The sequence below is a fragment of the Antechinus flavipes genome, chromosome 2, assembly GCF_016432865.1.
Source record: "Antechinus flavipes isolate AdamAnt ecotype Samford, QLD, Australia chromosome 2, AdamAnt_v2, whole genome shotgun sequence".
Classification (NCBI taxonomy): Eukaryota; Metazoa; Chordata; class Mammalia; order Dasyuromorphia; family Dasyuridae; genus Antechinus; species Antechinus flavipes.
In genome coordinates this window covers 449,174,015-449,318,193 of record NC_067399.1, presented here as the reverse complement: position 1 = coordinate 449,318,193, position 144,179 = coordinate 449,174,015, and the positions used below count along the sequence as shown (strand labels likewise).

Genomic DNA, 144,179 nt, shown 5'->3' with positions numbered 1-144,179 from the left:
GGAGCTGTCTATGTCAAACATGTGAAGACTTCTACTGGTAGAATGGGTAGATGAGAACAATTTGTTTCAAGAGCCATGAAGTTGGCTAAAGCATTTGCTATAGAGCGCTTAAAGCTCAGCCAGACATCAGACACAAAGATCTTCCATTACATCTTAGGCCATCACCAGTCAGAATGACTTTTGTCTTGTCACTGGACTTCAGTGAGTCTGGAAAGAGATAGAAGCCAATAATTTGGGGCAATTCTGCCTCCTTTAAATCTAATTCACAAGAAAGTCAAAATATCATCCTGTAATGTTACTAGTCCCCTTCAAAAATGAAGGGTGAACAACAACAATTTTATGAGAAAATTGAGACTATTCTTTGTGAGCTCTGCCTCTTCATCTCAAAACGTTTTGTCATCACAGATTTAGCGCTGGAAGGCAATGGACTTGGAATGACTTCCAAAGTCATTTAATCTAATCTCCTCACTTTACAGATGATAAAATTAAGGCTCATTGGCCTGTTACAGCTAATCCTTATCTATCAGAGACAGGATTTTTAACCCAGGTCATCCTGACTTCTATCTCTCTTTCTCCTTACCTCTCCTTGAGATGGTAAGTAATATGATATATATATTATACATGTGCAAACATATAAAATATTTCGATATTAATCATTTTGTGCAAGAGAATAAGAAAGAGAGGAAGGAAGGAAGGAAGGAAGGAAGGAAGGAAGGAAGGAGGAAAGGAAGGAAGGAAGGAAGAAGGAAGGAAGGAAGGAAGGAAAGAAAGAAGGAAGGAAGGAGGGAAGGAAGGAAGGAAGGAAGGAGGGAAGGAGGGAAGGAGGGAAGGAAGAAAGGAAGGAAGGAAGGAGGAAAGGAAGGAAGGAAGGAGGGAAGGAAGGAGGGAAGGAAGGAAGGAGGGAAGGAAGGAAGGAGGGAGGGAAGGAAAGAAGGAAGGAAGGAAGGAAGGAGGGAAGGAGGGAAAGAAGGAAAGAAGGAAGGATGGAAGGAGGGAAGGAAGGAGGGAAGGAGGGAAGGAGGGAAGGAAGGAGGGAAGGAAGGAGGGAGGGAAGGAGGGAAAGAAGGAGGGAAGGAGGGAAGGAAGGAAAGAAGGAGGGAAGGAAGGAAGGAAAAAACTAGAATGATAGTATGTTTCTATCTCCATTCAGACAATATCTTTCTCTGGAGGTGGATAGCATTTTTCATCATGAGTACCATGATATTGTTTTGATCATTGTATTTCTGAGAATAGCCAAGTCATTCATAGTTTTTCATTGTATGATATTGCTGCTACTGTGTACAATAACTGTGTATTGCTTCTGGTTCTGCTTATTTTACTTTGTATCAATTCATTTAAGTCTTTCCAGGTTTTTCTGAAATCAGCCTGTTCATCGTTTCTTGTAACATAGTAATGTTTCCTCACAATCACATACCACAGCTTGTTTAGCTATTCCCTCAAATAATGAGCAACCCCTCAATTTTAAATTCTTAACCACCACAAAAAAAAGTGCTACTATAAATATTTTTCATACAGATAGGTCCTTTTTGTTTTCTGGTTTTTGGTTTGGTTTACTTTGAGGTTTTTTTTTTTAATCTCTTTGGGATATAAATTTAGCAGTAGTATTTATTACTGGATCAAAGAGTATGCACTATTTTATAGCCTTTTGGGCATACTTCCAAATTGCTCTCCAAAATGATTGAATCAGTTCAACTCTACCAAGAGTGCAGCTAATGATCACTGAATTGCCAATTTGACAGTCTTGATCATGCTTTTCTGGTTATTCGCTCTGGGTTTATCTCCTACATTTCTGACTATTTCCCAGTATTCTTCACTGATTCATCATCTGGATAAGGTCCCCTTAATTGTGATTATTTCCTAAATCTCTATCCTAGGTCTTCTTCTCTTTCTATATTCTGTCTCTTGATGATCTCACCAACTTCCATGGGTTTAACTATCATCTTTATGTAGATAAAAGACTGATCTTTATATCCAGTTCTGCTCTCTCTCCTGGGTTTCAGTCCTATGTTATCCACTGCCTCTTAGACATTTCCAACTGTGTATTTTATCTAAAACTTAAGATGTCTAATATAAAACTTATCTTTTCCCTTCCAAATCTATTATTATTGTTCTGTTGTATATAACTCTTCATAATCCCAATTCGTGTTTTCTTAGCAAAGATTATAGAATAATTTCCCATTTTCTTCTTTAACTCGTATTATAGATGAGGAAACTGAAGCAAACAGGGTTAAGTGACTTGGCCAGGGTCATACCACTAGTACATGTTTGAGCTGGATTTGAGCTCAGATTTTCCCAACTCCAGACCAGGCACTCTATCTACTGCACCATCTATTTACCCCAAACCTATCCTTCTCCTAGATTTCTCTATTTCTGTTAAAAGTACTACACTTTTCCCAGTATTTCAGGTTGGTAATCTTGGACTCCTCATTTTTCTTCCCCATACATACCCATTCAAGTGCCAGGTTTTAAGTAGTTCTACTTCTATGACATCTCTTACAACTAACTACTTCTCTCCATTCACATATCTATAACTTTAATTCTAGGCCTTTGTCACCTCTCACCAAGACTATTACAACAGCCTTCGAAGTAGTCTCTCTACCTCTTCTCTCCTCACTTTAGTCTTTTCCACATGGCTGCCAAAGTGATTTTCCTCAAGTGCCAACCTGATCTTGTCCTCTGCAATAGCTCCACTGGCTCCCTATTACCTCTAGGATCCAATGTACATTTCTTCCTTGTTTAGCTTTTAAAGCCTTTCATCATGTGGCCTCAACCTACATTCTTAACCTCATTGTACACTTATTTCCTTCCTGCATCCTGTGATCAAGGCAAACTAACATTGTCTTTCTCACACATTTGGATTGACTATTCTTTATGCCTGTAATATAGTTCCATTTCACCTGTACCTCCTAGAATCCCTCTTCTTGGGATCCTTCTACTTAGATTTTGCAGATCACAGGGGTATAGTGCCTCTAATCACTATGATATAGAAGGTATGATTGTACTTTGTATTTATTTGAACATTTAGTTATTTATTTGCTGAGACAATTGGGATTAAATGACTTGTCCAGGGTCACACAGCTAGAAAATATTAAGTGTCTGAGGTCAAATTTGAACTCCGGTCCTCCTGACTTCAGGGCAGGTACTCTATCTATCCACTGCATCGCCTAGCTGCCTCTATTTGAACATTTATTTAATTTATTCTTTACATTTTACATTTTTTACATTTATTCCATATATACTTATATGAACTTGCTTCCCCACCCCCCATTAAAATGTAATCTCCTGAAGGACAGGAATTATTTCATTTATTGTATTGTAACCCCAGTACTTAGCATAAAGCCCAGCATATAGCAGGCACATAATAAATACTTATTGATCAATTAACTGACAGAATAGAAATGGCCAGTCAGAATGGAGTGCTATCTAAGGATAGATTTAGAATGTAGTGCAGAGGGTGCCAAGATTGATCAGACTCACAAACTGCTCCCTACTTTCACTTCTGCATGTTTACAGAGTAACTCCATCTGTAGGAGATACATCCTGGGACTACATGAAGATGCAACCAATCTGTGGTCAAGCATACAATCAGTGTTGGTGTTGTCAAAAGTAAAGAACATTCCTTTTTCTCCTTCCTTTTAATTTTTTCCTCTTGCTGCTATTTCATTTTTCCAAATACATATAAACTTGTTTCCAACATTCATCTTTGTAAGATTCTGTGTTCCAAATTTTTTCCCTGTCTCCTTTATCTCCTCCCTCTCCAAGACAGCAAGCAAGCTGATATAGGTTAGATATGTGCAGTCCTTTTAAACATATCTCCTTATTTGTTATGTTGTATAAGAAAAATCAGAACAAAAAAGGAAAAAATCATAAGAAAAAGCAAGCTAATAAAAATGGTAAAAACACTATACTTCAATCCACATTCAGTTTCCATAGTTCTCTGTCTGGATGCAGGTAGCATTTTCCATTCTAAGTCTATTGGAATTATCTTGAATCACCACATTGTTAAGAAGAGCTAATAAGTGCATTGCAGTTGACATTATAATCTTTTATTTATTTATTTATTTATTTATTTATTATAGCTTTTTATTTACAAGATATATGCATGGGTAATTTTTTAGCATTGACAATTGCAAAACCTTTTGTTCCAATTTTTCCCCTCCTTCCCCCCATCCCTTCCCCCAGATGGCAGGTTGACCAATACATGTTAAATATGTTAAAGTATATGTTAAATACAATATAAGTATATGACATTAACATAATCTTGCTATTACTGTGTACAATGTTCTTGGTTCTGCTCACTTCACTCAGCCTTAGTTCATTTAAGTCTTTCCAGGCTTTTCTGAAGTCGGTCTGCTCATCGTTTCTTAGAGAACAATAATATTCCATTACATTCATATGCCATAACTTATTCATCCATTCCCCAATTGATGGGCATCCATTCAGTTTCCAGTTTCTTTCCACTACAAAAAAAGACTGCCACAAACATTTTTGCACATATGTGTTCTTTTCCATTTTTTATGATCTCTTTGGGGTACCAGTAGAGACACTGCTTGGAAAGGGTATGCACAGTTTTATAGCCCTTTGGATATAGTTCCAAATTGCTCTCCAGAATGACTGGATGTGTTCACAACTCCACCAACAATGCATCAGTGTCCCAGTTTTCCCACATTCCCTTCCAACATTCATCATTATCTTTTCCTGTCATTTTAGCCAATCTGAAGTGTGAAGTGGTACCTCAAAGTCATCTTAATTTACATTTCTCTAATCAATAGTATTTAGGGTATTTTTGACCCTATGAAAAGGACATTCCCTCTTACTATTAACAGTCATAGGTAGAATTTAGTGCTGGAAGGGATCATCTAGTCCAACACTAGGTGACGGAGCCTCAGTTTCCTCATCTATAAAATTTGGGGAGAAAGAAAAAATGATAATCCCTAAGGTTTCTCCCTTTGTCACAATTTATGATCCTATGACTCATGAGGAGTCAGCTCACCTGTCAAAATATACCTGGCCTTTCACTATTGCTGACCTTCATTTATCTTTGAGGGCCAGCTCTGGTCCCTTACTTTAGTTGGTCACCGAGTTCATTTGGTTCCTTGCAACCAAAGCCCTATGGAGGCAGCTAGCTGGTACAGTGGATAAAATCTTGGGCTTGGAGTCAGGAAGATCAGACTTCAAATATGACCTTGGATCTTTTTTAGCTGTGTGACCCTGGGCAAATCACTTAATCACATTCTGTAGAGGGCTGGAATTCTGGAGAAGTATACTTGAAACAAGGTGTTAACTCAGTGGAATTGATGAGATGATTGTTCTCTAATTCACTTATATACTTAGTACCTAGCACGGTGATGTGATGGTTCTCTAGTTCACACATGCTCAGTATACTGTAATGATGTAATTATAATGGGGTATTTAAACTGGGGATAAGTCAGACTCGAAAGGAGACTGGTTGAAACTGGCAGACTGGCAGACTGCTGAAGGAGACAGGGTCAGACTATGACAGACATAGACTATGTAAGAGACAATAAAGACTTTGGATTCTATTCTTGTCCATTCTCATGGTGTCTATCCTGCTGAGACCAAGGCCCTTTCAGAGGACTTCCAGAAAGCTAGTCTGAACATTACAACTTTCTGTCTCAGTTTCCTCAACTGTAAAATGTGGATCATCATAGCAGCTAGCCTACAAATTTGTTTTATCAAGTGAGAAAACATTTGTAAAAGGCTTAAAACAGTGCCTGAAACATAGTAGGTACTTAATAAATACTTATTCTCTCTTCCCCTCCCCCACTTACTTCCTCCATTTGTTTCTGAGGAAAATGGGGCTAGGTCAAAGGGGCCGTCGTGTTCTTCCAATCTACAGCCATTACAGGATTGACTCTACTTAATGTACATTCTACCTGCAGGTCACAGCTGAGAGTTTGGGGACCTTTCCTGTACAGGGCTGCTAAGCTGTCTAATAGAAATGATGCCTCTGAAGGCTGTGATTTGAGGGAGCCCAAAGTGAATGATTCCCATCTAGAGTACTTGGCTTGTGACTGACAGGGCAAAAGCCTTGCCCTCCCAGGCTTTCCAAAGAAGAACCTCTTCCTGCAGTCCCATTGTTCACATGGCCTGTCATTCAGCCGAAATGGTTTTCACAGAACAGCCTTGTTCCTACTAGGCAGCATTTGGCGAAGAAAGAGTGAGCAAAATCCGCCCCCTCATTCCCACTCGAGCCTGTGTGTGCTGCCTGATCCGGCTGTAACAGCTTGTAACCATGTCACATCTCAGCCAAGCTTTAAGCTTCAGCCAGAGAGGATGCTACAATATAAACACAGGACTCCTTCCCAGCCTGAGTGTCAGCCAGCGAGGGTTCTCAGCTCCAAACAGACACCAAAACTCAGTCCTGCTTACTCTCAGAAGAAAGAGGGATTTAAGAACTGGATATAAAAAAAGCTTCTCTTTCAGGGGGGAGTCACGTCCTTTCATTCCCTACCCAACCCTCCTCCAGTACCCAAAAAAATCTGTTATCTGATTCTATTCAACAAACATTCAAATGTGTACCAGGTCTTATACTTAGTATTGATGGAAGATGAAAAATGATACTCTTCCTGGAAGGTGCCTTATAATCTAATTGGAGGGTAGAAATGAGAATGAATTATGGACACATATGACTAATAAAAAGCAAAATCTTAGCACACAGAAAAGGTCAGCTAAGAGGAAGGAACGATTCAAGAAGGAAAGGTTCCCTTGCAGTTTGGAACTTTTAGGAAGACTTCCTGGAGGAGGTGACATCTGATTTCTCAGATCTCAGAAGAAAAGAAGCATTTTGATAGCAGAGTTTGAGGTGAGTGAACTAGTGTAGTCACTAGGGCTCAGGACTTAGAGTTATGAGGACTGAGGATCTGCCTCAGATACATAACAGTCGTGTGATCCTGGCCAAATTACAATCTCTCCGCACCTCAATTTTTTCATGTGCAAAAAAAAAAAAAGAAAAAAAGAGGGAGAAGCAAAACAATTTGATGGCCTTTAAGGTCCCTTCTAGAGCTAAATCTTTGATTCAACAATTCAGATGTAGGAATGAGTATGAACAAAGGAAAATACAGAGAGAGGAACAAAAACAGAATTAGTTTCAGGGATTTCAGGGTTACCAGAACACCGAAACTAGAATTAGAATACGAGGGTTCAAATCCTGATTATATTAATACTAGATCAGAAGTCAGTCTGTCATTATACGTTTATTAAACACCTGCCATGTGTCAGGCACTGTGCTAAGCATTGAGGATACAAAGAGAGACTTTTTAAAAAATAGTACTTGCTCTCAAGGAACTCAAAGACTAATGGGAGAAGACAGATGGGTGAGAAGCAAAAAAGTCCCAGTAAGGAGACATGATGGAAAAGTTCAGAAGGTTGCAGACGGTCTGAAATGAAGAGATACTTCACCTGGGCTCCCTCCTTAAATGGAAGTGCTAGGAAGAAAGGTTTATCTACATTCCAATCAGAGGGAGGAAGAGCCCTGGGGCAGAGGACACTGAAGGAGTGTGAGTTCTAGAACAGATGTGAAATATAGGATGAAGAGGCTTCTGCAGCATGAGAGAAAAGTCCAGGAGTTGGGAGAAGTGGGAGGTTGGAGAGGAGAATAATTCAGAGGAAGGAAAAATTAATGAAATGTCATGAAAGAAATAATGGATCCAGGTGTCTTCTGACACATTAATCCTGATTCTGCTCCCCACTTGAGTCACTGTACACAAATCACTACTCTGTGGGTCTCAGATTCCGCATCTGTATTTAAGATGAGTATGTTGGATCAGAGGATTCTCTTTTCTACTGTAACTCATAAAACTTTACCGAAGTGTGGAGAAACTGTCCACTTCATAGGTAGAGAGAATATCCTTACATATAAAAATAATAGATGGAGGGAAGGATAGGAAGAGAGTACAACAGAAAGTTGTTGAACTTTATGTTCTCTGAGGTCCCTTCTAGCTGTAAAACTTCTGGGATGCTTTGTATTTGAGGAAGTAAATATATTTGACACTGATAGGGTGAATTAGGGAGCAAAAATGTAAGAGTAGTAGGAGAAAACATTGTCCTGTTGGATTCTCTGTGACCCCAGTTGAGGTTTTCTTGACAAGGATACTAGAGTTGTTTGACATTTTTTTCTTCAACTCATTGTATAGAGAAGGAAACTGAGGCAGACAGGGTTAAGTGAATTGCCCAAGATCACACAGCTAGTAAGTGTTAGAGGTTGGATTTGAAGTTAATTCTTCCTGACTCCAGATCTGGTACTCTATCTACTGCAGCACCTGGCTATTCCAAAAGAAACAAAGCAACATGTAAGAAACAAAGAGGGAATGCCATTCAAGATATAACAATCAAAGATTAGTTTGTATGATATATAATGAGTACTGTAGAATTTTTAAAAAGAGTTATCATATATTGGATTACTCGATGTCTAGGGGAGAGGGTGGGGGAAAGGGAAGAAGAAAAAAATTTAAAACACAAAGTTTTGCAGAGGTGAATGTTGAAAACTATCTATGTACATATTTTTAAAATAAAAAGCTATTATTAAAAAGAAGAAAGAACAGGGTATGAACAAAGGGAAATACAGAGAGAGGGACAGAGACAGAGTTAGTTTCAGAAATGGGGGAAGTTAGGCAGTTTGGGCTAATTCTCAGAGTGTGAGAAAGGGATTAGTGGAAAACCAGGCTGATAAAGTGGACTGAAAACTGGCTAAGAATAGTCAGGGAAGAGTTCTCAGAGGTGAAATGGATGCTGGCTTAGAAAAATGAATAGTATTTAGATAGGAGAAGGAATGGTGGGCAGACTGAAGAGCAAAAGAGCAGTGTAGTCCACTAGGAAGAGCACTCATTGGAATCAAAGGACCCAGCTTCAATTCCTATCACTGATGTGACTTTGAGCATGTAACTTAATCTTTGGATCTCAGTTTCTGACCTGTAGAATGACAGAGTTGTGACGATCAAAGGAAATAACAATTATCAACTGCTTAGCGCAATGCCTAGAACATAGTAAGTACTATATCAATGTTAGCTATTATTACTATTAAGGCAGGTAGTTGGTGCAGTGGACAGAGTGCTGGAATCAGAAAGACATCTCCTCAGTTCAAATCTGGCCTCAGGCACTTACTAGCTGTGTGACCCTGGTCACTCACTCCTGTGTGCTTCAGTTTTCTCTGGTACCTTTGCCAAGAAAACCCCCAGTGAGGTCACAAAGAGTCAGACATGACTGAACAACAACAAAATCACTTCTGGTTCTAAATCTTTGATCCTATAAGCTGAAAGGGACCTAAGAACATAGCATTTGGAAAGGATTTTAAAAACTATTTATTCCACTCCCCTCTTTTTGTAGACGAGGAAATTGACCATACCTAACATCCTCCCATTTCCCACCTCCTTTTTCGCTACCTGTGTCAGGGAATTATGAGGAAATTTTTCCAGGGCTACGCTTTAACTAAGCTACACGGGCACTTGTGTCCATTGACATCAGCCTTACTAGGACAGAACCCTGAGACAACAGAAATTGCCCCTAGCTAGTTCTCTGTCCCTGCTGGGACTGCTCTCATCTCTGCAGGGTTCCTGTAGATGGAGCTCCAACACAGAATTGTTCATGGGGGAAGGAGGGGTCACTCAGCTCTTGCTGGCCAGAATTCCAGACAAATAACAGCATTCTAATTGTCCAGCAAAACCTTCCTGAGGCTCTGGGGTTCTGAATCCACTGAAGAAGAAAGGAAAAGTGGGTGACAATGTTAGGGAAAAGAAATAGGACTGAAATTTTGCTTGCGAGTGGGAGGGGGATGGAGGGGATTCAGGGCTGCTGATTTCTGGTTTTCTAATTGTCTGATGAGCATGTGTGTTAATGAGACCAGGGATGCTTGAGGCTTGTATCAAATTAGCTATGGTCTAACAGGGAAGAACAGTTAGCAAATCCATGAATGGATTCCATTTTCCAATCTATCATTATTATTCATAGTAGAAGTAGAAACAGGGGCAATAATTAAAATGTATGTTTATTGCCAGAGAGGTCCTGCCAAGCAGCAACTCTGGGAGGAAGATGGGTCCATGTACACAATATCCCTAAAGTCTTAGCTTAAAACTATACTAACACTCTAATGGTTGCTATTCGGTTGTTTCCAACATTTTGTGACTCCTTTGGGGAGTTTCTTGGCAAAGATACTGCAGTGGTTTGCTATTTCCTTTTCCTGCTCATTTTACAGATGAGGAAACTTGAGGTAATTTGGGGTTAAATAACTTGTCCAGGGTCACACATCTAGTTAAGTGTCTGAGACTGGATTTGAACTCAGATCTTACTGACTCTTACAAACTGATCCTTCTAGAATATCCTGCATTAGTCTCTTGGAACCCTTAGCTCCTTTCAAGACTAAACTCAAGTATATCCTGCTTTAAAAGATTTTTCCTTTAGTTGTTAGTACCCTCTAATCATCTTTAATAATTTTGCATAAATAGCACATTTACTTCTCTGTGAATCTATTAATGGGCAAAAATTTCACCCCACCATGAAATGTAAGCTATTTGAAGACAAGGACAATCATTTATATATTTGTATTCCGAGTACCTAGTATCCAGTAGCTGCTTAATAATTGTTTCTTGATCAGTTTTTAATTCTTACTTTACAGTGAGGAAACTGAGTTTGAGAAAAGGGGAGAGTTACCCTTGGCCCTATTGATAGTAAGGAGCAAAACTAAGATTAAGATCATAGCTTATAAACTTAGCATTAGAAAGCACTTTATAAATCATCTATTCCTACCCTCTTACTTTACAGATGAGGAAACTAAAGCCTAGGGATGTTAAATGATTTGCTCATGATCACACAGGGATTAATTGACCAATCCAGAATTTGAATCCAGGTCTTGTGACTCATGCTTTTCACTTCACCATGAACCCAATGTTCTTCTCGATTCTACATAAGAGTACTATCGAGACCATTAAGAATAACCAACAACTCACATTTCTTTAGGCAAATGCAGTTTATAAAGAGCTTTATGCAATAGCTCAATGAGGTTGGCAGTGTACACATTGTCTCCAGCTTGAAGATGATGAAACTAAGCCTCTTGAGTTTCGCTATTTTGAAATGAATCCTAATAATGATCCCTTTGGTTCATTAGTTGCCCATGAACGAATGCTTCCTGTTGTCCTCAATATCAAGATGATTGGAGGGGGTCCCTAACACCAAGGTGAATCCCTTAAGGCAAACTTTGGGGAAGGTACAAATGAGAAGCCGGAACAAAGAGGAAATCTTCCTCCTTGGAGAGAATACCCAGATCAGTGAGATCACAGATCCTGGGATTATCGGACTACAATGATACCCTATGTTGGCCTGGTAAGGTGGGCACAGGGCATGGCAACCTTCCTCTGTATCAGCAGCCTATACCAGATGCTCTGCTGGGAGCTTCTTCTGCCAGGTGGCAATTTCTTGGCCAAAGAGCAAGAATGGCAATTGCTAAATAATTCAGTCCATGATGGTTTGCCCCTAAATTAGAACTAAATAACTTTTTTTCAATCTGAAGAACCAACACTCCTCAAAATGGGCCATCAGTACATAAACACCAGTAGGAGATATGCACAATTATTCACAGTACTTGGTTTGTCCTTCTCTGGTGCATTTGTGATTTATTATTTTACATAATAATAAGACCATACATTAATAGGCAGAGAATGCTGTGTTAGCTGTGGTTCTCTTTTAGGGATTACAAAGTACTTCTAGTTATTTCTTGTGTGACTTATCATATCCTCTCTGGACCTCAGTTTCCTCATCTGTAAAATGAGAGAGTATCCAAGATTATTTCTACGTTCTCTTAGACAAAGTCTAGGATATTATTGTTCTAATGTCATCACAACAACCCTATGAGATAAGGATTACACATTTAATTGGCCACATTTTATAGAAAAAGAAACCAGGAGGGAGAAGAAGTAACACCCACATTCAGGCAGCTAATTAAAGATCAGGGCTTGGATCAAAAGTCCTGATCCCAAGCCCAATGAGCTTTCCACTATTACTACAGTATCTATGTTTGTGTTTCTCCCCTTCAAGAACACAAATCTCATGAGTACAGAAACAATGTCTCATATAAACTTTCTATCTCTCCTAGCACCTAGTACAGAACTCTACATAATAAGGGCTTAATAAATGTTTCTTGAATTTGTCTTCACAATCTAGCTTCCTATCCTACCTTTCCAGCCTTCACATATTCTGATCTGATCATGGATCCGATCCAACACAATGCTCTATTCCCATATGTGTAATTCTACACAAGCTGGGTCCCTTGTGCTTACAATGCACTCCATCCTCATCCCCACCTTGTAGAATCCTTGATGTCCTTCAATGATTCAGCTCAAGCACCCTATCTTTTATGAGACAAAGAAACTCATCCCCTCAGTGTCGTTCTCAGCTTTTTACTCTCTCTCTCCCCATATTCAATATATTGCTAAGACTTCTCAAGTTGCAGTAAGTAGTCTACTGGTTGGTCTCCTGGCCACAAGTCTTTCTTTATTGCAGTTCACTCCACTCAGCTGTCAAATGGATCTTCCTAAAGCACAGCTTCATGTTGAGCCTGCCCCCCTTTTTTTTTAACAATACCTTATTTTCCATTCATTTTTGTAAGATTTTGAGTTTCATTGTTTTTTCTCTCTCCCTCATTTCTCCCCTCCCCAAGACAACAAGCAATCTGACATAGGTACTATCATCTGACATGTACTATCATTTTTAACATATTTCTGTATTAGTTATGTTGAGAAAAAAAATCAGAACAAAAGAGAAAAACCACAAGAAAGAAAAGAACAACACAAAACAAAACAAAAAGGTGAAAGTAAGATTCTACAATTTGCATTCAGTCTCCATAGCTCTCTCTCTGGATGCCTATGGCATTTTTCATCCCAAGTCAACTGGAATTGTTTTGGATCACTGTATTGCTGATAAGTCTATCAGAGTTGATCACTGGCCCCTACTCAATAAACTCCTCTGGCTTCTTATCCACTTTGAGATAAAATCCTCTCTTTGGCATTCAAAGTCTGTCATAACCTGTCTCTCTTCTCCCACCATCCCCATTTTCCAGTCTTCTTACACTTTATACCACACCCATTATACTATCCCCATGATGTACTCTGTGATACAGTAACAATGGTCTCCTTTTGGCTCCTCAAATCAGGTACTCCATCTCTCAGCTCCAAATGTTTTCTCTGGCTGTCCCCCATGCCTGTAATACTCCACCCCTTCATCTTTGCCCCCTGACTTCCCCGGCTTCCTTCAAATCCCAACTAAAATTCCACCTTGTACAAGAAGGTCTCCTATGGACCAGGTAGTGATACTGTAGTCGAGATCAGTGGTGATATGTAAGGACCTATAATAGGTCCTATAATAGGTGCTTAATAAATGTCTACTAGTTGAGTGATTGACTTTGCAGCTAGTGCCTTCTTTCTGCCAAATTACCAAGTTACTCATATGTGTAGATGTCTTCCCCCAAATAAATGCAAACTCCCTGATAGGGACTGTTTCATTTTGATTTTGCATTCCTTATTGCTCAGCACAAGTCCTGGCACATAGTAGATCCTCGATAAATTCTTATTGAGTATACAATTAGAAATACAATTTTAAAAGCCTGGTGGTGTTTTTCCACACAAAATACAAGTACTACAGAAAAGACAGAGAGCACATTTATCCCTTCCATTTGCCAACATCTTTTTTTAATGACAAAGAAGCAAAAACAGAAGCTAATGACTTTTCTGAGCCTGCTTATTGTGAACTTGGCATTTGGCTCCAGCTTTGCTGCAGGTCCAGGTGAGCATCTGTCATCTGGGATCCCAGGCACGGTTTCATTCGAGCCATTCAATTCAATTCAATTCAGCAAACCTTTATTAAGCAGGCACTGGGGATCCAAAGATGAAATCAGACCCAAGCCTTACCCTGTAGAATTTCAAGTCAGGTGGGAAAGTGTTGATTCACAGCCTAGCTCTCAGTTCCGAAGATCCACTTTTAGCAGCCACTGCTCTGGTGGAAAAGAAAGAGACCTTCGCTTTTCAAAGTCCCTAAAAATCAGAACCAATCTCACTCAAGGACCAGATCCAGAGTCTGGAAACTTGATTTTGAATCCTGGCCCAGCTCTTTATTACCTTCATAACCTTGGACAAATAAATCACTTTAACCTCTTAGGGAACTCAGTCTCCTCTCCTGTAAAATGAAGCAGTTGGACTTGGATGGCCTACAAGAGTTTGGTCTTTGGCTCCAAATCCAGGGTGGGGTTTGAGACAAACTGTCCTTCCTTTCTTAAAATCCTGCTCGGGCAGGAAGCTGACTTTCTCATCAACAGAGCCCTCCATGATTAACCCTGGTTACCTCAGGCTAAGACAGATCCAGATATACCCAAATAGGTCAATATCCATGCACATTCTAGACTTGACTCGATCACAACATTCCCAGTTGGATCTCCTGCTTCCCTGGGGGCTAGCCAGGCTTAGGAATTAGGATTTCTTTTTTCACCCTTCTTTGTTCTTCCCTTCTCCATCCCAGCCCCACTTGCTTCCCAGAATCATAGCTCTAGAGTTAGAAGGGATCTCAGAGGCCATCTATTGTAATTTCTCCCTCTCTCATTTTTAAGGGAGGAAATGAGGCACAGAGAAGGGAAGGGACTGCCACAAGATCACCCAGCTAGTAAATGATAGAGCTGGTATTTAAACCCAGATCACCACCAGTCTCTCCTAAAGCCTTGCTGCCTGTCTATACAAAATGTCCCCACTCCTATGTCCCTGGTGAGGTTCCTTATTCAGTTTCTTGACTGAATTCCTTTGAATTGTCTTTTTTATTCTCAATTCCAGATTCTGTCTCTTCTCCAAAAGCAGATCAGTTTGTTTGCACAAGCGAAATTCAATAAGTGCTGATTAAGCATCTCCCATCCAGGATCTGGGAATGGCAAAAACAGCCCCTGCCCTCAAGAAGCTTACATTCTTCTGGGATGTACAGCATGTATAACCTAAGGAATTAAGACAAAGTAACTTCAAGAAGAGTGGCGTGCAAATATCTAGGGGAGGTGGGGGGGAGATCAGGAAAGGTTTGGGGGAAGAAGCAAAAATAATAGCAGCTAGCATTTACTTAGAGCTTCACAAATATTTTCTCATTGTCTCCTCATAGAACCCTGGGAGGTACCTGCTGACTGAGGGCAGGAGCTGTCTTATGCCATTTTTGTATCCCCAGCATCTAGCCCAGGGCCTGGCACATGGGAGGGGTTTAATAAATGTTGACTAGATGATTAATTGACTGTGTCCTGCTAGACAGCAACCCACTGAACTTGTATATTTCTGCAAAGCCTAGCTTCTTTTAGTCCTTCTTAAATGCTAGGTAGAATCTTTCTTACTTTTTCTAAAATCCCAAATTGCCATGTGAATGAAAGCCAGGAGTGCCAAGCGCCCAGTTGACCCGGTTCAGATGCAACGTTCAAGATTTAATGCCCTTGCCTTGTTCATAGAATTTAAAGCTTGAAGGAACTTCAAGACTATCCAGTCCTTCATTTTACAGGTAAGAAAACTGATGTGGAGAGAGGAGAAGTTGACTTGTCCAAGGTCATACATTTAGTAAACAGCAGATCTGGAATTCAAATCCAGGTCCTAAGACTCCCAAATCCCATGCTTTTGCCACTTCCAGTCTCTGCTGCCAAGGTCCCTTCCTAATGTCCTTTCCCTGAGCCCATCCAGAGGGGAGTCCCTCCTGCCCCACCAGCATCATGTGCCCCTCCACTGATCACATCATTAACTCCCCAGTCTGGGGAGGCAATATCTCAGCAGCTGCACAACAATCCATCAAACTGCCAGCCAAGCCTGAATGAGCTCATGCCCTTGATAGAAAAGTCTGACTTTGCTGGTTCCTTTGGTGGAGGCTGGGCTGGAGTGTGGAGGTGACTCACATGGGCAGGGAGCATTGATGGGGAAGCACACAATGGGCCCCAGCTGGCAGAGGAAAGCAACCCATTCAGCCTCTACTGACCCCCAAATTAGTGCTGGACTGTATTGCTTTTCTCCAGCAAAATGAATTTCAGAATCTTCCTCAGGGAATACATGAATTTTCCAAATTGAATTGAATCACATAATCTAAGAGTGAGAAAGGACCTCAGACTTCTTCTACTCCCCAATTTCAGCAGAAATTTCCTCTGCTAAATCTTTGAAGAATGCTCACCCCGCCTCTGCTTGTAGATACCTAATGATGGGGAACTCACTACTCGGTGCTGCTTATTCCATTTTTGAGCAACTCTAATATTTTTTCTTACTTAATACTGCACAATGTATTTATTACATTTAATATATTACACATGCATTATTAATGCATCTTTAACACATTTAACCCAAAGAGCATTTTAGCCCAAGGCTAAACTCTTCATAACTATTTGTTGACATTGTTCATCTCCATTTGGGGGGAAGGGTAAATGCATAAAGTGCATAAGATGCATAAAAAAGCACACACTTAATGTGTGCTAGGCTCTGTACTAAGCAGAGGGAATGCAAGTACAATTCCTTAAGGAGCAGTTAGTAGAACCAATTGGTTGCTATGTCCTTCCCAGTAGTACTGGCACTGATTTGATTAATATTCCCAGTGTTAGAAGTAGAAAGGGAGATGGGGAATTGGGAGAAAGGTATATTTGGGATAGTATCACATGAAGATGCAGGAGGAGCAGAATTCTAGGTCTAGGTATAGAGTAGAGATTGAAAACTCTCTCCAGCCAGAAACCAGGACAGGATAAGTTAATAGCAATCACAGTCAGCATGTCATTAATTGTAATAGTGGTGTAATAGTAGCCTCAGTTTCCTAATCTGTATAATGAGAGAGTTGGGTTGGCTTCTGAGATCTCTTCAACCCCTGATTCTATGATCTCAAGGGAATGTACCAAATAGCTCAGGGATGGAGACTATCGTAGTAGACTTGGAATTAGAAAGACTATGTTATGAAGTCCTATAGAATTATGATAGTTAGTGCTGTAAGGTGCTTATAAAGTTTTGACATTTCATAATCCTGAAATTTTAGAGTGTCAGCCCAACTCTTAAAATCCATGGTCCAAAGGCCAAGGAAAATAATTACACTTTGTACCTTTCTGGTACCTCATAGTTTTCAAAGAGCTTTCTATATTTATTTACATTTATCACATTTCTCATCCACATTTCTAACCTGTATTTTCATTTATATTTTTCATGTTTTTTCTGTGAGTGAGAGAGGATGTTTAGAATCACAGGATCATTAATTTTGAGTGGGGGGCCACTGTATTATAGAAGAGAATACTGAGGGTCAGAGAAGCTAAGTGATTTTTCCCAGAGTCACACAGAATAATGTATGGCAGCACCTGGATTCAAACCAAGATTTTCTGTCTTCAAATTCAGTGTTCAGGGAGATTCTAGCTTGAAATAACCATCTTTTAAAGTGAGAAGTGAGACCCTTTTCCATACACAGTCATGAACACAAAGATCCTATGTTGAGTCTTGTAAAGGACAAAATAAATGAAGAATTTCCTTTAAATCATATATACCCAAAGAGAGTGAGATAGAAGGACCCTTAGAAATCCCCCAGTCCAAAGCCCTAATTTTAAAGAGGAGAAAACTAAGAGTTTTGCCCAAAGTTGCATAGCTAATAAATTGCAGAACAAGGATTTGAATTCAGATCTTGAATGGTCCCATGCTTATTCCATTCCCCCATTACATAAAATCCAGGGATGTTTCTATAGCAACAGTAATAGGATTTCATAGTGCCTACTAGGTACTTTACAAATATTATCTCTTTAATCCTCAAAACAAGCCTGGGAGATAGTTATCCATTACTAACTCCCATTTTACATCTGAGGAAATTTGTGCAGAAACTGATGCCCAAGGTCATACAAGGGCATGAGGCCAGATTTGAACTAGCTCATCCTATCTCCAGGCCCCATGCCCTAGTCACTGCACCATCTCACTGTCTCAATACAATTTCCTCTAAGGCCAGCATTTTATAATTAAAGCAAAAATCTCCAAAATCCTTTTCCATGGGAGCTTTAGGGCTAAGCTATTCAAGAATGTTGGATATAAAGTCAGGGTGCCTGAGTTTAAATCCTGTCCCTATTACTCATTACTTGCATCACCTCGGGTTATTTTTCTTTCTAAGTCTGAGTTCTGGCCCTCTGGAAAATGAAGACTTTGGACTAGGCAACTTCAAAGATTCCTTGACATTAAATTCTATGGTCCTCCTTCTAGCTTTAGGGTCAGCTTCCTTGGGATAGGATGTGTCAGTTTCATCAGGATAGGATGCATACTAAAGTCAGAGACCACAGTCCCCATCAAACTGGAGGCAAATTAATTTCCAGATTTGACCTCTCCAAGAATCAATACTTAATCAGAACAGAAACCCTAATCACTCGCTCCATTTCCTCCTTCCTAAATGTTTTAGCTATGTCTTTGGGCTCAGGAAGTCTTTTGTCCATCTGGATCCAGAATGTTTGCAGGAAAGCTCATGTAAGCATGGATTGCTAATTAACCAAATCTTCACCCCTGCATTGCTTCGATAATACAAAAAAAAAAAAAAAAAAAGCAAAAGAGGCCTCAGGATGAGGGAAGATTAAAAACGAAGACTGCTTAACAAAATTATTTGTCATAAGGATAGTAGAAAATCAACACAATAATCACAACAACGAGAGAGATGCCAGACTTTCAGAATCATTTCCTGTGCCTTTGTGGATTAAATTGGAAGTTCCACATAGAGTTTACAGTGAAAACAGCCCTGATTACAACTGTGCTCCAAACAAGGTCCAAGGTTTCTAAAGAATCAAAGGCCAGGAAGCATTTTTAAATGAAACCCAAACTTCCCATCTCTCTTAGTTGAACCTTGCAGGAGGCTAGAGATTCTCAGAGGTATAAGTGAGAAGAGCATGTTGTTCAGTTATGGCAGATGATATAAAAAGCCTGAAGAATGAGGTGCAGTGATGAGTTCATGAAGCAGTAAGTAGAAAAGTTTGGCTGGAACACAGAGTGTATGGAAAAGAGAAGTATATAGGAAGCTTAGAAAAGTAGATTGAGGCTAGATTAGGAAGGACTTCAAGTGCCAAATGAATAAATTTATATCTTGTCCTAGTGATTAAAGGTAACTTTAGAAACACCTTAATCTGGAGGGTGCCGTGGTAGACCTGTGCTTTAAGAATATCATTTTGGAGGCTGTGTGGAAGATGGGCAAGTAAAAGATTGGAATGTGAGAGTAAGATTAGGAGGCTGCTGTAATCTTTCAGATAAAAGGTCATTTGGGCCTAAACTAGTTTGGTAACCCTGTAAAAGGAAAAAAGGGTCAGATTTGGAGGTGTTCTGTGAAAGCAGAATTCAAAAGGCTTAGCAACTGTTTTAGATACTGAATAGTTACAGAGTTGGATGAGTCAAGATTCCCAGGTTACATTAGAGCTGTCCAAACAAAGCTTGCCTGGATAACCACATTAGAGGAACTAGAGCAGGGAAAAACATCAGGGAGGAAAACAGAGCAGGCTGAGGAGGAGACAGGAATGGAAGATGGGAACAGAGCAGGAAGAAATATAGCCAAGAATATTATGAGATAGCTTTCACTCCCTGTGCTCTGCTTAGCCTCCCATAGCCTTCAGTTCACTGAGGGTAGAAGGAGCAGGTAAAGAGGAGAAAAAGCAGACTTCTTCCACCCTGAGTTCCCTTGAGAGACCTCTCCCATAAGCCCCTCCAAGGACCTTATGATGCTCTGTATTTTTTTCACTAGCTAATACTATGGGGTTTTCAGATAGCTGGAAGCCTGTCTCTCTTCCTATCAACTCTCTGGAAGATCCTAGTGAAAGACTGTGCCCCTTATATAAGATTGTACTGTCCCTAGGTCTTGAGGGGAATCTTGGGTTGGGGAGAAGATGAGCATCTTTTCCACCAGAGCAAGTTGGCTAAGAAACGAGAGCTGCAGTCAGGAAGATTATAATTATGAGGCAGAAGAAGCAGTTCCTCCACTCGGGACTCCTAGCATAATGAGTAGAGCATTTGCTTTGGAGTCAAGAGAATTTCAAATCCTACTCTAAACTCTTACTAGCTATATCACTATAAGTCACTAAATTCTGTGTACCTCAGCTTCCTTACTTGTGAAATTGAGAAGGGGTATGAAGAACTAGCCAGTGTTCTCTAAGATTTCTTTTAGCTCTACATCAGAACTTTTCCCTGCATCAGTGTCTTTTGTCCTCAGAACTTTGCCTGGGAGGGAAACAAGACAAGGATTATTGAGTGCATTTTAGAAGTGACAAAACAAGCTCAGAAAGGGGAAAACAATTTTCCTAGGTTCATTTAGTTGAATTCACAGTAAAATTGGAAACAGAATCCTCAGATCCTTACAGTCAATTCTAGTTTCTAGACTGGTCTAGCCTGTCAAAACAGAGTCAAGAAAACAATGATCACAGTGATTCTAATAATGTAAATGAAAACCACATTAAAAGACATAGAAATCAGATCATATGCTGTGATGTTTCTTAAGTCCATCCCATAAATAATAAGACACTCTTCCTTATCCACATTAAGATGGGAGACCATGTGCCAACACTGACTACCCTCTCAGATGCAATCTCTGTGTCATTGGTTTTGCTTTATTGTTTCCCTTTGCAATAAGAGAAAGCTGGGGGAGGCTATTGGGCAGCCATTGAGGACATAAAAAGGAGCATCACTAAAGCATTTAAAACAACTAGTCTGTGCATGAATAACCTAGGTTTTGAAGGATGAATAGGGAAGATTGCAATAAATTGAGAAGAAGGAGGGCACAACCTTGTGAGTGAAGGAAGAAGGGAAACAAGTATTTAGTAAGCATCTTCTATGTGCTGGTAAGTGGATTACAAATATCTTCTCATTTGACCTTCACCACAATCCTAGAAGGCAGGTGCTATTATTATCTCCATTTTACATTTGAGGAAACTGAGATAAGTGACTTGCCCAGAGTCACAGAGTTAGTATGTTTTCTTGAGGTCACATCTGAACTCAGTTCCTTCTGACTTGAGTCCATAGCCCAATCCACTAACTGCCTCCAAAACAAAGGTACAGAGGTAGAACTAGCCAAGGTTTGCATTGAATATTTCTAGGAATAGTCAGGAACTTAGGAAGAAGAGAAGTTAAGGGACAAGTCACTTATTAGTAGCGTGATTTAGTAGTATTTGGGCAAATTGTTCCCTCTTTTGGACCTCTGACTTTTCATCTATAAATTGAGGTTAGTTAACAACCTAGTGACTCATAAGAATCCAACAGAGTGGACATAGGGTGGAGAAGAAAGTGTTTTGGACTTGTGAAAAGACCTGGGAAATACTTATTAGTTAGATGATTTGAGGCAAGCCACTTATTTCTGTGCCTCAGTTTCTTCCACTGAAAAATGGGCATAATAATTATTGTATGACCTACCTTCCCAAGTAGTTGTGAGGAAAGTGTTTTATAAAGCTTCACATCAATTCACTATGCATTTATTAAGTGCTCATTATGTGGCCAGGCTGTGCTTGGCAGAGCAGTGGGGATAAAGCCCCAAAAGATCATTATTTGACCTCAAGAAACTTATATCCCACTGTATTAGAGGTACATGAATTGTCATCCTGAACAGTAACACCTTGGACCACAGACTGGCTCAATACAGTGTCTCTCCCACAGATCCAAGGCTCACAACAGAGGGGGAACAGATAGAAAGCAAGACACTGGGCCAGAGAATGGTGTTCTGGTGCAGATCAGTGGTGTCAAACTCAAGTAAAAATAGGGCCACCAATCAGAATGTAATGGTTCTTTTCTGACTGCATGTTGTCATAGTTTTAAAATGCAGTGTTATCTATGTTCTAATGTATTTTTATTTATTTTGTTAAAATATTTCCCAATTACATTTTATTCTGGTTCTAATTTCACTCAAGAATATTGTGGGCTCACAGGCTTACAAAGTATTTGGCATTTCTAGCTTTAGTGTATTTGGACCAAAAAACTTAAGTTTGAATACTACCTCTGCCACTTGATATTTGTGTGACTGGACAAATCACATCTCAGTTCCAGATCTTATTTTTCTTTTTTATCAAATAAGATGGTTGGATGAGGTGATCTTTAAGGTTCCTTCTGGCTCCAAAATTCAATGATTCTATCTATACTCCACTTGAATCCCCTATTCTCTAGTCTAAACTACTCAGTTTTTTTTTTTTTTAGCTTTGATGATTAGATGAGAACCACCTAAAATGGGTAATGGAAGAGTTAAATTTGGCCAGTCTTCTTGCCAATCTTCTTTGATCTTTTTCTTGCAATTGTGCTAGTGAAGCAAAACAGGTTAATCCAGTGCAACTCTTTCCCTGTCCCCCAACCATGGCAAGATTGAGGACATTTTAGTATTGGGTTCCTGGATTCTGTAAATTGGAAATTTGGGGCTCTGAGTTTGTCATATTTTAACTTCTTTTTCATAGCTCCTGCTTAATACTCAACTTATTTCAATCAAGGTGGGAGGCAAAAGGGAATCTCACAAGGCCAGGAGGACTAACAGTCTCAAAATCCCTTGTAGCCCTAACCCAGGCTGGTAGCCTCCATCTTTCATTTCCTAGCAACTATATAAAAAACTCAAGAAGAGAGAAATTGTAAGACTTATAGGCACCTTAGAAATTACTTTCATTTCTAGCCATATGAAAAGATGCTCCAAGTCATTATTAATCAGAGAAATGCAAATTAAGACAACTCTGAGATACCACTACACACCTGTCAGATTGCTAGAATGACAGGGAAAGATAATACGCAATGTTGGAGGGGATGTGGAAAAACAGGGACACTGATACATTGTTGGTGGAATAGTGAACACATCCAGCCTGTACTTACCCTTTGACCCAGCAGTGTTACTACTGGGCTTATATCCCAAAGAGATTTTTAAAAAGGGAAAGGGATCTGTATGTGCAAGAATGTTCATGGCAGCCCTCTTTGTATTGGCCAGAAACTGGAAACTGAATGGATGCCCATCAATTGGAGAATGGTTGAATAAATTGTGGTGTATGAATATTATGGAATATTTTTGTTCTGTAAGAAATGACCAGCAGGGTGATTTCACAAAGTCCTGGAGAGACTTACATGAGTGAAATGAGCAGGACCAGGAGATCATTATATACTCCAACAATACTATATGATGATCAATTCTGATGGAAGTGAACATCTTCAACAATGAGATGAACCAAATCAGTTCCAATAGAGCAGTAATGAACTGAACCAGCTACACCCAGTGAAAGAACTCTGGGAGATGACTATGAACCACTACATAGAATTCCCAATCCCTCTATTTTTGTCCGTCTGCATTTTTTATTTCCTTCACAGGCTAATTGTACAATATTTCAGAGTCCAATTCTTTTTGTACAGCAAAATAACTGTTTGGACATGTATACTTATATTGTATTTAACTTATACCTTAACATATTTAATATGTATTGGTCAACCTGCCATCTGGGGGAAGGGGTGGGGGGGGGAAGAGAGAAAAAGTTGGAATAAAAGGATTTGCAACTGTCAATGCTGAAAAATTACCTATGCATATACCTTGTAAATAAAAAGCTATAATAAAAAATTTTAAAGAAGAAATTACTTAGTTTAACCCCTTCATTTTCTTTTTTTTAATATGAAAAAATTAAATTCTAAAAGGGAGAAATAATTTGCCCAATATTACAAAGGGAAAAAGGAGCTGAGTTAGAATTAAAACCTAAGTGGTTTAACTCCAAATCTAAGGAAAAATGAGTGGGGTTAGGGTTCATGTTAGTGTCCTGCCCTTTCTTCTCTATAGACCATAACTTTTCAGAAGCCTTATTGTTAGATCCATGAGAGGGGCCCTCAGAGGGGATTTAGTCCAACCCTTATCATAGAGACTCTTCTGTGAAGTATCATGAAAAGTGGTCCTTCAGTCTCCACTGGAAGTTTCTCATGAACCACCACCATCTTCCCAGATATCTCTCAGTCCAAGTGCCCCACGCAGCCTCCAATTATCAAGCTGTCAATCAACATCTGAAACCCAGAAAATTAAGACACTTCCCCAACTGATTCCATTTCTTCCTCAACCTACCCTTCACAAGTCCAACAGTTTCTGATCTACAGCTCATATCATATCTCTTCCTTCCTCAAGACCCCAAGGAATGTAGGTTTTAGAATTGAATGGGCCCCCTAAATATCATCTAATCCAATCCCTTTATTTCACAGATGAGAAAGCAATGGCTCATAGAGTTTAAGTGACTTGTTTAAGATCACAAAATTATCAGAGCCAGCGCCTAAGATTCCAAATCCAAGGACTCCTTAATGCCTGCAGAATAAAAGTCCATGGTCCTTTGTGACCTGTCCCCAACTTACTTTTCCAATCTTATCTCCCACTTGTTTCCAATACTAATGCTCTGCTCACTCCCTATCTCCTATTCACAGTCTAGCTCATTCTACCCATCACAAAAGAATGATTTATCTTCTCTATTCTCTAACAGTGCTTCAAGTTAGTACAATTTATTTTAGATAATAGAAAAGTAGTTATCTGTGAATGCCATATTTCTGGGAACTCCATGAGGTCAGGGGCCCTGCCTTATCTAAATTTTCTATCTCCTATAAAATTAAGCACAATTCTCTGTGTACAGTATGTGTTAAATAAGTGTTTGTAGTATTATGTACTACATTGTCCCTTTTCTTTAAAAAAAAGATCAGATTTGAGTAGGAAAAGCAGAGAGATTGTTCCTTCTCTTGTCAACCCCAAAGCCTAGTAGGGCTTAAAGACAACTTGTTGAATGAATGAACTTAAGTTTAGCTCCCAGTGGAAAATGAGGGGTATTTCTGTTTCTATTTCACTTTTGGCTTTATATTTCCAGTATCTGACACTATCTGGATGATTTAAAATGCTGGCTGATTGACTGAATAAATGATCGACTCATGTCACAGAAAGAGGCTCAACCAGAACTTCATTTAAACAGCTTTATTCACTTCAGCAAGGCTGATAATCACAGATTGGATCATGTGGATATGAAGAAGGCCCAACAGGTGCTGAGCCCCCAGTGTTATAACCTGTGGTCACACCCTTCTGTATTGATGCAAAAGACTTGTGAGGGGTCTCTACCCAAGGAATCTTTGCCTTCTCCCTTCTTACTATGCTCCCTCTTCAGTCAGGCAGTGGCCAGGGCAGTAGAACCCTGTGTGTGTGTGTGTGTGTGTGTGTGTGTGTGTGTGTGTGTATGGGAGGAGTGGGGGTGAAGGGTTAGGCCCATTAGAAATATTTACAAATCCTTGTGGGGCAGAGGGGTAAAAAGGACAAGACAATGCAAGTGTGGGTATGAGAAAGGTATGGGGCCATGGGCAAAGATGTCACTGGGCCCCAGAGGATCCCCTCAGAGAGGTGGACTCAGCTGCATTGGATCAGAACAGGCCCTGGAGTTTGTGAGGTTGACAGGAAGAGGGAGGGGGGCCTTCTGGGAGAAACCTCAGATTAAAGTGAATGAGGTTGGGAAGGTGGGGCCCCTGCTGGTGCAAAACTTTGCATGGAGGGGAAATGAAGGTGGCAAAGGGAGGAGGGTCCAGAAATGAGCCCTGAAAAATAAGGGGGCTCCTGGGTTTGATTCTAGGTTCTTCCAAGAACAGAGAAAGGTACAATAAATTACTTGGAAGCCTTGGGATGAAAGGAATAACAGAAATGCAAACTATAAAGATTTAAAGATTGTTCACAGCCCCTTCCCACACACCTCAGTCCTGGACCCATCCAGGCAGCAAAGAGCTTCCTTGCTGGGGCCAGGCTTCCAAAAAGGTCTGCGATTCTGTAGAGGCTATGGGTTGCCAGTTTGGGGTCCTTTCAAACCTGTTCTAGTCCCATTGAATAGGGAGGTTTCTCATAACAACCTCCTCCTTTGTCCCCTGACCTCCCTACACACACATACACATCAAAGGAAAGAACATTCATCTGGGCTATTTGCTATTTACAATATACAAGTGTGGGTAGTGGGACTAGCTGCTTGGTTAGCATGGCCAGATCTTGGCATAGTGATGAAACTGGATGATAAGGGGAGTAGATTGTGCCCAGGACACAGCGATGAAAGCAAGAACAAGCTAAATCTTTGGGCTTGGGCCCAACAAGAAAAGCAAAACACAGGACTTCACCAAAGCTGGAAGTGAAATGGGGCACTGTGTGGACCCCTAGGTGCGGAGAGATTACACCCTGTGGCACAGGAACAGCACCTTCATCCTACCCCCAATTTCCAATAGCCATGGCTTCAGAATCCCTATAATGCCTTTTTCCTGTCAGTCTCCAAAGCCCCAGTCCCAACCACATACCCACCACTCTCCACTCCTAGAAGAACCTGAAAAAGCAATGGCCATAGGAGAACTGGGTTTAGAGCAGAAAGGAACCTTGGAGATCATTTAGTCCAACTGCTTCATTTTATAGAGAAGGAAAATGGCTGAAGGGAGGGTACAGGGGCTCACATGCTGAGCATGGGGAGAGCAATAAGGGCCGCTGCTGGGGGACACACAAGGGCCCAGTTGGGTCAACATCAATTCAATGGTGTCTGGATCCAGGGCATTCCTCTGGCCCAGGCCCTGCTCCTCATGCACTCTGTACAGTGGAGGGAGGAGGGAGGGAAGAAAGAAAGGCAGAGGGACTGGGGAAGGAGTGACCCTCCCACTCTCTCTGAGCCACCAGGGTGGGGTGGGTGGGCAAAGGGAATGAAGGAGTGTCAGTCTACAGAGCACAGGCAGCATCTACTGACCGCTTCTTCAGCTCCTTGCCTGGTTTTGGGGGTGGTGGGGGTGGAGCAGGAGCTGCAGGCTGCCCCCCCAACAGTGGGGTATCCTGCAAGTGGAGGGAGGGGCCGTGACCATGGTGATGAAGGACGGAGTTCTCGCCAGGGTCCACCCGAAGGTAGGCTTTGACCTTGTGGTGCCGGGCTTTCCCATCACTGAAATCAATCACTCGGCACTCGTAGGTCCCCTCATCTGTGGGCTTCACCCGGGACAGGCGGAGCTTGTGAGATATGTTGCTGCCAACCACCTTGACCACCTAAAGAAAGGGTAGAGAAGGAGGTTAGAAGTGACAGGCTGAAGAAGTATTCGATGTGGGGCAGAACCAGTGCATCAGATATTAGCCCAATAAGACCAGAGTTCATAAGAGAAGGAGTTTCTTGTTCTCCATTCTCAATGTATATTTCCACAAAATCCATACACATACCCCAAGATCAAGGCCCAGAGACATAATGGATTTAAAATCTAGTGGGATTTACTTCTTTCTCTCCTCACAGCTCAAGCATATATTGCTTGAAATGAGAGATACAAAACAGAGACTAGCAGAGCTATAAAAGAACACTGAACATAAAATGACAAAGCTGGAAGGGCCCTAGAAATATAGACTGAACTGAAAAGGTCCTAAGTACAGAAAATGAGAGTTGGGATGGTCTTTTGAACATAGAGCTGGGATATTGGATCTGGTAGGATCTTTATAACACAAAACTCAGAATATAAGACTTGGAAAGGCCCTTAGAACTTAAAACACAAGATGGATCTGTTTTTGAATCTCTTCATAGAGATAGCTTAAATGATTGTTCGGGGCTATGTAGAACTGGTTAGAATGTGGCATGAGGCTACAGTAGCAGCAAACTGGTCTGATCTGAACAGGACAATTCATAGTAGTAACATCTCAATTCATGAGGGACCAGAAATAGGAAGATTTTCCAGAGAGAAAAGTGTTGAGTTATCATAGCAGTTTGCATGATAATCCAAGAATACAAGAAACAAAGGAAGGAGACACATCTGAAGTCTAGAAGAAAAGGTCAGGAGCATGGAAATGATAGGATCCAAGGAGCAAACAGGAAAACATGATGTGAGGTCAGGCAGGTTCAAGAAACCATGTGTTTAATCAGTCTTGATGTTATAATAGGAGTTCATGTACAATTTGATTCAATATGGAGAGTGGAGCAGGGTCCTTTTCTCATGTGTTATAAATACCGCCCTCATGTATTAGTTTCAAAAGTAGAGGGCTTCCAGAACTGTGGACAGCTCCCAGGATGCTGGCTAGGTCTCAGCACTGTGGACAGTTCCCAGAGGCTAGTGTTTCCTGCAGGGAAAACAGCTGCTTGAGCTCACTGAAATTTGGCCCAGTTTGGTCCCCAGAGGCTCGTAGGGAGAAGTCTGCAGCCTGAGGGTACGGCTCAGTCATCAAATGCCTGTTATCACCAATCAGTCAACAAACATCTGGGCAGCACCTTCTTCCCTTTGAAAACTGCATTTACTAATGCCCATTTACTAAGTTCTCTCCCCCCTCTTTGGGATTTGGTTTGGTTTGTAAATTGATAGGACTAAGTGATCCTTAAGATCCTTTACAAGGTCATTTTGTGTTTTAAGTTCTAGGGCCTTTTCAAGTCTTATATTCTGTGTTTTCTGTTAGAAAATATGTTTGGATTCCTCTTTGAGACTCAAAAAGCCTAAACTAATACACAAATACTAAGATTTGTTAGTACTGAATAATTGTTGAAAGGCAAGCAATTTATAAAACTTCAAGTGCTACATAAGTGAAAGTTAGTGTGGTGTGTGGGTATAGGTGTGTGGATATGGAATGTGTAAAGGCAGTATGGTGCATTGAAAAAAGCATTGGACTCAGACTTGGAAAATCTGTGTTTAAGTCCCAGCTGTGACAGTAACCATGTGATCACAGACAAGATACTTCACCACTTTAAGTCACATTTTCCCAACATATAGAATGGGAATAATAATCCTTATTAACTACTAACTACTAACACACTAACTACAAACTACTAACAGTGCTATACCTTGCTAAGTTAAATGAGTGGAAAGGATTTTTACATCATCTGATGTCTCACTGTGACCTGGAAATAACGGCTGTTGGGTCATAAAGCCTACACTATTGAACTTCAACCTTTAGGACCTCCTACTTGGCTAGGAAAGCGCCATTGTGGACTTAATGCGTGGCCCATCTGTGTGTCCAATATCTGAAGGGCAACTTAACTGAGTATAGAAAAGCTTATCACTAGAAGGGTGGCCACTGGATTATGAATTATTGTGATCGAAGCAACCTATTACTCTCTCTCATATGTATTTTGAATGTTAAGAGTTTCGAGACTATCTAGTCCAGCCCCCTCATTTTACAAATTAGGAAACTGAGGTTCAGAGAAGTTAAATGACTCACCCAGAGTTACAAAGTCAGTAAGTGGCAGAGATGAGATTTGAAGCCAGGTCTTCCAACTTCAGACTAACTGCTTTTTTCATCTGCATCATGCTAACTCATAAACTATGGAGGGTTCTGATATGCATCAGTGGAGAGAGAGATCACAACTATGAAATCATGGATCCTTGAAGTAAGGTGCCTAATAAGTACATCTAATTAACTGGCTAAATCAATATTATTATAAGTTTATGGTGCATTCCATCCTCACTTTCACCTCACAGAATCATTCATTTCTTTCAGAGCTCAATTCATCTCCTAAAGAAAATCTTCCTTGAACTTCCTGATTAGTAGCTCTTTCTCTCTCCTCAAAGTATCTTTTATTTATTTATATAATCACATGTTTTATCTTCCAGTGTAATACAAGCAACGTGAAGGTAGAGGCTATTTTTAACCTTTATCTTTGTATTTTCAGGGTTTTGTATACAGTATATGTGTAAAAATGCTTGCTAAGTTAAATTGAATGAAAAAGGAAGAAGAGGAAGAGCAAGAACATGAGGAAAAGGAATATTTCTGAAGACCAAGAAAACTGAAAGGAGACCCAAGGTCCTATATCCAAATATAAATTAGCATATTGGTTTTGATTCTACGATATCACTGTTTATCAATGGTTAATGCTAACACGGTAAATTTCCCATGTTGGCCTGCTGTATCCAGTTAGTAGAAAAGAGAATAATTTGGCATCACCTAGCTATTCTTCAGGCCTTCCAGGAGTTGGACAATTTTGCTGTAGAACACCCTGTCTCATCTCTTCTTCAGAGAAATTCTGGTTACAGATACTGGAGTAGATAGAAGGAGCTAACACATCTCTAAGTTTTACATCATTCTCAAAGCTTGACTAGGAGAAGACCTTGTAAGGATAAAGAACTATTCCATGTTTTTATTTCTCCAAAAATAACCCCAAATTACTTCCTTCCTTATTTTGTAGGATTTAAAACTGGATGGGACTTTAGAATCTATTTAATCTACCCCTCTCTACAGAGAAAGCAAATCTATTTCTCCTATTAAAACAATGCAGTTTATTCCATTTCCTTATTTCTACAAAGAAAATTATGTTGCAGCCAACCAACTTTTTTATATCTTTCAAAAACCTCTTCCAATAACCTAGGCCTCTCCTTTAATTCATTCCTTCTCTGAAGAAGGAAGTCTAGATAAAGAATGTGGGATTTGTCCTCAGATTCTTCCCTTTTTCTCTTACTTGCTCTCTGGAAAAGTCCAATTGACCGACCCATTCATCCCTGGCTTTCCCCTTTCTTCATAGCTGAACAACCTAGTCCCCTCTAAGAAGCATCAGGCTAAGATCGATGCCACAGCTCGCCAGCTAATTAGCTTTCATACCAAATTGATTCTCTCCTAGTATTTATCACCCGATGAAATTTAAGACTTACTCACAGCCCGAGTGGGTGCAGCTTTCAGGTTGGGTCAATAAATCCGATTTATAGCCCGCCCTGGGTCCCTGGCTCTGTGCCAGAGGGGAAGGGAAAGATGAGGACCCAGCAGGGAGTGGCTGTTCCTGTTCACCCTGTAGTGGACCTGACTAGCTGGGCTTTCCTATAGTTCAGGAGGGGTCCTGTTCATGGCCATCATGAATTCACCATTTGGTAGTGGTGGATAAGACAAAAAAAGATTCCCTTTACTAGAGAATTTTAAGTTTTACAAAGCACTTTCCTTACAATGATTCTATGAGATATAATATTGTAGAACTTAGAACTAAAAGGTACTTTAGGGATGATCTAATATAAAGTCCTAATTTTATAAACAGGCAGCTAGATGGCCCAGTGATCGATGCTAAGCCCAGATCTGAGTTCAAACCTGGACTCAGATACCTACTAATCATGTTACCTTGGGCAAGTCACTTAACTTGGCTGGGCAGGTCCAAATGAGCTGGAGAAGGAAATGGCAAATGACTTCAATATCTTTGCTAAGAAAACCCTAAATGCAATATAAAATGTCTGATATGACTAAAAACAACCGAAGAACAACCACATTCTATAAGTGAGGAAACTGGATCTCAGAAATGTGAAATTATTTAACCAAAATTATCTTAGAAATGTGAAATTATTTAACCAAAATTACACAGGAATGCAGTAGAGACAGAAGTTGAACACAGTCCTCAATTCCAAATCTAGCATTCTTTCCATTATCACACATTGCTTCATTTTTTCTCCATCTTACAGATGAAGAAACTGAAGTTCCAAGAAGCTTAATGATCTGTCCATAATGACAAAGCTAGTAATCCAGGTTTTCTAACTCTAAAACTCCTAACTCCAGTGCCCTTTCTACTATTCCATGATGCCTTTCCAAAAGAGAAAAGATGCAAAGAAAATAGCCATTAGTACCCTGAATCTGCTCCTCCTGTCCAGAGTCTGTGCAGTACCATAGATCCATCAATGAAAGACCCATCAAATAGTATAGTAACAAGAGTGCTGGCTTGGATTAAGGAAGATTTTATGGTTCAGTCATTTTTCAGTCACATCAGACCTTTGCAACCCTATTTGTGGTTTTCTTGGCAAGGATTCTGGAGTGATTTGCCATTTCTTTTTCCACCTTGTTTTACAGGTAAGGAAACTGAGGCAAGCAGAGTGAAATAATTTGCCCATTACTGAGTGTCTAAGACTGGATTTAACTCAGGAAGATGAATTTTCCTAATTACAGGCCCTGTACTCTATTTACTACATTATCTAGGTGCCCCCAAAGAAAGGATCAACCTGGGTCCAAATATAGTCTCTTTTTAATGGCCATTGGCATTCGATAGTTAATGTATCTACTTCTGTGAGGCTAAAATGTGGTGATATCTTTTTAATATATATTTTGAAGACTTTAATGTATACACATCATCATAATCATCACTTCCACACTAAAGACATGCCTCTGAATCTCTCTCCAGTGAGATTGCCCTGGTCCACATCAGAAAATCTGATCATCCAGGTACTAGCTGGGGGGGGAACTTCCAGGTACCATTTTACTATTTAATATTTCTAGGTAATGTATTTTATTTTATTTTTTTAATTTTTATTTAATAATTACTTTATATTGACACTCATTTCTGTTCCAATTTTTTTTCCCTCCCTAGGTAATGTATTTTAACTTGAGCTTTCTAGAGATGCACTCCAGTAAACATGTATAGTCTTTGAGGTATGAAAGTCCAGTGAAATATGGAAAGAATATTAGAACATTCTTGTCCTGGTTCTGCCACTAATTCTGTGACCTTGAACAATTCATTTCTCTCTATATCTACGTTTTCTCTTCTATAAAGTGAGGAGGTTAGACTCAATGGTCTCCAAGGTCTTTTTCATCTCTAACATTCTGCATTATTGATGATAATATTCAACTATCATCAATAACAATAACAAAATAGTGATTTCCAATTTACAAAATATTTTACACATGTTAGGACATGCATCATGGATTGTTTCTTTTTTCCTTTTCTTCTTTCTTTCTTTTTGAGATGAGCTCTCTCTATCCTTCCTGTATTAGAAGGACAGTGGCCATTTATGAACTCAATCTCATTACTGATAGAGCAAGAGTTTTGATCTGTTCTTCCAAATTGGTCTTTTTATACCTTCTAAGACAGCCCCATTCCCAGGCTTATCATATTGGTGTCAGACTTGGTGCAAATACCCAAACTGATGACAAGTCACAACTCCCAAATTCAAAAGATCCACCAGACAGCCTCCCCAGCAGCAGAAATTATAGTAATACCTTACCAGGACCAGATTTTTTTCCTTCCAGCAGTAAGAATAGTCTACAGACTTAGTTAGTCTCTTCCAAAATTCTGCAGTCTTCTTGTAACCAAAAATACACAACTGTATTTGCATACAATTCAATTAAGTTCAGTAAACATGTAGCTTATGCTAGCATGTGCTATATGTTGCTCTAGACATGGAGATTAAAAAAAAATCCATCCTTGCTTCCAAGAAGCAAACATCTTACCAGGAGTAATCAACTTGTACCTAACTAAAAATAATATCAGACAAACTGAGGAGAGCATAAACAAGTCAAGGAGGCTTTGTGGAAGAAGTGGAACCTGACCTGAGTCCTGAAAGACAAGGATTCTGAGAGGTAGAAATAGTATTGAATTGGAGTATAATTCTAGGCAGCAGAACAAAACAAAGTTAACCCACCAGTTTACGATGAGATCACATCCCATGGCCTTGCCCTCAAAACTTCCTGGTCTTAACTCTTGGCCATGGGACCAATGCAAGACAATGGGCCAGCTTCTTTGGTCACTATCATTCTTCTTTTTCATCAGTTCTGAACACAGGCCATTGCTCTTGGACCATGTGCCTGAGTCTCTATGAATGGCTGAGTTTCATGTGTTTTGGCACAACCCACAATGAATGCACTAGCCAGACTCTGTTTACATGAATTTAAGAACTGATTTTACAGTGCAAATAGATGGGTCTGCATTCCCTAGAAGTAAGAAATCCCCAGCCACAAGGGGATAACAGACCAAAACAGGTCCTATTCTTATGAAAGCCAAAGAGTTAATCTGGGATGAGGGGGTTGATAATGTGAGTGGATAGGTGAAGACAAGAACTGGCTGGCACACAGGGGTAGCTCCATGGAACACAACGTTGGGATCTCCTTGGCTTTGAAAAGGATTGGTTCAGGAAGAGTTGGAATCCTAAACAGCTGCCAAGGCCTTGTCTCTTGAAGAAAGGAGACACACCTTTGTCCTTGAGCTGCCTTTGGGCCTTGGCATCCGGTAAAACAGCTGGGTGGTTGTGCTAAGGAGAGGTCTGAAAGTTGGAATAATAATGAGAGAGAGCTGGCTGGCTTGGGGTTTAAAACAAACATTCTTAACCTAGGTCTGTGAACTTGTTTTGTTTTTTTTTGTTTGTTTGTTTTGATAATTGTATTTTAATATTAGTTTCTTTTGCAATGCTACATTTTTTTTAGCATTTATAAACATTATTATAAGATTTCAGCAAGTTGTCAAACTGGTTTAACACACACACACACACACACACACACAACTGAGAAATCCCACTGTAAAGGAACTTGTAGCTGAAAAGCATTGTGATGGAGATGAAATATCACACTAGATTCAGGATCCATAGACTTGAATTTGAATCCTGCCTCTGCTAATTAATTACCTTTTCTAGGACTTTAGTCACCATTTAATCTAAGACTTTCTTGTCAATTTCTTTATAAGTAAAATGAAACAGACTAATAAATCTTTAGGGTACCTTCTAGCATTAGAGCCTATGAGAGAGATATTAAATCCTAATACTTCTATTTAATTCCCCAAAAGCAGTCATTTTTATCCACTCACACAACAATTCATGTCACATGGACTAAATAAATGAATAACAACAAAATAGTTACTTGTCTTCAAACCATTTCTAGCTGAATCACATCAAAACCGACGAGGACAAAATAGCAATGATGATGGTGATGATGATTACCCCTTAAGGACCTATGGTCTCTCTGGGGCTGATGTTTAGTCCATCAATATGACTTTATAGATGGTTTTTGTGTGGCCAAAAGCATGACCGAGTGGCCACTGTTCTGAGTTCTGAGCCTCTTCACAGTTAGCATGGCTCGTCCTTAGCTGACATACACAGACCAGGACCTGAAAGCTGGCAACCTACTACCATGGCCTTAGAAAAACGCATGGTTATGGATTCATGCTATCATGAGGCATTAGCCTGGAGTGCCAGTAAAAGAATAATACTAGCACATATTTCTATGGAGCTTTAGTTGGTAAGTTTATAAGTCACTGTCCTTACAAGCACCTTGTGAGATGAGAAGTATGTTATTATCTTTGTTTTACAGATGAGAAATAATCATTTTCCTTTAGAAGTGAAGTGCCATCCCACCAGGAAATAGGGTGGATGAGAAGACGCCTGAGTGACCCTTACATCTGAGGATTCCATGTTCCTCTTAGTTGGGAGCAGAGGGTGATGGGTTTCCTCTGAGGCACCAGGACCTGGAATTGGCTGGAGGCCCTGACGATCAGATGAGTTAGATTGGCTTCCTGACCCCTCCATTCCCTCTAAATGAGGGGCTGGAGCAGTCTTGCCAAGCTCTTGGGCCTAGTCTCTCACCCGAAGTCCCCGACCTTAGAGGAATCCAAGGAAATGCTTTTTCAGATGCACAGCGGGGAGTGAATTACCTCAACATCTGTTTCCCTCACGGATATTAATTATCCTTCATTTGTCAACCCTACGAGCCACTAATGGAGTAATAATGCTTTGAGCTCAGAGAGGACCTGCTCCTCAGGAGTGCCATGTGCTCTGCATACCGTCCTCCTCCTCCTTCTGATCTCAGTTGTATTGGGAGAAAAGAATACACATTTACATTCCCATTTCTTAGAGGGGGAAACAAAAGTCTAGTCGAATTCCTTCTAACTTCCCCCCAAACCTTGAAATGTCAGGATTGTTAACAATCATTCTGTCACCTTAATTCAATTCCCCCCAGAAACCCTTGCACAATATATCCCACCCCCCCAATCACTATCTCCCTAATTCCCCAACCCTTTCTCCTGCCAGCCAGACAGCCTCCCTATGCCTCAGGAATTCAAATCACCTCACCATCACAGACATCAACTGGTGCCGTAGAAAATGGTTTAAACTGAGGGACAAGAATCCCAGCACTGCCACTAATTTGCTGGGAAACCTTAGGCTCAGTGTCTGTGTCTCTCTGGGTCTTGGTATTCCTCAGGCAAAATGGTGAGATGATGCAAAATGGTCTCTTGGTCCCTTTCTGGCCACTACCCCACAAACAGCAGCAGCATGTTATATTTCATGAGTATGATGGGTAACAGCAGCATCTGCCTCCCAGGGCTGTGGAAAGAGATATGTGAAAAGCTTTGCAAACCTGAAAGTGCCATGGAGCATCAGCTCCTAAATCCTGGGCACTTTTGAGGCTGGGGGCAGGAGAACACGCCCCATGATGTTTTGATTACCTGCGCCAACGCTTTTGTCCCCTGCTTAGGGAAGACAAGGAAGGGCTGACAGGCGCAAATAGGCATCTCCCCACAGGGTCAGAGGTTCCCAGGAGGTATTGGCTAGTGACCTCTTCCCGCGACCGCCGGATTTCTCCATTTCATGTTTCAGTAGGTTAAAGGTAAAGGGATAAGGACGTGTTGACAGGCTTTATTAAGTACCTGCCACAGTGCACACTAAAAAAGGCTTCTTGGTCGATTAATTGAAAGGGATGATGGTAACATATGTGGAGAGAGTGTCCTTCTCCCTTATTCACCCTTCACCTTCCTGCTAAGAGATCAGACTTGACCTGTCACCTTCAAAGGCTCAATTGCTTCCTGGACTACACGCGCCCCAATGGCCAAACCATCATTCTTCCTACTTACGTGTCACTTTATATTTGTCAAAGCACTTTCCCATCCATTCTGTCACAAGATCATGACCATGATGACAGATTTTTATTGTTGCTATGGGATTTTCTCAACAAAGATACCGCATTCCCTTCTTTAGCTCATTTTACAGATGGGGAAACTAAGGCCACAGCGGGGCAGGAAGTACCATTGTCTCAGATGGGAAAGCAAGGTTAGGAAAGGCTAAAAAAGTCACACATGGAGTAAGTAGTGGGGGCAGGGCTGGAACTCAGCCCTTGTTCCATGCATCCCCATCACCTCTTTGGGCAGCTCTAGGGGAACATCCCACCCTTGTGCTCTGCCCCAAATCCCCCTCTTCTCTCCCTCTCTCCCCCACATCTCTGCCTTCTTGAAGGGCCATTTCCTTCCTAGTCTTTGCAAAAAAAAGGCTTCCAAAGAACGGTGCTCCTTCCTTATTCTACCCAGCAGGGTCTGCGCCTCTGATGAGGTAATTAGGATTCATTGCCACGGGGCTGGCAGGTTCTCCGTATTTGTTCAACAGGAGAGACAGCCCCCTACATAAATGTGTGCACTGTGAACATGGTACTTATCCTCCAGGGGGATGGAGGGGGGGGGGTGCGGTGTACAAGTAACAGAACTGAGAGCAAGTAGATGTGCGGAGGTTAATAATAATGGCTCCTATTTCCAGAGCACTTTGAGGTTGACAGATCATTTTCCTCACAACAGCCCTGTGCAACACCGAAGACATGCATGAGGAGGTTTGGTGACTCACTCACAATCATAGCTAGTCAATGACAGTTAGGAAGGGATTTGAATCCAGTTCTCAGTTTCTTTGCAAAATATTACAGGTTATTTTATCTGAATATTATCTAAATTCAATTCTCTTGTTTTACAAATGGGCAAACCAAGAGGGCCCAGAGAGGCCAAAAATCACAGTTAGTGAGTGTGCTCAGATTCAAACCTTTGTTTAGACTTCTTGCCTATGGAGAATAAATGGCACATCCCCACATGGAGCTATCTGGATTTTTAGTTTTCTATTAATTCTTTTTAAAGCTTCAGAAATTTAAAAGCACATCTTGCTTAAGACCCTGCTGACAAACCTTCTGATTCCAAAATGCTTCCAAAAATTGAGCCCTTTCAGCAAGAATCTAACTGGTGGCAAATGGAGAAGAGAATGTTAACAAACAGAGGTTCGCCCGTAAATCATAATGACTTTCTCGCACAAATGCATTGACATGGTTTAGCTGTGCAATTAAGCACCTAATTATGCTGAAAGACACAAAGCCCAATTATGGCATGACCAAGCCTGGGGCTTCTTTCTTCTAAGGCAGACTTTGTCACACATTCCCCTTCCTCTAGTTTTTGGGAAAACTGGGACAGTGTTGCTAAACCTTATCAGGAAAACTGGCTGCCTCAAGCAGGAGATTCATGGTCTTATCCTGTGACTCAAACTAAGGTCTCATCCTAAGAGTAGGAAGGACCCCTTGAAGTTTCCTGGTCCAATCCTTTGTTTTAGGATGTGTTCATACTAATGCTGACCCACCACTAGGTCCTGTGCTCTTTTCACTGAGAACGCTCCATAAGAAGGGGTCACAGCTCGCTGCAAGGGAATATATCTTACAATCTGTCATAGGGTCAGTGGATAGTCCCTAGATAGGTCAGTCAATGTCTTGGCTAGTTCCTTGATAATCAATCAGTAAACCACAATTATTGATCCCTAAGCGTTTTTTCTGTAATCCTAATAGTCGACGGTAGGGATCGGGGACATAGAGTTACACACACAGAGGCCCTACTCTCAATAAGCCCATAATCTAATGGGCCAGGAAGAGAAGAGCGTGAATAAGTAATACAATCGAGAGTGAGAAAAACAGAAATACCATGAGAACTAAAAGGAGAGAAAATCACTTTGGGAGATATGTGAATGGGGAAGGGGGGCGATTCAGAGGTCAGAAAGGAATTCATGGCACTCACTCCTGAATTTAGACCTGAAGGAAGGGAGAAGAGACGGAATGGAACTAATGTAAGTAAAGGTACAGAGACTGAGAGAAGGTAGGCCAGGACTACGGGTTCGAAAAAGTCCACATGAAACACAAACTCTATGTGCATAGGTAAACAACAAAGCTGAGACCTGAACACAGACTTCGGACTCCTAATCACAGGAACCAGGATTCCTATCCAAGGATGGATGTTTCTGGGACTCTATTCTTATGGTCTCCTTCATTTTGTCACCGCTCTTCCCAGAACTTTACTCCTTAGACCTGGGACTAAGTCTCATCATTGAAATTGCCCTTTCTTTACACAGTAGATGCTCAGTAAGTATTTGTTAGTTTTTTTTTTTACCATGCTTTTTAATTATGTGATTGAGAGCCTGTCTTCCCAATGGTCTACTTGGACCACATCACTCTCTTATTCAAAAAATCCTTTAGTGACTCTCCATTGCCTAGAGTCCAAAGTCCAAACTCCTTAGCCTATTATTGAAAGCCTCTAAGAATTTCCTCCAACTTGCTACAGATTGACCCCGGACTTCTTGTTTCCTGTGCATATGTCCTATTTTCCCATCTCCATGTTCCCTCTGCCCAGAGCGAACTTCTTGCTTCCAATTCATGCTCAGGACAAATCTCTAACCTCGGGAAGTTCCTCATCTGTCATGTGTTTGGGTGGGACTAGATAATTTCTGAGATCTTTGCTGGCTCTAAGTTTATATTCCCATGAGTAACCATTTGGGTGCTTCCTCCACCAACATAGATGCCAGCCCTCTGCTCTGTGGCAGATGGCTTGAAGCGTTTTTGGGGTGAAGAAAATCCTGCTCCTAGGGTCCATCCTCTCGGCATTTAGCTAGGCTAGTACTCAGGTGACCGACGATCCATCCTCAGGACTAGTCAATCAGTCAGCAAGTGCTCACTGAGCACCTGCTCTGTGTCAAGCACTGCACCAGGTTCTGAGGAAACAGGCCCAAAAGGGAACCAAGGTCAGAGTCTTTCCGGCTTGAGGGCACTTGCCAGAAGTGTCCCGGCACCATCATAACCTTAGAGAGACCCGGGTTACCATCTGACCAAGGGAGGCAGCAGACTTACGTCAGCTCCCTCAGTTCCTGCAAACTGCAAGTAAGAGTCCCTGCCCAGGCTCCCTCAAGGAAGGGACATGGGATCTGGGGAGATAACGAGGGAAGGCTTTAAGAACTAGAAAGTCTTATCAGGGTACAGTGGATAGGATGCCAGCACCGGAGTCAGGAAGATCTGAATTCAAATCCAACCTCAAGCACTAGCTGTATGACTGGGCAGGGCACTCAACTCTGCTTGCCTCAGTTTCTTCATCTGTACAATGAGCTGGAGAAGGAAATGGCAAACCACGCCGGTATCTCTGCCAAGAAAAACCCTAAATGTCAAGAAAAACACAGACTTAGACATATCTAAAAATAACCAAAAATCAAGGTGTAGGGAAGGGAAAGACAATATAATGGAAAGAATACTGGACTTGGAGTGAGGAGATCTAAGATTAAGTCCCAGCTGCCATTTCTTAGTTGCATGATGTTACATAAATCATTTTTCTCTCCTTAGCTTAGGCTGCTCCTTTGTAAAATGGACTAGATTTTCTCTAAGATTATTTCCAGAGTTAATGTTCTACCAGTCTATGATTTATAATTTTGTTTTGAACATGTGCAAGGACAATATTCCCAAGTATGGATTCTCCCTCTGGCATCTTTGTACCATGGCAGATAAAAAGGCATGAATTTATATGTATGTGTGTAACACATACATATATACTATGTATATAAATTATACATATTATACATATAAATATATGCATATACTATATATACACATATACTATGTATATGAATATATAAACATATACTATATATGTGTGTAAATACATACACCTATATATACTTATAATATATGTGTATATATACAATAATATATATGCATATGTTATAAAATGTAAATACATATACATATTCATACTATTTATATGTATATACATATATACCTATAATATATATGTAAATATACACATATACTATATACATATGTAAATACATACACCCATATGTACTTATATAGTATATAGTACATGCAGATATACTGTACATATAAATATACACATATATAAAAATATATATACCTATATACTTATACTACATGTGTGAATATATACACATATATTATATATGTAAATGCTATATTTATAATATAGATGTAAATACACACATATTATACATAGTAAACATGTAAATATATACACCTATACTATATGTATGTAAATATATACTACACAAATGTAAATGCATGCATAAACTATATAAATATACCCTTATATTTATTAAATATAAACATATTTTGTATTTCATTCTATTTAATATAATTATATATTTTATAATATAACTAAATACAAATATATGTTACATCTATAAGTATACATCATCTCCCTGTTCCTGTGTATTATGCGTGCATGTGTAGGGACATGTAATGAGCCCTCTGTTTGCAGGTAGAAGAACTGAGTCTGAGTTCAAGCTCTATCCCTTGCTGATGGACTTTGGGGAAGCCCCTCTCTCCCAGGGCCTCAGCCCCAGTTATACAATGACGTTCTGGATTCCCCGATCTCCGAGGTCCCTCCGGCTTTGGGACGCCCTCCTCCTCGTGTTCCTCACCCTGCAGCCGCTCTCCCCAGTGAGACACTGCCCCCCCGCCATGATGGCCCAGATGTAGGGCCGGGCTCAGGGAGGTTGGCCAGGATGCAGATAATCAGGCTGTGCAAGCAGGGCCTCAGAGCCACAGTCCCCTTGGTGCGTTTTCTTTGACAAATGCAGCTGCCTCTTAATTATTGATGGAAACACCGGGGAGTGGGCAGGAGACGGATTGCCGAGGCTAGTTTGTGCAAGTCAGGGAGTCTCAGCGAGGTGGGCTGCTCCAGCCCCTGCTGAGACCGGGGCGACAGAGATGGCCGAGTTGACCAGGATGTGGGGCAGGGGCTGGAAGACTCATCTGCTTTTTTTCCCCGTCCCAGAACTGCAATCAAAAGGCTGATCTGCTGTTTTTACTAGCCATCCCACCACGTACGAGCTTCTTAGAACCGCTTTAGGTCAATGAGCACTGATCGAAGCCTCTCTCTCTGCAGGCCCTACGGTCAGTCTGAGGACTTTCGGCTCAGAATTGATGCTTCTCTTATGGCAGGCAGCAGAGGACCAGAGAGGTGAGAACTGGAATCATTTTTAGGTACCAAGCATCTAGTCAAATCCTAACTTTTACAAGTGGAGAAACTGAGGCCATAGAAGAAAAATTATGTGCCCAAGATCATGCAAACTCCTATGGGACCCTCCCCGGCCTTCGCCCTGGAGACGTCTGTCTCTAAGGGAAGATCCCGGTCTCGGAGCTCCACCGACCAGCTTCCAGGGGCCATTACTCTCCGAGGCTGGGCACCGTGCCCGAGGAAAGAGCCATAGTGCCCCAAGGATTCCGAATGATAAAGACCCAGAACCCGCTGTTTTCAGTATCAGGTGTGTAGAGATCGATTGCACTGTGTCCAAAAACAGCTGCTTTTGTGCTTTGGTGGGTGAGCGTTTGTGTGCACATCTCTGGGATTACTGACAGACACGCGGGGGTACAGTCCGCTGTGCTGGAGGAGACACATGTATAGGTGCCTGTGTCCATGCACAAATACGTGTATCCACATGTCTCCATACGCACGGGGCTACAGAGAGCTGCTGGGGCAGACCTGGGCACGGGGCTGGGCTCCCCACTGAGTCCTTCCTGCCCTCTCTGTTCTGCAGCTCCTGTTGCCCCTCCCTGGTTCATCTGCTCTCCTGACCTGGGCAGGCTGCGCCCAACGCCCCAACCACACTGTGCCTCCAGGCTCGGGTCTGTGCCCACGTGTTCATGCACATGTGTGGGTCAGTCCAAAAACAGAGCAAGCTCTTTGTTCTATCTTGTAGAAAATAAAACTTCAATGTAAGCGTCTCAAGGAGAAGCCCCGTTTGTGTTTGCCTTTGAATTTCGGCTTCCCAGCACTGAGCCTGGCACATAGTAGGTGCACAATAAAACCTTTTTGGACTGATTGAACTGATTTTAGCCAGTGTTATTTTTCATATTATTATATTACATATTATATACATATATTGTTTTTTCAGTGAATACCTAGATGTTTTCCTTCCAAAGATTTCACTTTCAAAGTGATTTTATTTTAGGGGCGCAGCTTGCGTTGGGGACAACCTACACTTGGTGCATGCACATGTATATCTATGTAAGCAATCTCAAATCCAGGAACATTTTAATTCTAGGATCACAGATTCAGACCTGAAAAGCATTTTAAAGGAGTTATCTAGTCCAAATCACTAGTTCCACAGATGAGGAGGCTGAGACCCAGAGGGGTTAAGCGATTTGCCCAATGTCACACAATCAGTGAATCTGAACCCAGGCCTTCCGTCTCCAAACCCAGCACTTTTCTCCCCTCTCACAAAGACTGCCTTCGTTTATGCACGAGCTGCAGGCACAGGCGGGTGGCAAAGGAAGGTGCCAAGCAGACAGCGGGGACCCGGTCTCCTGAGGTAAAATTCGGAAACTGTGTTCCTGTAGAAATAGTCTCACTTACACACTGGAGGCAGGAGAAGAACAAAGCACTTCGGCCACACGCCTGAGGGAATGAGCTTTCGCAGACTGACCAGGAAACCTTATCTCATTGCTCATGACCCATTTTTATGAGAAAGTTTGTTCTCAGTGTTCTGAGGTCCAAACAACCCATTTACACATAAATTTCTGAGGGGAAAATAACAATAGCTAGCATACACACAGCCCTTTAAGATTAGTGAAGTACTTTATATACAATATCTCACAACAAGCCTGGAAGGTAGGTGCTATTATTGCCCTCATTTTTACAGATGAGGAAACTGAGACCCACAAATGTTATTATCACTGCGCCACCTCGATACCTCGGTATCTCCCAGAACCCACCACTAAGTTGGGGCCAGCCTGTGTGTGCCTTTATTTTACAGAGACAAGTATTTAGGCTGAACCCATCATTTTGTGGATTTAGTGACCTATAACTTAGTCTTCGATAATGGCCCAGAGCACTCATTGATTAAGGGAGTGTGCTAATGTTCCTATATCCAGTATGTGTTGGAGGCAAGACCCAAATCCAGATCTTCCTTCAGTTATCCATCAGGTATATTATGTATATCAAATCAATGAATATAGATTATCAGAGAGAGAAAGAACCTTGCAGATCTAGCCAAAACCCCTCCTTGGTAGAGGTGGGAGAAATATTTCCCAGCAAGGAGATAAAGACAAGATTTGATCTAGAATTTATTAAAACATTATTATTAGCTTCTCTTTGACAACTAGATGATGCAGTGAATACAGCATCGGAGGTAGAGTTCCAATCTGGTTTAAGATACCTACTAATTATGTGACTCTGACCAAGTCACTTAACCCTATTTGCCTCAGTTTCCTCATTTGTAAAATGGGCTGAAGAAGGAAATGGCCAACCATTCCAGTATCTTCGCCAGGAAAACCCCATGTTTTGAAGATAAAAAAAACCTTCAATTAAAAAATACTAAAGAAAAAAAATTTTTAATTAAAAAAAAAAAAAGAAAAGAAAATCCCAAATGGGGTTGTGAAGAATCAGACATGACAAGGAAATATCAGTTACCTGAGGGCAGTGACTGTTTCCCTTTCATCTTTGAATTCCCTCCTTAACACAGTGCTGGGCACATCATTCTTAATAAATGTTTGCTTCTTGATTGACAAATGGACCCCTCACCCCAGAGCTTTTTCCATCAAACCCTACCTCCTCTCTAATATTGTGTTCATATTGGGGGCTTTCCCAAACACCCCAATCCTGCAGTAAGATGCAAAAAAAGCTTAATACAGATGCCAATCTCTCAGTGGGAGCCTGGGATGAAGGGGGACAAATTGGGGGGGTAACAGCAGCAGGCAGGAGCAATCAGGACTAAGCACATTTATTATATTAACTAATTAGCATCTTCACATTCCCCTCACGTGGGACTAAGCAGCCTTGGAATTCTAATCCGCTAAGTCAATTAGATTAGTCTTTCCTTGGCCCGGACTCCCTTTTTCTTAAACCCCAAACAGAATCAAAAGAGAGGAGCCTCAGTTTGTATAAAAAGAATGCAGCCACCTGCTTGGGCTTAAGCGATCTGAGCTCAGGCAGCAAATGGGTCATTCAGGAACTAAAAGGCTCTCCTTGGGGAGGGGGAAGGAAAGGCACTCGCTGAGCTGAAAACATTTCTGCTTTCCAAATGTTACTTCAGAGAAGGTCAAATGACACTCCGGATGGTTCCAGCATTTTGAAGGCAAAAAAGGCCAAAGACCGACAGAAGAGAGGCTTTGGATTTCTGTATGGCAACTCCTTCAGGGGGAGGAGAACGCTGCCGTTGGCACCCAACCCCTCCTCTCTGCGCAATGCTGGGAAAGTCTCTTTCCCTCTTGGAGTCTGAGTTTCCTCCTCTGTAAAATGGGGGTGGACAGTTGTGAGTGGGAAGCCTTAAACAGTTACAGAAATGGGTGATTATCAATGATGATCACTGTCATGGGGACCACTGGATCATGACACTCTTCCGTAGCCATCCAACTTTTTAGATGCCTGTGCCCTGTACCAAAGGACCCCTTCCCCACTAGGCATGAGGTTCTACAAGGAAGAGCCCATGGTCCAAACTTGTCTGCATTTCCCAGAGTTCCAAACACAACAGGCACATAGAAAATAACAAATATTGTGGAACGAATGCCATTGTGTTCATGGAATCGACCTTACAGTGCGAGTCTGGGGACCCGGCCTCTAGATCTGATATCAGCTCGCTGTGTAACCGCCAACACAAACACGTTCCCTGCTCTGAGCCGCAGCCCTATCCTATGTAAAAATGAAGACATTCCATTATACTGCAGCGTCCCCTATTGCCTTCTGACTCTGACAATCTGCCTTGCCCTCCTAAGTCCTGGCAATGCAGATTCTAGGATTCCTCCTAGCTCTGACATTCATGTTCTTCTGTAGTATATGATTCCATTCCAGCTCCGGCATTCCATGTTCTAAAGGCCCTCCCAGACCCAGCATTCTGTATCCTATAATGCCTTCCAGCTCCGGCATTCCGTGTTCTAAAGGCTGTCTTAGAGCTGACGTTCTATAGTCTATAATTCCATTCCAGCTGACATTCCAGTTCTAAGGACCCTCCCAGACCCAGCATTCTGTATTCTATAATGCCTTCCAGCTCCAACATTCTGTGTTCTAAGGGATCTCCTAGGCTTGACCTTCTATGTTTCAAGGTCCCTTTCCAACGCTGACATTCCACATCCCAAGAGCCCTCCCAACCCTAACATTCTATGTTTAATTACCCCTTACAGTGCTAACATTACATGTTCTAAGGGCTCTCCCAGGCCAGGTACAACAGATTTGCTAATCATTCCTAACTCTGACATTTTATATTCTACGATCCCTTGCAGCAGCAGCTCTGATATTCCATGTTCCAAGGTCCCTTTCCAGCTCTGACAACCTAAGGTTCTATGATGTTGATTCCTTGTTCCTTCCTCACAAGAAAAAAAGGCTAGCCATCACCAACCAGACTACCTGGTCAGCCCAAGAAGCTCTGTGCACAATTGTCATAGAAAAAAAAATAGCAGCGATTCTGTTCCATTAGATTCCTCATTCCCCCAAATAAAAAATGCTGCTGGGAAGCCCAGTGAAAAACATCGGGCCGCACACAACCTTAGCCCTTACGCGGAGAATGGATTTTCTCCCCCAGTTCCTCCTCCTTCTCCTTCCCCCTCTCATTTGTTGTTGTCATTCAACGGGCTTGAAAAATCTCCAGCCTTTAAAAATCACAATGGTCCAATTTTTTCTTGTGCCGTTCCTCCTCCCCCAAGCTCCCTGCTGAGCCGAGGAAAGCAAAGTTTACAGCTGTGTCCAAGGCAAGAGCGCAAAGCAGGATCAGAACTCACGCTTATTTTCGTGGCCTCCTTTCCAGCTTCCTCCTGCTGAGATGCTTTCAGCTGAGGAAAGAGAGAGAGAGAGAAAACATTAGTTTGGCTCGAAGGTGGGAGGGGAGGGGGAGGAAGGGGGGAGGTAGCAACACCTGTCACATTAACTCACATATTTCAATTTGCACTGTGAGCTTCAGAGATTCATTCATTCATTCATTCAATCATCCATTCACTCAGCAAACATTTATTAGGAGCTTCCTGTCAGCCTCTAAAGGGCTGGGGTGGGGGTTCAGAGAGAAAGTTGTAAGGTGTGGGGGCTTCCTCAGTCTAGAAGTGGGGTGGGGGAACAAAGTATCCTAGAACACTGGAATGCATAATAAATAGTGCACGATGAGTTTTACAGAGATGCAGGGGAAAGGACCAAATGAGATTCAGGGGGAATCAGGAGACCACTAAGCGGGGGAAGTGTTTCATGGAGAATCCCGAGTTAGAATTCAAAGGATAAATAGGGAGGAATTCAAACAAAAGATAGAGACAAAGAGAGGGGCCATTTCAGGCACAGGAAACAAAGGAATGAAATGGAGGATGAGAGGCCATGGGAGGAACACAGAAGGGGATAGGAGAAAATGATGCTGGAAAAATATGAATACTTAGCTGAAGAGACATCACTATGGGGTGGGGCTAGTGGGCAGATTTTCCAAGTGGGGGACCAACATAAGACAACTCCTGTGTATTTTATGTATTTAAATAATGCATTATGTCCATAAGCTTCACCAGACCACCAAAGGGATCTAGAACACAAAAAAAGTATGTCCTGAATGACCTGGACTTCTTCACCCCACCTTTGCCAGTATCTGATTGACCTGGTTGAGGACCAGGCAAGGTAAACATGGCAGTGTGTGTGTGCATGTGTATAACCTTGGGCAAGTAATTTTACTTGGATAGAATTTAACTTTTTTATCTATAAAATGTGAGGAGGGATGGAGAAGAGATGGGAAAGATAAATGATCTCTAAAGTCCCTTCCAATTTTGAAAAAATAATATAAACTTGTGAATATATATGCAAATGAATATATTATGTCAGTGTATATCCATACAAATATCTGTGTGTATATTTGCATTCCTATGTGCATAAATCAGGTGCAGGACAGTATATTAGAAAGGGCACTGGACAGGGTTTGAATGCCAGCTCTGACACTTATACAGTGTAATTTGGGGCCTAATTCTCTGGGTCTCAATTCCTCCTTTGTCAAATGAAGAAGTCCAACTAGAATAAGGGTTTATAATCTTTAGTCCATGAACATTTTTTAAAAGATTATTTAAAGAATAACTTGATAACTGTATGTAACATCATTGGTTTTCTTTTTACTCCTATGTGTTTTATTTTATGTATTTAAAAACCTCATTATATAACAGGGTCTGGTTTCACCAGACCACCAAAGGGTCTAGGACACCAAAAAAAGTGTGGAATTCCCAGACTAAATGGTATTTGAGATTCTTTCCATCTCTCAGTCCTGTGTTCTAAGTCAATCAATCATTCACTTAACTCTCTAGATCTCTGATTCCTCAGCTACAAAACAGGGGAAATCATCTTTTCAATTCCAAGCTACCTTGAAGGGCAGTGGCAAAGAAAACAGCCTAAAAATGCTAAGTGCTGCAGGAACGGCTGCCTTTGTTGTGTGTGAGCGTACCTGTACACCCTTCTGTGAGCATATGGATTTATCTTCCACTGCAATCCCTTGCCAGTGGGCGCTTCGCTCTGGCGTGGAAGTGACCCCGGGTTCTTGGAAGCTCTGCCAGCAGCCGGTAGCTCCCACCCAGCCGGAAAGCTGTGGGTTGGGGCTGATGACAGCGTGTGAGATCACAGAGCCAGCCCATCCGAGTGTGGTGAGGCTCCCACCCGAGGGCTGGCCCCAAGGATGAATATTTTGGGCCACAGTAATTTATGAGACTGTCAACATTAAGGCATAGGTGGGGTACCCTGCCAGTGGAGGATGACAGAATCATAGATCCAAAAATAAAAGGGACTGAGAGTCTATCCAGTCCAACCCCCTCATCTTACAAATGAGGAAACTGAGGTCAAGGGAATTCAAATGGCTTGCCCAAAGAAACATGTGTGATCCCCATCAGAGCAGGGGGCTTGAAGCCACGTCCTCTCCAGAGCCAGTGTCCTATCGTGCCCCCCTGCTCCCCATACTGCCCCCCATCCCGGATGGGATCAGGGCTCTTTGGGGCGAAAATCCCCATTTGTGTGTGCCATAGCCGCTGAGTATAACTGAGCCTCTCTAGGGAGGACCACAGACTCCTAGACCCAGCGTGCCGGAACCGTGAGACCTCCTCGCTCACCTGCCACATGGAACCCGAGGCTCAGGAACTTGCCCAGGTTCACAGCTGACAAGTGTCAGAACAGGGATTCGGGCCGAGGCTTCTGAGTGCAAGGTTAGCATCCTTTCCCTGTGCCATACGTCCTGCCCAGTCTAGATGTAACTACAGTTCTTTTGAATATAAATATATGTTCATGTTGTGTGTGTGTGTGTGTGTGTGTGTGTGTGTGTGTGTGTGTGTGTCCCTCTGTGCACTGACTTGTGTAAGAAGTGTCTTTACCTGACTACTAAGGTGGGGGTCTCATGCCGAGCTGGAAGGTGATGGGATCGGGGAGGGATGCAGGGTGGAATGCTCGCCCTGGCTCTGGGAGGGAACCAGGGTGGGATGCTCGCCCTGGCTCTCCATCAGCCAGTGGGGTGGCTCAGCCCAGCAAGCTCCATCACAAAGCACAGAAAGCAGTGCAAGCCGGGGGAGGGCTATGGGAAGTGCTGGAACACCCCCTCCACGAAGCTTGCCCTGATTCCCCAGCTGGAGGCGATTTCTCCCACCTCTGATTACATGGCCTTTTATGTTCCTCTTACGAATTTATACTCTAATTTGTATTCCATTATCTGCTTAATGGCACACATTTCTGTAGCACAACCATCCTGGGAGGTAAGTAATGCAAGTATCATTACCTGGATTTTACAGACAGGAAAGAGGCTCAGAGAGGGAGAGAAGCCTAGAAGCAAAAGCTCTGGATTGGAGGTCACAAGATCTGGGTTCGAATTTTGACTCAGCTACTTACTACCAGTAGGAAGAGAGGCAAATCACTTTTGTGCCTCAGTTTCCTCATCGGTCTAAAATGAGGGGGCTGGGCTTGGATGATCTCCAAGATCCTCTCTAGCCCTGATTCTATGCTGTATTATCTTAAGAAACTTGCCCACAGTCTTCTCTCTTCCACCATGAGACTAAAACCTCCTAAAAGGCAAGGACCATATCTTAGTTATTTTTGTAACTCCTCTGAGGTCTATTGGATGAGGAACCCTCTTAGACAAATCGCCTGAGCCTCTTTTTCTCTGCCTATAAAACTGGAGTGAGACAGGGTGAGAGAGTAGGGAAGAGAGAGAGCATCTGCACTGCCTGGCTTATGCAGCTACTGCAAGGATCAAGAGATCATTGGTGGGAAAGCACTTTGAGAAGCTGAAAGTGCTGTACAAACATAAGGGATTACTGTTACTAATTATTATTAGTAGCACAGGATTATGGGATTTGGAGCTGGAATGGGCTCTGGAAGCCCTCCCACCTTCTGGGAGAACGAAAATGACTTCTTTAAGGTCATAGAGACAGTGAGGAGCAGAGCTGGGATTTGAATTTGGACTGTGTCTCTCCACGACACCGTGCTACTCAGAATGCCAAGATCCAGGGCCTCCTTGAGGAACCCCTCCAATTTTGTGTCTCTACATTTTCATGGGGGAGGCTGCCGTTGACACCATTTTTCCCCCCAATATCAGACCCAGCCTGTGCACTACCATCCCTCCATGGGTGGTCAGCTCACATCACAAAAATGAATCTGCACGAGATACCAAAGCTTCCTGCTTATTGTGGCCAAGGCCTTGTTGCTACGTGAGCAGAAAGAGAACAGAAGAGAGAAATCTTGGTTCTGTATCCAACCCGGGGGAGGGAGGCTGAGAGCAAAGAGGAACAGGGTCAAGGGAAAGGGGGAAGGAAAAAGATGGAGGAAGGGATAACAGGGAAGATAAGCCCTCGATTACTTAGAGGAACATATGGATAGGGCAACAAATCCTGTTGCTGATGTTATCAGAATGCCCCATGAGAAGTTGTCAGTGTTGGAGGGTACGGAGAGGAAAAAAAGAAATCTAGTTGAAAATATTCCCAAATCAATGTCCAGTAGGGTAGAGTTGGGCAGAAAGAATGGAAAAATTGCAGACACAAGGCAACAATGACCTCTCATTGCCTCCATTTAGAGCTAGAAGGGACCCAACTGATCATTTATGAGAGTGAAGAATGTCACAGAGATTTTGAACTCTGGTTCTCGGATTCCAAATCCAGTCCTCTTTCCACTGCTCCATGCAACCCCTGGGTCTGAATGGCAAGACCAACACTAGCTCTTTATCCCTCACAAATAGCCTCAATTAATAGAGTTGCTTGGTTGGTTCTGGAAGAGTTCAAATCAATTTAATAAACATCATTTAGTAAGCGCCTACTATGTGTCAGACACTGTGCAATGTGTTTTAACTGGGGATATAAAAATTAGCAATAGTCCTTGGCTGTCAAGGACTTACAGTCTACTAGGGGGACAACATGAAGAAAGCATAGGATAAACGCAAACTATTAAAAGAAGGAAAATGGAAAGAATTGAGGTGGGAGGGAATTGTTCCACTCTTGCATATAAGAAGAGCAATCATGTAATGCAAAAAAAAAAAAAATTATAAAAGGTCTCTCTCCTATTTAAATCTCAGCTTTTATTCTTACTAATTTTGTGATCATAGGTAAGTCAGCTAACATCTCATAAGTGTCCTCATCTAGAAATGAAGGACATATCATTGGCGCTTCCTACTTCCTAGGGCCAGGAAAACTCCCTGTAAACCTGAAAGTAAAAAATGCAGGCTATTATATTTCACCCTTCCCAAAAAAGGAAGGCCCTTGAGTCCTTTTACCCTAAGTCTAGGACTACTGTTCCTACACTAATAATAAGAATAACTAGGGTTCATATTTATAAGTTTGCAAAGTTTTTTACACATGTTGACTCATTTGATTCATACCCTAATTGTGCTATTTTTGTCCCCATTTTACAAATAAGGAAACTGAGGCATAAAGAGGTTAAGTGATTTGTCCAGGGCCACATGGCTACTTAAGTGTCTGAGGCAGGATATGAATTCAGGTCTTCCTGACTCAAAGTCTTGCACTGAGTCAACTAGATACCACTGCCAGCCTCACTGCTCTCAGCTACCTCTCGTCCTGAGGCTGAATTAAAGGCTTAGCACAGGGACCAGAGCTGAAAAAGTCACTCTCTAGGCAAAGGTGGGCAGCTGTTTTCCTTCCATCCCTCATTCCCCGACCCTCAAGGCCAGTGGCTTTTGGCATAAGCACGAGTAACCACGATTTCCTACCTTGCTCCCAAGCCCCAATTTGGAGTCGTGATGTGGGGAGTCCCAAAGGTGGGAAAAGGGACTGAATTCTCCAAACATATCTGTGGTCCCCAGAATACAATGCCCCCAAATACAAAGACATGGCTCCCAGATGTCTATCAGCTCTTTTCTATGGATCCACATTTCCAAACTGATCGATGACAAAATACCGATCGATCATAAGTCACATTTTATACCCAACAAAACGCTTTCCTCGCTGCATTATCCAGGACATGCATGATCTCGGGAGTTATGAAATGAGGGAAATGGACTTCGTCCAGTATGGTCTGTGAACTGAAGTCGATCCACTGCCTGTTTTTTCTATGGCCCAAGAACTAAATGTCTGTTCCACCAATAATTCAAGTACTACCTTCATAGCCCCAAGTAACTATAAGAACCCAGAGAAGGACACAAGTGTACTGGATAGATTTTTTATCATGGATTTTTACTGGCAAGAAGAATGAAAAGGCATTAAGAGTAACCCCATGAGGAGGATTTCAGTGATTCTCCTTTCTGGCCTTCTCTTTTAGGATTCCCTTCCATACTCTCTACCCTATAGGTAACCACAGGATGATTAACTGGAGACAGCTAGTGAAGAAGTAACTAGAACTCTGGGCCTGGATTAGGAAGATGAGTTCAAATCCATACTCAGACACTGAATGTGTGATCTTGGGCAATTTATTTAATTTCTGTTTGCCTCCATTTCCCCAATTGTAAAATGAGTATAATAAATACATCCACCTCCCAAGTTTCAAGTAAAATAAAATTCATAAAGCACTTATCACAGTACCTGGCGTAGTAGGCTCTTAACAAATACCTGTTTCCTTCCTACAGGTAGCTAAGTGCTATGGTGACTAGAACACAAGATTTGAAGTCAGAAAGACCAAATGTTTTATTTGGGGGAGGGGGATTGTTTGGTTGTTTGTTTCTTACAGACTGACCCAGACTGGAAGAATAGGGACTATTCACAGGCCCCGCCACTGATCAACCTGCTCTGTTTCCAATCTGAGTTGTTGGGGTTTTTTTGTCCCACCTTAGGCTACCTAGTAGTACCTGTCCCATTCCATGTGTGGGAGGATGAGGAAGGTGAGCTCACCATATCAAAGCTGAATATAGTGCAGACACCTGATTGGCTTAGCTCACTGCAGTTTAAAACTTCTGGGCTCAGGAGAGCACCAGCCTCAGCCTCTAGGATGGCAGGAATTCCAGGTATGGACCATCACACCAGCTAGAAAACTTGATGTTTGAATCCTCCTTCTGTACTTACTACAGAGGCGAGTCGCTTCTCTCTTGCTCTATTTCCTCATATATAAAATGGGGATAATAATAGCACCTACCTCAGAAGGTTTCTGTGGGGATCAAATGAGATAATAAATGTAAAGTGCTTTACAAACCTTAAAAGGCTATATAAATGTTAGCTGCTATTATTATTCAGCCAATCTGAATGGATCTTTGCCCCCTGAATATGCCCTGTATTCTTTTCAATTTCATACCTTTCATTATGCTGTTTCCTCTTCACTTTTGAATTCTAACCCATTGTTTAAAGCCCAGTTTAAATGCCATTTCTGCCAAGAAGCTGTTAAGGAATGTTAAAGGGTCCTCTGAATTTGTCTTTCTGAGTTGCCATATTTTCCAGAAACACTGGACACAAAGCATGCAGGAGGCCTGATTGTGTAAAGGATGAAGCCCCCCAAGTTCACCCCAGCTGACATGTGTTGTTTGCATCCCAAGCTGGGCTCCCTGTATGTCCTTGGAAGTTAAGACAGGCGCCAGTCAGTCTACCCTAGGCTGAGAAATTGCTTGTGCAGCTGGGACCCTTGTAGATAAGCAGACCATCATATCTTCATGGTCTAACAGGTCCCAATGAAAAAGAATGCTGCTTTGGCCAGCTCCTCCCCTTCTGGAGAGGTTTTGTCCTTTTCCCACCTTTACTGTACTTTCTCCCTCCCATGCCACGGCCCTTTAGGTAGAGCTTTGTGTTTTCTCCTCCTGCCTTTGTGGTACTGTCATAAATATGCAATACTTCTGCATGGATTGTGAACTCTTTCAGTTTGAAAGGCATGTTCATTTCTCTTAAAATAAACTTAGTTTTCACCTAAATTTTGTTATGATTTCTCGTTGACAAAGCTTCCCTCATCTCTATCTCCCTTGACCTTCATAGAGCCCTTTGTTCTGTTACTCCCATCCTTATCCACATATTACTGGGAATTAGTTATTTATATGTTTTCCCTGAGACTGAGAAGAAAGCTGGCCCCCCAAGCTGGTCAGTCCTGGTTCAATGCACATACTGTCAGTATAACTCTGGACAACTGGTTCAACTTCCAGTGCTTTTGGTAACTCTATCAGTTGAAGAGAATAGGTAAGGAGTGTTTCTTTATTTGGGGATTCACTATACCATAAAACCACAGAAAGCTGTCCCTGCCCAACAAAGTACACACAGTAGACACTTAGCTTTATTAAATGAATTTATCAGTTTTTCATAACTGTTTTGTTCCAGGCAATCAGTGTATCTCCTCTGAATGCCTTAGGCTCGCTCTTCCCTCCATGACTCAGTTCATATTCCTTTCTTGGACTTAAATTTAGCCTTCCCTCACTTCTTCACCTATTTACCTCCAACCCATCTGTGAAGGTCCAGTTCATCCCACCTCCTCCAAGAAGCCTTTCTGGATAACACAAACCATATCAAACTCTCTGCTTCCTGAGTATCGGAACACTTGAAGGCATTTTGGTACAGTTAATACTTGATTCTCTACTAGCCTGTAATTGTCTCATATCTTGTCACTCCCAAAAAGACATTGAGCTCTTTGAGAGAAGGAGCTGTCTTCTTTTTCTGTTATTTTCTCCAAAGGTGCTCAATACCTACTGAATTTACTTCTGAACCACTAGGCTGGTGATGATTCCCTCCCCCCAAGTTCCTGATTCTAAAATAGAAGATTACTGGGATCACAGAGCATAAGGACTGATCCCTAAGAAGGTGGTTGGAGAGAACCCTTCACGTGCCTCCCTAGTTCAGGCCCTTTGGAAGTCAAACCTCCACAAAAGAGAAATATGGATTGAACCTGGGTTCAAATCTACCTCTTACTGCAAGTTCCTTCTCCATTCTTTAGTCTCAGATTCCTTAACTGTAGAATGAGGATGTTGGACCAGATCAGGTGTCCAATTATTATGTGGATAAGGATAGTAGGAATAACAGAACAAAGGGCTACATGAAGATCAAGGGAGATAGAGATGAGGGAAGTTCTGTCAACGAGAAATCACAACAATAAAATTTAGGTGAAAACTAAGTTTATTTCAAGAGAAATGAACATGCTTTTGGAACTGAAAGAGTTCACAATCTATACAGAAGTATTGCACGTTTATGCCAGTGCAACAAAGGAGGAGGAGAAAACACAAATCCTACCTAAAGGGCCGTGGCATGGAAGGGAGGAGGTACAGTAAAGGTGGGAAACATACTGCAGTTGGCAGAAGAACTAAATTAAAATGTAATTGGGAAATTTTAAGTATTTAACAATAAATAAAAATATAATAGAACATAGATAATGTTAATATGTGATTTTCCAAGTTATGCAACCCACAGGGATCCTTGTGTACCTTGTTTCTATTTGAATTTAACACTCTGGGATTAGATTCTCTCTGAGATCTTTTTCAATTCTGTATCTTATGATCCTGTGACACAAGTGAGTAGTAGAAGTTTATTGAATAATAAAGGCCAATCCAGGAAGGAACAGGCAGATCCCCAGGGAAGAATGAGAGGGAGGATGCTGTGGAGCACTGGAAGACGTTACCTGATTAGATGCCCACGTCTGTTTGTCTGTCCAGTCCTTGTGATTGCGGACGTACCACCACTGGATCTCCAGCGAGTAGGAGGGGGAGCCGCTGCCCCGGAAGGAGCAAGCCATCTCCACATCCTCACCACTCCGGGCTGTCATGTCATGGGGCGTCTCTGTGAACAAGGCTGCAGAGAGAAAGGATTCAGAGACCAGCCATCTGTTAATAGACAGTCACCAGTGAGGGAACAGTCATCCCCCTCCCGCCCCCATCAGGGGACAGTTCCCTGAACAGTCACCAAGTAGGGAAACAGTCGCTCCAGTCAAGGAATATTCAGTTCCCTGTCCAGGAATGATGACTGATAAGGGAAAAGTCAAGAAAACAGCTGCCTGTCCAGAATAGTCAGCAATAGGATAAAACAGCTGCTCGTCAGTTCCTAGCAGAACTGCCTGTTGAGGAATAGTCTAGGAAATAACTACCTGTCAGCAAACAATGTCCAGCCAAGATTCTGTCCCACAGAGCCAACAACAATACAAAGGGCTTCCCTAGGATGAGAGGCAGATTCTAAGACCCAAGTCTTCCTGTTCTGCTCATGTTGGGAGATCTCCTTCTTCCTTCCTCCCCCTCCTCCTCCTTCCCCTCTTCTACTTCCTCCTCCCCCTCCTCCTCCTCTCCCTCTTCCTCTTCTTCCTCCCTCTCCTCTTCTTCCTTCTCCCCTTCCTCTTCTTCCTCCTCCCTCTCCTTCTCTTCCTCCTCCTCCTTCTCCTCCCTCTTCTTCTCTTCTTCCTCCAAGGAGGTGCCTCATTGTCCAGTTAGATTTTAGCCAGTGGTATTCTCCTTCAGGGCCCGCTTCCCTTGATCATTACTTAGAAGCCAATTATTTTTTCCCCACCGACACCCCTGTTACCCCTGAGGACCTGGACTGTGGCTAAATCCACAGTGGCCACATCCTCTGCAGGGTGCTCTTCTGCTTCCGAACAAACATGGGAACAAAGGAGGCCTTAAAGCTTGCACAGCTTGAGGTAGGTACTGTCAATCCCTTTCCACATCATTTCTATATCCAAGCCCAACACAAAATTATTCCCCCCCCCACACACACACACATCAGATCACCTCCTGCCTGGGTATATAAATGGAAAACAAATCCCCGTTTAATGCAGCCCCCAAACCCTCCTTCCACACCATATGGTTTGTTTTTCTTCTCTCAAAACAAATATTGTTCAAAGATGTAATTAGAATTCTTTTCATCTTCTCCAGAGAGATTATCTCGCCCTGGAAAGATGGCTGGGGACGTGTGGGTCACCAAGGAAATGTGGCATCCAGCATCCAGCTGCTTCCTCCCCCACACGACTCCTCCTGCATCAGCCCGCACCTGCCCTCCGGGCAATCACTCTTTCCTGATTACAAAATTAAGAGCCAGAAAAGGCTTTTGAGATCATCCAGCCCAAATCCCTCATTTAACAAAAGAGGAAACTGAGACTCAAAAAAGTAAAGCATTTTGTCCGTGGTCACTCAGCTAAACTAGTAAACAGCAGGACTAAGCCGGGTCTTCAGCCTCCCAAGCGGGTGTTCCTGCTATTATATCATCCTGCCTCTGGACCACATTCAGCTCTTCCGGTGTGGGGTCTGGTGGGGGAGAGACCTCCCTGAGAGCAAGCCTTCTGTCTTATTCATCTGTCTCCCTCACAGAAGAGCCTGTGCACCGTGTGCCGCATTTGCCAAGAGAACGACCCTCTCTCGCCTCAGTTTTCTGGTCTCTGAAATTGAGATAAGCCTTGTCCTGCCTATGCCGAAGGATCAAGAAGACCCTGGGTTCCAGTCCTCCCTTAGCTCAATTCAGTTCAATTAGAACTGATTAAGAGCCTGCTCTGCTCAAGGTCCAGAACCAGACACTGGGAAGACACAGACAAAAAGGAACAAAAACCAGACCTTTCCTAGCTCAGAGCAGCTTGCATTTTACTGACCCTGCCTTCTAATTAATTCTGGGCAAATCCCCTAATTTCTCTGGGTCCCAGCCTCCTCCCACTGCCAAATTAGGGAGGCAGATTAGATCTCCAAAGGCTCTTCCATCTTGGACCTTCTAGGATTCTTTAAAAGAGATAATGGGTATGAAATTGCCCTACATGGTGCTTAATAAATGTAGGTTGGATTGAATTAAACTGTAAAGTGAGGGATACACAGGAGGAATGAAAAGGATGATGATAACCAGAAAGAGAAAGGAAATGGGTTCAGACAGGGGGCACAGGTGTGCACAGAACCTGTGCTCGGATACACTGGCACCTCTGGGGATGAGCTGGACCCTCAGGGAAGGGTCCTGGGCAGCTTCAGGGCAGGAACCAAAGGGCACGGGCATGTAAGGGGCAGCTGGTTATTCAAAGTGGGGTGGAGGAATATTGAGAACACAAAATCCCTCTATCACTCTTGGATTAGCAGCCAAGTGTTAGAAATACAGGTGGAACTCAGATGTCCCAACATCCTATCCACTTCATCACGTGGCTTTTCCCTGCTTACTTTATCATCTCTCCTATCTTTCCCAACTATACCCTGTGTGTTAACACTGGTCTGCCATTTTGGAAATATGTGTTCCCATTCAGGCAGGCAGGTGGAGGCAGGAAGATCGGAGTTTAAGACCCTTACTTTTTTTTTTTTTTGACTCTGGATAACTTATTGAAACCTTCTAAATCTCAGTTTCCCCATTTGTAGAATGAAGGGATAGGATTCAATGGCTTCTAAGGTCTCTTGAGCACTAAATATAGTTTCCTATGACCAGCTGAGAAGGCACAAGAGGTTCCATACAGCTTCCTCCCATTACTGGGAAACAAACAAACAAAAAACAACTCTCCCCCTATCCGTGAAGATGCCCAAGTCATATAAGTAGTAAAACAAGGGAGAAAAATTTGGAACACAAGGTTTTGTGAGGGTAAATGTTAAAAACTATCTTTGGTTTGTAGCAGCCCTTTTTGTACTGGCAAAGAACTGGAAACCGAGTGGATGTCCATCAGTTAGGGAATGGTTGAATAAATTATGGTATATGAGTGTAATGAAATATTATTGTTGTATAAGAAACAATCAGCACACGGATTTCAGAGAGACCTGGAGAGATTTACACAAACTGATGCTAAATGAAGTGAGTAGAAGAGAACATTGTACACAGCAATAAGATTATATGATGATCAACTCTGATGGACTTGGATCTTTTCAACAATGAGGTGATTTGGGCCAATTCCAATAGACTTGTGATGGGGAGAGCCATCTGCACCCAGAAAAAGGACTGTGGAGATTGAATGTGGATCACAACATGTATTTTCACCTTCTTGGTTGTTGTTTGCTTGCTTTTTTCCTCATTTTTTTATCTGATTTTTCTTGTGCAACATAATAAATGTGGAATATGTTTAGAAGAATTGCACATGTTTAACCTATATTGAATTATTTGCTGTCTAGGGAAAGGTGGAGGGGGGAGGGAGGGAGAAAAACTTGGAATACAAGATTTTGCAAGGGTGAATGTTGTAAACTATCTTTGCATGTATTTTTGAAAATAAAAAGCCATTAATAAAAAATTTTAAAAACAAGTTTCACCTGAAGAAGGAATTATAGTTTGAATTAGAAAATATAATATTTCTTGAGGGAAAAAAGAAAGCTATCTTTACATGTATTTTGAAAAATATTAAACTTTTATTATTTTTTTAAAAGAAAGAAAGAAACAGCTTCACAAAGGTTAAGAGACTTGCCTAAAGTCATACAACTAGCAAGCAAATGACTTAGCATCTAAAGTCCATTGTTCTACCTCACAACCTCCAAGGAGAGATGGCCTTCTAAGCAAGAAGTCAGCAAAGATTCAGTTAAAGGCAGCCAGCTTGGTTCATTTGGGACCCATAAGAAATTTCTCTGGCTGTATCATGCCCTTCTTAGGACTTCATTCCCTGCTGGTCCTCCATCTCTAAATACCATCGAGGCGTAGCACAAATAATGTCTCTGAATGCCCAGCTCTGAAGCTTTTACAAACCCACACAGTAGCTAATGGTAAAAACCTGAAACCTGATCCCCAGGAAGGGCCCAGGATTAATCAGAGATACTCTATCCTTCCTCTCGCAGAGGTATTTGGTTTCTCTTCATGCTTTCTGCCTTTCCATAACCTTCCAGCACAAAGAAAACCTAATTAAGATTAGTAACTGAAGCTGGCAGCAGAGGAAAAGCCCTTTTCAAACACAGGAAGAAAGAAGACGCCTCAACTTCCCCATTTATCTAAACAGGGCTTCCAGTCCCCAAGTTAACTCTCTCTTCTCTATAGAAGGGGACCCCAAAAAAGAGCACTAGTGATCAGGACTATGAGACCATGGGGCAGAAAGGGATTCTGAGAAATCAGGAGATCCCACTGTCTGTGAATAAGGGAAGAAATAAGAAAGTAGAATAACTTATCTGAGTGGAAGGAACATGGAAGCATGACAATTTGTATAACATTTCAGAAATAAGAATGCCACAAGGTTTTTCTTGTTTGAATGGAGGTTGTGGGAAGGAGAAAGAAAATCAGATCATTTGTCTGTAGTCAAATCACATAAAATAAAGTCTCTTCCAGCTGTGTTCTAAGGCCCCTCCCACCTCTCACACTCCCTCTTCTAAGACCCCTCTCCACTCTGGCACTCTCTGTTCTAAGACCCCTCCCAGCTCTGGCACCCCCTGTTCTAAGAGCCCTCCCAGTTCTGGCACTCCCTGTTTTAAGGGCCCTCTCAGCTCTGATACCCCCTGTTAGAAGACCCCTCCTAAGTCTGGCACCCCCTGTTCTAAAGCCCTTCCCAGCTCTGACATCACTAAAATTCAATGTTAAATGTAACAAGGAAATTATTATCTGTGGCCAGAGGGCCCTCCATGGCCAACAATATGGCGCTGAGATGGTGATTCACAAATAAAGCGGGGCGAGGAGTGGGAGAAGTGGGCTTTAGGGAGGTCTTGAGGGGCTGTTCCCTGATCTAGGACCCAGGGCCCCCCAAATGAGACAGCTCATGTCCCGCCGCCCTACAGCTGAGGCTGAGAGCCTCCGAGTCTTTTAGGTTTGCTTCTTGCTGTTCCAAGTAACAGATTTACATTGTCACCTCCTGAGTGTCAGCTATGCTGTGAAGGCAATTAACAGTTGCCTTTTGGAGACTTAACGCAGCCTGTCACATCCACCTGTCACATGTCTGATTCCTCTCCTTCCCTTCCCTCCCCTCCCCCAATTAATCAACTCAAGTCCTTACAAGCTTACCAGCCGTGACCTTGGAGAAATCAGCCTCTGTGCCTCACTCTGCTGATCTAAAAAATGGGGAGAATCATCCCTTCCCTTCCCTTCCCTTCCTCTCTCCCTGAGCTGTCCTGAGGATCAAATGAAATAACAGATTTGAAAGCACTTAAGAAAGTGTGAAGCACTGTGAACATGTAAGAGATTATTACAGTCAGCGTTCAATAAATATTTGTTGAATAAATGGATTCAATTAGTGCTGTTTCTTACATTTGGGCCAATGTTTGTCACACACCTGCTCCTAACCACCTTCTGTAATTACCTGGATCCTACTTCGCTTGCCAATCTCCGACACAAATTTCCATCTTTGGCCAATGCCAGACAACTGCTGACTTCTTACCCAGAGAACCCCCTGCTCCCATCACTGGTGGTCTTGGCGATCATTGCGGGATCCCAGCCAACCACCCAGGGACAAAGCAACATGCCTCCACCTCCAGAAAGATCTTGTTTCCTCTCCCTGAGGAACAGATGTGAGATGTTGGGGGCCTGGACACGGGCAATAGCAATAGGAATAAAAAAGGGGGAGATCTGGAGGAGCAGAACTGAAAGAGGAAGGAACTGGGTTCGGAAGGGGAAGGGGAAGTAAGGGAAAAGGAAGAAGAAAAGAAAGAAGATAAGGAAACAAGAAGAGAAGGGATATGATCAGGAGACAGAAATAGTAATGATAGAAAAAGGCATGGAAAAAGGGGACTGAGGGGGAAGGGGCAGCAAAGGAAAGGAGGAGGACCTTGCTAATCCAAATCCCCAGGGACTCCCTCCCACTCTGACCTGAAGCTCCTTATAGGAGGCAGTGGATCCGGATCTCTAACTAAAAGAAGTATCTGAGGAGAACAAGGAAATTATGATGTAATGGAAATAGCCCTGAATTTGGAATAAGGAAATCTAAATGTAAAAAATCCCATTTTGGTTATCTACTACACAAGTCATTTTTTCCCTCTCTAAGCCTCAGTTCTCCTACATGTTAAAATGAGGGGCTTTCTATATTAGAGGATCTCTAAGGTCTCTTCCAGTTCTAAATCCTGTGAAACCCATTCCTGGCCACCTACCCACCCAGAAGTAGTGAAGTTCCTGAGTTCACATTTGGGGTAGAAAGAGAGGAGGGAATTTGAGGGAGAAGAAGAAGGAAATGTATGATTTTAGGAGGGAAAAAAATCACTCCTACCTAGGGTCCACAAAATGAAGTGCTTAACTGTGGCTTTTTAATGAGGAAATCTGGCTCACTCAGGCCTCCTCATCCCTCTCTCTTTTGTCAAAAAATGTGAATTCTGGGGCAATGAAAGATACTGATTGACAGTCCCTAGAGACAGTCCCTGCTTGTCTAATTATCTGCCAGCTGACTATCAGCTTTCCTATGCCCAGTCTCTGGGCTCCAGCCCTGCCCTGGGAGAGTCATACATCAATTACTCAAGAAATTCCTGTATCCCCCACATTTGGGGCTTTGGGTCTCCTGGTCTCTGCAAGGAATCAGCTGGAATGGGAGGGAGACGAGGGCAAGTATTTTACTCTGAAAATGTTAAAATTCTTCCTTATTTATCTTTTGCATTCAAGAGGTTTATTAAGTAGGAATTCAGAGGTTTCCAAAATAGAAAGGACCTTAAGATGTTATCTAGTGCAGTCCTTTTGTTTAACGGTTTAAAAAACTGCACAAAATCACAGATAAAGCAGTAGAGATGGGAACTCAAATGCCTACTCCTATATACAGTATAGCTCATACCCTTCAAGGTAGATAGGACAAGTATTTTTATTCCCATTTGACAGAGGAAAAAACTGAGACCTAGGCATAAATCAATTTAACCAAAATTAATCAATTCTTAGTCGCAGAATATTCGAATTAAAGGGATTTTAGAGATCACACAATCCAGTGTCTCATTTTAGAGATGAAAATACTGAGGCATTGAGGGGAGAAATATTTGTTCCAAGCTACACAGCTAGTAAGAGGCAGAATAGAGAAAGGAAAATAAATGTCTTCTAAAGATTATCTTCTCAGGAGTTTATGGTTTTTAAGTAAGATAAACATGTACTCAAATATTGTTGTTATTCAGTCACATCTGACTCTTTGTGATCCCATATGGAGTTTTCTTAGCAAAGATACTGAAGTGATTTGCCATCTCCTTCTTCAGAAGATTAAGCCAGGTGTTAAATGGCTTACCCAGAGTTAAGTAGCTGATAAGTATCTGAGACCAAATTTGAACTCAGATCTTCTTGACTCCAGATCTAGCACTCTACTGAGCCACCTAGCTGCCTCAAAATATTATAAATCTATAAACTCTCTGGGGACACAGACTATATCTTGCTCTTTTTAAAAAATCCCTTTCAGTGTCAACCACAACTTTGCCCACACATAGTAGGTGCTCAGAAAAGATTTGTGAAGTGAATGAATGAAATAAGTATAATACAAAGTAGTCAAAGAGATATGAATTGAATGAGTGCTATGGAGACCTGGAGGACAAAGATAGATTGCTTTTAACCTGTTATCAGAGGGATGAATAGAACTGGGGAGAAACAATGGCATGAATATACACTTGGAGGAAGAAAGTGTTTGCTTGGGCTGGTCACTCAGGATTGATTGACTAAAGTGTTAATAACTTTAAGGAATAACAAGGAATCCAAGAGGTAAAGAGAGGGACAGAAGGTATTCCTGGAACAAGGAGTAGCAGTAGTAATTACATATTTGGAGCACAGATTCAGATTTGTGATTTAGAGTTGGAATTAATATCAGACATCTAGTTCATACCCCATATTTTAAAGAAAAGGCAACAGATACTCTACAAATAAATACAAAGAAATTGCACAACAGTGGCTTGATGGCATTAAATAACTTGCCCAGATGCAAGGATGCAGTTCAATAAGGTGAAACCTAGTATTTAATGGGAAGTGATAGAAGATAGAGGTGGAAAGATAGGGTAGTGCCAGATTACAAAATGTCTGGAATACTAAAGGATTTTGAAAGTAGACAGTAGAGTGCTACCAAAAATTTTTGAGAAGACGTAGGATTAGAGTTGTATAAAAGTAAGATTATTCTGAAGTAGGATGAAGGGTGGATTGGAGTTTGGAAAAAATGGAGATGGGAAGACCTGAGTAAGGATTTCTTATCTAAGCTAAGGACTTTTGGCTTAACTATAAACCACTTCCCCATCTACATTCCTGTCCAAGACATACTAAATACCAACTATCATCATGGGAACAGAGCTCCGAATACAAATATCACCACCGTCCTTTGACATTCTCCTGTCCCCTGACAAACGTTCGTCCTGAATTTCCTAGGTAATATTCCTTATAGCATTCCCCCCAAGAGATATGTGTAATTATAGATTTTTGAGAAGGATACAATTGTGTTCTTTAGCTGGAGGGCCCAGGTTTGTGTCTGAATTGCTGGGAACACAATTAAAATCTGCTTCCACAAATTAGGATTCTGCAGAGGAACTGGAGAGGGACTTGAATGAATTCAAACATCTTCTTCCTTTCAGCTTTTAATTGGGGGAGTGATGAATTAATTAACCTCAGAGCTGAGGCATTGCAATGGTCAGCCACAGGAGCCTGCTCTTTAGGTGAACCCCAACCTCTATTTAATTTGGGGCTTTAAAAGAGGAAATTGGTTCCACTGATAAGCAAAGGGATATACCTGAAACCTTTTGGGGCTGGGATCCCCAGACTTCAATGTTCTTTTGTCTTCTTCTTTTCCAACCTCAGAGCCACTACCACATGCTTGCCCATTTCCAGTGTGGAAATCACATAAAATGGAATTATAGGAGTCCAGTGTAGTAAGAAATTGAATTTGGAAGAAAAAAACCTGGACTCAGAGGTCAATTCTGCCAACAAGTATATAGGATGTCCCAAAATTTTTTGTGTAATTTTAAGTTATTTAGATTTTCCAAAGACATTGGGGACCCTCTGTATAGACTAATGGCATAGTATAGAAGCAAAGACATAGACCAGGTAGTCAGTAGATTTGACAGCAAGTACTGGATTCTATACTAATTTTATGTATAACTTTCGTGGGGTCAGCCGTTCTGAGACTCAGTTTCCTCCTCTGCCAAATGAGGGGGTTGGTCCCCAAGCTTCCTTTCAATTCTGACATTCTGATTCAGGATAGGAGGAACACCGAGAATCTTATAAAATATACCATAATGGTATTCCTTATTTTAAAAAAATTTCTATATCAGTTGGCTGAGACTGGGATCAGAAAAAAATTCCTCCAAATATTGTACATTTGAATTTTCATTCTCATTGAATCCGGGTCCCCCAGTTTGCCATCTATGAACCACTTAACTGAATATTTATTAAGCAGCTACATTGTGCTAGAGACTGTGTGCTAGGTGCTGGGAATACAAACACAAATTGAAACAATCCCTGACCTCAAAGAACTTGATGTATCTACAAAAACACATAGAGGAAAGATTCAAGGAAACCTTTTGGGAAAAGTCAGCAGTGATTGAGGGATCTGGAAAAGCCTCATGCAGTAGGAAGCACTTAAGCTGAAGCATAGGAGAGAGTGTTCCAGGCATGGGGACAAGCTAACATGAAGGCACAGATATAATATTATGTATTAGCAAGTCCCCACCCTATTCTCTTCCTCATCTTTTCTTAATGTTCATCCTTCTTTCCATCCATGTGATGATGTTTTTTCTTTTTTCTTCTCTTTTTTAAATAGCATTTTATTTTCCCAAATACATGCAAAGAAAGTTTTCGATATTTATCTTTACAACACCTTGTGCTCCAAATTTTTCTCCTCCTCTCTCCTCCCCCTTTCCCAAGACAACAAGCAATCTGCTATAGGATAGACATGGGCAATTCTTCTAAACATATTTCCATATCCATCATGGTGCACAAAAAAATCAGATTGAAAGGGGGGAAATGAGAAAGAAAAAAACCAAGCAAGCAAACAAACAACAAAAGGTAAAAGTACCATGTCCACATTCAATTTCCATAGTTCTCTCTCTGGATGTGGATGGCTCTCTCTTTCACAAGTCTATTGGGATCGCCCTGAATCATCTCACTGTTGAAAAGAGCCAAGTCCATCATACCTGATCATCACATAATCTTGTTGTTTCTGTATACAATGATCTCCTGGTTCTGCTCACTTCACTTAGCATGAGTTCAAGTAAGTCTCTCCAGGCTTTTCCAAAATCACCCTGCTGATTATTTCTTATAGAACAATAACATTCAATTACATTCATATACCTTAACTTATTCAGCCATTCCCCAATCTAATTCCCCGACACTACAAAAAGATCTGCTACAAACATTTTTGCATATGGGGGTCCTTTTCCCTCTTTTATGATCTCTTTGGGATACAGACCCAATAGATCAAAAGGTATGCACAGTTGATAGCCCTTTGGGCGTAGTTCAAATTGGGCTCCAAAATGGTTGAATCAGTTTACAACTCCACCAACAATGCATTAGCGTCTCAGTTTTCCCACATCTCCTCCAACATTCATCACTAGCTTTTCCTGTCATCTTAGCCAAAATGATGTTTTTTCTCCCCACCACTCAGCAGGATACACTCCGACTTTGGGTTTTCTTGGTAGGGAGGAACTACATGAAGTCATCCAAATTCTCAGACCCTTTCATGAACAACAATAGCAATAATAAAGTAGCAACTCTAAACTACTTGGCCAAGCATTCTGGGTCCTCCTACAATCTGTCCCCATCCAAATTTCCTTCTGATGAGATTTAGAGTGGTCTAGATTCCTGGTGGTCTAGAGGTTAGTGGTTATCAGAAAGTTGTTAAGAATCCCCTTTAAATCAGCTGCAGGTTTTAGGAGTGAAAGAATTCACTCATTCCCGAATATTAGTTGCAAAATGAAAGTTTATTATTAGATAGAAATCAGTTTACCCAGAGACTGACTTCTATAGTGGCAGATCTATGGAAAATAGAGCTTTGCGCTGAGAATGCAGTTCTCAGTGGACAGAAAGTCCTGGCAGCTGAGTGAGCTACTGAGGTTTGTCTGCAAAGACTTTAGGTGATGGACGCTTATTATATTGGGTGTCTTAGTGGGGGCTGGGAAGCCTGAGAAAATCAGAAGCAGTGGGGGCTGGGCGGCCCAAGCAAGTCAGAATGGGGGCTGGGACAAGCCCAGATCTCCTATTGGGAGATTTTTGACCAGGATTTGTAATTGAATCAAAGGCTCCAGCATCCTGAAAAGATAAATTGTCTGGGGAGGAGCCAGGAGGGACTGGGAATCTGAAAGGAATCATAGATCAATAGGAAATACAGTTTCTTAAAGGGACCACAACCCGCTTCTTTTCTACCTATTTCCTAATATCCTCCATGATGTTTCCGTCATTTTTCAGTCATGTCTGACTCTTCATGACTCCATTTCAGTTTTCCTTGGCAAAGATACTGTAGTGATCTCCTTCTCCTAACTCACTTCACAAATAAGGAAATTGAGACAAACAGGTTTAAGTGACTTGCCCAGGGTCACACAGCTAATAAATACCTGAGGCCAGATTTGACTTCATGAAGATGAGTCTTCCTGACTTTAGTTTGGCCACCTAACTGCCCCTTTGTGACCATGGGAAAATCAATGAGTCCTTGGTCTCAGCTTCCTCGTGGGAAAAATGACCTCCATGGAGGGACTTGGTGCAGAGGACGGCTCTGTGATCCTCTGAGCTGTCCTTGGAAAAGACAAAATGATCCAGTCACCTTCTAAAGGTGAAAAAGAAATCCCTTCCATTTCTTGAGGTTTCCTCCATTCTGGCTTTCAAGGCTATTCTTCCCATTCATCAGCCTCTACCCCTACCTCACCAACCCTGTTTCTCACTGGCCAACCCCTTTTCTCCTCTGTACCCCGGACTTTCTGCTCCAGCATGGCCCCAGCTTTACAGCCTTGAGTCATAAAAGACTGTCCCTTGGCGTTACAGTCATGGAGATGCAACCGCTTTTTCTCATCTATAGCTGGGCTCTCTCCTCTGCCCCTTTTGCCCATGGCTGCCTCCTAGCCCCTGCCCCGTCAGCGGTCCTCTGTTCCTTCAGAATTCTGCCGGAGCTCCCTCCCCTAGGAAGCTCTTTGGATTAGCTGTGCTCAGCGCTAAGCCGTTTTGTGCTTTGGGTCCCCTTGGCACCAGTAAACTCTGCTTGCATTGTGTTAAGTCTTTCTTTTCTTTAGTCCTTGCTACTTCATGAATATTCTTTGTGTGTGTGTGTGTGTGTGTGTGTGTGTGTGTGTGTGTGTGGTATATTCCCTATCCCCTATTGGACAATGAGCTCTTCTGTGTGTATTCTGTCAGGCTGTGAGCTCCCCGGGGCAGGGACCATGAGATTAAATCCAAGTCTTAATCTCATTATTAAGTCTGAGCTGCTCACAACGTCAATATGAGTCAACACTGACGTGGGCAGCCAAAAAGGCTAATGGATGGGTAGCTGCATTAATCACAGCATTCGAGCCCTACAAGAGACCTCAGAGAGCTTGTAACTCAGCCCTTCCGTTTTCTAGAGCAGAAAAGTGAGGTTCAGAGAGGTTGTGTCTAGTCCTAGGTCACACAGCAAGTAGGTCCAGCTCAAAGGGTCAAGTCCTTGATCAGACTGAGGAGGTTTCTACTCAAGGCTGAGTGTCATGATTAAGGGAGGGCCCTAGTGATCAGGGACTTAAGTGTCCTGACTCCAAGGCATTGGGACTGCCAGAAAGAATCAGAAGAGATGATTAAACACACCTTCCTTCTCTTGGAAGAGGGATAAGAGGGTGTAGATACACGCGCTATACTGGATGGTCTTTATGAAAAGGGGAAAGTTCAATGCAAAGGCATGAACAGATTTAAGGGGAATTAACTGGTATTAAAACAAAAGATGACATTACAACTTTCAAAAACTGGAAAGGTTCCAGGAGAAATCCCTACTAATAAAAGAAAACTCATTTCAACTTCTAAAGATCTCCCATTTAGGTTTCTTTGCATATCAGGAATAGGAACGGGGTAGATAGAGGGGCTCACTAGAGAGAGGGGAGACCAGGGCCAAAGCCTGAGGGTGAGGGGACAGATTGGGGGTGGGACATAGAGCGGAGGGGACCCAGTAATGGTTCAGCAACATAAAGGAAGGAAAGGGGCAAGTATCTTAGCACATCCCTATGCGGATTGTATAGTCCGATCTGCCAATCCGGACCAGCCTACTAATGAGCTGTGCCTTCCATGCCCCCAGCCTGTCTGTGGTCTTCTCCATTACATAGATACCATCAGGTTTTTGGTGACCTCTGCTGCCAGAAACTACTCTGAGATTTTCTGTAAGCCCAGTTTCTGACTGGGAATGGGGGGCAGGGAATAGAAGTGAGAGAGAGAGACAGACAGACAGAAAGAGACAGAGAGAAAGATATTGACAGAGACAGAGACAGACAGAGACAGAGAGAGAGAGAGAGAGAGACAGAGAGACAAAGAAACAGAGAGAGAGACAGAGAGAAGAGAGAGAGAGCGAAAGAGAGACAGAGAGAGAGGGGAGGGAGAGAGACAGAGGAAGGAGGGGGGGAATGAGGAAGAGAAAAAGAAAGTGAAGGAGGAAGGAGAGAGAGAGACAGAGAGACAGAGAAAGGCTTTATTAAAGACATTTCACACACTAAAAAGCTGAAAAAAAAAGGATTATTTATATTTATGGTGCTGGGGTTTGTTGAACTCTCGAAATCCTGCTCTTTTGGTCTTCAGGAGAGAGGCAGTGTGTCCCATGGTCAGAGTACTGAATATGGAATTGAATCTGGATTTGAATCCTGCTGCTCATTACATTTGTCACGGCAGCAAATTATTCTCATTTCTGGGACTGAGTATCCTCATTTATAAAATGAGGCAGATTTAACCCTCCATTCTACCTACTGTGTAGAATGTGTATTCCTTTAGCATATAAAGGTTCGATTTCACCAAGCACAGGATGGAGGAAACAGATCTAGACAAAAATTAATCTGAAAAAGATTTGGGGGTCTAAGTGGACTTCAGGCTCTATAGGAAACAATAGTCAGTCACACACACACACACACACACACACACACACACACATACATATATGACCCCAAAAGGCAGTTAATGTTATACAAGGCTTCATTAAGAGAAGCATTCAATTCAACAAGCATTTATTATATCTACCAATCTTGGAGCACAGGAATGGGAAATCTTCAGCCTACAGGCATTTGAGGCCAGTGAAACTATTTGCATAATCAACCACAGGCAAAGATGAGCTGAAAGCTAGATAAAAACAACCTCCCATTGCTTAAGTTCTATAAATTGATAATTTTGTATGGCCCACGAATGATGTTATAAATCTCTAATAGGCTCTTGGCAGGAAAAAGGTTCCTAACCCCAGCAGAGGCAGAATCAGAAGGAATGGATGGAAGCTACAGAGATAGATTTTTACTTAATATATGGAAAAACTTCCCAAAGTTATCTCAAAGTGGAATAGGAGACTATTTGGTACTGGCTAAAAAATAGAGCAGTGGATCAGTGTATCAGGTCAGGTACACCACACCCAGTAGCAGATGACTGAAGTAATCCACTGTTTGATAAACCCAAAATCTTCTGGGCTAAGAACTCACTATTTGACAAAAACTGCTGGGAAAATTGGAAAACAGTATGGCAGAAACTAGACATTGACCAATACCTAACATCCTATACCAAGATATATCTTTGACCAAGATAGGATCAAAATGGGTTCATGATTTAGACATAAAGGGTGATACCATAAGTAAATTAGGAGAACCAAGGATAGTTTACTTGTCAGATCTATGGAGAAGAGAAAAACTAGAGAACATTATGAAATACAAAATGGATAATTTTGATTACATTAAATTAAAAAGGTTTTGCACAAACAAAATCAATACAACTAAGATTGGAAGGGAAACAGAAAGCTGGGGAACAATTCTTACAGTCAGTGTTTCTGCTAAGGGCTTCATTTCTAAAATACATAGAAACCTAAGTCAAAATTATAAGAATACAAGTTATTCTCCAATTGATGAATGGTCAAAGAATGTGAATAGGCAGTTTTCAGAAGAAGAAATTAAAGCTCTCTATAATTATATGGACAAATGTTCTAAATCACTATTGATGAGGGAAATGCAAATTAGAACAACTCTGACGTACCACCTCATATCTATCAGATTGGATATTATGGCAGAAAAGGAAAATGATAAATGTTGGATGCACTGGTAGAGTTGTCAGGAGATCCAACCATTCTGGAGAGCAATTTAGAGCTATTAAAATTGTGCACATTCTTTCAATACAGCAATACCACTGCTAGATCTCTATCCCAAAGAGATTTTTTAAAGGGAGCAGGGAAAGACCTATTTTTTAAATAAAATTATTTATAGCAACTCTTTTTGTGATGGCAAAGAATTGGGAATTGAGGGGATGCCTATCAATTGGGGAATGACTGAACAAGTTGTGCAATGGAATAATATTGTTCTATAAGAAATGAAGAGCAGGCAAATTTAAGAAAAACCTGGAAAGACTTACACAAACTGATGAAGTAAGCAGAATATTGTACCCAATAACATCAACATTTCATGATGATCAATTAACTATGATAGACTTATCTCTTCTCAGCAATGCAACAGTTCCAAGGGACTTGTAATGGAAAATGCTGACCACAGCTAGAGAAAGAACTATGGAGTGTGAATGCAGATTCAAACATACTATTTTCACTTTTTTGATTTTTATTATTTTCTTTCTCATGTTTTCCCCCTTTTTCTGAATCTTCCTTCACAACATGACTAATGTGGAAATATGTTTAAAATGATTGCATGTCTTGGGGAGGAGGGAGGGAAAAAGGAAGGGAGAAAAATTTGGATTTCAAAATCTTATAAAGATGAATGTTGAAAACTATCTTTATATGTAATTGGAAAAAATTAAATACTATGACATGTTTTAAAAAGAAGGAGGTTTAGCTGAAGTGGTCAGAAACACATTATTTGATCGAATCTATCAGCTGCCTTCAGGAAGCGATACGGTGCCAGGTAGAACTGAGAAATGCAGATGGCCTTCAACATCACAAATTTTCGAGCTAAGGCTGGCAGAGCTGGTTTGCCTTGCCTCAGCCTCCCCTCCCCCTCCACCAATCTCAGAGGTCTAAGGTTGACAGACAACAGGCAATACCATACCTGAGAGATTAGTGATTGATGAAGACCTCGGGTCTGCCACTGATAGATTAGTGATGAAAGTGAGACTGAGGATGCTGCCCGTGATAGATTAAGGGATGAATTGACAGACAATGGGAGAAACTCCAGCTGAGAGGGCAGCAATGTCCATGACCACAGAGACTGTGGTCCCAGGGGTCCCAGCCCCACCGCCAGGGTCCCAGGGATGGGGCAGCCCAATCACAAACCCACACAGGCCCAGCTATCTTCCCTATTTTCAGCCATCAGGATTAGACTCTGACCCACCATCCCTTGGAGGAACACAGGGGAAAAAATGAACACTGGCAAATCCTTACCCAGTCCTTAGCCTAAGTGAGTGGCTACTTGTGTTCTAGCTCACGTTTCCAGAATGCTTTACACAGCTTGCTCCTCACAACAATGCTGAGAGGTAGGAGCCAAAGGATAATGATGATGATTATATCCTCATATTATTATTAATTATAATATCAAATGACTAATATGGAAATATGTTTTACGTGATTGCGTATGTATAGCTTCTATCAGCTTGCTTACTAACTCAGTGAGGGGGAAGGGAAGAAAAGGGAGAAAATTGGAACTCAAAAATGTTTTTCAAATGAATATTAAAAAATGGTTTTTACATGTAATTGGAGAGAAATGTTATTATTTTTAAAACTATATCTATAAATAATAAGATCCAAATTATATAATAATAGTAATAATCTCCATTCTAAAGATGAAGAAAATGACATTGCATACAGAAGTGACTTCACTGAACCTAGTTAATTATCAGAGTCGGGACTTAAACCCAAGTCTACTTGCTTAAAATCTAGCACACTACTTCTCATGCTATTTCTCCTTCAATAGTTTTAGGAGCTTAGAGAAGATAACTCTTCCCTCATCCTCCCTCCCTTCTCTACCACATCCCCCTAAAAAGTCTTTGTCCTCACTGTCACTGGGACATGCATGGCGAACTGTTTTATTGATCAGGGGGATGCTGCAGCCAGAGCCATCTGCTTTCTCTTACCTGGTCTGCTTCACATAAGCCCACCTCCCACCTTGGGGTACTCATTTTCAATCAACCACAGGGTGAGACTGTAATCTGTGACCATGAGTTAGAGCATGGGACCATGCCATGGGAACAGAATCCTTGCCCCTGTCCTTATGGGAATAACTGTAAGCCCGATCCTCGGTCTATCCCAATCCAACCCATTTCTTCAAAAAAGAAGCCTTTCCTGATGTCTCCCTTCTCCAGATCCCTTTGCTCCTAACTACTTGTTACTGTTTGTCCTTCATTCTTAAGGGCCATGACATCCGGGGGTGATGCGATTGATGTGGATTTGAGCTCAGATGATGGCAGGTACCAAAAGCCGGGTTCAGTCATGTGAAGAATTCACAATGACCATTCACTTTGGCAAAAGGTGGACTTATTTAGGGGAATAGGTTACAGACAAAATGAAGGAATACAACAGACACCAGGAATGGTAAACATGAAACAGAGTGGGGGAGCATCTGAAAGACAAGTTCCTCAGTGGAACTCACAGTTATCCTGCAGAAAGGGAGCACCCCATGGAGGTTGGGGCATGCCCTTAGTTGGCAGGTTAAATCCTGAAGGATTTAGCACCCTAAAAGAGCTGTAAGGAGAAGTGGGGTTGGGAAGCATAGTGGAGTTAAGGGAGATACAATGTGCCATAGGAGAAGGGGAAGGGGAAAGACTCTGAGGCAGAGTGCTGTGGCAGACTGACCCAAAGGAAGCAGCAGCAAAGCCATGGCCCATAAGCAGATTTTACAGGGAAAATTTAACCTCAGGGACATGGCTGGGACAGGAACAGGAGCGTGGCAAGGTGAGACTAGGGGGAAAAGTCACCACTGCTGAGAGGAGGGTCTCAGTGCATTTCTGAAGGAATGGGAGTTGGGAAGGAAGTTAAAAAGGCAGACTGATGGAGAGGATAGTCAGTCTGGATGAGGGGTGTCCTAGGCAAGAAGCAGGGGACAATGCATAATGTACGTATAGCCCAGTGCTAAGTGAAGGTCCTCTATAAAGGCTGAGTCTCAGGTGGGGTGACATAACTTGGATTTCAAGACTGAAGAATCTCCTCAGAGGGTGGGACCATGAAGCTGAACTGAGCTCTATCAGTACCTTCTTCCATCTTGCATCAGGGATCAGTTCTTTTGTTTCTCTGTCCATTTAGGACCATCATAATGAATTGGATTTAAGTGAGGGAAGGCTGTGCAAGGTCACCAGTCTCAGTTTCTCCTTCAGAGCCATCCAAATCCAGTGGCCAGATATAGGACTGGTCAACAGGAAATGGATGGCCTTAGATGCAATGGGAGACTTGTCTAAGGTCTTTAAGATCTTGGTTTCTCAGTCTGACCGAGACAATGCCTAATTAGTAATTAAGCCTAGGTAAGAAATGAAGCAGAAAATGGACTCTTTCTGGTAAAAAAAAAAAAATCCTCACTTAGCACTAGGCTATAAGTACCTTATGCGATGTCCTCCATTTCTTGCCCGGACTATCCCTTCCTGAGCCTGCCGCTTTAACTCCTTCCCCGACCTTCATTCCTCCAGAAAAGATCTGAGACCCTCCTCTCCTGAGTGGTGACTCTTTCTCCTAGAGGGCATTTCATGAAGGACTCCAAGCAGGTATCCCTTCTCTCACACTTCTTGCTCACTGGACAGCTTTTTACAGTGTTTTTCTTCCTCCTTCCCTCTCATTACTTTGCCCTCTATGTTTTCCATTAGCTTCCCATTCCCTTTGTTAACTGTTTCCCCACATGTATTGCCTTCCTCTATTAGACTGTAAGCTACTTGAAGATAAGGATTATACAAGCCATTCTCCAATTAATAAATGGTCAAAGGATATGAACAGACAATTTTCAGAGGATGAAATTGAAACGATTACCACTCATATGAAAGAGTGTTCCAAATCATTATTGATCAGAGAAATGCAAATTAAGGCAACTCTGAGATACCACTACACACCTGTCAGATTGGCTAAGATGACAGGAAAAAATAATGATGAATGTTGGAGGGGATGCGGGAAAACTGGGACACTGATGCATTGTTGGTGGAATTGTGAACGAATCCAACCATTCTGGAGAGCAATTTGGAATTATGCCCAAAAAATTATCAAATTGTGCAGACCCTTTGATCCAGCAGTGTTTCTATTGGGCTTATACCCCAAAGAGATACTAAAGAAGGGAAAGGGACCTGTATGTGCCAAAATGTTTGTGGCAGCCCTGTTTGTAGTGGCTAGAAACTGGAAAATGAATGGATGCCCATCAATTGGAGAATGGCTGGGTAAATTGTGGTATATGAATGTTATGGAATATTATTGTTCTGTAAGAAATGACCAGCAGGATGAATACAGAGAGGACTGGCGAGACTTACATGAACTGATGCTAAGTGAAATGAGCAGAACCAGGAGATCATTATACACTTCGACAACGATATTGTATGAGGACATATTTTGATGGAAGTGGATTTCTTTGACAAAGAGACCTAACTGAGTTTCAATTGATAAATGACGGACAAAAGCAGCTACACCCAAAGAAAGAACACTGGGAAACGAATGTGAACTATCTGCATTTTTGTTTTTCTTCCCGGGTTATTTTTACCTTCTGAATCCAATTCTCCCTGTGCAACAAGAGAACTGTTCAGTTCTGCAAACATATATTATATCTAGGATATACTGCAACATATCCAACATATAAAGGACTGCTTGCCATCTAGGGGAGGGGGTGGAGGGAGGGAGGGGAAAAAAATCAGAACAGAAACGAGTGCAAGGATAATGTTGTAAAAAAATTACCCTGGCATGGGTTCTGTCAATATAAAGTAATTATTAAATAAAAATTTAAAAAATAAATAAATTTTAAAAAAAAGAAGATAAGGATTATAGCTTTAGCCCAGGGCCTAGCACTAAAGAAATGTGCTTCGTGCTTACACTCCTGTTCTTTCTCTGTGTCTCTTTTTCTTTTTTGCTCTGTCTCTCTTTCTGTCTCTTTCTTTCTCTATCCCTCTTTCTCTGTCTCTCTCTGTGTCCCTCTTTCTCTGTCTCTGTCTCTGTCTCTCTCTGTATCCCTTTTTCTCTGTCTCTCTCTTTCTCTCTCTATCCCTTTCTCTGTTTCTATCTCTTTCTCTCTCTATCCCTCTTTCTCTGTCTCTGTCTCTCTCTGTATCCCTTTCTCTCTCTCTCTCTTCTCTCTCTCTCTCTCTCTCTCTCTCTCTCTCTCTCTCTCTCTCTCTCTCTCACTGTCTCTGTCTCCCTTCCCCCCCCACCATCCCTCCTAATAGTATGCATTCTAAGGTCCATTCTAGCACGAACCTCTCTCTGCTTTTTTCCTTCACAAGCAGGCCCCAACGTAGCTTCCCAGTTTTAAGATACCATATCTGGCCCCTTTTTATGAACTCTATTGTCCATCCAAACTGGCCTTATTTCTCCTTCTCCCACACAGCTCTCCATCTCCTAGCTCCTTGTCTTTGTACCACTGCCCCTTATGCCCTGAATGCATCTCCTCCTCACCTCTTTCTCTTAGATTTCTTTATTTACTTCAAAGCTTAGTTCAAACACCATCACCTACATGAATCCTTTCCTGATCTCCCAGTTGCTAGGGCCTTCCCCTCAAATTGCCTTGAATCTATTTTGAAGAGACAATTTTTTTATAGTGGGTAAAGAGCTGTCCATGGAACCAGGAAAGCCTGTGTTCAAGTCCTACTTCTAACATGTTCATAAAGCAATTGACTAAAAAAAAAGATGTACTAAATTTACTATTTTTTCTTTGCTTTTTCTTTGTATCCTCAGAACTTAACCCATTTCTGAAGTAAGCTAAGTTCTGAGGATACAAAGAAAAAGAAAAAAAAAGTCCCTGCCCTTAAGAAGCTTATACCTTAATGAGGAAGCCAATGTATAAAAATTAGAACATATAAGATAAAATCAGAGTGGGTGAAGGATAACTTTAAGAAAATGCTACTAGCAGCTCCTGACACCAAGAAAGGCCCCCTTCAAGAAGTATCACTTGAGCTGAGTCTTAAGGAAACCAGAAATTTTAAGAGTTCGAGGTTGAAGATGGGGAATAACCAGATACAGGGAACAACTTGTGCAAAGGTATTGAGATGGGCATAGGTTGTTGTATTCAAGGAACAGCAAATAGGTAGGTATGGCTAAACAACAAAGTATATGGAGACAGCAGAATGTAAAAATATTAAGAAAAGAAGGGAGGTACCATGTAGTAAAAAGTATTAAATTGCTGATGAAAGGATTTCATATTTGATCCTGGAGGTAAAAGGGAGCCACTGAAGTTTATTGAGCAGGGGTGTGAAAGGATCAGGCATTTTAAGAAAAATTATTTTGGAAGCTAAGTTTAGGATGGATTGGAGTTGGGAGGCCAATTCAAAACCTGTTACAATAATCTAGGCAAGTGATGATGAGGGCCTAAATTAAGGTGGTGATTGCATGAGTGGAGAGGAGGGGATGTATGTGAGAGATGTTGCAGTAAGAAATTATAACATCTGGAAATATGTGAGATAAGTGAGAGGAATTGAGCAGAGCACTAAAGTTACAAACCTGAAAGGCTGAAGGATGATGATATCCTTAACAGAAATGGAGAAATTCAGGAAAGTTCATGTGACCCTGGGCAAATCATTCAGTGATCTAGGCCAATCAATGGTGTCAAACTAAAATAGAAATAGAATCTACTAAATCATACCTAAAGATTTCTAGGGGGTCATATAGTGACTTTGAAAACCACAGATCTATGTTTTATTGTTTTTTATTTACTTTATTAAATATTTCCCAATTACATTTACTCTGACTGGGGCTCCACTTGGAAGTATTGTAAGTCATAATGCAGTCTGCCAACCATGTTTGACACTTTGCTCTAGATAACTCTTTAAGATTATAAATTGCAAAGAAGGTATTGACCTGCATTGGTAAAGGGAATTTTCTTCTCTGAGAACATAATAACAAAAATACCTACAAAATGAAATCATATGTCCAGTAAACCTCTTGTTATTCTATATGTTTTAGCTAATCTATCTTTATCTCTTGTCTCTGTCTCTTCCTCTCTCATTCTAGCACCCTATCCATCTATCTGTCTGTCTATTTATTAATCTACCTACCTATTTATCTGCTTATCCATCTATCTACCTCTCCAGATGTCATCTATCTATCCATCTACCTATCCATCCATCCATCTATCTATCTCTCCATCTATTTATCATCTACCTATCCATCTGTGTGCCTACCTACCCATCCATCCATCCATCCATCCATCCATCTATCTACCTGTCTCTACCTACCTACTCAAGCAAAAGTACTGTCTCACTTTTGTCTGAACTCTTGGGACCTAACACAAAATTTGACACATAGTAGGTATTTTTAAAATGCACATAGACTGATTCTAAGCTTCCTTCCAGCTCTGATATTCTAGATTTTATGATTCTAATTTAGAGAGTGGAATTGTCAGTACAATATATCAGTAAGCAAAATAAGGATGCCTGAATAGAATTCAATTATTCTATAAACAAGGAGGTCATTGTCGCATTGTCCTCTTCCCTTATTAGGACACACTAGGAAAGTTATAGTCTGTTCTGGTCACCACGTTTTAACACAATTCTAAAATGTCCCTCTACGGCTCACTTTCTGGGCTTCCCAGGTGAGTCTTTATCTTCCCAGCTCAACTGTTCCTTGGAGGTGTGGCCCTGGTGACATGATGGAGAGGGCAATGGCCGGAGAGTGGGCTCTGGCCCGGGCTTTACCAGTGACTCTGCCATTTCAGACCTCAGTTTCCTCCTCTGTAGATTGAGGAGGCAGCATGGAAAGCTACTGCTGCTGGAAGCATCTGAGGAGCCCATCAGGTAGAGGGGCAGGAGGGAAGAAAGGCCCCCGGGTTTTATACCCCTGGGCTGGCTGCAGCGGACTCTCGGTGACCGGCAAGGGTGGGATGGAGAGGGCCGCCCCCCGGCCGCTGCCCGGCCCCCTCACGCCCCGTTCTAAAGGCAAAGACAGGGAGTGAGGTGCCAGGCCATCGGCTCCGCTCCACTGGGGGAGGGGAGTGTTTTACGGCATTGTGCCTGTCATAAAGCGAGCAAACCAGGCACAGTAAATCTTGCCGGGAAACAAAAATCAGGGGAAATAAAACCAGCTCAATGGGGGAAAACACAGATAAACGGAATGGAAAGCGCCCGTTGGGACCGCCCGGGGCCCTCGTAAACTGGAGATATACGGGCTTGTCTCGCTATCTCGGGCTGCAGCCCTGGCTGCCGACGTGCCAGGAGAGGCAAGGTGAGGCGAGGGTGGGCTGGGGACGAGGCGGAGGCAGGGGTCCCGCCGGGATCTCTCTGGAGCAGGGGAGGAACGATGGGCCCTGCCCTTCCGGGGGCTTCGGGACCCCCACAGCCAGACTCCCGAAGCAGCCACGGAGGATCTGCCTTCCAGAATCCCCTCTCCTCCGGAAGGCTCTCTCCCATTCATCATTCCTCCCCTTTCTCGTACCCCAAGGTACCAGTTATTGGAGCATATACTTTTATCTCGCCAGTTAGTAAATGTCAGTCTTGTCTTCCTTGCCAGGCTGTGAACTCTCCCAAGACAGGGACCCAAAGGGTCTCTTCTTTTATGATTATTATTCCTTCCATTCCTGGCAGCAGAGCAGCCGAGCACCAGGCACACAGCCGACCAGATGCAGGAATAACAGAATGCCTGAGCCGGGAAGGACCTGACCCATCGCCCAATTCAACCTCTTTATTTTTCAAAGGAGGAAACTGAGACTCAGAGGGGCAACGTTAGGACTAGGCCCCATGTACACATGATTGTCAGTTGGCATTTATAAAGCACTTTATGGCTTCTAGACCACTATTCACTGATCCTGCAGCCTAAGTGGTAGATAATGCAGGCATTATTATCCACATTTTACAGAAATCAAAGGTCCTGGGTTAACTAACTTACTCAGAAGCATGCAACTAGTAAGAGACTGAGCTGGGTTTGGGATCCAGGTCTTTAGTTCCAAATCTTGTCTTCCTTCCGCCTAAATCATCCTACTTCTGGCCTTATTTGGAAGGAGGGGAAGATTGGGGGAAGGGGAACAGTAAGGGTGGAGGTGAGGCAGTAGAGAAGAGGAACCAAGATCAAAAATCTCTTAGAGAGCCTTTTTGGTTGAAAACATCCCATTCCTTAATGCAGAGCCCACTTCAATTGAATACAGTGTGCAATTATTAAGTGCCTACTTTGTACAAGGCAGTGTAGTGCAGTAGGAAAGGGCACTAGATGTGAAGTCAGAAGACCTGCATTCAAAACCCAGCCATGGTACCTCCCACCTATCTGACATTGAGCAAATGATTTCACCTCTCTGGGCTCAGTTTACTCATCTGCAAAGTGAAGGAACTGGACTAGATTTCTACACATATGATTCTATAACTCCATGATAAGGCACCTCCATAACTTCCACACAGAAGTCTTACATTAATGAATTAATAAAAATGTAAGGAACTGGATGAAAGGGAAGAGACTTCTAACTCAGACCTAGGTGTCCCCAAATGGAGTGATGCCCTAGATATTCAGCTACATGTCTCAGTCCCTTGGGGGAAGGCCTCCCAGATTGAAATGAGTCTCCCAATAACATACAGAGAGAAGGGAATTCTCCATCTCTTCAGAACTCATTCTCCCACCTGTCAGACACAAAAGATCTGACAATGCATCCCCTGCCTCCACATCTGAACTCTCACCCAGGGAACGTTGGGTTGTGCCCCCTAACGTCTAGATCTTAGTCTAGATACAATTCTCTAAATGCACTCCAGATTTGGTTTTTGCTCTGGCTTGAGGTGCTGGGGAGGTGGAGTGAGGGAGAACTGCTTTCTTGATTTGTTTGTGGAGCTGAAATTTTTCCAGGTAATTGGTATCCCTCCCACCTATTCAGGTTCCTTCCTCCACCAGGAGTCAAACTAGATTCAACCTTATCCCCCTCTCAACTCAGGATGAATCTTTCTTCCTCCTAAGGCAATAGGTAGAGATGGTTTCCCTACATCAGGAAAGATCAAAAGTTAGAACTAAGAAAGGTTTTTCCAGTAATGAGAGTCATTACTTTTTAGATGAGCAAAATCTTGTGGAAAAAAAACATCAGACTGCAATTCTAATCCCAACTGAGGCTTCCTGCTTGAGTAACCATGGGCAGATCATGGGATCACTTGGGATTGAGTTAAAAGAGACTTCCTTTGATAATTTAAGCCAGGGGATCTTACCCTGGAATCCACAGGGGCATAGTTTTCAGGGGGCAAATAAACTTGGAAATGAAAAAAAAATCATATCTTTATTTTCACTAACCTCTAACTGAAAGTTGCTTATTTCCTTCAATTATTTAAAAACATTCTTGTGAGAAGCAGATCCAGACTGCCATAAGGGCTTCATGGCCCACAGAAAACGTTAAAAATCCCTAACCTAAGACACATTAATTTTATAGAGGGAAAAAATAAGGTTTAGATAGTAATTTACTCAAGGTCATATAATTAGAAAGTAGCATCACCCAGATTCAAATTCAAAGTGTCTCACTACTTCTCTACTCCACTGCTTTCCCTCCTCTGAGCCCCAGTTTCTTTATCTGTAAAATGGGGATAATAATCTTTGTACTACATACCTCACAGAGTCATTGTACAAAAAGGACCTTGTAAACTATAAAAAGCAATAGATGTGTGAGTAGCATCACTCATGGAATGGGTGACTGAGAAAGGTCAAGCAAGGTCTTCCCCTTTTATTGGATCAATGAAGTAAGGAGGGAAAGATAGTAAAATAAAATCCTGGAGTGGAATCTCTTTTTGAAGGACCTAAAGTAAGAAATTAGGGAGATGGAAAAAGACTGTGATGTTCCTAGGGAGTCTGTTCTCCTACCCACATAAAGGAATGCTGAGAATACTACAGATTCTCACTGCCAATCCTGCCCAGAGGCAGAGGAATGGACTAAATGGCCTCCTTGAAATCTCTTGACTCAGGGACCATCTGTTCCAATCCATGTTCATGCCTCAGTCCCCTCTTACCTAATCAGCTGCCAGCTGAGCAGTTGTATTTGAAGGGAGGAGAACTTCCCTCTAATTAGGTGAAGCAGGTTAAAAACAAATGGATTCTTAAGACTGTCCTTTAATTGTCTCCAGGCAGGGGAAGCAGAGGTGCCCTGGAGTCTAACCTGGCTTTTGCCTTTTTCTCTAGGAATCAAAAGAGAAAATTATCCTGGGATAGTCTAGTGACTTGTGATGCTGACCTTGGAAGTCATGAATCAAGAAGAATAGGACAAAAGGGGTCACAAGGTCCTGGAGAAATAGTGACATGATTGCATGGAAAGAACACAAGATTTAGAGTCAGAGGACGTTGGATCATATGAAAATGGTGAGATCACATCTTTATAAGCTGTTTCAAATGTCTTACTAGCTGTGTGATTCTGGGAAAATCACTTAACCCAACTGCCTTGCCAAAAAAAAAAAAAAGTTTCAAATTCTTCCAGACACATTCCTAACACAATCTTATGAGAAAGAGAATGGAAGTATTATTATCCCCATTTTACAGATGAAAAAATTAAGAGTAAATTAAAAGTAAAGTGATTTACCTAAAGTCAAAGAGGTGGTGATTAAATCAAAATCTGAATTTAGATATTTGGCCTAAAAATGTCTCCTGGATTCCTTATATACTACTTATATGTCTTTTCATCCCATCAGAATCTCTGTGTCCTTCCTTATCTTTGAAATAAAGAAAATTAGGTCAGAAATTCTCAGAGAATGGAATGGGGACCCTGGGGATCCTCGAGATCCTTTTGGGGATCTGGGAGGTCAAAACTGTTTTCACCAAAGCACTGAGACATTTTAAATTTCTACCCTAGCAAATATCCATAAATGTAATTCACATTAAAAAATTCTTTTCCCAGTAATTTTTAAAGGTATAAAGGGGTTCTGGGACCAAGTAGTTCAAGAAATGCTGAATCAGATACTAAAGGATAGAGAATCTAGGAGATTCTAAAGACAAGGGCAGTAACTGGGATATGCCTTCAGCTGAAACACAACATAAAAGCTTGGAGACAAAAAGGGAAATAAAGATAGACAAGGAAGGCCGAAGAAGCTTCTGGACAATGTCATGTGCCAAGAGCAGGAGAGAGGAAATGGGAAGACCATATAAGGCCCCAGTGCACAGAGCTTTTCTCAGATTTGGGGATAGGAGCCAGCACCCGACTGGGGGCAGAGAGGGATCAGAGGCTGGAAATCAGGCTGGCCTAGGAGGCCTGCGAACGAGGAGCTGGAGCTTGGAGTCAGATGTCAAGGCCAGGCCCACAGGAGGGAGGGCAGCACAGCCCCGGAGTGCCCACAGAGCCAAGGCCCCAAGGTGTGACCGCCCAAGGTGGTCTGGAAGGAGGCAGCTCTCAGCACATAGCACATGCTGTTATCATCACGAGTCACTGGGCGTGAAAATCAGCCTCCAGCTCATGGCGTGGACTTGGGCTCTGCCAGGTCTTATCAAGCTGGGAAGGCTCCAGTGATGGACTAAGTGTGTGTTAGGTATCCAAGGACCAGCCTAGCAAAGTGCAGAGAAGCTCTACCGGCTGCTGAATTCACTGTCTCCTAAGTCGGAGAGGGGCTGTGACCTAGATAGATCCTTAAAGTATGGGAGAAATATTTAAATAACTAGAGGTGAAAGGGACTACCTCATGGAGCCTCGATGCAGCTGTTCTCAACCTTTTTTGTGTCATGGATCCCCTTGGTAGTGACTTCTCAATGATGTTCTACTAATTATCTCTGGGAAAAGGAAGCACAGTGCCTGAGTCTATCCTAGCTTATGTCTATGGATCTCTTCTCAGAACAATGTTTTTAACTATATAAAGTAAAATACACAAGATTACAGTGCAAAGCAATTTAATATTTAAGACAAAACAAAACCTCATTCACAAACTCCAGGTTAAAAACTCCTGCTCGAGTCCAATTAAGTGCAGCTAGGTGTCACAGGAGATTGCGCTTCCCGAGTCAAATATGAAGTACTGATTGTGTGACTCTGGGCAAGTCACTTTACTTTATCTGTCTCTGTTTCCTCATGAACTGGAGAAAGAAATGGCTCCATTGTCTTTGTCAAGAAAACCCCAAATGAGATCACAGAGCCTCAGTCGTGACTGAAAATGACTGAACAACAACAGCTAGTCCAATGGCCTCATTTTATAGAAGAAGAAACTGAAACTCAGAGAGAAATGATTTGCCAAGAGTCATATAGGTAATAAATAGCCCATCCTGGATTTGAACCCAGATTCCTTTGACTCTAAATGTGATTCTCTTGCTATCATGATTAATCAGAGTTGCACCTAGTCCTCTGGTTCCAAATATATTTCTCTCTTTTTTTGTCTTTTTTAAAAACATATGCATGGATAATTTTTCAGCACTGACCCTTGCACCCCCTTCTTCCCATCCCCTCCCCTAGATGGCAAGCAATCCAATATATGTTATACAGTTAAAATATTCCAAATATATTTCTCTTGCCACTATAGTTAAACAAGGCTTTCATACATGAGCACATGGATTTGCACCCTTGGCCCCTAATCTAGTTCTCTTGCTACTAGGCAAAAGCAAGCTTTCTTCTAAAGACCAGCTAGCACGTACTGGCAGTTTATTTAATTCAGGAGAATGAAGTAAAGGCTTAAGTGGCCAGAAAGAGGAAAAATGCCAGTCAAAAGAACACTGGCCGGAGCCTCAGAGATGAGTCCATTCAGCAGGTCTGGGAGATGGAAGGAAAGTATTTCTAAAGTGAACCTGAGGGGAATGTACCCGGGACCCCGAGCAGAAGGGAACCCACCTTACCAGGGAGCTACAAGCCCAGAAAGCTTCCTCCAAGTAGAGATAGAATTAGAATGAACAAGTAAGAAAGGGTAGTGACCCCGGAGGCAAGACCTGATAATAGGAAGAAGAGAAACAACCAGAAGAGCACTGAAAAGACCATTAAGACATTGCCAGGTGCAATGTGGCTCACTGCCGCTGAAGCCCGTCTTTTTTAACACTAATATTCTCCCGGCGATGCTCTATAGCTGTAAATCATGAAATGCCACGCTCTCAGAAGCAGCACAACTTCAGCTGACCCACAGGGCAATGGAAAGACCCTGGGGTGGGTGTAAGTCGGCTGCAGCCCCATTACCAAAGGTGGCTGGTGCAGGAAAAGTGGTATAAGAGACATCAAGGACACGTATGACGGCAAAGGGAGGCAGGCTGGCCATGTAAGCAGAGAGATGAACAGCCTGCCTGCTGCACTGGTACCCATGAAATATTCAAAGAACCAGAGAAAAGCCTGCAGCACTTGTGGGTGGGTCCTCTACGGAGGAATTATGGAAACATATGCATAGCACATGTCCGGGAGGAGAGGGGATAGATGGGTGGAGGGAGGACCCAGACCGGGAGGGGCTGAAGCATTAAACAGAGACCGGCGGGTTGTGAGTCCGCTCAGTTCTAACTGACATGCACAACAAGGTTCCCACGCGCTGCAGGACAGGTTAAGCATCCTCTTGAATGCACTGGACAGGAGCATCACTCACTCCTTCAACGAACACTTCATGAGGGACAGGGGGTGGGATGGGACGAGTAAGACCTGGTCTCTGCCCCAAAGCCTAGTAGGGCTTGTAAGACAAATACAGATATGACCATGATAGAAAGCAGAAACAGACCGATGAAAGAAGACTGCACTAAGAATTATGATTTTGTCCAATCCCTGGTTCTATCACTAATTTGCTGTGTGTCTTGGAACAAATCACCTAACCTCTGCTTACTTCAGTTTTCTCACCTGTAAAATGGGAATAATAATAGCATCTATCCATTATAAGGATCAAACAAGATGATAATTGTGCTTCTCAAAATAACTGTACATAGCAAGTACTATATAAATATTTGCCTTTATTATTATCATTATTATTATGCCTGTTTTTAAAATTATTTTTAATTGACTGCATATTTGTTATAAATGTTTTGCTTTTCTCTTTTCTTTTAATAAGGAAAGAGACAGAAGAAAGTGAGCACTTTTGTTAATTAAAAAATTCGAATTAAACATAAAAATAAGGAAGGGTTGATAAAATGATATGTAAGGGTTTTTCAGAGGGGATCAAAGAATCTATGGATGTGATTTCTGGGGCTCTTGCATCCTGCCTCCTCTTTGAGAGAGAGATGAATAGGCTGGGCACAAGTTCTGGGCACAGAAGCAGTATGAAGCACCATGACATCATAGTAATTTGAGCTGATATGGATCTTAGAGATGATCTAGTTCAATATTTTTATTTAGCAAACAAAAAGGCAGCATCAGAAAGGTTAAATTATTTGCCCAATGTCTTAAGAAACCAAGGCAGAATTCAAACCAAGATCATTTGAGTCCACAATTAATGAGAGAAAAGAATGGGCAGGAATAGGGGAGCAGCCCAGTCTGGAGTAGGAAGTGTAGGTGACCACAAAAGGAAACTTCCAGTGCCCAGGGAAGCCCCAATAAGGTGGAGCTGAGACATGGTTGAAAGGGCACCGACTGGCATCATGCCATTGTAAAACTCATATTATCACTGTGATCTTGGCATCAGTTCTTAGATGCCCCAGGGTATCATTCAGGTAAATTCAGGGTAATAATAATAAAAATATAAGAGGGATAATAATCATAGCTAACATTTATATAGTGTTTTAGAGTTTGAAAAACATTCTATATACATTACTCTCAATCTATATCCTCAGGCCCATCTTCTTCTTTTAGGTAGTTAGATGGTGGCCCCTTATACAACAAGGTTCCGTACTTGTCATGTCATCAAGAGGACATGAGATATTATTGAGGAATTGTTGTATAAAATTGTGTGCTATTTAAAAAGATTCAAGAGAGACAATTTCTGGGCATTTTAATAATTTTATTAATAATATCAGCATTTTGATAAAAGAATAATTATTTGGTAGTCTCTCTGTTAGACTAAGGACAGTCATGGTGGTGGACTCACAGTTTATAAACTCTTGAAGAATAAATGTTCCCCAGGGTGAGAATTAACCCTGATTGATGAATAATTAATGAGAAAACAAATATTTCAATGAGGGGTGGGACCAGAACTTTGTTTAAATCATTTATTTCTTAAATTAACCTCAGCCTAGGACAATCTATTCAACGATTTTATGCCCACTCAAGCTTGAGCAGAACACAATAGTTACCCTACTTGAGTGGGGTCTGAACAAGAAAGTTAGTTCCATCTCATAATCAGCAATATCCCTCAAGAGACTGAACTTTTAAAATAAGGACTTTAGAAAGGGGTGGAGAGGAGAAACTCTGGTTCTCCCCAAATCATTCTTTAATAATAGTCATTTCTCTCAACTGCTACTGAAATATGAGCTAATTTGTTAATACACATGGATTTGTTAATAGACATGGACTATAGTCTATCACTAGACTATAAGTCAAAACACATAGGGATCAATTGAAGAGAATGGGAATATTTCTTTTTGAAGAAGAGAAAACTAAGGGAGTATGACAGCTTTGTTTAAGTATCTGAATCCCCCCCAGAAGAAAGCTTGGACTTATTCTGCTTGGCTTCAGGAAGATGAATTAGGGGCAATAAATAGATATTACAGGGAAGCAGATTTTGGCTCAACATAAGGAAAAATTTCCTAACAATTAGAACTTTCTAAAGGTGGAAAAATCTTTGGGACACAGTGGAGTTCCTACCATCAGACTATTTTCAAAAAGAGGCTGAATGACTACTCTCTAGACACAATATGAATTAAATGATCTCTGAGATATCTTCCCAATATGATATTGATTCCATGAATAATACTTGTATATATTGTATGACATCATAAGGATTACAAAGTACTTTTCTTGCAGTAGAACTGGGCAGTCCTTAATGCAAGGATTATTATTGTTTATTGGACCACGGAGGAAACTCAAGGTTCAAGAGGGGAAATGATACCATCAACATAATATGTTTTGTAACTAGGCGTTAAACCCAAGGTTTTTTTTTTTTTCCAAGGACAACCAATGGTCTTGAATTGAAGTCCAGAGTTCTTTCTATTACACCTTGTTAACTTCCTCTTAATTGTAAAGGGACAGAAGGGTTTCATAAGTTATTAATTATTAATTAACACCATAGATACCTGCTAACGCAATAATAATAACGATGCTACCAACAATGATAACAACAAAAGAGTGGGGAAAGGTATTATTCCTGAAAAAAAGTGATTACGAAACTATCAGTAACTGCCATCCTATGAAATTTTTATGAGAATAATCTATATATATAACCTTCATCTTTGATGAAGGCAAGACAAAAGAACAAGCAACTTTTTAGAAACAATATTCTATCATAGATCTCACTTCCACAATCATACAACTGACCAAAAAGTAAAAAATTACAAGATCCCTCCATTCTTACTATTTATTGACTATAAAACAGCATTTGATACTGTGGGTAAAAACTTCAAAGATTCTTCTTCAATAAGTTGTCTTCCACGTATAGGTTGAATTTATACAAAATTTCCTGAAAGAAGAAATTTGTTCAACAACAACAACAATTAAAATCAAATGAGGCATCAAAAGGGAAAGATGTGTGATAGCTAAAGGGGTTTACTACAGCCATGAAGGATATCCAATGTAGAATCCAAATTCAGTATGCATTCCTTGTAGATGGTGAAGTCGTCCAGGTGCTCCTGTTTGAAGATAACAGATGTCATGCTGATTGCATCAAGTCTGGAAACATTAGAAAGCCTTCTTAATAAAATCCATAATCATTTAAAAGAATTCAGTCAAACTATCCTATAGTCAATGGATGAAGAATATCTGTTGTCAATATACGACTGAAAAGGCAGACAAAAAGTTGGGCAATTATAGTGGGTGGATGATAAATGGACTCAGAAATGAACAGGAATATAGGAATGAACAAGTTAGACTGCTTTTGAGCAATTATGCAGTGCTTTTAATGACCTCTAACTTCTCCCTGAAACAAAAGGCCAATGTTTTTAACATCGATATTCTCCTGATGACACTGCATGAGTACAAGTCAGGGAGTCTCATGGTCTCTGAATGACAAAAGTTGCATGTCACTCAAGGGGAATAGAGAGGCCCATGATGGGCACAATGAGACTGAAGAATGTTACCAACAAAGAATAACTTGCAAGTCATGGTGTCAAGAATGCTCTTAGGAAAATGTGTAATTAGAGGAGGTGGGACAATCTTGCTGAAAGAATGGACGGATAGCCCACCTGTTCCACTATCTATGCAATACTAAGAAATCTATAGGAAGACACCCCCCGAAGTGTTTGGTAGCTCTTCCCTTACCCCTAGCTCACTGGGACAAGTACAAGAGTTGCTTAGATGAGCTGGGATCTACATCCCTGGAAGAAAACCCACGTCTAAAACCCATGTCTATCTGTAATAGATCCACTGATGTAACAAGATTAACTCTTTTGGCTAGAGCATGAAAATAATTGCCCAACATTGTTGCCATGAAATTCTATACTATGAGCAGTCCGTGTGTTTTTATACATATTTTATAAATGAGAAAATCATCTTGGAGAGGTTAAAGCAACTTCCTTAGAAGTGCCAGTGGTGGTCTCCTGATACTAAAACCAGGGCTCTTTTCACTAAACTACCAATTCTATCTGTTTTCCACCGTTTGCCAGAAGGAATTTTTCCAACTATGACAAGATAGAAATGGGACAAATGCCCAGGGTAGGGGCAGGGGAGGAAAAAGAAAGCAAATTTTGCCAACAGGACTAGTTCATAGCCCTAAACTGGGCTGCGAGCTCCATTCCCTCCATCATATTTTGATGACAATTGTCATCCTTGCCCACACTTTATTTATCTCATGGGAAGGCAGACCCCATGTCTAATGGGACCCATATCTTCCTCCTAGAGATGCCATATCTCTCCTGATCCCTGTGAACACTGACCTGCCTCTGTTACCAGAAAAGGGAAGGAAAGTGAGGAGGAGGGGCCCTTACTGAGACTGTAGGCACATTGAGGAAGACAGCAGTGGAATTACAAATCTAGGAAGATTTAAGGAGAAAGAAAATTTTCTGGCATATGCAGGGTTTGGGGAGTTGAACTGGTTTTCCCTGTGGAATTTCCCACCTTCTTACTGAATGGACTTGGCTCTAGGGAGAGACTGGTGGGAGTGAAATGTATGAATGTATATATGTTATACACAGAAAGGAAGACAGAATGAGAGAGTGGGAGGGAGAGACATTGAAAGAGAAGAACAGAGAGACAGAAGTAGGGAGAAAGGAGACAGAGAAAGTCAGGGAAAGGGGCAGAGAGAAACAGCAATACAGCAAGTCAGAAAAAGGTAGACAGAAAGAATAGGGGGATCTAATGTTGAGAATACACCAACTGGGGTGGGATACGAAAGACGCAGAAAGGGACAAAGGATGGATACACAGAGTACATGGAATTCAAAGAAAGGGAGATATGGAAAGAAAAAGGGTGATAGAGGGACAAAGAAACACATAGAGGGACAAACAGAAAGAAACAAGGAGGAGAAAGAAAGGATTCAGGAAGAGAAACAAAGAGAAAGAAAGGATCACAAGGAGAGGTAAAAGGACATGTTTAGAAAGGCACATAGAAAGATGTATATAAAGGGAAGGAAGGAGGGAAGTCAGAAAGGATGGGAGAGAGAAGGACATGTAGAAATGGGGATTGTGGGGGATGAAAATATACATACAGGGAAAAGAAGGATCTAATACAGGAGACATACAGAAACAGAAGGAGAAAAGGGGACACAGAAAGACATTATGGATTCACACAGAGAGATCAGAGAAAGAGAGAAAAGAGAGAGATGAAGAAGGAAGACCCAAAAAAATGAGAGAGACACAGAGACACAGCATTAGAGATCCAGAGACAAGAAAGAAAAGAATGAGGAATGTTGAAAATGATACAGTGGGCATACTCAAAAAAAAAAAGATGGATAGGGAGGACCAGGGTTAGAGAAAGAGAACAACACAGATGGAAAGAGGGAACAAAGAGAGAAAAGAAGGATATGATAAGAGTCACAGAACAGGAGAGAGACAGATAGACAAACAGAAAGACAGAGAAGGACACAGAAGGAGGGGTAGGTAATGGAGAGGTACGGAGACAAAGTAAAACACAGAGACAGAAAGAAACTGAGATAAAAAGAGAGAAAATGGAACTCACAAACAGAAAATACCACAGAAGCAGAGCAATAAGTACACAGAAAAAAGGAAGAGGAATGGGGATACAAAAACAGAAAAAATGTTGAAAATGATGAATGAATGGAGAAATAAGAACAGGAACAAAGAAACAGAAAATGGCAGAACTGAGACAGAAAACAACACAGAGACACAAAGGTATAAGATATAGAAGAATAAGATAAGGATAGAGGGTGGGGCAGGGGAGAAGGGGAAGGAGAGAGAAAAAGAGAGAAAGGGGAAAAAAGAGAAAGAAGGGAAAGAGGGAGGAAGGAAGAGAGAGAGCGACAGAGAGAGAGAGAGAGAGAGAGAGAGAGAGAGAGAGAGAGAGAGAAAAGAGAGAGAGAGAGACTCCAAGTCAAGCAAGAATGAGGAGAAATAAATACCCAAAAAAGCCCACTGCAAACACAGGGGAAAAAATAGACCCAGGATTCTGGCAGGGCATAGCTACAAAGGAAATTTCAGGCAGCTCAAGTCTTACTTGCCTAAGGGAAAGAAAGGGGGTGAATGAGGAAGAAAGATGAGGGTTTTTTTTTCCTGAGACCCAGAGAAGAATCGGAGGGAACAAAGGCCAGCAGCGTGGGGAAGGGGAAGGTTAAGCCAGTGGGAGGCAAAGCAAAGGGGACAGGAGGGATGGGAAGAGAGCTAGGAGATGACATTGAGAAGAAGGTGGGAGAAAGGCTGGCACAGGTAGAGATCAAGGAAAAGGTGGGATGCTTTGTATCTCATTTCAGTAGGAGAAATTAGGACATAGGAAGGTTTGTGTACCATCAATGGGACAGTAAATCTGTCAACAAATATTTATTGGGTAGCTACTATATTCTGGGTACTGCATGGCACACAAAGATGGGGGCACAATGGAAAGAGCAAGGAATTTGGAATCAGAGTATCTAGGTTTTCTTTTTCTCCCAGCTCTGCTACTTACTACTTAGGTAACCTTGATCAAGTCACTTAGTACCTGGAACAGCTGGAAGACAGATCCTATCATCACTAGGGGTATCCTTCCCTCCCCCTTCTGCCCCCATCATCTTCTTTGTTTCTTCATCTAGTCCCAGCTTACAGGAAACCACCCAGCCTTCCTGACTGCTCACACAGCTTGGGTGAGATGGGATTCTCCAACTCTGTTCCTCCTGGAAAGATACAGGACCCTTGCCATTGGCCCTGCCACAACCTCCTAAAGTCTTCCAGGCCTTATCATCTACCCTGATTCTTTAACTCCCAGATGATCCCTTCCTCAACTCATCCAACCTACTGTTATAACCTAGGGATTCTTAAACCTTGACATCTCCCTTATAGATACATCCTTAGGATTTTTAGGCTTTTCACTCCTTCCTGAAATTGAATTTTCTTTTCTGTTCTCTCTCTCATTTAGAGCACAAGTTTCTTGAGAACAGAGACTGTCTTTTTTTTTCTAAATGTAAAGGATTTTTTTAGAATTTTTTAGAAAAAAAAATGTTTTCTAAATGTTTCTACATTTTCTTTCTAAACTTAGCATAGTTCTTGGCACATGATTAGAGCTTGACAAAATTCTTTGTCATTCTTTCATTTATTTAATCATTCATATAATTAGTAAGTCATTCATATAACTAGTAAGGGACAGAGCTAGGTCTTAAGCTCATGACTCCTGATTGCTAGACCTGTGAAAGAAGTGAGTTTTAAGGTAAAGAATAAAAGATATGACCTGAGTTCAAATCCAGCCTCAGACACTTAACATTAGTAGCTGAGTGATCCTGGGCAAGTCACTTAATTCCAATTGCCTTACCACCCACCCACCCCCCAAAAAAAGAATAGGAAAGAGTTCAACAGTTGAAAAGGGGGAGGGAGAAATGCAGAACAGAGGGAATTATGTCTTGAACAGAGCAAAGGTGAAGAGCTGGAGAGGGACAAGTTTGTGTTCCTAGCTGGACTGGTCTAATTTGGCTAATTTGTGTGGTGTACACAGCAGACAGACTAGAAAGGCAGGGAGGCCCCAGGGAGGGAGGACTCTTCAGTAACAGGCACAAGAATTTGAAACTTACTGGGGAGACAATAAAGAGCTCCTGGAGATTTCTGAACAAAGGAACCACATGATTGATATGTAAGAAAGATTGAGCTGGAAGTAACAGGAATGGGGCTCAGGTCTAGTTCTGGCTCTGTCATGGATTTCTTGGGTCATAATAAACATTTACATTGTGCTTACTCAGATATTGTGCTAAGTGCTTTGCAGTTATTATTTCATTTGATCCTTATAACAATTTTGGGAGGTAAGTGCTATTATTACCCCATTTTTTACAAATGAAGAAACTGAGGCAACCCAGAATTAAGTGATTTTCCCAATAAGAGTCTGAGGTTAGATTTGAATTCAGGTCTTTCTGACTAAGAACTTATTGATTGCAGAGCTGGTACTCTGACCTTAGGCAGGCTTCTGAAAAACAAAGGAGCTGGGCTAGAATTAGATCTCTAAGAACCTTCCAAATCTGCCATTTCAGGTAAACAACTAATTTACATAGTTGTTGTTCAGTCATTTTTCAGTCATATCTGATTCTTCATGGCCCCTCTTCATCACCACTTCATGACTTCGCAGAGATACTGAAGTGGTTTGTTGTTTCCTTCTCCAGTTCATTCGACAGATGAAGAAACTGAAGCAAAGAGAGTTAAGTAACTTGCTCAGGGTTACACAGATAAATATCTGAGGCTAATTTGAACTCAGGAAGATGAGTCTTCTTGACTCCAATCCCAGCGCTCTAGTCATTGCACCATCTAGCTATCCATAGATTTAGCAGAATTCAAGGGTCTAGCTAGTCATAGAGGTGGGGCTCTGTAGTATAACTAAAACTACACTCGTCTTCATGAGTTCAAATGCAGCCCCAGACACTTGAGTGACCCTGAGCAAGTTAACTCAATTTACCTCAGTTTCCTCATCTGTAAAATGAGGTAAAAAGGAGATGACCAACCACTTCAGTGTCTTTGTTAAGAAAATCCAAAATGGAGTCATGAAAAGTCAGATATGACTGAAAGATAGCTAAACAACAACATAGTCGCTATTATTTTAGGCTCCTAAATTTCCTCATGCCAGGTCCTTTCCAAACCTTGCTATGGGCAGCCACAGATTAAAGGATCTTAGATTTTGAGCTAGAAGGGACATTTAGTCTTACCCCTGCATTCTATAAACAGAAAGATTAAGTAGTTTTCTCAGATTCATACAGGTGGCAACTAGGAGAGGCAGAATTTGAATCCAGATCCTCTGACTTCAATTCTGATACTCTCTTTTCACTACACTGTGATGAATCTCTTTCTATCTTCCTCTCTAAATTTACTCTGAGGAAAGCCTCTGTGATTCATCATTTACATCCTTAGGGGATGTTCCTGGGTTTCCTCTCTTAGCAGGATTTACATTCTCAGCTTCTTAACTAGCTGAGGAATAAAACTTTTTGTTCCCTCTTAAAGGGAGCAGTAAGAGAAGGCATTGAGGATGGGTAGTTCTCTGAGGCCCTGCCTTCTGAGGAGCCCTGGATTCTTGTGTTATCATTAGCTACCTAACCTATAGGTGAGATCAGCTCCTGTAGAATCATAGAGCTGGAAAGGACCCCAGGGATCATCTGGCCAATCCCCCTGATTTTATAGGTGAGGAAACTGAGGCTCAAAGGGAAAGCTACCTGCTCACGGTCAAATGAGAAGTGATAGAGTTGACACTTAAATCAAGTGTTTTCTTATTTCAAGTTCCGTACTCTTTTAGATGAGACAGATAGAAACAGACACAGAAAGGAAGGAGGGAGGGAAGGAGAGGGAGAGGGAGAAGGAGAGGGAGAGGGAGAAGGAGAGGGAGAGGGAGAGGGAGAGGGAGAGGGAGAGGAGAGGGAGAGGGAGAGGGAGAGGGAGAGGGAGAGGGAGAGAGAGAGAGAGAGAGAGAGAGAGAGAGAGAGAGAGAAAGCATTAGAACTAGGGAAATAGGAAGAAGAGTGATGAAAAAGGAACGTGGAAAAGAAAGAGAGGCAGGCAGAGAAAGAAGAGAAAGAGACAGAGAGAAAGGGAAGAGAGAGACAAATAGAGACAGAAAGAGAAGGGAGAGACACACAGAGAGAGTATTAGGTCGAAGGAAATAGAAAAGGAGTGATGAAAATGAAGGAAGTGGAAAAGAAAGAGAGGCAGGCAGAGAAAGAAGAGAAAGAGACAGAGAGAGTTGGAAGAGAGAGAGAAAAGAGAGTGGAAAGATGAGATAAAGGGAGAGAGAAAGGGAGAGAGAAAGGGAGAGAGAAAGGGAGAGAGAAAGGGAGAGAGAAAGGGAGAGAGAAAGGGAGAGAGAAAGGGAGAGAGAAAGGGAGAGAGAAAGGGAGAGAGAAAGGGAGAGAGAAATGGAAGAGAGGAAAGAGAGAGGGAGAGGAAGAGAAAGGGAAAGAAAGAGAAAGAGAAGGAGGAGAGAGAGAGAGAGAGAAAGCATTAGAACTAGGGAAATAGGAAGAAGAGTGATGAAAAAGGAACGTGGAAAAGAAAGAGAGGCAGGCAGAGAAAGAAGAGAAAGAGACAGAGAGAAAGGGAAGAGAGAGACAAATAGAGACAGAAAGAGAAGGGAGAGACACACAGAGAGAGTATTAGGTCGAAGGAAATAGAAAAGGAGTGATGAAAACGAAGGAAGTGGAAAAGAAAGAGAAAGGGGGGAAAAAGAGGCAGACAGAGACAGAGAGAGAAAAGAGACAAAGAGAGAAAGGGAAGAGAGAGACAGAAAGAGAAGGGAGAGACAGAAAAGGGGAGAAAGGGGGAGAGACAGAGACAAAGACAAAGACAAAGAGACAGAGAGAGTTGGAAGAGAGAGAGAAAAGAGAGTGGAAAGATGAGATAAAGGGAGAGAGAAAGGGAGAGAGAAATGGAAGAGAGGAAAGAGAGAGGGAGAGGAAGAGAAAGGGAAAGAAAGAGAAAGAGAAGGAGGAGAGAGAGACTATACAGAACTCTTTCAATTGTGCCAAGCTGCACTGCCACATTGCCCTAAACCTAGACTCCATCTGGGGCAAAGAACGTATTTCTGTGGTAACAAAAGGCCCCTTTTCTTGGGAGAGAAGAGACAGCCATATGCACTTCAGTTCCACCCTCCTCCATGCAGCCCCACTATCTTCTCCCAGGCCCTCCCTAGGCCATCACTCTCCCTCCCATCTTTTTCTCCCCTTTTCTTGGGAGAGAAGAGACAGCTATATGCACTTCAGTTCCACCCTCCTCTATCCAGCCCCACAATCTTCTTCCAGGCCCTCCCTAGGCCATCACTCTCCCTCCCATCTTTTTCTCTAGCCCCTTTGCCCCCTCCTCTGACCACCAGACAGGAATCAGACCCGAAGAAAGCTCTCTGGGGCTCCCTGGAGGACAGGAGATTGGCTCTCAGCTTTATTATAAACATTATTTCAGCCGCATGGGCCTGGCGGCTCCCATTTAAAGGTCTGTCAGGGTTTCCATTAGAGACCCTTTCCTGGAGCTGATGGCAGGGTCTGAACAAACAGCTCATGCAGTCAGTAATTGCTCTGCAAAGGCTGGAAATGAATTTTCAAAAAGAAACAAGAAAGAAAACAAAAATCGCACAGCAGATTCCGGACCCAATTTGATCTTAAATTAACTAGTCCATAGGATTATAGATTTAGAGTTGAAAGGGACTTTATAGATCATCTAGAACAACCTCCTCATTTTACACATGAGGAAACTGAGGCCCAGGGATAGTTACATGATTTATGTCAGGTCACAGAGGGAGGAAATGGCAGAGCCAGAATTCTAAGCCAGGTCCTCTGACTAGAAATCCAGGCTTCTTTCCACTGGCTCACACTGGTTTCCATCTGAAGTTCTAATGGTAAACGAGGTACCATTACAACCAAATTGTTTGAAATGTTGATATTTGTCAGAAAATTAATTTGTGAGGGAGCATATTCAAGTCTATTTGCCGTAGAGGGACAGATATCTCCCACAGAGGAAGTCAGGAGACCTAAGAGTTCCTTTTGTTCTTGTTACTTTTGGTGTGACCTTGGGCAAACTATCCCCCTCTCAGTCTTCCTATACTTTATAGTCCACTCTGTACTCAGTGACCCATTATCTTGGATCTCCTGGTTGTTCCTCAAACCACTCTTATCTCTCAACCCACACAAAGCAGACTCTCACTGGATTACCAATCCATAGGTTGAGGATAGAAGGATGTCAAAGATTTCTGGAAGATGCTTTTAATATGGCAGAGAGATACTATAACTTTTGTAGATCTGTCTATGTATCCACACATAGTTCATCCATTCCATAAATTCCACTGTCATCTCTGGATGGATGACTACCCCTCTAGCTGTCATTAGGACATCTCTACCTATATGCAAAAGGTACCTCCAATTCAAGATGTTCATTAACTTGCTATCCCCCCCCAAAAGAAAAATCCTCCTTCTCCTTTTGATTTCTCTCTATCACTACCATCAGTCTCCTGGACACCCAGCCTCCTGAACCTACTATGACAGGATTCTAGTACTGTTCCTACTGAGATACTTAGTATCATCTACTCATTGAGTTCATCTACATGCTGTCTTATACATCTCTCTAGCCTCAGAGTCTCAGAATTGGAAGGCACCTCAGTTATCATCTAATTAAAAACTTACCTTTAATATGAATGCTATTTATCACATTCCTAAGGATACAAAATATTTGCATGTATGAATGGATGTGTTTGCATATATATTTTTTAATGATAGTCCCCGCCTCCAAGGAGTTTATATGGAGGAGAAAGAAAGCTAAGGCTTGTACACAAATAAGTCTCACAAGGTAGCCAGTGGTAGAGTTAAAGGAAATTCTGTTGAAAAAATTATAGGAAAACTTGAGAAAAGAACACTTGCCACTATGGGGACCAGAGACGGTTCTATGGAAGAGGTCACATTTAAGCTGGCCTTTGAAAGAAAAGACAGACTCTGAAAAGCAGGAAGGAGAAAGAAACACATCCTAGGTCTGGGGTACCGTCTGCATTAATTTGTGCAAACAAAAAATGGCAGCAAATCAAGCACGGGCAAAAGCTACTAATATAGTTTGGCTGGATTGTACAGAGTATAAAAGGAAATAATATAAAACAAGGGTGAGGCCAGATAATAGTAATAGATAATACCAGGCCAAGGAATTTGTATTTTATCCAAGATGAAATGAGGAGCCAATGAAGGTGTATAAGCAGAAGAATGACATGGTCATAACTGTACTATAGGAAGATTATTTTAGCAGCTGTGTGAAAGCTGAATCCCAGGAGAGAGAGACTTGAGGTTCCAAGGAGACCAGTTTAAAGGCTGTTAAATAGTTCAGATGAGAATTGATTAGGGCTCTAACAAGGATGGTAGCAGTGTAAGTAGAAAGGAGGCTATAGATGAGAGAAATGTTTTAGAAGTAAAATTTATGGAATTTATCATCTAACTAGATGTGGGAAGTAAGGGGAAAGAAAGGCTCTGGTCCTAAGGAGGAAAATGGTGTCAGCAACAGAAATTGGAAAGTTGAGGCTACATGGTGGTTTGGTGGGGAAAATGTGAGCTCCTTTTAGGATATGTTGAGTGTGAAGCACTGGCAAGACACTCAGAAGATGTATACCAGGAAATCAGATAGATTGGACTAGAGTTCAGATGTGAAATTGGTACTGAGTATGTAGATATTTTGGCAGCTAGGTAGTACAATGGATAGAGCACAGACTTGGAATCAGAAAATCTTATCTTCATGACTTCAAATCCGGCCTCAGACACTTAATGATTGTGTGACACTGGGCAAATTATTTAAGTACATTTGCCTCCATTTCTCATTTGTAAAATGAGCTGGAGAAGAAAATGACAAACCAGAAAAAATGGCAGTATTTTTGCCATGAAAATCCCAAGTAGGGGTCACAAAAAATCATACTCAGTAATTCATTAAATTTCTACCATAGAAAGTACTATGCCTGGTGCCAGAGACTACCAAGATATGTATGACACAGACAATGACCTTGTCGACTTTTAACTAACTACCCATCCCATTTGGGAGCAGCTCAAATTGTTGGGAAATTTCTCTTTATGTTAAGTTAAAATGTATGTTCCTGTAACTTCCAACCACTGATCCTATGTAGAGCCAAGCAGAACAAGTGTAATCTCTCTTTCACATGATAATCCTTTTACATATGTGAAGACATTATCCATGTTTCTTTTCCCCACCCCCATTTTTATTTCTCCAAGATTAAATAACCCCAGCTATTTTCAAATGTCTTACATGGTATGGTTTCAAACTCTTCTTTGCTCATCCTCCTTTGTATAGGCTCTCGCTAAAATGTGTAATCCACAACTGGGCCCAATACTTTAAGTGTGTACTGACATATATCCTCTTGGTTCTGGACACTAAGCTTCTATTAATGCAGTGTTAAGATCAAATTAGCTTTTGAGACTGCTACATCACACCGTTGAATCATTTGGAGCTTGCAATCCAATGTAAAATAAAATGGTTTTTTTCTCCATGCTATACTTGAGAAATTAATATTTTTAATCCAAGTAACAGAATTCTAAATATCTCACAGGAACTAGTCCTGCCTCCCCAACTACATAGTGAGCTTTTCTAGAGCAAGTTTATGTTTTCTTGGTGCAAAGAGAAGGTGTTTAAAACTGGACAGATGTTTTGGAAGGTAATGGATTACAGAGGTTTCTGGACAAATGCTAAATAGCCACTGGGCAATAGAGGGCATTTTCATTGTGTGGTCCCTCCCTATTGTTAAGATTTTTCCTGGGTGGGCTCTTAAAGGATTATGATTTCCATTTTTGTCCCTCTCATATTGTAGCCAAGTAGGCACAGAGCAGATACTTGATAAAGACTTTTCAAATGAATGAATAATGACCAAACACAGACTATAATATGTGTATACATGTATGCATATATGTACATAGATATGTACAATACAAGATGCAGAATACACACAATGCAACATGACAGATACAGAAATATAGATATGGATACAGACTCCACTGATGGCTTGCTAAGGGTCTGAGAATTGGATGCCTCCCCAGTTCCACTAATTGACAGCTTTGAAAAATGCCTGTTCCCTTCCGCTCTAAGCACTGACCTCACAGCTGCTCCCCTCATGCACTCTCAGTGATGAAGCTCAAGCCAAGTGTACCCAGGGAAAGCCAGTGGTGAGAAAGGCTGACAGAAAATACGAAAATCAGCTCCAACCTGTGTACTCAGGAGCATTCACACCCTAAATATATGGACTCAGGAATATCCCCCAAATGTAGCCACTGGGATCTAGATCCCAGCTCACTAGATCATACAGTCCCCCAAAAGAACGGCCACAAAGTCACACACACACACACACACACACACACACACACACACACTTGCACACCTCAATCTCACACTTCAGCCATTACCACCACTCTCCCATCACACAAATTCAGGCACTGAAGTCACACATCTCTAGTCACACACACACACACACACACACACACACACACACACACACACACACTCTCTCTCTCTCTCTCTCTCTCTCTCTCTCTCTCTCTCTCTCTCCTCTAAATACACACTCTCTGAAACACCCACCCAGATACATAGACACAGGCATAAACCCACACATGATACAAACTCTCATACTCCCACCCCTGTTGCCATGCCTACCTGGTCACCCACCCCTAGACACATATATACAATTACATGATCAGAGAACAGATAGATACATCCCCCCATCATACCTACCCAGGCTCTGGGAAGGAACTGTGAGAAGTGTTGAGGGCAGCACATGAGGGGAGTAACTATTCTCTGCAAAGATGATGGAAGATAAGGAAATGTACTCTCTTCCCAAACAATAGGCAACATTTTTTGTAAGAATGGGCAAGAGTGATATTCCCTCTCCTCTTTTAATAAGATCTCAAGCAAAACACAGTATATGTTGTCTTATTCTACCTTCACACACACACACCCCCAACCTGTATCAGAGTATAATCAAAAAGCCATAGGAAGAATGGTGAAAATGGTACTGGCCACTGATTTGAAAAAAAAAGTCGTGTTGCTTAATGGACAGAGTGCTAAACTTGGAAGCAGAAAGGTCTGCTTTAGATATTTATTAGCTCTGTGACCCTGAATAAGTCACCTAACAGGAAGCTAAATGGCATAGTGAATAGAGTACTAGGTCAGGAAGACACATCTTCCGAGTTTGAATTCAACATGAGATACTTAATAGTTGTCTGATCCCAGGCAAGTTACTTAACTCTAAATGCCTCAGTTTCCTCATCTATAAAATGAGCTGGAGAAGAAAATGGCAAATCACTTCAATATCATTGCCAAGAAAATCTCTAATGGGATCACAAAGAGTTGAACACAACTGAAAAGGACTGAACAGGTCAGATGTACCTCAGTTTCCCTATCTATAAAATGAACAGGTTTCAGTTGATGACTTCTAAGGTACCTTTCAGCTTTAAATCTATCATCCTAACTGAAAATCACAGTTCTAAAACTAAATGGGGCTTTAAAGACTTTAACTGCATAATTTTGTATATGTGGGAACTGAGGTTTAGAATGCTTAAGCATCCTGCTGAAAATCATTCAGGTAGTAAGAAGTAGAGGCAGAATTCACATCTGGGGCTCTCTGACTCCAAACTCATCATCCAGTCCTCCCTAAATGACCTCTAGGTAAACTTTCTAAGTCTCCAATTCTCTGCTGTAAATTATCAAAGTCTTGAAATCTGAAGGAGTGCTTAGAGATTATCTACTACAAGGCAGAGAGATGCTGATGCTGGTTGGTGTTGAACTTGTTTTTCTTTCTTTTTTAATATTTTGAAAACTGTATCTCAATGTAATTGGTTTTCTTTGTAATCTCATGTCTTGTTTATGCATTTAATTTTTTTCTGAGAAAATTTCCATAATTTTGAATCAAATGCCAAAAGGGTCCATAACACATCATCTGCATCATCATCACCATCATCATATTGATATAATGCGTTTTCTCATTAGATCTTCACAACAACTCTGTGAAATAGTTGTTATTATTATACTCATTTTACAGGTGAAAAAACTAAGTCTGAATTATTTGCTCATGGTCACACAGCTATCAAGTACGGGTTTTTCTGACTCAAAATCTAGCACTCTATTTACTATACCATGTATCTATTGGCAATTGGATATTGTGTCTATTTATGTTTGCCTGGAGTGGGGGTGGGGGTATGGTTGTATACATGATTGTAGATACAGATACATCCATATGAAAGAACTAAAACAGACTTGTTAATCTGTTATTATATGGTTCTGATGATTAATTCAGAACCATGTGTCTTTGGACCAGCGAGTGGGAGGAGAACAGAAATATCTTTAGTGAGCATGAAATTGTAAGTCCCTATATAGGAATCCCAGATGGAACACAAGATATGTGGATAGAACTTTAGTCTAGTTAATGGTCTATGGGACCTTAGTTAAGTCATTTTCTCTCTCAGGATCAGCTCTTCTTTAGAAAAATAAAAAATTTGGACTTGATATGTAAGGGCATTTCTGCTCTGATGTTCTCCAAGCCTTTGTTTCTTTCTAGCTTTTGTATTCCCACATTCTAAAGAGCATGGGGAATGTTACCAGAATATATTCCCACTAACTCTTAGATTCTTTAATATACTTCAAAGATATGGAACTTCTTAACAGAAGCTATTTTAGATCCCCCAAGTTATTAGGGTTCTTTCTTTCAAATAATTTTAGATATATGTGTATTTATATGTATATATGTGTATGTATACATATACATATATAATCTACTCATACACACATACACATACACTTATGTGTTACATGTTAGATCCCCACTCCCAAGGTGACTTTGTACAGTTAGTTCCTTGAGAGCAGAGAGTGTTGTGTAATCTCAGTGCCCAACACATAGTAAGTGCTTAAGAAAGACTAGTTGAATTGTAAAGATGAACAGCTTTGAAAGACTATAATCAATCATAGTTTACAGAAGACTGATGATAAAGTACGCTATCCAGCTCATAACAGAGAAGGGATGGCTTCAGGGTACAGAATATGCTATACATTTTGGCCCTGGCCCATGCAGGAGTTTGTTTAATTTGACTATGTGTATTTGTTACAAAGGGAATTTTTCTCCTCAATGTCAAGAGGGGTGAAGTAGAAAAGAGAAAAAATAAATGCTTGTTAATTTGGAGGGGAAAGGTTCAATGCAAAAGGAAAGAAAAAAGGAATGGATGGTGGGAGGAAAAGAAAGGAAGGAGGGGAGGGAAGCTTTTTGGTTTGGGGAAAAATTAAAAATAAAGAGCACAGGAAAGGTCATTTGAGACTTGAGTTAATGAGAACATACAAACTGTGGACAGAGTAGCCATCTCAGAGTTAACTGGTTAAGCCCTAGGGACCTCTGGAAGGGAATCCAGTAGGAACTTTCTCTGGAAGAGAAGGATGGAGCTCTGATAAGAGACCTCTGACTATGAAAGCCTGAAGCCAGAACTTCTTTAGAAAAGAACTTCTGCCTACCCACACCATTGGCATCTCCTAGACACACTTGGGTTATAAACTCTAAGTGTTAGTTTCCTCATTTGAAAATTGGATATGGTATTCCTATTACCTTGTTTTGAAATACAAATAACATAAATAAAGTGATATGTGAATAACAGCTATTACTGCCCACTTAGCTGTTAATGCTCCATTCACCCTCAAATTATCTCTTATTTTCTTAACTGTTTACATGTTGTATTCACAGATAGAATGTAAGTTCCTTGAAGCCAGGGAGTATTTTTCATTTTTGAACCTGTGTCATCTTGAGGTTTACAGACTAGGACAGGCTGACCCTCATAAGTTGACCAACAATAAATAGGTCCCAAGCCAAGCCCTACTTGTTCACTTCTTGGGTCCTAAATGTCTCAGAGTGAATATAAATAGCCATTGTTTCTCCTTTGGCCAGAAACCCTAAGAAAGTCTGTCTGTCTCTCTCTCTCTCTCTCTCTCTCTCTCTCTCACTCTCTCTCTCTCTCTCTCTCTCTCTCATACACACACACACACACACACACACGGAGAGACAGAATGAGAGACAGAAACAGATGGAGAGAAAGAGGGAAACAGACAGACAAACAGACTAGGTAAAAAGGTCATTGTCTGCTTCATTTCTTACCTAGCTTTAATCAATAACTGGACGTTGTCTCAGTTAAACTGAGACTTGTTAAAGATCTTAACTGTAAAAGGCCAAGACCGCTCACTGCATCCAGGGCCATCTCCTGATCTATATCTTGCCACTGGACCCAGATGGCTCCAGAGGAAAAAAATGAGGCTGGTGACTTTGCGCAGCCCTCATTTAGTTAAATCCAATTCACTTGCATGTCATATTATCACCTCCCTGATGTCATGGTCCTCTTTGAGAATGAAGGACAAACAACCACTTAATATAAGCTTGTTGAATTAAATTGAAACATACTGGCACACAGTTCCAAAAGTATAGCCAAACAACCCAAGACACAAAAAACATACTTGAAAACCCAAACATACAAAACCAGGTTAACACTCACATAATCTCTCTGTTCTCTCCTTCTTAGTCAAAAATTCCTAGTTATACAGACATACAAACATCAATATGCTTGTGTACCTGCACACACATGTGCACATGCACACACCCAGGCATGCACATACACACATAGTCCCCCTAGTGGAGAGTCAGGTCCCCAGACCCTACACATTTTTACAAAGGGGAGTATTATCTTAGAGGAGGATGCTGCAGTCTTAGATCCTTGGTGAATCAGGCTTCAGGGGAAATAAATAAATCTACTCATATGATGTTGGATAAGACACCCACCACGCTGCATCTCAGGTCTTCCATCTATAAAATGGAAAGATTCATATCTGCCCTGCTTCCCTTGTACTCCTTCCCTGTTGTGCAGTTTGCAAAAAGATAGAAAAATGGAAAGTATCTGGGAAGAAAAGCACTGAGGCAAATGCATAGGATTATTATTAATATGGCTTAACTGAATCTTGTTAAGTACTGTCAACAGCAAAGAGAGGTATCATTAATAATTAAACTGCTAGTATTAATTAATCACTCTAATAAGGATAACATGGTTTAGGTACCCACCAGGTATCTCCCTTTCTTCAAAGAATAATTTCTTGTTAGCAGCCATCACAATTGTGCTCTCCTGTTTGTCTCCCTTGCCTATCCAGCCTTTTTTTCTATCCTGCCTTTCGGATTTTCATGCCTCCTCCTCTTATAGAATCCCAAAGTTGAAAAGAGCATAAAAGAGGATGTTCTAGTCCAACCTCTCACCCACTACAAAAATCCTCTCAAAGGATCACAGTCATCCAATTTCTATCCATCACTTTCAGGAATGAGGAATTCAATACGTCATAAGGCATTTCTTCCATAGACGGACAGTTCCGACTTATGGAAAGTTCCTCTTTTTGTTGATCTGAAAACTGCTTCCCTCTAACTTCCATCCACTGAATCTGGTGGTTCTGCCCTCAAAGAGAACAAACCTCCTCCATATTCAAGCTTTCCAACTCTTGAGACCGCTCTGTTTGCCTTCTCCAGCCCTTTCTTCCCCACCATCTCATCCTTCCCACCTCCTCAAAAGTCTCCTCAGAGTTTTTAACCCCCTTGGCTTCTCTCCCCTAACCCAGTTCTCCTGCATCCCAGCTACAATGATTCTTAATTTCCCTTTAGCTTAACATTTCATCTCCAAAACACTCTTCGCCAACAGTATGAAAAGCTGGCTGTCTGAGCGGGCTGCAAATACCTAGAAACCATCTGGCCCACACCCGGCTTGGCTTTTGGATATTGGACAGGGTTCTGGCCGATGAGTCGACTTCTTCTCGTAATTATGCAATTGCCCTTTTCCCAATGAAAGTGCCATGCCTGAAGTGCATCTGAATGCAGAACTGACAGGCAGAGCTGCCGATGACTGCTTTTTGAACACGAACTGGAGCACACAATTCCTCTGACCCTCGTTACTGTCATATTAGTGGCAGAATCAGCTCAAATTTGCCCTGTAAATTACCAGTCCAAACCAACTAATTCATAAACTATGAGAGGAACTGGGTCTCAGCTCATCAGGGAGCTGAAATTAACCTTGAAATCCACAAAATGCTTTTGGGTTTGGATTCCTGGATTAGCATCTTTGCTGAGCTTATTTCTTTGTTTGAATCACAGGCTCTTTAGAGCTGAAAGGGAACTGAGTAATCATAGAATCCAATCCTTTCATTTTACAAATGGGGAAACTGAGGCCCAGAAAGGGGATATGACTTCCCTAATGTCATAGTGGTAGACATGAAATCAGAAATACCCTTCTGGTTCCACTTCCCATTCAATCATGTAGGAGCACCCCAAGGAAGAGGGAAAAGAGTCTGGTCAGCTTCTCTTTCTCATCTCTCTACCCAGAAACATTTCTATAGGTAAACAAGGACTGGGTAGACTTGCCTAGGCAAGGGTCAGGGTAGGAAGGAAGACGAATGCTGAAATAGAATCTATTTTCTGAGATTCTTTCATGGGAGTCCCTTCCATGATGAAACTCAGAAGATAAGACTTGCATAGGATTTAGAAGTCAACACCTTCAAAGAGAGGTGTCTTCTTTGGTCTATTCCAACAGCCTCTGAGGAAGAGAAAAAAATCCCTTCTAAACTAGCTTCCAAGCAATAAAGTGACTGGAGAATATAAAAGCATCATCTCTCCCTGACTACCCCCAAGAGTTATAGAAGATTTTATTTTTATTGTGTTTTATAATTACAAAAGACTTTCACCAACACTGTCTCATCTGACTATCACACAATACCTGGACTCAGATTGTACTCTAATCCTGACATGGATATTTACTATGTGATCCTGAGCAAGACTCTTAATCTCTCTCATCCTCAATTTTCTAATTTGCAAAATGAAGCTAGTAAAGGCACCTGGCCCAAAGGATAGATGTAAGAATCAAATGATGGGAAATGCTTTTTATTTTACACATGAGGACACAAACTCACAATTGGAAAAGAACTTGTCCAAGGTCACACTGCTTCACACTGCTTATGAGCATTGATGCCAGCATTCAAATCCAGGTCTTCCAACTCCTCCAACTTTTATCACTATATCAAAGTACCCACTCACCCCCACACTGTGGGGAACTACTCTTCAGACAGTTGCAAATTAGCCTTCTACCTTAGTTTGGCCTGTAAACTTTGCTATTTCAGAAGGGTAATTCAGAGAGTTTACAGAAGATCAGGAGTTAGGGTGACCAACAGCCATAAAGGAATTTTTTAAACTGAAATCTTAGGTTGTGTTTTAGGAAAAAGGGGGAGTAAAAAAAACTCAACAAGATTACTAATAATGTTCTTTTAAAATGCAGCTGATACTACTAAGCTACCTTTAATAAGGCAGAATGCTTTTGTTTCCCAAGCATTGAATAGGATGAATAACATAGATCCATCCCTATTTTCCTGTCCGGTCATTCTTGTGATCAACAACAAACACTTCCTTTTATAGAGGAGTTACAAGTTAAGGAACAGAAAGCCAATCATCCATATGGGGCTCAAGCATATAAGTTGTATTGCATAAACACCATGTGCTAACTCTTGTACTAAACCAGCCAAAAATACCAAGAGTGAAACACAAGTTTTCACCAAGAGGAAATAAAATTTTGGCTAAATAATCCAAACAGTCGCTGGTTTTGAAAATGCTACAATCAAAGGCTATTATTCTTGTTCCAACAAATAAGATTCTCTCTGCAGCTGTCTCTCATCTTCAATCCTAGGGAAGGGAAGAAATCCCACTAACCTGCTTTTGTATGTGAGATCCTCTCTCCACTGTCAAGAGACAGTATATGGCCCAACTGTCATAAGAAAGGTAGATGGCTAATGTCTGCTTCTTTCAATAAGAAAACAAGCAGTAGATTATTCATAGCAATTATTCACAAACCCTTCCCGCTCCTCGTTGGTTGTTTGCAAACTTAAAAATGTGCCCAGGGGCCTTAGCAATGGGTGAATCAGCATAAATTAAGACAAACTCCTTGAACCAAAATGGAGCAAAATATCTCTAGAACACAGGGATTTTGTGAAGGATCCAGTCCCTAAAATCACCAGCTCAGCCAGATATTCTTTCATCTTTTCTATCTTAAAGCCAATTGCTTTCATAACAACCTTGCTACCTGCCAAGCTTATTGTATCCCTTGAAAGTTTGTTTTTGGTTGCTTTGAGGCCAGGCATGGGCCAGTATAGGCAACTAGCCCCTGCCTGACTGGTGAATTAGAAACCCGCTGGCCTCTCCCTCTGGTTTGCTGCCTGCCACAGCAAGACTTTTCAAATAAAAATTCACTGTCATTTTGGAAATGTGATAATTCCCCAAGTGTTGCTGGCTGCCGCTCCACCTTCTTTAGGGGAAAGGCCCGTGTAGCTATACGATGGGAAAGGTGTCAGAAACAATTGCAGTGAATGACTTAAGGAAAAACACATCCGATGGCCAATTCCCTACAGAGGGCTAGAAAAAATCCAGCCCAGTGCAAAGTGTTTATGAATGTAATTGATAGAATAATCATCAGTGTAGGAGACAAAGGAGAACAGATTTTAACATCATAACCTTAGGGAAACAGAACTCAATTTTCTTCATCTCTGAGCTACCAAACTAACTGGTTTATTGATGGTAAGATACAATTTTTTTTTTTTTTTTGCAAATGAAAACAAGAAACCTAGATAGTCATCTTTCAGCACAAGCTGTTTACCAAATTGTTCGGGGCTTGCTCCCTCCCTGGCTACACACACACACACACACACACACAAACACACACTGGATTTTCACATATTGGATACAGGTTGAGAAAAGATCGGGCCCTGGCCAAATGATACTCTCATTCTGCCTGCAGAGGGGTGCATGAATAATTGAAAGTGCTGGACTAAGGAAAGGGGGGGATGGACAGAAGGGTGAGGTGGAAGAAGAAAGATGTTTGCTGCAATGGAGGCACTTCAGTGCCTCATGGGTGCCTCCGAGGCAAGACTTCACCATCCAAACCAAGACAGCTGGATCTTTCCCTCTTCTGTCAAATGACAGTGTTGTGCTAGGTGATTTCGAAGGTCCCTTCTAGCTCTAATATTTTATGACTTAAAGTACCTAGAGGCAAATCTTGGCTCAAAGGCAAAAGACTGTGAATTATCCTTTTCTCTCTCTCCACCCTGTTTCTTGGAGATGATTTTAAAGCCATATTTTCCTCCCAAGCAGGGCTGACTTTATCCAAACTGTTAGGATCAGCCATCCAGTGAGAGTCCAATTGCAAGCCCATCAGTTCCCAGCTGCTTCTGTCTTGGCACATAGTAAGCACTTAATAAATGCTTTTTCTTTCATTCATTCATTTATTCATTCTTCCACCCTATGGGAAGAGCCTTTCTTAAAAGTAGTCAAATAAGACAATCATGACAGACTCTTCCCCCATATCATGGACTTGGTGGGGCAGGGAGCGATAAGCAGTTCACCAAGAACAGATGGGGTTTCTCTGAAGGTTTTCTTTCCTTACAAATCTCCACAATAGGGAAGGAAGAGTTGGTTTGCTGGTCTTTTGACTGGGCTCAGAGTCCTCAGAATACAAGCTCATATATTTATAGGTCTGATCAGGGGGGTTGAGGGGATATCAATGTCTAATGATCAAGCAGACTCCACCAGAGGCCCCCAATTGACATTGCTTAAGAACTTGGGATGGCTTTTTAAAGCCACTTTCCTTCCACTAGCTATTCCACATTCCCTGATTCAGCTAAGGACAAGCAGAGCAGAGGAATAATGAAATGATCAGGCTCCAATCTGCTAAACAGCAATTTCTGGGTCTTTTTCAGCACACACAGCTTTTATCAAATTGGTATTCTCCTCCTGAACACAAATGGCTTATTAGACATGACCCACTTATTCGCAGCGTCTCAGTACCATTAATAACAGTTTCTTTTGTGATTAAGTGAGTGGCTGCAAACCCTTCCTCTGGTATAAGGCTCCCTGGGCACTCCCCGTCCTAGTAGAGGTAGATTACATTCACTTCTTTGCAACAACTATTTCATGACTTCACTGCCAGAATTAGTTTTCATTAGGGTGGGGGCAAATTCCTGCTAGCAGATGCAAATGTCTGCCCTCTTCGTTTATTAGCACCCAAAGAATAATCCACTCTTTTTCCTGGTCAAAAGGTAATCTATATGAGATCTACTTTGTTCCCAAATGCGGGCTCTGAGCCCAACTCTACTCTTCTCCAAGACTGTCATAGAGCTCAGAAATAACAATTGTGGCTCTGGATCTTTATTTAGGAAAAAAAACTACAAATAACAACAATATAATACTCAGTATAGTCCCATAATGGTTTGGCTCTCTTGCTCCCTTCATCTCCTCACTGTTCATCTTCAGGGTAGCTGCTAGTGATGGAGTAGTGCTAAATGTCAGAGGCACACTCCATAAGCCTCTTGGGGACTTGGGACTATAAGGATAAGCTTTGAGTACCCTCAAGTGCAAGTGCTAACTAGGCAACAGGGAAGAGAGTTTTACATTCATAGTGTTTAAGGTTGAAGGGAAAGTAACCAGAGATAAGGTAGAGGGGGAGCAGGTAGAGGTGACAGATTTAGGAAGGATGTGTCAATTTGAGAGTCCCTAAAATAAAGAACTGAAGAACTGTGGCTCAGGAAGGTAATCTTCCCAAAGCCTGGTCTTATCTCATTAACTTGCTCGAGATAGATTAAGTCCAGTTGCTAACTTGGGTTTCTCTTCTGCCAGGATAAGACCATCTAACACTGTGACATCTATTTGCCACTAAACATTCATTCAGACAGTCAAGAATTGAGGGTTTCCAGACTCAAGTCCTCAGGGGTCTTCAGAAATGCCTGAACAGCATGCTCTGCCCTCAACTTTAAGCCAGGGTTGTTTCAGTCTAGATTTGGAGGTGAGAGAAGAAATTGAAAAAAATCCACTTTTTCCCCAAGGTTCTCCTCCAGCAAACAAAGACACTAGGCAGACTCTCTTTCTTTATCAGCTTTGGGTTGGTTGCCTCGCCTGGGGCACAGTGTCTTTCCCTAACTCTGACTGAAATTCCAAGGTTTACACCTAATCTATTCTTGTCCCAGCTCCTCCGAAAAGCCCACAGAGTTGGAGAGATATCTACAGAGCCATCCTGGTCAAGAGTGGGGATTGTATTTCCCCAAAATGCAAAGGCATCAAGCAAAGGACGAGCCAACACAACCCCACAAGAAGTCTCTCTAATCTTTAAGTGGCAGTTTTCCCTCTGGCTGCCGTAGAGTACGGGAAACAAAAATCAGGAAGGACCGGATGAGGCTGGGGCAAGCCCAGTCCCGAAAGGGGAAGCCCAGGGGACTCCTAACTTGTGGAAGAGTATGCCAGGTTCCTGGATAAGGTTCTGGAGAGGCCCCGACTACTATTGCGCCTCCTAACTAGCCAAAATCCAGCCGAGGCTCAGCCTTGGGTTGGCCCCTGGGGAGAGCAGAAAACCAAGTTTGAGCTCTAGGCTTTTGCACCTAGAGCTGGGGATGAAGATGGTCTCTTCCCTGGGAACTGAGTTTAAGACACAAAGGTGAGCATTTCGGCTCCGCAAGCCATGCGGGGTCGGGGGGAGAAGGGGTAGAGGGAAAGGTGGAGGAAAACCTATCTCCTTTCACTCGCCAAGGTACAGCTAAATCAGACCCCCTTTCCTATAGGTTGGGGAGTAAGTACTGCGGCTCTCCAAGACTGGTACCTCGTCCCCAATCTGTACATTCCAGAGACCTGAAGGCTGAAGAAGGAGGGGAGCCTTGGCCGGTCTCACTCTTTATTTCATGGGGCACAGGAGAACTGGAACCAGCTGGGACTGCCCTCCCTCCCCTTTCCAGCTCTGGCTTTCTCAGCTATGCACGCGGCAGGGAGCTTGTTTAGGAACCCTGCCCCCCCACACACACACACACTTTACTCTTCAGAGCACTGAAATACAAGCAGAGGGTGGGGTGGAAAAGGGGCAAGTCCTGGCTGGGAATCCCGGCTCAACTGGCATTCCCAGAGTCGACCACAGTGGGAAGCTAAGAGATGGTATATGTGGAGGGGGGAGGAAGGGGAAGCCCTGGCCCCTAGGTCCTCTTCCCAAGGCAGGAGAATGTATTCGGACAGGGACTCGGACATTCCGCTTAGTCCACTAGTCTCGTCTCTCTCCCAAAGCACATGAGTGCGTGACATCTCCCCAATGCTAGGGCTCCCCGCCCCCCGCCCCAAGCCTAGATTTTCCTCCTCCCGGGGCTGGGATCCCAGGTCTCAGTAGGGTACTAAGAGAGGAGGTAGGAGAGGGGGAGGGGAACGCAGGGAAAAGGTGGGATGGGGCGGGGCAGGGCGGGACAGGGCTCGGAGGTGGGGGGTGCGGCGCAGACCTACTCACCATTCCCGGAGATATGATTGTCCCAAGGAGCTTGTCCCCCGGGCCTCGTGGCGCCGCTGAGTTGAAGGTAAAGTCCCAGGGAGTGGAAAATCCCCAGGGTCACAACGAATGCCCCCATCTTGGCTCCCAGGGCGGGAGGGGGGCGGGGGCTCGGGGAAGGGGGGCGGCTCCGGGCGTCTCACATGGGGGAGCAAGAGCTCCAGGCGCAAGCCAAACCTCCCACGGAGACAGCAGCCACCGGCAGCCGGGGGGGAGGGGATGGGTGACAGACAAGCCCCTTAGAAAGAGCTAACCCCAAACCCCAGAGAGGGGTCCTCCCCGCCAGTTTGGTTCCCTGGCCTTCACAGCAGCCCCGGTGCTCTCGGCTCCCCGAGCCCACTACACCCTCCGCGCCTCTGGCAGCTCCAGCAGCTCTGGGGATGCGCGCCCGACCGTCAGCCCAGCTCGCCTGCCGCCCCTTAGACTGCGGAACTCTTCCCTCCAGCGGAAGGCCACGTTGCTCTCGGGCGGCGGCACCGCGTCCCTCCCTGAGCCTCCAATGAGGTGGCGGAGGGATCTGGGGCTTGATTTATCATCAAAGTTTTTCCAAGGCTGTAATTTTTAAAGCGGTACCAACAACTTTCCCTTAGTTGGCCTCCAGCGGGTACAGAGGAGAGAAGGGAGGAAAGGATATAAGGAGGGGAGCTCAGGGGCGTCTCCCTAAGCCCCGCAATGGAGTGCATACACTCCACTCCGCTGCACACACTCGTTTCAAAAGGGTAAAATATAATCGAACAGGTCACGACCAAAGCAATAAACCTTCCGCGCTCCGGGCTGTCCCGGGGACCTGGCACACTCTGTAATTACGCTTTGCGATCCGTGAAGGGGCTTTGATTTCCACCTTATTGGCTTTGCTGCATCGGGCTCGGCATCGGGCCAGAGAGACAGACAGCACATTTTACCATCTTCTGAAGTACAGGGAATCCCTAACTTCAGGCTATGGCCCTCGAGAAGGGAGGGGAAACGACACGCCCATAGCATCTAGGGCTTCAGCCTCCGGATCTTAAAGCGTTCCCCACGTTCTCCCATCCTGGGCCATTCACCCTGCGACTCAGGTGCTGGGGCTGTTTTCAGTCTTCCAGCTCTGCAAACTGAGCGGAAACCATTAAACAGAAAAGACTAGCTCAGTGGAAAAACCGTTACCCTGAGAGTCCGGTAGCCTGGATTCAAATCCCGACTTTCACATTTGTTATCTGTGTAAAATGGATCACTTCCTCTCTTTAGTCCTCAGTTTCCCTCTTTGTAAAACTAGATAGTCTCTACTGACCCTTCCAGACCTGACATTCTGTGAAATCGTGAGGAAGGATATTTATCATACCTATCTAATTTAGTTATTGACACTCAATGAGCTTATAACACCCCAGTGAGGTGGATGAAGTAAATGTCATTTTACAAAGAAAATTCAGGTTTCAAAAGGTGACGTGACTTAGGCCAAATTATTTGTCAGAATCGACACTTAAACATAGGTCTTTTAATTTCAAGTCTACATCTTCAAAATTTTTATGTTACTATGTTCAAAACACTTCCACATGCCTCAATCTCATCAGTTTCTTCATGGGTAGCCATAGACAGGTATTGTTTCCTTTTTGCCTTTTATAAATGGATTCATTGTAGCTCAGAAAGGTTAAGATATCTCCCCCTCCCTGCAAGACCACACTGAGTAGATGGTGGAAGAAGTCTCCCGACTTCTAGACCACTATTCTTTCCACTAGCCATCTCCTTCCCAGGCCTCATGAAGGCGAAACAAGTACGACAAGAAGAGAACCCCAAGAGTAGAACGAAGAAAGGCAGGGAAACAGAGGGGCTCTCATTAGGCTCTTCTCACTCCACTAGTGTGGGGAGAGACATGAGAAAGGAAGAAGGCGGAAAATCTGGACAATTTTACTGCTCTCTGACAGACTCTGTCCGTTCAGCACCAAGGACAGCACCAGACCAGTTTCTCCTAGCTCCTCATCCTTCCTATCTTTTTTAATCCAACCCCACAAAGACAGTTAGGATTGTATCTGGAGGAGAAGAATGGGACTACTTAGGCATCCATAGAACTTGGAATTTTATCTTAGATTATCCAACAATATGGTATGGTGGGAAAAAGCCCTGGATTCAGGAGATATAAGACTTGAATCCCTTTTCTAATGCTTATCAGCTATGTAACCTTGGTTTGCACCTATATAGATCATATATTTAGAGTTCTGAGGGACATTAAAGATCATCTAGTTCAACTCCTTTCTTTTAGAGAAGAAAAAATTAACCAACAAAGTTAAGTGACTTGGCCAAAGTCACACTGAAATCTGCTTCATTACTGAACTGAGACCATCTCCTTCCAAAGTTACCCATAATCTTTTTCATTGTGAAATTTCATATCCTTTTCTCTATCATGATAATACTTGATCTCTCTGCAACATTTGACATCTTTTTACTTCTGGAGATATGATTCTGTCTAGTTTTTCATGATACTGGTCTCTCTTGGTTCTGCTCCTATCTTTCTGATTGCTCAATCTCCTTTATTGATTCTTGATGAGTGTCCTTCAAGGCTCTTTCTTGGTTCTTCTCTTTTCACTTTATACCATCTGACTTAGTGATCTTGTCAACTCTCATGTGTATATATTTCAAACATATTGAAAATAAAGCTAATTATTTCTCCCTTAATAATCTCTCCTTCTCTTACCTGAACTACTTTAGTTGAAGTGAATATTATTTTCTGCAGTTACCCAAGTTTGCAACCTTAGTATAAGTTAGTCTTTACTGCTCAATCTCACTCATACCATATATCCATATAAACATGTCACTTTCACTTTCACAACATCTCTTTATATGTTCTCTTCTTTCGAATGACACAGCCACCCTAGTTTGATCCCTCATCATCTCTTACTTGAACTATTGTAATAACCTTCTAACTGGTATCTGTATCTTAAGCCTTTTTACTCTAATTAATTTTCAATTCAATTATCAAAGTGATCTTCCTAAAGCAAAGATCTAACTAACACCCCTCTGATTAAATGAGCTTCAGTGGCTCCCTACTACTTCCAGCCTGCAATGTAAAATTCTCTGTCATTTAAAGCCCTTTACAACCTGGCCCCTTCCTTTCCAGTCTATTACATTTGCTACCCTCTTTGAATTTTATGATCCAGCTACACTGGCCTACTTGCAATTTCTTAAACACACCAATCTATCTCCCAACCATGCCTTTGGACTCTATGCCCATACCTGCAATGCTATTCTCCCTCATTTATGCCCATTGTTTTTCCTAAATTTCTTTAATATTCAATTCAAATCCCACCATCTGTTAGAGATCCTCTATCTACTTGCTATCTATCTTATATATACTTGGTTCTTTGCATGTTATTTCCTCAGTTAGAATGTATACCCCTTAAAGATAAGAATTATTGTTTACTTTTTCCTCCCCATACCTAACACTGAACACAGTGCTTGGCTCATAATGCATACTTAATAAATGCTTGTTTAGTAGCAGAATCAACATTAAAAACCAGATCCTCTAAATCTATGTTGTGTTCTTTCAACTTCAACCTCTAAGGGCCTCAATATCCTCCTCTGTAAAGTGAGAGAGTTGAATTAGATTATTTCTAAGGTGTCTTCCAGCTCTGACACACTGTGACTTACCATTGACTATGTGCCTAAGTCAGTGCCTCGCATAAATGACAGTGATATAAGGTCCTATCCAGGTCAAACATGTATTGATAGTATTATAACTGTTATTAACAACCCCTTAGATTAATATGACTTTCATGTCAATTTTCCATTGAGTTTTACACCAACCTCCCAAAAAAATTACAGGGAAGGATTTGTTGCACACATTTTACAGCTAAGGAAATTGAGGCATAGACAAGGATAATGAATTTCTTTTCAACAGTTATATAGTAAGTCCTCCAACAAGTCAATAGCAAAGCCCAAGTCTCTCTTTTCTTAGTCCCATGTTTTTTTTCCCCTCATATGGTGTTTCCATCTCAGTAACTATCCCCATTAAAAATCTTTTCTTTCCTGTTGAGATGAAGTTGGAATTGGATTAGTGTTTTTTTCCTATCGAAAGCATCCTTTAGAGGCCAACCTTGATATTTGGTAAAGGCAGGAAGAGAATTATGATTTACAAGAGATATGGGACTTCTGGGTCAGAGAAGCCCAAGGAGACACATTGAACTGCTGGCAGAGTAACCTGACTCCAAGTTCAATCCTTTCCATTGTCCATCCTCTCCTTAAATCAGAATCTCTGTTGTATCTTATAGAAATATTATTATTTTATACTGTAACCTATTCAATATGTAAAGGACTGCTTGCCATCTGGGGGAGGGTGTGGAGGGAGGGAGGGGAAAAATCGGAACAGAAGTGAGTGCAAGGGATAATGCTGTAAAAAATTACCCTGGCATGGGTTCTGTCAATAAAAAGTTATTTTAAAAAAAGAAACATAATTATTTAAGTGTCTCAGAGAACTTTACATATATTGCCTCATTTGCGCCTCTTATAACTCTCTGAGGTGATTGTTATTGTCCACAGTCATAGATGCGAAAACTGTTGCTTAGAGAAATTAACGAATTTGTCCAATGTCACAGTCAATTAGCTTCTGAGGCAAGATTCAAACTAAGTCTTCCTGATTTCAAGTGCAACACTTTATCCATTGTGTCACACTAACTTTGATATAGAAAATAAGTGGCAGAATCAACATTAAAATCCCAAACTTCCAATTCTGTATGGTGTTCTTTCAACTTCACTTTCTAAGGACCTCAACTATATGTAGACTCAGATGCCTGAAACATCTGCAAAATGAAGGTACTGAAATTAGGTCATAACATAACAAAGATATTTTCCAACTCTACTCTATTTTCTACATCTTATTTCCTCTTTAGGTTGTAAAATTCCTTATCTTTAAGGTCTCTTTTAGTTCAGATATTCTTAAACCCTAATGGGTTTAAGGTGTCAAATCAGCAGAAAAGGAGGCTAGAAGAGAGAACATTCTGCAATAAGATATAGAAAGCTAACTTTCCTTGTGAAGTTTTTGCTGGACTTGATTTTCTCCTCACCTACTGGTCACACCTACCTGAAAACTATCTTTGGTCTCCTTCCTTACTCGTCATTTTTCTCATTCCAAAAGGCAAGAAAATCCCTATAAGGTGGAATCAGAGAGGAAAGGAATTAGAAAATAGGCTAAGAGGAGTACTTCAAAGACTGGAAATTCTGCTGGGCTTTTAAAATAGCATTCTTTGTGACCAGTAACTTTGCTGTAATTAAATGGAGGTATAGTAGCATAGTACATTGCACAAAGGGTGCACTTGACAAATATGTGTTGAATGAACAAAAGAACTTTAAATTTGAGAGTCAAGCAACATGAATTCTACTCGTGGCTCTGTCACTGACTTTCTTCATGACTTTGTTCAAGTCATTGCCACTCTCTGGTACTTTCCAGTTCTAATAAGTTACATTCTCTAATCCTTCCTAAGTCAGAAATTCAAAAGGCTAGTTTGATATTACTGCCTGGTTGTTAGTGTGATTTGAAGAATACTACACATAACCATACAAACCATACAAACCTTCTACCATACAAACAAACAAAACCTCTATTAACCCACTGACATGCTGAAAATTCCTTTCAAATCACTCAAACCACTTATTCATATCTTTAATTTCTGGCTGATTCCTATTAAAAATGAAAAATCCTATTTTAAAACATCCTATTTTAAGTTATTATCAGTCATTTATACCTTAGTGAGAATAAATGAATTCCAAATTTTTGTTGTGGAACTCAAAGCTTTATTTTATGTGTGTGTGTGTGTGTGTGTGTGTGTGTGTGTGTGTGTGTGTGTGTGTGTGTATTAGGCTCATCTCATATTGTTCTTCCTGAACCTTCCCCTCAATCTAAAATTATTTTCTCACTGGCCCCTGCCATGCCATTTCCTCCTGTTTAGAGTGCTCTCTCTTCTCTCTACCTTATCAAATCTTTCACATTCTTTAAAGTCCAACTTCAGTCACTTCCTCTAAGAATCCCCTAAGAATTTCCTTCTACCAACTCCTATAACACCTTTCACCATTCATTCAACATTCTTTATATTGATATCTTGATTTTTGTGTCATTTTATAGTTTTAAAAGTACTTTCCTTACAAGGATGCTAGGTGGCATTATTAATGATTTTTTCATTTGTGTCCTATCTCCCCAACTAAACTGCATACTCCTCGAAAGCAAAGATAGTTCTTATTCATCTCTCTGTCCCCCACAGGCAAGAACACAAGACTCTATATGGATTAGGCTCTCAAAAAATATTTATTTATTTGTGGAAGTAAAATACAAGCTGATTTCCTTAAGGAATCCATAGTTTAGCTTTGGACACAAGATTCACAAATCTGAAACATCTGCAAAATGAAAGTGCTGGACTAGGTCATAGCTAAGATATTTTCCAGCTCTTATAATCTGTCTTCGTTATCTTATTTCCCCTTCTAGATTTAAATTCCATGTTTTAAAGATATCTTTTAGTTCAGCTATTCTACATTCTATGTCCTATGGGCCCTTCTAGCTTTGGAATTCTGTTCCAAGATTTCCTTCTCCCTTTTTTCATTTTGTTCTTTGCAATTCCAACATTCTATATTCTATAGTCAATTCCAGATCTGACATTCAATGCTCTGCCTTCTAACAGTCTTCCAACCCTGAAATTCTATGTTCCATGATTCTAATTAGAGAGCCAAATAAGAGGGTATCAAATCAACTGCTAATCTGTGCAGCTGTGAGGGAGAGGGCTGCAGGAAGTCAGAGCAGTGCTGGTGGGGAGGGAAAAGGAAGGTATGAAGGGTTGTTCCCGGCTGCTGTCTCAGTCCTGTCCTCCTGCCCCTGACTCCAGCTCCCCAGGGAAGCCCATCCTGCCTCCCTATCACAGGAGGAGTGTCACTTTTGCTGCCATGGCTCTGTCAGTGGTAACAGCCGGAAGATTTGTTCTTTTAATCCAGAATCAATAACAAATTTCATTTAAAAATAAATTAAACTAGGCATTGGAAATCATTCACTGTGTGGGCTGGGGCCCTATATAGAACAGTCTAAACGGCTTCCTTTCGCTCATCTATCAATGCCAGGAGGGGGAAAAAACCAAGCAGGCTGATTCATGGGAAAACTACTTAAATGTATCAGCTTCTAACAATGAGCAATGTAAGCCTATAGATAGACCTTTTAACACACCAATAACATGTGGAGCAACTGCTCCCTAACAGCTTATCGCAGACGGAGACGGAGGGGTCACTGGCTGAAACAGAGACTATTCATAAGTGGAAACAATTGCTTTAGCATGTAGCCACCTAATTTCAGGAAATGCATTACCCAGCCTGCGCTGAGCTATGGAATTCTATTAAAGTCTTATCTGCACTATAAGGGTATTAAGCCGGTGTTGGAAAAGCCTAACTAAAGAGACTCTATAGACATTGTGGTTTGGCACGCAGACTTCTCTCTTCAGGAATACTGGGTTGGGATGGGAAACCCCAGATCACTTGATATCTGGCCTCTGGAGGTGTTCCACCCCCCAAAAAAAACCTTGGGGGAAGGGAAAGTGGGGAGAACTGCAATCTCAGAGCACCAGATGTGGGAAAACATGTGTGCTAATAGCATGTCAGTTCCCAGCGATTAGGTTTACATCAGTAAATAAAACTTAGCAATAAAGCATGCTGGCTGAATCTCCCACAGCACTAGATTTTACAGCCGGAGTGTATTTCATTCATTGTAACAGGAGACACGGTGTTTGAGAATCCCCATTTTCCCCTTTAATTAAATTTCGTAAATTATCACCCAGCATTTGGATAAAATGAAGGACTTATAGCTACCTCTAATCACTGCTTCTGCTCTGGCCATGGACTCCCTAATGCTATTGTATAGGGCAAACTGATTAAAAGTTACCATGTATCAGAGAATCCCCAGAAAAAAAAAAGTCATCTCTAGTTAGAAATTCAGGCTGAGGAAGTCATCCATGTATTGCAGTGGAACAAAATCTGAACTGAATTCTGGCCCTAGATCTGTCCTCAGATGGCAGCCATGCTGTTGCAGTGTAGATAATTTGAGGTTCTCTTCATACTATTCTCATCCTGCCCTCTCTTAACTCTAGTTCTTTGCTCAAGCTATCACCACATGCTAAGAGTAGATTTCCCTGCATTCCTGTCACTGTATTTGGAAGTTCCTTTGTTCATTCAAGGTATATGGGCATCTTTCAGATGTCACTTTTATCAATTCTTCCTTGAAAACTCTTCCAGATGAAAGTAATATCTCCTTGGTTTGTTTTTTTAATCATACAAGCAATAGCCAGATGAGCTAGGATAGAAGTGATCTTTTGTGATAAAGTCAATGATTTAAATTACATGAAATTGAAAAGCTTTTTCATAAACAAAATCAATGTGGCTAGGATGAGAAGAGGAGCTATTGATTTAAAAAATTTCATCAAATATCTAGATAAAGATTTGATAGTCAAAACATGTATGGAATTAATACAAATGAATAAGACTAAGAACCATTCCCCAATGAATAAGGGGTCAAAAGACATGAACAAACATTTCTCAAAAGAATAATTACAAACTACTATGAACAACTGAATGATTGTTCCAGATCACTAATAAGAGAAATCCAAATCTAAATAACTTTCACCCTACCAACAATAGATTATTTAAAATGGCAAAAGAGGAAAATGGTTAATATTGGAGGGATTCCTAGAAGACAGGCAGACTACTGGTGGTTCTTTGAATTGGTTCAATCAATCTGGAAGGCAATTTGGCATCATGCTTTAAAAAATAAGATCTCGGACTCAAAAGATATTGATATTTTAATCACTTTGCCAGTTTGTTGAATCATACTGCTGGTAAATGACTGAGACAGGTTCTGAACTCAGGTCTGATTGATTATATTCAACTTCCTATCCTAGCAGTGTTGTTATAAGACATGTGAGAGAGATTTTAAATGGTCCTAGATTTGAAGATAGCAGAGATGTTGAAGGTCATCTATTCCAACCTCCTTCTTTTAGTTCTCTAAAACTGAGGAACTGAGGCCCAGAGAGTTAGGTTGTCCAAAGGTAAATAGGTAAAAAGAGACAAAACTCAAATGTAAAAAATGAATTTAAAAACCAAAAGAAATAAAGTGATCTCTTCTTTTAAAAATTTATTTTAATGGTATTTCATTTTTCCAAATACATGCAAAGATAGTTTTCAACATTCACCTTTGTAAAATGTTATGTTCCAAATTTTTCTCCTCTCTCTTACCCTCCCCAAGACAGCAAGCGATCCAATATAGATTAAACATGCAATCCTTTTAAACAATTTCCATGTGTCATTCTGCACAAGAAAAATCAGTTAAAGAGAGAAAAAAACACAAAAAAGAAAAAAAGCAAGCAAACAAACAACAACAATAACCAAAAAAGGTGAAAATACTATCATGTGATCTACATTCATTCTCCATACTTCTCTCTCTGGATGGGGATGACACATTACATCACAAGTGATCTGTTACTTCTTACAGTTCTAAAAGCATTTTGATAAAATCTCTCTTTTACATTTGTCAAACAATCCCATATAATCAATTCAATTTAATACATGTATATCAAGCCCCTACTATGTACATGTTTCTGTAGTTGGTGCTGGGAATATGAAGACAAAAATAAATCAGTCCCTGTCCTATAGAAGCTCATATCCAACTGAGAAGATAACAACATTTACAGAAATGAGTGAATAGAAAAATTATCCGCAGTTCTAAAGTAACTTCAGATTGGAAGACTTCTTATCCTGGTTGAGCAGGTGATGTCAAAAAAGGTCTTATATAGGAAACATGGCCTCCATAGTCAATAAGCTTCTACTATCTGCCAGATATTGTGCTAAGCACTGAGGATACAAATACAAAAAAGAAAAACACAGCTTTCAAGGAGCTTACAGTCTAATGGGGGAAGAGAAAACAAAAAGGAAGCTAAGAATTTTAGATTATAGGGATTAAGATATCCAGTATGGAGATGTGCATGGTGGATAAAGCAGTCAGAGAAGTCTCATGTAGTGCAACCATGTGAGAAATAAACACCTGACCTGTGTATCGAAAGGAAGTTTGTGATTTTATCAATATATAAACATTTATTAAGTATCTACTATGTGCCATATGCTGAACTATGCATATGGGATACAGATACATAAATGCAAAAGTCCCTATCCTCAAGGAATTTATATATAGAGAAAAGATATACATGTAAAAATATATACTAAATTAAATGCAAGGTAATTGGGGAGGAAGTATCAGCACTTGAGAAATTAAAAGAAAACCTCATGTGAAAGGTAGTGTTTGAGCTAAACTTGGAAGGAAGTTAGGGATTCTAAGGAGCTAGGAGAGAAAGGTTGGGGAGGAGAAAGGCAGTGGTGGGGATAGTCTATACAAAGCCATAGAGTGGTACGTGGAATATCATATGTGAGGAACAACAACAAAACCAGATTGATTGAACCAGAGAGTGTATGAAAGAGATTAATATTTAATATTGCTGGAAAGATAAATAGGAATCAGGTTGTGGAAAGTTTAAAGTGCTATAGAAAGGATTTTGGTTTTGACCCCAGAAGTAATAGGGAACCATTGGAACTTATTGAAAAGGGAATGGTGTGATAAGAACTTGTACTTTAGGAATATCACTCTGGCAATTGTGCAGAGGAAGGTTTGAAGAGGAGAGATTTGAATGAAGGAGACCAATTAGAAGGCATTGCTATAGTCCAGGCAGGTGCCTAAACTAAAGTGGTGATTATGTCAACAGAATCAAAGGGACACATTGTGAAGAATATATAAGAAACATTGTGAAGGTTAAATTGACAAGACCTGGAAACTGATTAAATATGTAGGATAAGGGAAAAATAAAGTTTTACCCCAGTGTTTGTGGGTAACTGGAAGGGTGATTGTGCTCTAAACAGAAATAGGGAATTTCAGAAGAGGTGGGTTTGGAAGAAATGATAACTAATTTTATTTTAGAGTTAGTGAATTTGATCTGGCTATAGAATATTTTGTTAGAAATGACAAATCAGTGGGTTAAACAACAAGTCATAGAAACAATCAATAATTTCATTCAAGATAATGATAATAAGAACATAACAAAACCTATGAGATGTAGCCAAAGCAGTTCTTAGGAAATTTTATATCTCTAAATAGTTATATGAATAAAATAGAGAGAGAGGAGATCAATGAATTGGGTATGCAACTAAAAAAGCTAGAAAAAGGACAAATTAAAAACTGTCAATTAAATACCAAATTAAAAATTCTGAAACTCAAAGGAGAGATTAATAAAATTGAAAATTAAAAAAGTATTGAGTTAATTAATAAAACTAAGAGTTTTATTGGTTTTATGAAAAAAACAGATAAACCCTTGGTTAATTTGATTAGAAAAAGGAAAGAAAAAGATGAATTACCAGCATCAAAAATGAAAAGGTAAACTTACATCAATGAAAGAGAAATTAAAGCAATAATTAGGAGTTATTTTGCCCAACAATATGCCAACAATCTGACAATCTAATTGAAATGTTTGAATATTTACAAAATATAAATTGCCCAGATTAAAACAGGAAATAAATTACCTAAATAATCCTGTCTTAGAAAAAAAATTGAATAAGCCATCAATGAACGCCCTAAGAAAAAATCTCCAGGGCAAGATGGATTTACAAGTGAATTCTACAAAACATTTAAAGAACAGTCAATTCCAATACTATATAAACTATTTGAAAAAATAGGTAAAGAAGGAGTCCTGCCAAATTCCTCCCATGACACAAATATGGTACTGATATCTAAACCAAGATAGAGCCAAGATAGATAAAAGAAAATTACAAACCAATCTCCCTCATGAACATTGATAAAAAAAATTTTAAATAAAATATTAGCAAAAAGATTACAACAACTAATCAGCAAGATAATATACTATGACCAGGTGGGATTTATACAAAGAATGCAAAGCTGATTCAATATCAGAAAAAATTATTGCCATAATTGATTCTATAAATAACAAAACTAGCAGAAATCACAAGATGATCTCAATAGATGCAGAAAAAGCTTTTGAGAAAATATGGCATCCATTGCCATTTAAAAACCCTAGAGATCATAGGAATAAATAGAGTTTTCCTTAAAATGATAAGCAGCATCTACCTAAAACTATTCATAAGCATTATTTGTAATGAAGAGAAGCTAGAGAATTGGAAAATGGCTTGTATTCCTACAAATTGATAAATGGCCAAAGGATATGAATAGACAATTTTCAGATGAAGAAAGTGAAACCATTATAGTCATATGAAAAGGTACTCTAAATCACTATTGATCAGAGAAATGCAAATTAAGACAACTCTGAGGTACCACTACACACCTATCAGATTGGCTAGAATGACAGGGAAAGATAATTACAAATGTTGGAGTGTTGTGTCTGGACTAGCTCTCTGGAGGACCTTGGTACCAGTCCGAGTCCTTAGTATTAGAAGAGGAGTGAAAAGGCAGGACTCATGTGGATGGTCAAACATGGAGTCCGTTTATTCCACATTTTCTCACCTTATATACATAATATATAATATATGATAATAATATATAATAATATAATATAACCTAATGCTGTTATACAACTATAGCAACACTGCAATGCACTAACTATATACTGTGCATGCAGAACCACATAAACAACTTGCTATTGTGTGAAGATGACTCTTTGCCACCTGATATCACTTTGCTTCAACTACAACGCAGGTTGTCACAGTCCCTGACTTCTCAGGAAGGCTGAGAGCCCTTAGGGGAGATGGGGAGCCAAACCAGACACTGTCAGCAGATTCCCACTGGGCCGAAGGATCTTATACCTTACCCAGAGATCCCCCATTGTCTGTAACCTTCTACATTGGAGGGCATCTGGGAAAAATTAAACACAAATACATTGTTGGTGAAGTTGTGAACTGATCCAACCATTCTGGAGAGTAATTTGGAATTTTGTCCAAAGGGCTATTAACTGCACAGGCTTTGTCATCAGTGTCTCTACTGAGTCTGTATCCCATGGAATCATAAAAAAGAGAAAAGGACCCACATGTGCAAAAATGTTTGTGGCAGTGCTTTTTGTAGTGGCTAGAAATTGGAAACTGAATGGATGTCCATCAGTTGGGGAATGGCTGAATAAGTTATGGTATATGAATGTTACGGAATATTATTGTTCTGTAAGAAATGACCAGCAGGGTGATTTCAGAGAGGCCTGAAGAGACTTACATGAACTGATGCTAAGTGAAATGAGCAGAACCAGGAGATCATTGTACATGACAACAGCAAGATTATGTGATGATCAATTCTGATGGATGTGGCTCTTTTCAATAGTGAGGTGATTCAGATAAATTCCAATGGATTTGTGATGGAGAGAGCCATCCAGAGAAGCTGCAGTGATGAAATATTTTCACCTTTGTTGTTATTTGCTTGTTTTTTGTTTTCTTTCTCATTTTTTCTCCTTTTGATTTGATTTTTCTTGTGCAGCATGATAAATGTGGAAATATGTATAGAAGAACTACACATATTTAACACATATTGCTTGCTGTCTAAGGGAGGGGTGGGGGAAAGGGAAGGAGAAAAAAATTTGAAACACAAGGTTTTACAAGGGTGAATGTTGAAAACTATGCATTTATTTTGAAAATAAAAATTTAAAAGAAAAGTTTTTACACAAACAAAAGCAACATAAATAAGATTAAAAGGGAAGCACAAAGCTGGGGAAATATTTTTACAGCCAATATTTCTGATAAAGTTCATTTATAAAATATATAAAGAACTGCATCAAATTTATAAGAAAACAAGTCATTCTCTAATTGAAAAATGGTCAAAGGATATTTTCAGATAATTAAATTAAAGCCATTTATAGTCATATGGAAAAAATGATCCATATCACTATTGATTAGAGAAATGCAAATTAAAACAATTCTGAAGTACTACCTCACACCTCTAAGATTGGTTAAAATGACAGGAAAAAAATAATGATAAATGTTGGAGGAGATGTGGGAAAACTGAGACATTAATGCATTACTGGTGGAGTTGTGAAATGATCCAATCATTTTGGAAAGCTATCTAGAACTATGCCCAAAAGGCTATAAAACTGTATACTCTTTAATCCAGCAGTGCCACTACTGAGTCTGTATCCCAAGGAATCATAAAAAAGAGAAAAGGACCCACATGTGCAAAAATGTTTGTGGCAGTGCTTTTTGTAGTGGCTAGAAATTGGAAACTGAATGGATGTCCATCAGTTGGGGAATGGCTGAATAAGTTATGGTATATGAATGTTACGGAATATTATTGTTCTGTAAGAAATGACCAGCAGGGTGATTTCAGAGAGGCCTGAAGAGACTTACATGAACTGATGCTAAGTGAAATGAGCAGAACCAGGAGATCATTGTACATGACAACAGCAAGATTATGTGATGATCAATTCTGATGGATGTGGCTCTTTTCAATAGTGAGGTGATTCAGATAAATTCCAATGGATTTGTGATGGAGAGAGCCATCCAGAGAAGCTGCAGTGATGAAATATTTTCACCTTTGTTGTTATTTGCTTGTTTTTTGTTTTCTTTCTCATTTTTTCTCCTTTTGATTTGATTTTTCTTGTGCAGCATGATAAATGTGGAAATATGTATAGAAGAACTACACATATTTAACACATATTGCTTGCTGTCTAAGGGAGGGGTGGGGGAAAGGGAAGGAGAAAAAAATTTGAAACACAAGGTTTTACAAGGGTGAATGTTGAAAACTATGCATTTATTTTGAAAATAAAAATTTAAAAGAAAAGTTTTTACACAAACAAAAGCAACATAAATAAGATTAAAAGGGAAGCACAAAGCTGGGGAAATATTTTTACAGCCAATATTTCTGATAAAGTTCATTTATAAAATATATAAAGAACTGCATCAAATTTATAAGAAAACAAGTCATTCTCTAATTGAAAAATGGTCAAAGGATATTTTCAGATAATTAAATTAAAGCCATTTATAGTCATATGGAAAAAATGATCCATATCACTATTGATTAGAGAAATGCAAATTAAAACAATTCTGAAGTACTACCTCACACCTCTAAGATTGGTTAAAATGACAGGAAAAAAATAATGATAAATGTTGGAGGAGATGTGGGAAAACTGAGACATTAATGCATTACTGGTGGAGTTGTGAAATGATCCAATCATTTTGGAAAGCTATCTAGAACTATGCCCAAAAGGCTATAAAACTGTATACTCTTTAATCCAGCAGTGCCACTACTGAGTCTGTATCCCAAGGAATCATAAAGGAAGGAAAAAGACCCACATGTACAAAAATGTTTATAGCAGCTCTTTTTGTGTCAAAGAATTGGAAAATGAATAGATGCTCATCAATTGGGGGATGGCTGAATAAGTCATAGTATATGAAAGTAATGAAATATTATATTTCTATAAAAAAAGATGAACAAACTGATTTTAGAAAGGCCTGGAAAGATTTGCATAAACTGATATGAGCCAAACAGAATCAGGAATACAATGGACAGTATAACATCAAGATTGTGCAATGATCAACTATGAAAAATTTGGTTCTTCTCAGCAGTTCAGTAATTCAAGGCAATCCCATGGATTTGGATAGAAAACACCATCTGCATCCAGAGAGAGAACTATGGAGACTGAATGTAAATCAACACTGTTATGTTCACTTTTTTTTCCTTTTTCTGTTTTTTTCCTCTCATGTTTTTTTCCTTTTGTTCTGATTTTCATCTCCCAACAAAATTCATAAAGAAATGTGTTTTTTAAATAAATACACTTATATGATCAGAAAAAAAAAGAAATGACCAATCAACAGTTGGTGATGCAGATATACAACTCAAGATAGAGACTAGGGCTGAATATATAAATCTGGGAATCACAGATGGTATAATTGATATAGGTGGGTGTGATATACTTTGATATATTGGTATATTTGGGCATATTATCTATTGATATAAATGTGTGTGTGTTTATGTGTGTGTGTGTGTGTGTGAGAAAGAGAGAGAGAGAGAGAGAGAGAGAGAGAGAGAGAGAGAGAGAAAGAGAGAGAGGAAGAGAAAGAAAGAGAATTCTGTGGAGGTAAGAAAGAGGATTATTCCAGAGGGTAGATAAGAGAGAACAGAGAGCAGGCCATCTTTACTAGAATGAAGAGTACACAAAAGATGATAATATTAAAATAAGACTGAAAAAAGAAGGTGAGAGATTATGGAAAATTTTAAGTCAGAGTAGGGATTTGTATTTTTTTTCAGAGGCAATTGAGAGAAACTGAAAGTTTGGGGGAAGATATATGACATGTTCTTATGTCATATGTATCTTATGAATATTAATTTGTCAGCTATGTGTATGATGGAATAGAAAGGTAATACACTAGAAGAAGGGAAACAAATTGGAAGGCTATTGCAATAGGGAGGAAAGAAATAAGCATTTCTTAAATACCTACTATGTGCCAAGCACTGTACTTCACACTTTACAAATATTATCTCATTTGATCCTTACAAGAACACTGGGAGGTGGATGCTATTGTTATCCCCATTAATTAATGACTTGCTCAGGGTCACCTTACTTGTAAGCATCTGAGGCTGGATTTGAACTTGTTTCATCCCCAGTTGCCTTCCATCTAGGAAATAATCCAGGAGAGAGGGGATGAGGGTCTAAATTGGGTAGAGATTATGTGAGTGGAGAAAAGGGGACAGATGTGGAAGATGTGGAAGTAGAATCATCAAGACTTGGCAATTGATTGAACAGCTGCTTTCCCACTCAGACTGTAAGTTCTCAAAGAGCAAGACCCATATCTCCTCTATTTTGGTATTCTCAGCACCAAACCCAAGACCTTGTATTTTGTAGGAAGTTAGTAAATGTTTACTGAACTGAACTGAATTGATGATTTCTAGCACTGCCAAGGCTGAAGTCAGCAGCTGAGTGAGTCAATGGGAAGGGAGACAATTCTCTATCCTCATTTGGATGACTTCAGCTCCTTCAGTCCAGAAGAACCCGTTCCAGGCAGCTGCTTCTTTGATTCAGATGGAAGCCCCCGGATCAAGCTCTATAAACAAATCAAGACGTGTGCATGTTTTCCCCCTATTGTAACAGCGAGAAACATAATGAAAATTTCCTTCAGAGGCAATTAATTGCATTCGAGAGGCGGGACAACTCTGACTTTAGCAAATGCATAATGGTAAGACCTTCACCCTCTGTGCAGGGCATTTATTAAACACAATGGGATGGAGTGATCTATACCAATTATGGGACTCCACTAGTCAGCAACAATTTTTTTTTCATCCTGAGGTGATTTTAATGGCATGGTTAATGCCAGTCTAAATACCTAATGCTTTGCAAATAATTAGCTAGATGCCTCTCTGGGAAAAATTGTGGCTAGCAGACACATCCTAGTGCAGTGGAAAGAACTTTAGACCAGGAGTCAAGAGATCTGAGTTCAAACTCTGACTCTGAAGCACTTACTAGCTGTGTGACTTTGGGGAGGTTTCTGAGCCTCAATTTTTTCATAACATAAAGATAAGAATGCTCACCCTGCTCAATTCACAGGATTGTTGAAGGGAAATGTTCTATATTCTGGCATTGTCACTTATCATTGTGTAGCACTACCTGGGGGCTATTAGTTTCCTCAGCTATAAATTAAAGATGTGGGCAGTGGTAATGATTGCCATGGGAGGAAGTGGGAACAAAGCTGCAAGGGAATATACATCCTCTTGGTACATTACTGGTGCAGTTGTGAACTGACTGGTCCAGCTGTTCTGGAAAACAATTTGGAACCATTTGGGAAAATTCACCAAACCGTTCAAAACCTTTCACCCACTTGCCACTGCTGAGTATGTAACCCAGGGAGGTCAACAACAGACAAGAAGGTCCCATGTCTTATAAAATGCAGATAGTAGCATTCTCCCTTACAGGAAAGACCAGAAACAAGAAGAATGCTGATCAGGTGACCCAATAGTCTCCAAATTTTTTTGATCATGCACTCTTATCAGTAAAAAATATTTGCCCATGAAATCCCTAATATGTTTATAAATTATGTACATATACTACTGTACTAATACTATATTATATACATCATAAAACATGTAAAAATAGACATTTTATATGAACAAGATTATATAAAATATTTTATATTTTAAAAATAATTTACTAATTATAATAATTTTGCTTTTATTAAAATATTATGAATAATGATAAGACATAAAAAGACCCAAACATTTTGAAAGAACAAGATAAATATGAAATTAAAATATTTTAAAATTGTATATATTAATGGTACTAAATCTTGCTATCACAAAAATTGTCTGAATATTTTGATTATTATTAGTAACATTTAATAAATAACAAAAATCAGTAGGGGGCCAAGATGGCAGAGTAAAAGTAAAAAGTTTTCTGAGTTCTCCCTCCAAAAAACTTTAAGATAAATCCTAAAATTAATTTTGGAATGATAGAAATAATCAAAGGAAGGATAAAAGAATTTTCTAACCCAAGACAACTTAGAAAGTCAATAGGAAAGTTCTGTTTCACTGGGGTATTAGTAGAATACAGTCTACCACAGGCCAGCAAGCTAACAGCAGATCTTCGGAGTAATTGAATCAGCAGCTGTGGTTTCTAGCCCATAGTAAGATAGGTCAGACAATTGGTCAGAAGGAAATTACAGAGGTCTCTTTTCTAGCAATGGATGCAGGATTCTGTTGCATTGCTCATACTCAGTTCTGGGTCTCAGTGCTAGGGTAAGGAAGAATACTCAGAACTAGTTATAGGGATTTGTAAGTTTTCAGTTCTTCCAAGATGGTATGATCTATTGAGAGGTGTGGTCATTGCTTTCCTCATTCATGCTCTGGTTCATGAATGACTAAAAGTGTTTTGGTTTTTTTTTTCCCACTTTGGAACTGTGATTAGAATCCCTGCTTCCCTATAACTGCACACACTAATGTGCAAATGGAGGGAAAAATGGGGAATGGGTGTTGGACAATGAGTAAAATTTTACTGTCATTGGAATTGACTGAAAGAGGGAATAACATACATACTTAGATCTGTATAGAGATCTATCTTACCCTACAGAGAAGTAGGAGATGAAAAGGATAAGAGAAGGTGGAGGGGCTAATATAAAGGAAGGTATATTGGAGGAGGCAATCAATGGTCAGAAACAAAACACTTTTCAGGAGGAGTAGGGTAAAAGAAGAGAGAGAGAGAGAGAGAGAGAGAGAGAGAGAGAGAGAGAGAGAGAGAGAGAGATAAATGGGGGGAAATAATATGTAGAGAAATATACAGGTAGTAATCATAACTGTGAAAAAAAATTGTAGCATGCCTATCTGATAAAATGCTCATTCCTCAAATAAATAAGGAATTGAGTCAAATTTATAAGAATACAAGTCATTCCCCAATTGATAATTAGTCAAAGGATATGAACAGGCAATAATCAGATGAAAAAATCAAAGTTATTTATAGTTATAAGACAAAATGTTCTAAATCACTATTGACTATAAAAATGCAAATTAAAACAACTCTGAGGTACCACCTCACACCTATAAGATTGGCTAATATTATAAAAAAGGAAAATGACAAATATTGGATGAAAGAGAAAAACTCCTATTAAAGTGCTATTGGTGGAATTGTGAAGTGATTCATCTGTTCTGGAGGACAATTTGCAACTGGGCCCCAAAGGTCATGAAAGTGTATATATCCTTTCACTGAGCAATATTTCTAAGTCTGTATCCCAAAGAGATTTTTTCCCTGAGGCAATTGGGTTAAGTGACTTGCCCAGTATCACACAACTAAGAAGTGTTAAATGTCGGAGGCCAGATTTGAACTCAGGCCCTCCTGACTTCAGGGCTGGTGCTCTAACTTACACTGCACCATTTAGCTGCCCTCAAAGAGATTTTTTTTAAAAAAGGAAAAGGACCTATGTGTACAAAAATATTTATAGCAGTTTTTTCTGATGGCAAAGAACTGGAAACTGGTGAGATTCCTATCAATTGGGGAATGGCTGGGCAAATTGATTATGATGAAATACTATTGTACTATGAGAAATGACTAGTAGTAGAATGCTTTCAGAAAAAGCAGGGAAGACTTACAGGAACTGATGCAAAGTGAAGTGAGCAGAACCATGAGAACATTGTACATAGAAACAGCAATGTTGATCAACTGTGATTTAGCTGTTCTCAACAATATCCAAGACAATTCCCAAAAACCTTGGGATGAAAGATTCTAGTTATCATCAGAAAAAGAACTGATGGAATCTGAAAGCAGAGTAAAGCATATTTTTTAAAATTTACTTTTCTTGTGGGGTTTTTTTGGGAGGAGGTCTTTGCTTCCTTTACTAATTTCTAATTACTAATTTCCATTACTAATATGGAAAAAAGTTTCTGCATACCTACACATTTATTATCTATATCCTGATTTTATAAATGAGGGAAGTGAGGCACAGGGAAGTTATATGATTTCCTCAGAGTCACACAGTAAATACCTGGGGCAGGATTTGAATTTAGATCTTCCTGAGTCTAAGTCCTGTGCTCTACTTGCTATGCCACCTATCTAAACATATATTGAGTGTGCATGACCAAAACATTTAGCTGACAGAGATGTATAATTAAAATATTTAATTACTGAGCATCCATTTTGTTTCCATTTTTGCTCCACAACAAGTTTAACTTTCATCATCTTTTACTTAATACCATTCTAATTAAAATCCCTAAGTCAAGTAGTTCCCTTCTCTAAGCCATATTCTACTCAGATGCCAAAATGATTTTCTAAAGCATAGAAAGGACAAAGTCATACCCTATTCAATAAATTCCTATTACCTATAAGGTCAAAAAAAATCCTGCTTGGCATTTAAAGTTCCTCACAAACTAATTCCAACTCATCTCTCCACTCATACATTCAAAATATTTTTTAGTGAAAGCAATATAATTGGATATATGTCATAAATTTTTGAAATGCTTGGTTTAGAACTTTGTGAAATAGGGGCAGGTAGGTAGGAGCATCCATCCTGGAATCCGGAGGATCAGAGTTCAAATCTATCCCAAGATGTGTACTAGCTATATGACCCTGGGCAAATTACTCAACAATAACAAAAACCTTTGTATTATAATGATTCAAAGGTTTGGTACTAAGTTAATTTTAATTGATAATTGGTTTTAATGGCTATCATAGCTGAAAAAGATATTCCTAAAGATTCATAGACCCCATAGAAGAAGTACATCAAGGGCTATGTTTGTTATTAGTAGTGGTGGTCCTTTGATTACAAAATCATGGTACTCATTTTAAAATTTTGCCTACCAATTATGCAAAAGTTTTATATATAATTCTGCAAGTTGTGGAATGTAAACTTGAAAAGAGAGCAGGACCATTGTTCAAATCTTGGCTCTGACTCATGGGGAGGTCTCTAAATCTCATTTTATATATATTAAAAATGAAGATAATAATTTATGTATTATATACTTCACAGAGTTTTGAGTAAAGTGCTTTATATGTGTTAAAGTACTATACAATCAGAGTTGTTACTATTTTTTTTATTATTTGTTTTCTTTGTTCAGTCATTCCAGCCATGTCTGACTCTTCATGACTGTATTTAGGGTTTTTTTGGCAATGATATTGGAGGAGTTTGCTATTTCCTTTTCTAGCTCATTTTACAGATAAGAAAACTGAGGCAAACAAGGTTAAGTAATTTGCCATGGATCACAAAGCTAGTGTGAGGCTGGATTTGAATTCAGGTCTTCCCCACTTCACATCTGATATTCTATCCATTGCACCATCTAGCTGCCATCTACTTTATTACTAACAATAAAAGATAAATTAGGACCAGGCGCCAGAGGTACTTGAATACCAAAAAAGAGAGTTTATTCTTCATTCCATAGATAATGGGGATCTCTGTTCCTGTTTAGCTTTTAAAGCTGTGTGCAACCTGGCCCCGACTTATCTTTTCAAGCTTCACTGGACTCCTACACTCATCACTTCAACCAGACTGGGCTTCTCTGTTCTAATCCATGCCTTTGCACTGGCTAACTTTATTTCCACTTTCCTTGTTGGTGCTTGTCCTTCATTCTCCAAGAAGATCATGCATCAGGGAGATGATTCAAGACTCACTTTTTTCTTTTTTTTATTAAAGCTTTTTTATTTTCAAAACATATGTATGGATAATTTTTCAACATTGATCCTTGCAAAACCTTGTGCTTCAAATTTTCCCCTCCTTCCCCTCACCCCCTCCCCCAGATGGCAAGTAATCCAATATACATTAAGCATGTTAAAATATATATTAAATTCAATATATTTATACATATTTATGAAATTATCTTGCTGCACAAGAAAAATCAAATCAAAAAAGGAAAAATGAGAAAGAAAACAAAATGCAAACAATAACGAAAAGAGTGAAAATGCTATGCTGTGTACAGTCCTATAGTATACAGTATACAGTCCTCTCTGGGTGTAAATGACTCTCTTCATCACAAGATCATTGGGACTGGACTCAACATCTCACTGTTGGAGAAACCCACATCCATCAGAACTGATCATCATATAGTCTTCTTGTTGTTGTGTACAATGATTTCCTGGTTCTATTCACTTCACTCAGCATTAGTTCACATAGGTCTATCCAAGCCTCTCTGAAATCATCCTGCTGGTTGTTTCTTATTGAGCAATAATATTCCATTACAGTCACATACTTATTCAGCCATTCTCCAACTGATGGGCATCCACTCAGTTTCTAGTTTCTTGCCACCACAAAAAGGGCTGCCACAAACATTTTTAAGACTCACATTTTTAAAGATGCTGCTCAAGCACCATCTTCTGCATGAAACTTTTCCTGATTTCTCCCAACTCTAAGTGCCCTCTCTCTAACTACCTTGTATTTAATATCTAGCATTTATTCAGTGTTTTACATTTATTTCATTTTAACCTCACAACAACCCTGAGAGGTAGGTGCTGTTAGCCTCATTTTATGGATGAGGAAACTGAGGCAGATTGCAGTTCAATGATTTTGCCCAAGACTACACAGCTAGTAAGTGTTTGAAACTGGATTTGAATTCAAGTCTTTCTAATTTCAAGTCACAAGCTCTATTCACTGCTCATCTAGCAACCTCTAGTACTAACATTTAACTACTTTGTATTTCTTTGTATTTATCCACTGTGTATTCAAGTTCTAATTACTTTTAGAGGTACTTGTTAAGTTGTTTCAGTCTTTATACTTGTATCTGCAGTGATAGCATAGTTCCTGGCACATACTAGGTGCCTAATAAATGCTTCTTATTGGATTCAACATTTATTGGCACCTAATGTTTTCAGGTACTGTTTTAAGCACTAGAAATAAAATGAGAAAATGTTCCCTAAGCCCCAAGGATCTAATATTCTGTCTAAGGAAAAACATTAAACCAAGGAGGACAGTGACATTAAGAGTGAGGTGTTTAATGAAGATGAGCCTTGGAAGTAGGAAGTGTAGGTTGGAGGGAAAATACTTAAACTTCTAAACTTCCTGAACTTCCTTCCTTTGGCAGAATTTTTCAAGTATTTTCCATCTCCTAGGATCCTCATAGCCAGAACAGAAAGAACGGTATATGCTGTATTCTATGTAATATTATCCATATGAGGGTGATGAATCAGGAGGTTTAAAGACCAATGTTCCACAATGTTTCTCTCATATCCAAATAAAGTTCACAGAAGGATATCCCACATAGCATTGATCTCTGCTGAGGTTTATTGCTCCCTCTAGAGTAAAAAGGAGTAAAAAAAAGAGGAAGGAAGTTTAGTCACACTTTGCCAGCTTGGGGTCTGCTTCCTTGAACATTAACACAGAGAAGGGCAGTTTCAAAGAAATGGAGGGAGAAGATATAGTGGGGACACACAGTAAGTTTGAAAAGGGAGCCAATGAAGTATTGAAGGGCAATTACAAGATTTGGCTTCCTCTTCACCCAAGCCAAGATCTTTGCCTGGAAAAATTGAGGAAATATCTGCATTGTCATCTTCATACAATCACATGTTGTAGAGCTGGAAATGCTCTTGAAACTCATTCATTCCAGCCCCTCTTTAATAAATGGGGAAACTGAGGTACAGAAAAGTTGATTCAAGATCATTTAGCTAGCCGATAAATATTAATTAAACTGATTAATATTTAGGTGCCAGGCATAGTGCTAAGCCCTGAGCACAAAAAAAGACAAAAACAGAATCTTTACCAGGACTTTGATGAAGGCAGCACATGGTGAATAGCCATTGATCGTTAATTTTTAGTGTGAGCATTTATTTCTCAAAAATTGGCAAATGCTACAAATTAGCCCTTGATTTATTATTTTGTTGATTTTTGGCCTTCAGGTAATAGATAAATTATTAATAATGCAGATTAATCTTTAAGTGGTGTAGGACATACTTTCTCTGTCCTCCTTCTTTCCCCACCACCAACCTATGCAGTCCTCTTGGCCCCAGTTGATTATTAAACATTTATCAGGGTCTCTTTAAGGATCTCTCCCTTTAAGAAACTCACATTCTAATAGGAGAGGACATGCAAATGACAATGTGCATGCTGATCTATTCAGTGTTCCTGAAAGTAATTTTATTGGAAGGAACAACTAGGTGGTTCCAGGAATGGAGTGAAGAAGACCTAAATTCAAATATGTCCTCAGACACTATCTATGTGACACTGGGCAAGTCACTTAATCCTTTTGCCTCAATTTATTCATCCATAAAATGGACTCGAGAAAGAAATGGCAAATCACTCCAGTATCTTTCCCAAGAAAACACCAAATGGGGTCATGAAGAATTGAATGTGACTGAAAATGAGTGAACAACAAGCATCCTAGAGAGAAAGCAGTAACAATAGGAGGATGGGGAAAGATCTATAGAAGGTGGGATTTAAATTGTCCCTAAGAAGCCAGGAGATGGAGGTAAGGAAGGAGAGCATCCCAGACATGGGAAGCAGCCAGTTCAGAGACTGAGCTGGGAATGTCGTATTTGAGGAAATACAAGTAGGTCAGATCATAGAGTGTTTATAAAAGAGTAAAATGCAAGACAGGGATGGTTTAGATACAAAGTAGTTAGAATATCAGGCCTGGAGTCAGAAAGACTCATTTCCTGAGTTCAGATCTAGCCCCAGACACTTTATTAGCTGTGTGACCCTGGACAAGTCACTTTACCCTTTTGACTCACTTTCCTCATCTGTAAAATGAACTGGAGAAAGAAATGTTAAATTATTCCAGTATTTTTGTGAAAAAAGCCCCAAGTGAAGAGTCAGATATGACTGAAAAACAATTAAACAACCACAAAAGCATATAAGAAGATAGAAAGTAAGAAGGGGGCAGGTTGTGAAGAACTTTAAAAGTCAACCACAGAATTTAATTTTTGATCTTAGAAATAATAGGGAATTTGTTGAGTAGGGGAGTAGTATGATCAGATCTGTTCTTTTTTAAAATAGCTTTTTATTTTCAAAATATATGCATAGATAGTTTTCAACAGTCATCCTTGTAAAACCCTGCATTCCAAATTTTTCTTCCTCCCTTTCCCTCACCCAGACAGCAAGCAATCCTATATATGTTAAATGTGCAATTCTTCTATACATATTTCTTTATTTATAATGCTGCACAAGAAAAATCAGATCAAAAAGGGAAAAAAGAGAGAAAGAAAAAAGCACACAACTTCAAAAAAGGTAGAAATATTATGTTGTGGTCCACACTCATTTCTCTCAGTCCTCTGTCTGGATGTAGATGACTCTCTCCATCACAAGTCTATGGGATTGGCCTGAATCATCTCATTGTCAAAAAGAGCCACGTCCACCAGAGTTGGTCATCACGAAACCTTGTTGTACAATGATCTCCTGTTTCTGCTCATTTCACTCAGCATCAGTTCCTGTAAGTCTTTCCAGGCATCTCTGTAATCATCCTGCTGATCATTTCTTATAGAACAATGGTATTCCACAACATTCATATACTATAACTTATTCAGCCATTCCCCAACTGATGAGCATCCACTCAGTTTCCAGTTCTTTGCCACTAAAGAAAATCTGCTGAAAACATTTTTTGCACAAATGGGTCCTTTTCCTCACCAAACCTTCAATTCTGTCTTCTTCTTGCTAAGACAAACCCCTCTACATGTACCCCTTAACCCTATTCCACCCCATCTTTTCCAGTGGATTGCCTCTATCATGCCTAATCTTTCTAATCTTCAATTGCCTCTTCTCTATTGGCTCCTTCCCTGTTGTCCACAAACATGCCCTTGTCTCTATTCCTTAAAAGCAAAACAACAAAAAATTTCATTTGATGCTTCCTATTCCTGCTGGTTAAGATTCTATATTTCTTCTTTCTCAGCTGAAATTTTTCAGATTCACTCCTTCCTCTTAATGGCTTATGAACTCTTTTTGGATCTTAACATTTTTGCCCTCAATTTTTCCATCCATAAATGGAGGAGAGTGATAAACCTACTCTGATGGGTTTATAGTGCTATATGGTAGGCCCCATTATATAGTGGGTAGGAAAGTATTTTGACACCAAATTTTCTACTTCTTCCATGGACCATTCACATTTTCTTCACTAACATGGCTGGGTGGGGAATGAGTCAAGTCAAGGTTGATTCAATTCAATTCAATTCAACAAATATTTATTAAATCCCTAGTTTGTGCAAAGGAAAGAGAATAAGCATTTATTAAATGCCAGGCACTGTGCTGAATGCTTCACAAATATTATCTCATTTGATCCTCACAACAATCTGGGAGGTAGGGGCTGTTATAGTCCCCATATCACAGTTGAGGAAACTGAGGAGAAGTCACAACTAATAAGTATCTGAGGTCAGATTTGGACTCAGGTCTTCAGAGCACTGGAGATGCTAAAGACATAATCTCTCCCCTTATTGACTTTACAGACTAAGAGAGAAACATAACCCATAACATAAATGTTGGATTAGATGATCTCTAAGGGTCCTTCTCAAGCTAACATTCTGTGATAATGAATTCACATTGTTTGGCATCTATATTTTCCCAATCTCTGCCCTGGCCAAGAGATGTTGGGATCTCCCCTATTCCCTCTCCAAACCTGTGCTTGGGGAAAGATCAGTTAAAATTCAATTCAATTCAACAAACATTTATTAAGCTCTTACTAGATGTCAGACTTTGTGCTCCATGCTGGGGATACAAAAGCAGACAGGAAACAGATCCTGTTCTCAAGGATCTCATGTACTATGATAAAGGACAAATATGTAAATGACTATGACACAAAAGACAGTGAGATAAGTGCAAATTAGAGGTACAGGCAGAGTATTATTAGAAATTTAAAGGGAAAAAATTGAAGAGAAGATCACTTTCACCTGAAAAGAATGAGGTAGGGAAAAGTGTTAAGGGAAAACTTCATGGAGGAAAAAGCACAGGGACTGGCCTAAGAAAGAGAAGTTTTGTCATAGACAGATGGGAGGGGAGATGATTCCATCCTAAGGATGAAGGGCATTATGACTGAAACTACAGAGATAGAAAGAGCAGAATGAAGATTGGGGACAAATAGTCCAGTTTGCCTAAAATTAAAGGGAAGAAATATAGAATAAATCAGAATCAGATTACAGAGGACCTTGAATGCCAGCTCCTGAAGATTTTTGTGTAGAGGAGTTACATGATCATAATGGATCGTGGCAACTGGCTCCATTACTTCCTGGCTAAGAAATGAAAGTAGTTTCCAATTTTATATTCTTGGGCCCAAAGATCACTGTCTGCAAACAGTGACTGCAGCCATGAAATTAAAAGACACTTGTTCCTTGGAAGGAAAACAATGGCAAATCTGGACAGCATACTAAAAAGCAGAGGCGTCACCTTGCTGACAAATATCTGTATTGTTGAAGCTATGGTTTTTCCAGTAGTAATGTGTAGACATGAGTTGAGCTATAAGGAAAGCTGCCATAAAAATCAGCACTTTTGAATTGCGATGCTAAAGAAGACTTTTGAAAGTCCCTTGGATTGCAAGGAAATCAAATCAGTCAATACTTAATGAAATTAACTCAGACTATGTTTGGAAGAACAAATATTGAAGCTGAAGCTTAACTACTTTGGCCACTTAATGAGAAGAAAGGAAAAAATATGGGAAAAGACTCCATGTTAGGGAAGATTAAAAGTGAAAGAAGGAGATGGCAGAGGAAGAGATGGAGAGATAGTGTCATAGAAGTAACAAACCTGAGCTTGGATAGATTGAGGGAGATAGTATAGGATAGAAAGACCTAAAGAACTATGGTCCAGGGGACCATAAAGAGTCAGACACAACTCAATTACTGAACAAGAGGTACTTTGGGAAGCTTACAAGAACAGCTTATAAAGAATATATTGGAGAAGTAAGAGACTAGAGTAAGGCTATCCTCCCAGTATGAAAAGATTGATCATGTTCCCCTATTCAGGGGCATCTGCATTTTAGCAGGTATTTAGGAAGCAACATTTCTGTCACTTACAAATTGAGTCACTTTGGGAGGAAGTAATTTCACCCAGCCTTAGGGCTCTTATCCTGGACTCTGGACCATCTTGAGCAGATGAAGGGAGGTTGAAGTTACCAAGCTCATTGGCTCTTGTCACTCATGTCATTTCCTTGGGCCTTGGTTTCCTCATCTGTAAAATGAGGGGATTGGAATAGATGACTTCCAAGGTACCTTATGATGTGATTTAGGAGAGTACTTGCTAGTTCCAAATGATGTGTTTGGGGTTTAGCACCAAATATTGAGATTGGAGGCTCCAAATGTTGGGGTTCGGTCTTGTGAAGAATTTGCAATGATCATTCTCTTTGGCAAAAGGGAGGTCTTTTTAGGAAAAGATATTACAGACAAAATAAAGAGATAATGACAGATACCAGGAGTGGTAAATATGAAATAGAGTTGAGAGATCATATGGTTAGCAAGGAAAGGGGTTTTAATTAATGATGGAAAGGAGTTCTCTAGTGGAACTCACAATTAACCATGGAGAGAAGGAATATACCAAGAGAAAGGGAGTGACTGGAGTGTGCCCTTAGCTAACAGGCTAAATCTATAGAGAAGTTTAGAACTCTAAAAGAATTAGTTGGCTATACAAAGGAGAAAGAACAGAGGCACAGTGGGGAATGAGAGGAGAGAGACCACGTGGCTTGGGGAGGGTGAGGAGAAGGACATCATGAGGCAGAATGCCATGGGGGCACCACCCAAAGGGGTTCACAAAGATGGCATGAGCCATGGACACATTTATTAGGGAAATTTAACCTCCGAGGTTTGACATAACTTGGATTTCTGGCTGGACACAGCAAGATGGGGTATAAGGTAAAACTGATCCCCATCAGTGCCCTTCCCTGCTTGCTTCCATCAATACTTTAGTCTTTGTCTACCAATTCCAGCTAGCTACCTCATCACTTTACAATCTAATCCTATGATCCTGGCTCCAAATATGGAGCCAGTAGTCATATGGGTGTTACTACTTCCTGAAAGCTTGTATCAGTTGAACTTGCCATGGATCTTCCTTCCATGTCCATGAGTCTCCAAACCCAAACTCTCTTTCCTAACCACCTCCATGTCCCATATATTGAATCTTTTTTATCAGAATATAAGCCTCTTGAGGCAAGGACTATCTCCATTTTTGCATTTGACTCCCCAGCACTTAGCATAATGCCTCCTAGGAATCAAATACTTTAAAAATGCTTTTAAATTTATTTATTTATTTAAGGAGCAGCATTCTTCTCCTCCCCCCCCCTCCTCCTTCCCAAAGAGCTGCTTATCCTGCTTAGGTAGAGGGTGCATTCAAAGCCTGGGTGGTCCTATCTCCTGAGAGGAGCTGATTCCTTGAGTAGCAGCTCTGCCCATCTTTCCAACAGCCAGGCACTATCTGGGTCCTGCTCGTATTAATGATCTATCTGAGAAATCTGGATTGAGACGCCGTATAATTATATTTAAATGGCTGAAACCTGCTCCAGTCTTTTATCGCACACTCAGAGGCCCTTAAATCACGCCACCGCGGAGCAGGGAGGGGATAAATTTCCCTCTAATCCGGGAACATCTCCAGCTGAATGATCTGAATGCATTTCCATGTTCAGATGGTTTTATAGCCTCCACCCCTTACCCCAAAGAAGGGGTGTGCTGGTAAATGTTTAGCAACTGGTTCTCTTGACGGGGGGAGGAATGTAAGTAGGATACACTTTTATTATGCATTATTAACACTTTATCCATTACTTGTATAAGTCTAGACAATCAACAAAACAATAAATCAAGCCCAGATTTGTGGCATTTGCCTGCTGGAGATATAAAAGCTTAGACTGAACAACTGAGCTTTCAGGAATCAGCACACTCCTGTTCCCCAAAGGTCCAGAAAGAATCCAGGAGGGCAGATTTACCTTAAAGGCAAATGAAACAGGAGAGCAGGTCAAGACAGCCTAAAGGAAACTTCCAAGGGCCGCAGAACAGGACCAATGATAAGGAGTTTTTCTTAGAGAATGTGAGGGGACCCAAGTGCCCCTCAGGGAGTGCGGGGCCCAGAGAGTTTCTAAAATAGGGACCTTTTGACTTAAAGCATTGTGGGATTACTTGTCCGGGATCACACAGTCAGTAGAGGAGACTTGAATCCAGGTCTTCCTGGCTCCAAGATAGCTTCTCTATCCACTATATCACTTGGAAAAGGGAATAAATAAGACAGGAAAATAGTCATAGAGAACAGATGTATGAATCTAATGTATGAACAAATGTATGAATCTAATTCTAGGGGGTGTGGGAAAGGTTGAGGTATGAATTTATTTTCATCATGTATTGATAATTGTATTTCAATATAATGGGCTTCTTTTGTAAAACTACGTATTTTATTTTATGCATTTCAAAATGTTTTCTGAGCAGTGTCCATAGCAAAAGCTGTCATCCCTGCCCCCCCCCACACACACATTCCATCAAAAACCCCTGCCCCAAAGGTTTTAAAAAACCCTTTCCTCCAGTTGGAATATAAAGAGGCTGAGGTTCCTATAGGAGTTTGTGTGGTGCAGTGCTATTCTTAAGGAGAAAGAAGGGTACCATGGCCATATCTGAGAAGTTTTGATGGGGCTGAGATGATCTCTAGGTCTTAGAGGCCCAGGACCTGTGAGGCACTTCAATGTCCTTAACGGATATTGGGAACCCTGAGCATTCCTAAGGAAAGTAAGTAACTTGAGCATCGTTTCTCAAAGGTGCACACAAACTCCGAAGCCTTCTCTCACATGCTTCTCAGCCCTCATAAACATGTACTGTCTTGTAGTCCCACTTCTCTAGCCCTCAAAGATGGAGAAAGTGAAAGGTGTCTTCAGTGCTTCTTAATCTCAGCAGATTGCTCAGTGTCAGGCTCTCCCAATCCCTCTACTTTGACCTTCCCCACACCCCTAGTATTAGATTCATGCACTTCTCTGTTCTCTATGATTGTTTTCCTGTTTTATTTATACCCTTTTCCAAGTGATATAATGGATAAAGAAGCTACCTTGGAGCCAGGAAGACCTGGATTCAAGTCTCCTCTACTGACTATGATCCGGAACAAGTCATTTAATCTTTCAGTGCTTTAGGCAATTCTCTTAAATTATAAAATTATAAAATGCAGAGAAAGTTCTGACCTGCTCTGGGAGAGGGAATTGCCTGCTCTGAGAGATTCCTATAATGAACACAGGTCTAACCACCATTCCCTGTCCTAATTTCAGGAGCACTCATTTCAACTTCAAAAAGAAGATCACTTTGTGTTCAAATCTTCCGTGCAAACTTTCTAGCTGGAGGCTTTAAAAAACCTGCCAGCAATTGCAGAAGATAATAAAAATGTCCTTCTTTCCCAGGGAAATTCTGATCTGAACATAATTGGTAAATTAATTGCTAAGTGAAGGGAAGGCACTAGGCAATG

General features: G+C 40.9%; 1 protein-coding gene across 1 annotated transcript; it reads right to left on the bottom strand.

Annotated features, from left to right (window-relative positions):
- Positions 1-24,897: 24,897 nt before the first annotated feature.
- Positions 24,898-112,880, bottom strand: VSTM2L (V-set and transmembrane domain containing 2 like). Its single transcript, XM_051979360.1, has 4 exons — positions 112,374-112,880; positions 55,628-55,797; positions 46,405-46,455; positions 24,898-26,982 (listed from the first exon to the last, which is right to left on the bottom strand). Exons 1-4 carry the CDS (start codon positions 112,489-112,491, stop codon positions 26,665-26,667), a joined length of 657 nt encoding a protein of 218 aa, XP_051835320.1. The 5' UTR covers positions 112,492-112,880; the 3' UTR covers positions 24,898-26,664.
- Positions 112,881-144,179: the final 31,299 nt, after the last annotated feature.

Bases quoted from the DNA above. Each gene is read 5' to 3' on its own strand.
- VSTM2L (XM_051979360.1), bottom strand. From the start codon at position 112,491: ATGGGGGCATTCGTTGTGACCCTGGGGATTTTCCACTCCCTGGGACTT. The intron at 55,798-112,373 runs GTGAGTAGGTCT...TTCTCTCTGCAG, and splicing joins CAATCATATCTCCGGGAATG to CCTTGTTCACAGAGACGCCC. The intron at 26,983-46,404 runs GTGAGTTCTGAT...CCCTTTCTTTAG, and splicing joins AGGAGGCCACGAAAATAAGC to GTGGTCAAGGTGGTTGGCAG.